The sequence below is a fragment of the Hyperolius riggenbachi genome, chromosome 11 (genome assembly GCF_040937935.1).
Source record: "Hyperolius riggenbachi isolate aHypRig1 chromosome 11, aHypRig1.pri, whole genome shotgun sequence".
In the NCBI taxonomy this organism is placed as follows: Eukaryota; Metazoa; Chordata; class Amphibia; order Anura; family Hyperoliidae; genus Hyperolius; species Hyperolius riggenbachi.
Genome location: NC_090656.1, coordinates 175,163,124 through 175,303,257, shown reverse-complemented (window position 1 = coordinate 175,303,257; position 140,134 = coordinate 175,163,124). Strand labels below are relative to the sequence as shown.

General features: G+C 44.4%; 1 protein-coding gene across 1 annotated transcript; it reads left to right on the top strand.

Moving 5' to 3' along the window:
* The first annotated feature begins 24,879 nt into the window (after positions 1-24,879).
* MBTPS1 (membrane bound transcription factor peptidase, site 1) lies at positions 24,880-91,288 on the top strand. The gene is made up of 23 exons (XM_068261511.1): positions 24,880-25,024; positions 27,734-28,179; positions 36,622-36,879; positions 42,561-42,767; positions 43,932-44,042; positions 46,023-46,132; positions 50,391-50,507; positions 52,137-52,204; positions 54,587-54,689; positions 55,644-55,795; positions 56,091-56,252; positions 56,848-56,992; positions 59,918-60,106; positions 61,432-61,604; positions 63,833-63,948; positions 65,934-66,090; positions 67,690-67,814; positions 67,910-67,987; positions 68,910-69,050; positions 72,084-72,215; positions 78,276-78,402; positions 79,664-79,794; positions 90,357-91,288. The coding sequence occupies exons 2-23, from the start codon at positions 27,990-27,992 to the stop codon at positions 90,551-90,553; spliced, it is 3,189 nt and encodes a 1,062-aa protein (XP_068117612.1). The 5' UTR covers positions 24,880-25,024; positions 27,734-27,989; the 3' UTR covers positions 90,554-91,288.
* The last annotated feature ends 48,846 nt before the right edge of the window (positions 91,289-140,134 follow it).

The window sequence follows — 140,134 nt, the reverse complement described above, 5'->3', positions numbered from 1 at the left end:
CCCCAGTGTCGTCGCCCCCCCGCCTGCAGAGTTAAATGCGCAGCGGAGCGGGCTGTCATTTAATCTTACCATTGCCATGCGTTTCAGCTGGTCTTCTCGGCTTCCTGCTTCCTGTGACGTCACAGGAAGCAGGAAGCCGAGAAGACCAGCTGAAATGCATGGCAATGGTAAGATTAAATGACAGCCCGCTCCGCTGCGCATTTAACTCTGCAGGCGGGGGGGGGGGGGCGACGACACTGGGGGGCACATTAGAAGGGAGGGAGGGAGAAATGGCGGCGGTCGTCCATCCCGCATATGCATCCCCAGGGCTGGTGCCTCGATCAGGTTTTTTCTCGCCTCCTCCCCACCCACGGGCACCCTCAGGCTCCCCCCCCCCTTTCGGGAGTAAAATTAATATTAATAATATTAATTAAAATAAAAATATTTATTTAAAATAAAAATATAAAAAAATTTGGCGGGCGTGACTAGGGGGTGTTGGGGGTGTGGCCTAAGTGTCCCGTTTTCTGTAGTTAAAATGTTGGGAGGTATGTACTTACCTTCCATGTAGTCTACTCCTCAGTGTCTTTTTCCTGTCCCGCATCGTGTTTGTTCACTGTGATCAAGGGAATTTTCTGTCCTCCATTTTGAAAATGGCTATTACCCATAACAGCTTTCTGGTCAACACACAGTTAAACTGTAACATCGCCCACTTGAGCCATAGGGAAACATGGACATTACCTGGTACATCAGTTTTCCTCTCAGCTATAACTGACAGCAACTGATATATTTCAGATCTGACAAAATATTGTCAGAACTGGAAGGGATTATTGTCAGAAGAAAATGGTGAGCTTCTGAAAGGAATTGATGGCAAGGTATCTATGTAATGTTCATTTGAAGTTACCTCATGTGTTTATTTTAAATATTTTTACTCAGTACAGGTTGTCTTTAAAGATAAACTGTGACCAAGAATTGAACTTCATCCCAATCAGTAGCTGATACCCCCTTTCCCATGAGAAATCTTTTCCTTTTCTCAAACGGATCAGGGGGCTCTGTATGGCTGATATTGTGGTGAAACCCCTCTCACAATGTGATGTCCTGACAGTTTCCTGTCTGTGAACCTCATTGCATTGTGGGAAATAACAGCTGGGTTCAACTGCCAAAAAAGCAAGCAGCATCTCCTTCCACTGACATCACCTGCCAGCAGTAAAAATGTCACCATGTGGTAAATGTCAGGATGTAAACAGGAAAATTGAATACTCACCTTTCGGTAATTTTCCTTTCCTGGAACAGAAGATGGCGGCATACTCTTGGGTTAGGCTCTGCCCCCTGACCCCATAGGACAGATTTGCTTATAAATTAAACAACCCTACCCTCCCCGCCATTCTCGTGAAAATCAGTCCTCGAATGGACAGGAGGGAGGGATTCGTATGCCGCCATCTTCTGTTCCAGGAAAGGAAAATTACCGAAAGGTGAGTATTCAATTTTCCTGTTTCCTGGATACAGAGATGGCGGCATACTCTTGGGACATAAAATATCACACAAGAGGGAGGGAATGCAAAAGAAAACAATTTATTTATCAACTGCAGACAATACAGCTTTTCCAAAATCAAGCGTAGTGAGAGAGGCAGGATCAACATGATAATGCATTAAGAAAGTATGAGAAGACCAGCTAGCTGCCCTACAAATGGTTTCTACTGATACTTTAGAAAAAGATGCCCATGAGGCAGCCATTCCTCTGGTTGAATGAGCATGGATTTGCTCTGGTACATTCAAACCTTTCATTCTGTAGCTCTGCTGAATCATCTTTACCAGCCAGTTAGCAATGGTTCTGGATGTTACTGGATACCCTTTTCTAGGGCCCTGTATATTTACAAACAGATGGTCTGAGGCCCTAAATTCCATCGTTTTGTCTAGATAAGCTCTCACACTTCTCCCCACGTCCAATGGGTAACACTCATGGCCCACTGGGAAAGTTGGTAATGTTAATTCCTGATTTATGTGAAAGGATGATGCTACTTTCGGGATATGCTGAAGTACTAGTCTGATTACAAGTCTATCCGGATAGAATTGCAGAAGGTTCTGAGAACATCCCAGAGCCTGTAAATCCGAAACCCTTTTCGCAAAAGCTATGGCCACCAGGAAGATTGTTTTAAGAGTTATATTCCATAAAGAGGCGGACTCCACCGGATGAAAGGGAGGACTCTTCAGAACGTCTAGGACCACACATAAATCCCACTGCGGGAAAAAAAGGTTTTCTGGGAGGCCTAATCTTCTGTACTCCCTGAACAAACTGCATTACCAGTGGGTTAAAGGCCCATTTCTCGTTAGTCAATGCCGACAAGGCTGATATCTGCACTTTAATGGCTGATAGGCTTAATTGCTTCTCGACACTTGTTTGAAGGAAGTTAAGGACATCTTGCACCCTTGGTTTAAGCATATCAAAGTTTTCTGAAATAGCAAAGGAAGCAAACCTCTCCCATATTCTGTGATACGTGGTATTGGTAGATGTTTTCCTTGCCCTCAATAAAGTAGTGGTCACTTTGTCTGAACACCCTAGGTCTCTATATTTCCTCCTCTCAACCTCCATGCCATTAAACTGAGGTTGCTGCTGTTGGGGTATAGCAGATTCCCTTGACAAAGCAGATCCGGTATTGCTGGAAGCTGCCATGGTTCCTCCACACTCATTTCCCATAGAAGCGTAAACCACGGCCTCCTTGGCCAATAAGGTAATATAGCTATGATCATGTGAAGGATTGCGGAATAGCCGCCGCGTGCTCTGACGGCGTGGCGGCTGTTTCCACATCTAGTCCGGCGGTTTACGCACAGCGACATGTGTCTGATCTGGTTCAGCCTTCCTGTGCACATAGGCTGAGGAATACACACGCGCGCGCGGCGAGACAGAAGCTTTATGGTAAGCAGAGACGGATCAGCTGACTCCCTTGGTCAGCTGATCCGAGGATGAATGCGGATTGGCTGGAAGGGACTGGGCGGCGCTGATTAGCGCTGCACTATATAACCACTCGTCCCTCAGTCTCACGTTGTCTGCCGTTGCAAATGCTTTACGTGTTAGCACACAGACCTCAGTCAGATCCTACAGTGTGTTAGAACCAGGACGGACCTGGGAAATCACACTGAGCTAGATTCTCTCGCATGTCGTGTTATGTTATGCTGTAGACTAGTTCCAGGGTGTTGTGACTACGGACCTCACACCCAAGCCTAGGAAACTGTCTCAATGCTATGTTATGCTATAGACTAGTTCCAGGGTGTTGTGACTACGGACCTCACACCCAAGCCTAGGAAACTGTCTCAATGCTATGTTATGCTATAGACTAGTTCCAGGGTGTTGTGACTATGGACCTCACACCCAAGACTAGCATTGTGTTTCTGCACTACCTTAGCCCGTCACTAGGGTGTAGAGAGCCAGAATCTCTCATCCAGTAGGGCAAGTTTGTTCATTTAGCAGCAGGGCATCCTGCAACCTAGCCCAGGCCCCTCTCCTAGGGAGCCTTTGGCCTATAGGAATTCACCCACAGTCTGGGGTGAATTCCCTTCATCGTCCTACCTCCAGTTCCTCTGGTGGTTCTCTCTCAAAGTATTACTGTTATTCCATACACTCATATCTCAGGTGTCCAGAGGTTAGACATACCTGGATTATTGGTGATTCTGTAGATCATCCATAATCTGGTGTATATCTGTATTACTGGTGATTCTGCAGATTTCCAATAATCAGATTCTCTCTGCGTGTTGACACCGATCGTTACAGAACGGCAGACCAAAACAATATGGACACACTTGACAGTCGTCTGCTTGCACTCACCACCTCGGTGGAGAATTGCATCAGCGTGCTGGATAGTCATCAGACCCAGATCAATTCCTTGTCTGGGTCTATACAAGCCCTTCAGACGACTGTTAATGCAGTGCGATCCCCTCTTGTTACAGACTTACGCATGCCGGTGCCCGAGAAATTTTCTGGTCATAGATCTGACTTTCGAAAGTTTAAAAATCGAGTGTTGTCTTACTTTGAGTTGAAACCTAATACTTCAAGTACTGCCGCACAGAGAGTTACCTTTATTAAAACACTGTTGACTGGGGATTCCCAGACCTGGGCATATGGCCTTCAACCAGGGGATGGGGCCCTGTCCTCTGTGGGGGAATTTTTTAAAGCGATGGCTATAATTTACGAAGATCCGGACTTTGCCTCGACCGCTGAGCGGAAGCTCAAGATGTTGCGGCAAGGCAAAGATTCGGTAGAAACTTATGCAGCGGAGTTCAGGAAGTGGGCGGTGTCAGCTAGATGGGGCTCATTTGCATTGTTGGATTGTTTCTTGTCAGGATTATCAGATGCAGTGTCTAATCTGATGCTGGGATATCCTGAGCCAAAAACTAATGATGAAGCCATTTCTCTAGCGATCAGAGTAGACCGTCGCCCATGGTACCAGAGACAAAGTCGGGGTAGGAGTAATGTGAGATATGTTACCTATGCTTCTTCTCCACCTACGTCACCCCCTCCTGAACCCATGCAGATTGGACGGTCAAAATTGTCCCGAGTTGAGCAGAGTCGTAGAAAAGCTGAACAGCTCTGCATGTACTGTGCAGAGGGGGGGTCATAAAGAGCAGAACTGTCCCAAAAAGTCGGGAAACGCTGCCGCCTAGGAGTGGTCAGAGGTAACACCCTAGGCGTGCAGAATTTACCTCTTAGAGACGATCGACGGCTCCTCCCATGCACCATTTCATGGGAGGACCAGACAGTTTCTACTCAGGCTTTTATCGACTCTGGCTTGGCCGCCAATTTTATTGACTATGATTTTGCTCGAAACTTGGGAATACCTATTGTCCCATTAAGTCATAAGGTGTTGGTTACTGTGGAGGATGACTCTCCTCTGCAGAGTAAATACCCTCTATCTCAGACTCCAGAGTTGGGGGTCACCATAGGGGTTTTACATAGGGAGAGTCTGCAGTTTTTTGTGTTACGGATGGCAACTTCCACCATTATCCTTGGTCTGCCATGGTTACGACTTCACGCCCCTCAGATTGATTGGGCCTCTGGTCAGCTAACGAGCTGGTCTACCCGCTGCTATCATCATTGTTTGGCAAAGGTAACCATGGGTAACACCAGTATTCAGGTGGAAGGATTGCCAGAGCAGTATAAAGATTTTGCTGATGTATTTTGTTCTAAATCAGCAGACAGATTGCCCCCTCATCGTCCCTTTGATTGTCCGATTGATTTAAGATCTGGTTGTATGCCTCCTAGGGGTCACCTTTATAACTTGTCCGGGCCGGAGAAGTTGGCAATGCAGGAGTACATCAAAGAAAATTTAGCTAAGGGTTTCATTCGCCCCTCCCGGTCACCTGCGGGCGCTGGGTTCTTTTTTGTAAAAAAAAAAGATGGAGGCCTCCGTCCCTGCATAGACTATCGGGGTCTGAATAAAATCACTGTGAAAAATCGTTACCCGTTGCCTCTGATTGACGATTTATTCTCCCAGATCTCCAATGCTAAAATTTTCTCGAAATTTGACTTAAGGGGTGCATACAATCTAGTGCGCATCAGGGACGGTGACGAGTGGAAGACGGCCTTTAATACACCCGATGGGCATTACAAGTACTTAGTGATGCCCTTCGGGTTGTGCAACGCCCCGGCCGTATTCCAAGAGCTGATTAACGAAGTTTTCAGACCAATTTTGGGTATATTTGCATTAGTATATCTTGATGATATACTAGTCTTTTCAGCCACTCTGGCCTGAGCATTGGAGACATGTCAAATATGTGCTGGAAAGACTAAGACAGAATCAACTATATGCCAAACTGGAAAAGTGCATTTTTGAGGTGACCTCTGTGGCGTTTTTTGGGGTACGTAATATCTACCTCGGGCCTCTCTATGGACCCTGGGAAAGTCTCTGCGGTACTGGACTGGCCACAGCCTGTGGGTCTGAAGGCCCTCCAGAGATTCCTGGGTTTTGCAAATTACTACAGGAGATTTATTAAGGGGTACTCTACAGTGGTTGCGCCCCTCACCAGTCTCTCTACGAAAGGGGCTGATACTCACCACTGGTCCGAGGAAGCTCTCACGGCCTTTGATACCCTAAATAAACTGTTCTGTTCTGCCCCTATCCTGAGACATGTCGATGTCACCTTCCCGTTCATAGTAGAGGTTGATGCCTCTGAGGTGGGGGTGGGGGCTGTGCTGTCTCAGCGTTCCGGTTTGCAGAGTAAGCTTCATCCTTGCGCTTACTTCTCCCGTAGGTTTTCTCCAGCGGAGAGAAACTACGATATAGGCAACCGTGAACTCCTGGCCATCTAGTTAGCCTTTGAGGAATGGCGACATTGGTTAGAGGGTGCAGAACATGTCATTACAGTTTACACGGATCATAAAAACTTGGAGTACATAGAGAATGCTAAGAGACTCAGTCCTCGACAGGCCCGGTGGTCACTGTTCTTTTCCAGATTCTCCTTTATAATTACGTACACTCCTGGTAGTAAGAACGTTAAGGCTGATGCCTTGTCCAGGTGTTTTGAGCCCGAGACGGCAGAGCCCTCGGCACCCAAGACTATTCTGCCTCAGAGGGTGGTTTTGGCAGCCACAAAGACCTGGAAGGATTGGGCTGCCACTCTGGCCCCATATCAACAGGATGTCCCAGAAGGAAAGCCCGAGGGAGTGTTGTTTGTGCCCCTGCCCTTTCGTTTACAGCTCTTACAGCTGTTTCACTCCCATAAGAATACTGGTCATCCCAGGGCCACCAGGACACAGGATCTCCTTGCCACGTGTACATGGTGGCCATCTTTGGCCACAGATTGTAAGGGGTTTGTGAGGGAGTGTGCTGTGTGTGCTAGGAGCAAACCTTCCCGACAGGCTCCAGTGGGGACCTTACAGCCTTTGCCAGTTCCAAATGAACCGTGGACCCATCTGTCCATGGATTTTGTGGGTGAACTCCCCAGGTCTGAGGGCATGACTGTCATCTGGGTGGTAGTAGACAGATTCAGCAAGATGGCCCATTTTATCCCTCTGAAAGGACTCCCCTCCGCCCAAGAGCTGGCCAATCTCTTCATCCAGCACATTTTCCGGCTGCATGGCATTCCGGAGAATGTAGTGTCAGATAGGGGAGTCCAATTCGTTTCTAAGTTCTGGAGGGCATTTTGTCATCTTATGGGCATGGATCTTTCGTTTTCATCAGGCTACCACCTGTAGACAAATGGCCAGACCGAGAGGGTCAACCAATCCATGGAACAGTTTCTCAGATGCTATGTGGCTGATGCACAAACCGACTGGGTAAAATTTTTACCTTTCTTCCTCTGGGTTTTCCCCTTTTCAGGTAGTGTCAGGAAGGTCTCCTAAGTTTGCTCCTTTGCCAGTGGTATCTACTCCTTTCCCAGCATTAGAGGATTGGCAGGTGGCGTTAAAACAAATTTGGGCGCTGGTGAAAACAAATTTGGGGAAGGCTTTCAAGTCTCAGAAAAAGCAGGCTGACAAGAGACGCTCTGCTGAATGGCACTTTTCACCAGGAGATTTGGTCTGGGTGTCTACGCAACATCTGGCACTGAAACAACTGTCTCCCAAATTAGGGCCTAGGTTTATTGGGCCGTTTCCAGTCACCAAAAGAATTATTGCTGTCACTTATACTGTTGATCTTCCTACCAGTATGCGCGGTGTAAGATCATTCCACGTGTCATTGCTCAAGCCGGCAGTACAGGTGGACTCCACTCCCCCCCTCCCGTATTAAATGATGATCAACCCGAGTATGAGGTTGAGAAGATTCTGGACTCCCGGCTGGTGCAAAACTCTGTGCAATATTTGGTACACTGGAAAGGTTATGGTGTGGAGGATAGAACTTGGGTACCAGAATGCCGCATGCACGCAGAGGAATTGAGGAAAGAGTTCCATGACTTACATCCTGGGAAGCCGGGTGGCAAGTGTCCTGAGTCCACTACTCGGGGGGGGGGGGTACTGTGAAGGATTGCGGAATAGCCGCCACGTGCTCTGACGGCGTGGTGGCTGTTTCCGCATATAGTCCGGCGGTTTACGCGCGGCGACATGTGTCTGATCTGGTTTAGCTGATAGGCTGAGGAATACACGCGCGGAGAGGCAGAAGCTTTATGGGAAGCAGAGACGGATCAGCTGACTCCCTTGGTCAGCTGATCCGAGGATGAATGCGGATTGGCTGGAAGGGACTGGGCGGCGCTGATTAGCGCTGCACTATATAACCACTCGTCCCTCAGTCTCACGTTGTCTGCCGTTGCAAATGCTTTACGTGTTAGCACACAGACCTCAGTCAGATCCTACAGTGTGTTAGAACCAGGACGGACCTGGGAAATCACACTGAGCTAGATTCTCTCGCATGTCGTGTTATGTTATGCTGTAGACTAGTTCCAGGGTGTTGTGACTACGGACCTCACACCCAAGCCTAGGAAACTGTCTTAATGCTATGTTATGCTATAGACTAGTTCCAGGGTGTTGTGACTACGGACCTCACACCCAAGCCTAGGAAACTGTCTCAATGCTATGTTATGCTATAGACTAGTTCCAGGGTGTTGTGACTACGGACCTCACACTCAAGCCTAGGAAACTGTGTCAATGCTATGTTATGCTATAGACTAGTTCCGGGGTGTTGTGACTACGGACCTCACATCCAAGCCGAGGAAACTGTGTCAATGTTATGTTATGTATGCTAGTTCCAGGGTGCTGTAACTACTTACCTCACACCCAAGACTAGCATTGTGTTTCTGCACTACCTTAGCCCGTCACTAGGGTGTAGAGAGCCAGAATCTCTCATCCAGTAGGGCAAGTTTGTTCATTTAGCAGCAGGGCATGCTGCACCCTAGCCCAGGCCCCTCTCCTAGGGAGCCTGTGGCCTATAGGGATTCACCCACAGTCTGGGATGAATTCCCTTCATCGTCCTACCTCCAGTTCCTCTGGTGGTTCTTGCTCAAAGTTATTCCATACACTCATATCTCAGGTGTCCAGAGGTTAGACATACCTGGATTATTGGTGATTCTGCAGATCATCCATAATCTGGTGTATATCTGTATTACTGGTGATTCTGCAAATTGCCAATAATCAGATTCTCTCTGCGTGTTGACACCGATCGTTACAGATCATGCATGACTCTTTCAATAGCTTCTGGAGGAACTTCGTAATCACTGGGAACGGAGGGAAGGCATATCCTAGCTCGAATGTCCAAGGGTGCGCTAGACAATTCGTCCCTAAAGCAGCTGGATGGTGATGCCGGGAAAAAAAGTTCTTCAACTTCGTATTCTCGTGAGACGCAAAGAGGTCTACCTGCGGGAGACCCCATTTCTGCACAATCTTCTGAAACACACTCGAGTTCAGGGCCCACTCGTGAGCATTGGAGAACTGCCTGCTGAGTTGATCCGCTAGAGTATTGCGACATCCTGGAAGGTACTGTAAGTTGCCGATAGATTGGAAAGATTGCTCTGTGCCCAATTCATGATGTGCGTAGTTTGCCACAACATAGCCTGACTCCTTGTCCCCCCTTGCCTTCTGACATAGGAGACAGCTGTTGTGTTGTCTATTTGGAGTAGAACTGACCGGCATATTATCAAGTGGCGGAAGGCTCTGAGTGCTAAGAAGGCTGCTCTGAGCTCCAGAATGTTTGATGGAATCTGATGAGGAAAGATTCTCCACTTCTCCTGGACACACACATCCTTGCAGTGTGCCCCCCATCCTTTCAAACTCGCGTCTGTTGTGTTTACCACAGCCTCCTTCTGCTGAATCTGATGGCATAACCGCAGATGGTGTTCGCAAGTCCACCAATAAAGAGAGTTCCTTACTGACAAAGGTAGGACGAACTTCTGCAACAGATTCCTCTTGTTCCATGCCCTGAAAAAAAAAGTTCTGGAACACTCTTAAATTCCAATGGGCCCACTTTACCATCGGGATCACTGAAGAGAACGTCCCCAAAAGACTTAGGCACTGTTTTGCTAGAATGGTGCGTTGTGACAACACTACCTTCACCTTCTGCTGAATCATAATGATCTTCTGTGTGGGCAAACACACTTTGTTCTCTTTCGTGATGAACCTGGCACCTAAGAATATCATGTCCTGTGAAGGAGTCAGCTGGCACTTTTGGAAGTTCACCAACCATCCTAATTTCTGTAATTCCTCTAGAAGCAGCTGTTGATGTTGCAATAACACTGACAGACTCTGATGGACAAGTAAGATATCGTCTAGGTAGTGGAAAACTCTTAGACCTCTCTGTCTCAAGGATGCTATTACAGGAAGAAGAATCTTGGAAAAGGTTCTGGGGGCTGTCGAGAGACCGAATGGCAAACTTTGGAATTGCCAATGCTTGTTGTTGATTGAGAATCTTAGGTACTTGTGAGGAAACGCGGAAAAGCCGCCGCATGTGCCAAGAGCTAGGCGGCTGACTCCGCGTCCTACGCAGCGGTTTGCACGCAACTGGTTGGGTGGTGGAACGCGGAAAAGCCGCCGCATGTCCTGACAGCAAAGCGGCTGTTTGCATGCAGCAGCATGTGCTTGGTGTGGCTGGGTCTGTTAGTGCACCTAGGCAGATGGAGAGCTATGCTCGCGCGGGCCTGAATTCAGGACCTTTATACCTGCAGAGGAAGTGTCAGCTGATCAGGAAGGTCAGCTAATTCCTGCAGGACTCATGATTGGCTGAATGGTTCGGGCGGGGCAGCAGAGTCCAGCAACTATATATTCTGCTGCTTATTCAGTTGCTGGTTGTCTGGCGTTGCGATCACATACGTGGGAGCACCCAGATCTGTAGTCAGATCCGCAAGTGTGCCGGGACCAGCTGGAGCTGTAATCCTACACTTAGCTAGTTTCTGTTGATAGCTTAAAGTACTAGTTTGATTGTGATTATCTGTTATGACCTTTTGCCTGCCTGACTATCCTCCTGAACTCTGATCTTGTACCTCGATATTCCTGATACTCTGTTGCCGAACCCCGGCTCGTCCTTAGACTCTGCTTCTGCCTACTGATCTTGTACCTCGATATTTCTGATACCCTGTTGCCGAACCCTGCCTGTACCTGACTCCGCCTTTGCCTCTTGATATTGTACTTTATCTGTCCGTGTGTGTACGACCTGGCTTGTCCGACCTCGAGAACCGACCTCACTGTTGGAGGCGGTTCCCCGTTCTATCAGTGACACTTCCTCCAGAGTGTTACTTTTAGACAATCCTTCCTACTCGCAGCCTGACTCCTCCCGTCTTGGAGAGTCCAGGTCTTCGGAAGGAATCCGTGCAGTATACCTTACTGCGCTGAGGCTTAGTCCTCAAAGTGTTACTGTTACACCAAACACTACACTCTACTCAGGTGAACAGAGGTTAGCTGGTATATCGGATTATCGGTGATACTGCAGATCACAAATCTGGTATACATCTGTATTCCCAGTGATACTGCAGATCACCGGTAATCAGATCCTCTCTGTGCTTCACCGATCGTTACAGAACGCCAGACCAAAAAACAGATGGACGCACGCGCTGACCCTCTGACTGTGCTTGCCACTTCAGTGGATAGCATCCATCAAGCACTGGGCCAGCACAAAGCCTTAATTGATGCCCTATCAGGCTCTGTGAGAACCCTTCAGACGTCAGTTGATTCGGTGCGATCCCCTCCTAGTGATGACATACGTATGCCCGTACCTGATAAATTTTCCGGCCACAAGTCTGACTTTCGGAATTTTAAGAGTAGAGTGTTATCATATTTTGAGCTGAGACCCCGATCCTCGGAACTGAGACCCAACGGGTCATATTTATTAAGACCTTACTAACTGGTGACTCCCAGACCTGGGCGTACAATTTTGACGGCCAGTGACTTAGCCCTTACCTCGGTAGAGGAATTCTTTAAAGTCATGGCAGTGATTTACGACGACCCTGACCTTGCTGCGACCTTTGAGCGGAAGCTTAAGCTTTTGCGGCAAGGCAGGGGTCCAGTCGAAGATTCCGCGGCCGAATTTCGTAGGTGGTCAGTTACGGCCAGGTTTGACACCTATGCCCTGTTAGATTACTTCCTGTCTGGGTTGTCGGATGAGGTCTCCGACCTAATGTTAAGCCAACCCGAGCCCAAGACAGTCGATGAGGCCATCTCGTCGGCCATTCGAATCAACCGTAGGCTACGCCATCAGAGACAAACTAGGGGCAGTCATCGTGTCAGGGTGACTTCCTACGCAGCACCTCCTGCTGCACCCCTAGTAACTCCATCTCCTGCTGTCTCATCGTCTCCGGTCTTGCCGCTACCTGAACCGATGCAGATCGGTCGGTCTAAGTTGACCCAAGTGGAGAGAAGACGGAGAATGTCTGAGCAATTATGTCTATACTGTGGTGAAGGGGGGCATAGAGTACGAGACTGTCCCATTAAACCGGATAAAAATAAGCCGGGAAAGGCTACCGCCTAGGAGTTGTAAGGGGTGACACCCTGGGCGCCCAACTCACACCCCTAAAAGAAAGACGTTTGCTCCTTCCTTGTACGATTACGTGGGGGGACAAATCTGAAGCCACAGAGGCCTTTCTTGATTCAGGCTCCGCGGCTAACTTTATGAGTTCAGAGTTCGCAGAAAAGTTGGGCATTCCGCTCACCCCAGTAAGACCACCTATCCAGGTTACTGCTGTGGACGATTCCCCGCTGCAAAGGGACCGTCCGCTGTCTCAGACACCAGAGGTGGAAGTCACTATTGGGGTTCTGCATAACGAAAGTCTAAGTTTCTTTGTATTACACATGACCACCTCCACAATTATTTTGGGTATGCCCTGGCTGCAGCTCAATTCGCCACAGATTAATTGGGCTGCTGGACAATTAACTAGTTGGTCAGACTTCTGTTCCCAACAGTGTCTAGGGAAGGTGACTTTAGGTCAGACCAAGTTTCATGTGCAGGGTGTTCCCGAGCAATACTCCGAGTTCTCTGTATTCTGTCCCAAGGCTGCTGACAAGTTACCTCCTCATCGCCCTTTCGATTGCCCCATTGATCTCCGTGCTGGTTGTATGCCCCCTAGGGGTCACCTGTATAATTTGTCTGGACCAGAGAAAATAGCGATGCAGGAGTACATTCGTGACAATTTAGCCAAAGGGTTCATTCGCCCCTCCCGGTCGCCTGCAGGGGCCGGTTTCTTTTTTGTTAAGAAGAAAGACGGAGGGCTTCGACCTTGCATCGACTACCGTGGCCTGAATAAAATCACGGTGAAGAATCGTTATCCGTTACCATTGATAGACGATTTATTTACGCAGGTCACGAACACCAAGATCTTTTCAAAATTAGATCTGAGGGGTGCATACAACCTGATCCGCATTAGAAAGGGCGATGAATGGAAGACGGCCTTCAACACTCCCGACGGGCATTACGAGTACTTAGTGATGCCCTTCGGGTTGTGCAATGCGCCAGCTGTCTTCCAAGAATTAATCAACGAGGTATTCAGGGAGGTGTTGGGTAGAGTTGTGCTAGTATACCTTGACGATATACTGATCTATTCCAACAACCTCTCCGAGCACAGGGTCCACGTTAAATTCGTGTTGGACAAATTGAGGCAAAATATGCTGTATGCCAAGGTGGAGAAATGTATTTTCGAGGTGACCACTGTCACATTTCTAGGGTATGTGATTTCCACCTCAGGCTTGTCAATGGATCCTGCCAAGGTCACAGCTGTCCTGGAATGGCCACAGCCAGTGGGGTTGAAGCCCCTGCAGAGATTTTTAGGTTTTGCGAACTACTATAGGAGGTTCATAAAGGGGTACTCCACGATAATTGCCCCTCTCACCAGTCTCACAAAAAAGAGGGCAGATACCACCCACTGGTCTCCTGAGGCTGTGGCAGCCTTTTCGCACTTGAAAAAACTGTTTTGCTCACCGCCTATTTTAAGACATGTAGACACGTCCTCTCCCTTTATTGTGGAGGTTGACGCTTCGGAGGTTGCGGTAGGGGCGGTGCTGTCTCAGCGGTCAGGGTTACAAGGCAGATTGCATCCATGCGCTTATTTTTCCCGTAGGTTTTCTCCGGCAGAGAAAAACTACGACATAGGCAACCGGGAACTTCTGGCCATTAAATTGGCATTTGAAGAATGGCGCCACTGGTTTGAGGGGGCAGAGCACACGATCACGGTTTATACTGATCACAAAAATTTGGAATACATCGAGGGGGCTGAGAGACTAAGTCCCCGACAGGCCCGTTGGTCTTTATTTTTTACGAGATTCAGATTTATTATCACGTACACTCCAGGCAGCAAAAACATCAAGGCAGATGCCCTGTCCAGATGTTTCGAATTAGAGACAGCACAGCCCCCTGCTCCTGAGTCCATCATCCCGCAAAGGCTGGTATTAGCAGCCACAGAGACCTGGGAGGATTGGACAAAGGCTTTGGGTCCCTTTCAGCAGGATGTCCCTGAGGGAAAACCAGAGGGGGTTTTGTTTATCCCACTGCCTTTTCGTCTACAGGTCTTACAAATGTTTCACGCCCATAAGAATGCTGGTCACCCTGGTGCTGCCAGAATGCAGGATCTGATCGCCAGGTGTGCTTGGTGGCCTTCTATGGCAACAGACTGCAAGGAGTATGTCAGGGAGTGTGCGGTATGTGCCAAGAGTAAACCCTCCCGGCAGGCACCTGTCGGTACCTTGCAGCCTTTGCCCGCCCCGAGTGAACCATGGACCCACTTGTCCATGGATTTTGTGGGTGAACTCCCCAGGTCTGAAGGCATGTCGGTCATTTGGGTGGTAGTCGACCGCTTCAGCAAAATGGCCCATTTCGTGCCCTTGAAAGGACTCCCCTCAGCCCAGGAATTGGCCGACCTATTTATCGTCCACATTTTCCGGCTGCACGGCATTCCGGAAAACATTGTGTCCGATTGGGGAGTCCAATTCATCTCTAAATTCTGGAGGGCATTTTGCCACCAAATGGGCATGAAGCTGTCTTTCTCGTCAGGCTACCACCCACAGACCAATGGGCAGACCGAACGAATTAATCAGTCTTTAGAACAGTTCTTAAGATGTTACGTTGTGGAGACACAGAATGATTGGGTAAAGTTTCTGGCTTTTGCAGAATTCGCACAGAATAATTTGAAGAGTTCTTCTTCTGGTTTTTCTCCGTTCCAGATTGTGACAGGGAGGTCGCCCAAGTTCTCCCCGCTGCCAGTTGCCTCTTCTCCATTTCCCGCACTGGAGGATTGGCAGAAGTCACTCAGGGGCAATTGGGGAATTGTTAGAGAGAATTTGCAGAAAGCGTTCCAAAGTCAAAAGGGTCAAGCGGACAAGAGACGTTCCATGGAATGGAAGTTTCAGCCAGGGGATTTAGTCTGGGTGTCCACACGTCACTTGACCCTGAAGCAGCCATCTGCCAAACTGGGCCCCAGGTTTGTGGGTCCATTTTCTGTGACCAAGAAGATCAACAACGTCACTTATGCCATTGATCTTCCTGCCAGCATGCGGGGCGTAAGGTCGTTTCACGTGTCCCTACTCAAACCTGCGGTTCATGTGGGTCCTACTCCTCCTCCTCCTCCTGTGATGGTGGAGGACCAACCCGAGTATGAGGTAGAGAAAATCTTAGATTCGCGCATTGTACAGAACTCAGTACAATATCTGGTGCATTGGAAAGGGTATGGCATTGAGGAGAGACAATGGGTACCTGGGAACCACATGCATGCGGATGAATTAAGGAAACAGGTTTCACGCTTTACATCCCGAGAAACCTGGTAGGAGTTGTCCGGAGTCCACTCCTCGGGGGGGGGGGTACTGTGAGGAAACGCGGAAAAGCCGCCGCGTGTGCCAAGAGCTAGGCGGCTGACTCCGTGTCCTACGCGGCGGTTTGCACGCGTCTGGTTGGGTGGTGGAACGCGGAAAAGCCGCCGCATGTCCTGACAGCAAAGCGGCTGTTTGCATGCAGCAGCATGTGCTTGGTGTGGCTGGGTCTGTTAGTGCACCTAGGCAGATGGAGAGCTATGCTCGCGCGGGCCTGAATTCAGGACCTTTATACCTGCAGAGGAAGTGTCAGCTGATCAGGAAGGTCAGCTGATTCCTGCAGGACTCATGATTGGCTGAATGGTTCGGGCGGGGCAGCAGAGTCCAGCAACTATATATTCTGCTGCTTATTCAGTTGCTGGTTGTCTGGCGTTGCGATCACATACGTGGGAGCACCCAGATCTGTAGTCAGATCCGCAAGTGTGCCGGGACCAGCTGGAGCTGTAATCCTACACTTAGCTAGTTTCTGTTGATAGCTTAAAGTACTAGTTTGATTGTGATTATCTGTTATGACCTTTTGCCTGCCTGACTATCCTCCTGAACTCTGATCTTGTACCTCGATATTTCTGATACTCTGTTGCCGAACCCCGGCTCGTCCTTAGACTCTGCTTCTGCCTACTGATCTCGTACCTCGATATTTCTGATACCCTGTTGCCGAACCCTGCCTGTACCTGACTCAGCCTTTGCCTCTTGATATTGTACTTTATCTGTCCGTGTGTGTACGACTTGGCTTGTCCGACCTCGAGAACCGACCTCACTGTTGGAGGCGGTTCCCCGTTCTATCAGTGACACTTCCTCCAGAGTGTTACTTTTAGACAATCCTTCCTACTCGCAGCCTGACTCCTCCCGTCTTGGAGAGTCCAGGTCTTCGGAAGGAATCCGTGCAGTATACCTTACTGCGCTGAGGCTTAGTCCTCAAAGTGTTACTGTTACACCAAACACTACACTCTACTCAGGTGAACAGAGGTTAGCTGGTATATCGGATTATCGGTGATACTGCAGATCACTTATAATCTGGTATACATCTGTATTCCCAGTGATACTGCAGATCACCGGTAATCAGATCCTCTCTGTGCTTCACCGATCGTTACAGTACTTCTGAAAGCTGCGTCTGATTGGTATGTATAGGTATGCATCCGAGAGATCGACCGTTGACATCCAATCTTTTATCTTCACCATCTTTATAATGGTTTGCAAAGACTCCATCCTGAAATGTCGGATTTTTATATACTTGTTTAGGAATTTTAGGTCTAGGACCGGCCTCCAACCCCCTGACGTCTTTGGCACTAAGAATAAGGGAGAATAAATTCCTCTGGACCTGTCTCTGGTGGGCACCGGTAGTACTGCTTCCACTTGCACTAGGGAGTCGACATACTCCTCCAAAACCAGACGTTTCTGCATATTTCTTGGCAATCTTGTTTCCACAAACCTTGCTCGTGGAGGAGTCTTCTTGAATTTCCAAGAATGCCCTTTTCCAGGGTCCTCTGAACCCAGGGATCGTCTGCTGATTCCACCCAGTTCTTGCAAAAGTAGCGCAATCTTGCTCCTACCGGGGGTGACTGGGTGGGCGCACCTTCAGAATGCCTTCTGATTTCCTGAACTGAGGGTAGACTTTGGTTTTCCTGCTTTGAGAAATGATGACTGCGAACCCTTCCAGTTCTTGTTAAACTGTTTTCCTGGCCTATAAGATTTTGCTTGCTGAAATCTCGTTGAGGTTTGCTTTCTGGATACTTGCTGACGAAAAGGACGGGTTTTCCTATCTTGGGGTAGCAATCCCGACTTTCCCCCCGTCACTTTTGATATTGCTACATCCATTTCTGGGCCAAAGAGATGCTTCTCATCAAAAGGGATCCTGCACCAATTGTTCCTAGACGACTGGTCTGCCGACCATGGTTTTAGCCAAAGAGCTCTTCTTGCCGTCACATTATGAAGCATTGCTCTAGCCGATGACCTAATGGTGTCTATGGCCGCCTCTCCCATAAAGTCACTGATTAATTTTAATTCATCTAAGGCCTTTACTATATCTTGTGTATCATCACCAGAATTTAGAGCCAATTCGATATTCTCTATCCATACTTTAGCAGCTTTTGCCAGAGAGGTTAAAGCTACCACTGGCCTGCAAGCTGCCCCGGCCGCCAGAAATGCCTTCTAGATATCTGTATCCACCTTTCTGTCAAGAGGGTTGCTGAAGGACACAGCGTCATCCATGGGGAGAGTTACATGACGTGCCAGCCTCATGATGGATGCATCCACCACTGGTGCAGATTCCATCACTTTTGCATCCTCATCACTTAATGGGTATAATTTTGCAAAGCGATTTGAAAGCGATGGCTTCTGATCAACTTTACTCCATTCTTTCGTAAAGATTTCTTTAATTACCTTCATAAAGGGAAAGTTATTTGGCTGTCTATCCAAATGAGGATAGTATTTGTCAGGCTCCTGTAGCGTTGCTTTGTCTTCCTCCCAACCTATTGCCGATTTTATTTCAGACACAAAAGCTGGGATTAAAGCGAAGTCAAACCCCACTGGCGATGGCATTGCTGAGGTTGAAGCTTCCTCAGATTGAGCCTGTTGTGCTACAGAAGTTGCTTGAGCGGCAGACAATTTATTAAATGACTCCTGCACTGCTTGCTGGATGAAGGACATTATCTGCTGATTGTCAGACTCCTTCTCCCTTCCTAATTCCATAAAACAGGATTCACACACCATTTTATCCGGCATGGCCGGTTGACCACATGACCAGCAAGCCGATTTCTCAGGCTGGACATATCTAGTAGCTTGGTCTTGCTCTACTGGAGACCTATGCCCCTGATAAGGACTAGGTGAACGTCTATCTGATCTATATCTGTACGATCTCTATCTGTACGATCTATAATTTGAAGAATAATCCCTTGAAGGAGATCTTCTATAATAATGTCCACGTCTTGGTGAACGGCTCCTGCGGGAACCATAATGTCTACTAGAATAATATCTCCTAGGAGACCTGCTCCTATTTGGAGATCGTCTGTTAGAGTAACGCCTCTGGGGCGATTGTCTTTTCTTATCAGACTTCTTGTCATATTTCTTTGGAGACTTTTTTCTTGATGCTCTCTCTTCTCTTCTAGACTTTGAACGAGAACGAGGCACATCAGAGGATTGGCGACTTTTAGACCCCACGCTCCTCATTCCTCCCTCTTGCGGACTGTGGAGACACAAAAAAAATATGTTTCCACTAAAAACATCTGCCTCATGTTCTAAGGGAGATAGCTCTCTTTTTTCCCATGTGCACAAATATACACTACATAAAAACACCCTGGTGCCGAAAAATAACAATAGAAAACCTCGCTCAAATACCTCTCCTGAGCATTAGGAATCTCCTGAGAATCCTCCATCTTAAAAAAGAAAACACATATACAGGTATAAATAACCAGGAATAATGCATATTACCTGTCCTGAAGACACACCTCCGTGCCCCCCCTACCTCCATACACCAGGCTACGGCTAGGACCAGGCACAGTGGAAAGGACAGGCTGTCAAGAACCACCACGACTCCTGCAATGCTTTCCTGAGCGGTACTGCAGCTGACACCCGCTGTAGCTGCTACCGGTAATGCGCTGATCTCCTTTGGTGTCCGGCCAATGAAGTAGGCAGCCGAACTCTCGCGAGACTTGTGACGTCACTCTGAAGGAGGGAGGTAGAGAGAGGGAGCGTGGGCGGAAGAGTCCGCCGTTACAACCAGAAACATCTGCTTCCAGCACCAGGGAGCGGCTCTAAGGGAAGGTCCTCCCTGCATCTGTAAGCCCCCTTTAGAGGCCGCAATTCTCGCCGCGGGGCGGAAGAGGCTGAACCCGCCCAAGACTGCCTTAAATAAAAAGAAACAAAAAGGTAACAAAATGTGGCAGAGAAAAAAAAAAGCAAACCTGTCCATACAAGGACAGAAAAAAAGAGAATGGGGGGGGGGGGGGCGGGGTTGTTTAATTTATAAGCAAATCTGTCCTATGGGGTCAGGGGGCGGAGCCTAACCCAAGAGTATGCCGCCATCTCTGTAGCCAGGAAATCGGGGAGAGGAAAGATTTTACAATGGGAAACCACTGACTAAATCATTTATACATAATTATTGCAAAAATGAAGCACTTTTTCATTACATTATTTTCACTGGAGTTCCTCTTTAAAGGAAATGTAAAGTTTTTGTTTTAAAAAAAAAGCATTTTAAAGTGTACCAGAGATCATTCATACTTACGGTTTTATACATAACTGGGGCTTCCTCCAGCCCCATGGGCACGGATCGCACCCACGCTGCTTTTTTCTGCTGCCTCCAGCTCCGGTTCGGCCAGTCTGCGCAACAGAAGTGCGCCATCTAGGTAACTCTCCAGTGGCTGCTGGAAAGATATGTAAACAACGCACTTCACTTGCGTCAGACTGGCCACGACTGGAGGAAGTTACAGAACCCGGTACAGGAGCTGGAGGCAGCGGAGGACGACAGTGTGGGAGCGATCCGTGCCTATGGGGCTGGAGAAAGCCTCAGGTATGTATAAAACCGTAAGCATGAATGATCTCTGGTTACCTTCAACATGTACTTGAGTTGGGTGTAGAGGGGTTATTTATACTTACCTGGGGCTACCTCCAGCCCCATTAGGCACGTGAGGTCCCTTTCCATTCTCTCCTTTCTGTAGGAAGTCCCCCAGTAATCCGGCCAGTTGCGCACTTCTGCAAATACCTGACCGCGCATGCACCCTGCCCAGCAGCGTTTTGAGCCTGTGCAGGTGCAGATCACACCCGGGTGTGGGAGCACAATGTGGGGTGCACACGCAGCAGAGCACGCGCAAAAGAGAGCAGCCAGCTAGATTATTGGGGGATATCTTACAGAATGGAGAGGGTGGCAACGGACCCCACACACCTAATCAGGTGCTGGAGAAAGCCCCAGGTAAGTAAAACTGCATTTTGGGGCCTTAAGTAACTCTTTAACCATTTACCGCCATCCTAACGTATTAAAACGTCATGCTTACCTCTATTAACAGCAACATGACGTTTTAATACGTCGCGCATTCCCGCCGCTGCTACCGCCGTGTGTCCGCCGCTACCGCCGCCATTACCGTCGGGATCCCGTGCTGGGCGATTGGGGAAGAGGACTGAACAGTCCTCTACCCAATCGCAGTGCCTGGAGTGAATGGACGTGACCGCGAACAGCGGCTACGTCCATTCACATAAACAGGAAATGTAACAGTTTAATAAAGTGTGTAAAAAAAAAAAAAAAAAAAGTGAACACGTCCTATGAGTGTTCACCAGCGCCATCTTGTGGCCAAAAAGTATATTACACTTACAAAATACATACATTTTCAAGTATATACACATCATTAATAAAATTACACTTCCAACCCTCCCCCCCAAAAAAAACACTTGTAAAAAAAAAATCAGCTTAAAAAAAATAAATAAATAGTTGCCTTAGGGACTCAGCTTTTTTTATTCTATATTTTATGGGGGGAAATTAATTTTAATTTATTACATAGGGGCTTGTAATTATGGCCAGAACAAACAGAAAAATAACCACTTATATTTCAAAATAATATACTGTCGCCATACATTGTGGTAGGGACATAATCTAAACGGTTTAATTATCGGGACCACTGGGCAAATAAAACGTGTTTGTTTTATCCACAGGAGAATGTTTAATTTTAAAACTATAAAGGCTGAACACTGAGAAATAATGATTTTTTTTCTTTTTTTTTCTGTTTTTCTCATTAAAATGCATTTAGAATAAAAAAATTCTTAGCAAAATGTACTATCCACAGAAAGCCTAATTGGTGGCGAAAAAAACGAGGTATAGATCATTTTCTTGTGATAAGTAGTAATAAAGTTATTAGGGAATAAAAGGGAGGAGCGCTGACAACTGAAAATTGCTCTGGTCCGTTAGGATAAAAACCCTTGGGGGTGAACTGGTTAAGGGCCCTTTTTCACTATCAGCGTTGAGATGCTGAATCACAAATTGCTAGCGATTTTTAAATTGCTAGGGTTTGCTAAATAACATAGGAATCGCGGTAGGTATTTTCAATACCGTGATTCGATTTTTACAAAACCGCTATCGCGCTGTGAAGCGATTTTTACCACAATTTAGCAAAATCACGATCACAATCGCGGAAAAAAATTAGGGACTTGCACAATTGCAATCGCTAGTGTTGCTAGTGGAAAAGGGCCCTAAGGATGAGCTTGTACACCAGTGGTCCTCAAACTAAGGCCCGTGGGCCGAATGCGGCCCCCTGAGGCTTTTTCACCGGCCCCCCACTCTCAAAATCTATTACCTATAGATGCGGTCCACTGCATCTTAAAATACCTGCGACCCACATATAGAATAGCAGTGCTGGCACCACCCATCCACATGGGTCCAATTGGACTGTAGGTTGTCACCTGGGTATGCTTCACTGTCTGTAGCAAAGATGTTCTTCGGGCGCCATATGAATTGCTGCTTCTCTTCCGGAGGAGTTTTCCTCTGTGTTGCAGAACATACTATCTGCACATGCTGTGTTGGGGGCATACTATCTGCACATGCTGTGTTGGGGGGATACTATTTGCACATGCTGTGTTGGGGGGATACTATCTGCACATGCTGCGTTGGGGGCATACTGTCTGTACATGCTGCGTTGGGGGATACTATCTGCATATGCTGTGTTGGGGGGCATTCTGTCTGCACATGCTGTGTTTGGGGGCATACTATCTGCACATGCGGTGTTGGAGGGATACTATCTGCACATGCTGTGTTGGGGGGCATACTTTCTGCACATGCTGTGTTGGGGGTAGGGATGATCGGAAAGGGCAAATTCCGTTCCACCGGAATTCGCGGATTCCGCCAGTGCTAAATTCCTTCGCTATGACATTTCCGCCGGAATTTTGCGAAATTCTGCGGAATTCCGCATTCCGGCGGAAAATTTAAAGTAATCGCAAATGAATCCTTGTTTATGCTAAATGGAAGCCCATAGCACCTGTTCCCCTGGTCCTTCTTCTTACAAGCGAGAGAGAGAGAGATGAATCTACATGGCTATCTGGGGTTCTCTTCGGACAACTGTTGAACACAAAAGGCAAGGCCATGCCTGGGTGGGCATGAACCACCAACCTTCCGGTTAACAGCCGAACGCGCTAACCGATTGTGCCACAGAGACTGTGTGCCACAAAGACTGTGCACGCAGTTGCTGTTGAATGATTTTATGGGGATGTATGAGTGTCTTTTGGAGATAGGAAGTAAGTCTGCTCCAAGAAGTTTCAGCATGTAGTGTTGGTGGTATAATGGTGAGTTGGCTTTTGACATCCTACAAATCCCTAAGCAAGCACATTTTTCTCTTGGGTATATCACAATGGTACATGCTAGGCTGGCTTCAGCATGTAGCATTGTAGTGTTGGTGGTATAATGGTGTGGATAGCTGCCTTCCAAGCGGTAGGCCTGGGTTCGATTCCTGGCCAAAGTATATAAGTTGGCTTTTGACATCCTACAAATCCCTAAGCAAGCTCATTTTTCTCTTGGATATATCACAATGGTACATGCTAGGCTGGCTTCAGCATGTAGTGTTGGTGGTGGTATAGCGGTGAAGAGAGCTGCCTTCCAAGCACTAGACCTGGGTTCGATTCCTGGCCAATGTATGTGAGCTGGCTTTTGACATCCTACAATTCCCTGGAAGACAAGATCCTCCTCCGGAGGAAGAGAAGGAGGAGGGGAGGAAGGTTTGGGTTGAATTTGTAAGTCTATCGATCAGAAATTCGTATTTTTAGGCAGAAATCCGTTTGGTAGAAAAAAATTTTTAGCATTCCGTGGAATTCCACATTTTTCCATAGCAATTCCGTTCCATCGCAACGGCACCGGAATCACCAAATTCTGACCGGAATCGCGGAAATCTTAATTCCGTGGAATCCAGCAACCATCCCTAGTTGAGGGGCATTTGGTTAAATGGGAGACATAAGGGCTGCACATGTTAACAGGTAATAGTTTACACTACCTAGGCTTAAAGGAGTTGTCAGGGCAAATTTAATAAAATAAACTCTACTTACCGGGGGCTTCCTCCAGCCCCAAGCTCCCAGGACCTCCCTCGCCGCAGCTCTGCAGCCAGCCGTTCGCCGAAACTCCGACCTGGTCCCCGGCGATGACGTCAAAGCGACCTGGAGGTCGCTTTGTACTATGCATGCGCGAGCGGCGCTTTCAATCACCGCCACGTGGGCCGGAGCGGACTGCGCAGGTGCAGAACTACTGCGCCTGCGCAGTCCGCTCCGGCCCACGTGGCGGTGATTGACAGCGTTGCTCGCGCAGTACAGAGCGTGGAGGTCGCTCTGACGTCATCGCCGGGGACCGGGTCGGAGCTCCGGAAAACGGCAGCGGGCAGAGCTGCGGTGAGGGAGGTCCTGGGAGCTTGGGGTTGGGGGAAGCCCCCGATAAGTAGAGTTTATTTTATTAAAATTGCCCTGACAACTCCTTTAAAGGAATACTTAAGTCATTTAAAAAAAATGACTTTTACTCACCTGGGGCTCCCCTCAGCCCCCTGCAGCTGAACGGTGCCCACGCCGTGTCCCTCCGATGCGGCTGGTCTCGCCGGCGGCCACTTCCGGTTTGGCCGTCACCGGCCGACAAGCTGTGAACGCGGCTGATTATCCGCGTCCCCGGACGCAATAGCATTGTAGAAGGCGCTATTGCGTCCGGGGACGCGGATAATCAGCCGCGTTCACAGCCTGTCGGCCGGTGACGGCCAAACCAGAAGTGGCCGCCGGCGAGACCAGCCGCATCGGAGGGACACGGCGAGGGCACCGTTCAGCTGCAGGGGGCTGAGGGGAGCCCCAGGTGAGTAAAAGTCATTTTTTTTAAGTGACTTAAGTATTCCTTTAATGTAATGTTTTCTACATTTCATGTATACTCTGGCCCCCCAGCAGTCTGAAGTATGTTGACCCCTTTGGGAACCCCTGTTGTACACGGATTGGAGTGCAGCTTTGAGAGCTCTAGTCGAATATGTTCAGAGGGAACCTGAGCTGGAACAGTGGGCTCAAGGAAGCTTCTGGACAACACAGAGGTTTCTTACTACTGAAGTATTTATACTTTTTCTTTAGAATTTGTCCTTGTAGCTCGGCAGCAGCCCGAATGCCCGCCGTATTTCGGCCTGCCAGCAGGCTAACATGTGTGTGCAGCATCATCACGCAGCCTTTCTGATGTGTGTGTCAATAAAGGTTTCCTCTTGCTCCGGAAAGGAATATACGGCGGAGCGGCCTCCTCAGGGCGCATCCGGTGACGTCGCTCCAAAGACGAGAAGAGATAAAATAAAAAGCAGAACATGGCAGCGCAGTGCTGCTGGAAGTAAAGGCTGAGTGAGGGAATACTGAACCGGGCTGAGCGGTGCTGATCCGGAGGTGAGTGTTGGTGTCACGTGACAGCCTTATCGCTGCAGACAGGATGTGTTTACACTGTTTACACTGCACATTATCCTATTGGGCTGCATGTAAAGAAAGAGTGGAGGGCAGAAAACTTTTCCACAGCTGAAATATTTTTCAGAAACTGAGCTTGATTACCTTCAGTAACAGCTGTGCTGTTTGGGAAACTAGTAAAAAAAACTACTACTTATGGGATGATTGGAAAGACCAACTAATTGAAACCTTGTATGTTTACATTACTAAAGCTAAATACTCATGTCAGATCCCAATCACCCCAAATCATCCTTCTTGGCAATTTAGCTTATGTACCAGGGTCCCCCTACTGCCCACACACAATGGGCTGACATCCAAGCAGCTCCTCTCCACATAGGTTACAAATGATCCATTTGGTCAGCATTCCCAGTAGTTCATGTGTACCTATCTGAAGAAGGTGCTTTGGCTTCTGAAATGAGCCTTCTAATTGTGCGTTTTGTATCAATGCTGTAGCAGGTCAATAGTTTGGTGTCCTATTTTATGCTTGTTTTGGCTATGTAATTTATTTTTATCATCTAATTGCATTGCACAAGCAATGCAGGCCGGCAGTGTGAAACCTGCCTCAGGCTCCCATGCAATGACTTTCAGGGCATTTACTATTACAAGTTGGGAATTTACCTAACTAATTTTAATTTTCCATGTAGTAATTGACAGTTCACAAAATGTTTGGTAACATCAGCTGTTTGCTGATTTACTGCATGTGGTAATGCTTAGTGGATTGAAGCCATAGACTAATGTTTAGTTCAACCAAGCAGTATCTGACACTAGCACAGTCTGCGTTTCAAACCCAGTCAAAGACAAAGCTTGCACGTCCTAAATAAATCTTTCTTTATCCATTCATATAAACAGTCCAAAAAGCCAAGGTTTCGGAGCACATAGGGCCCCTTTCTCAAGACAAAAGCCTGCTCAAAGGCAATTATCTACCAAACGAAACAAAAAAAATAAAATAAAATGTAAAATCAAGTAACTCCATCCTTTCCAGAGTGACACAAAATAGTGCTGCTTCGTGCAATTAAAAAAAAACCTGAAGCCCCTGTGATAAAGAACCATCTTTACCTAATTGGGGCATAAAACATAAACAGTCTATGAATAAATATACGGTACATGCTGGTATGTGCTTTGCACCAATGAAAAACAACCACAATGACCATGATTCACAAAGCTTTTTCACCTGTTTTCACCTTATCTATGTTACATTTTTAAGCTCCCAAAGAGCAAAGATATAATATAATTAAGGTAATAAAAATAATATTGAAACAAATAATAACTTGAAATGAAGTTAATCAGGAACAACTTGCTTTCAGTGATTATTTTGCTTTTTGGGCGATACAATTATATCGCCCAGGAGGTGGCGCAGCACTATTTTTTAAAATTTTTTATTTTTTAAATCATGTAGCGAGCCCAGGGCTCGCTACATGATAGCCGCAGCGCAGCGGCATCCCCCCACCCACTCCGATCGCCTTCGGCGATCAGAGCAAGCAGGAAATCCCGTTCAGAACGGGATTTCCTGCTGGGCTTCCCCGGTCGCCATGGCACCGGGGCGGGATGACGTCACCGACGTCATGGATGTCGTGACGTCGGAGGGAGTCCAGATCCACCCCTCACGCTGCCTGGCACTGATTAGCCAGGCTGCGCAAGGGGTCGGGGAGGGGGGGACTGCACGGCGAGCGGCGGCGGATCGGCGGCGAGCGGCGGCGATCGGAAGTTACACGCAGCTAGCAAAGTGCTAGCTGCGTGTAACAAATAAAAAATGATGCAAATCGGCCCACCAGGGCCTGAGAAATCCTCCTGCGCGGTATACCCCGAGCTCAGCTCGGGATTATCGCTCAGGAGGTTAAATTTGCTGAAAGGTTATTTTTATCATTCAGGTAATAAGTCATTTATGAGAAATTTTGTGAATTGAGCCCAATGTCACAAGGAATGTCACCACTTGGGTAAAGGACAAATGTAACCACCACCAGTATATTGACTAGAGGAACAGTCGAAATCCATCGCTTATGGCTATAAAGAACCTCTGCACAAAAGACAACCAAATGTGTTGCCACTTCAAATTATTGAACTAAAATTGTATGGCGGTTGCTAAAAGGGGATTGCTCCATGCTGCTGTTATACTGCTGAAGTGTAATGTATAAATGTATGTTGAGGTGTTTTAAAACTGTGGCACTTGTCCTGTAAAAGTTGGAAGGGGGAATCATGAAAAAAAGGTTTGTTTTTTTTTGTTTGTGTCTGAACATATTTTTCTGGATAAATTGCCCGTGAAATTAAATAATACTTTAAAACAAAATGTTACCCTAAGAAAACCTAGAATACCCCGAAAAAGAACTATATGTATCACTGTGATAGCATAGATATTAAGTTATTGCTGTTTCAAAATTGACACAGCTAATATGCCAAAATTGTCAGGAACCTTTAAGGGGTAAAAACCCTGGAACCTGAAGTGGTTAACAAAAGAACCATAAGAAGCCAAAGCTACTTCCTTGCCTAGGGCTCCATTTCATCTTAATCCATCTCTGGACCCACTCCATAGCCCTGATTGCAAACCCAGCTGGCCAGGTAACCGTAAAAACAAATACTGCAAACTTTGTGTAAAATAGACTTGACAGCATGTTCCATATTGTTCTATGTATTTTGACTGAATTTGTTTCTTTTTAACAGTTGCCTTTCATCAAACCATTTAGAGCTCTTCCTTTTGTCAATCATTCCGTTATGGCCCGTGGGCTTGCTTTGTGCCACACTGAGTGAACGAGGAGTCGGAGCCATCATGGAGAAGAAACGGAGAAAGAAATGAGTGCCGCACACCCAGGCTGATGGCCTCTGTCATGCGAACTTCTTTGGAACTCTAGGTGTAATTTTGGCTACCCGGCTGGACATTGTCAGACAGACTCCTCTCCTGGTGCTGTGACTACTTTCTATGAATTTCAAACGCTATTTTATGAAAATGAGGTTAGCAGGTTTCATCCTGCAGCTGGTAGTGATCTTGTTGTGTCTGAAGAAGCACCAAAGCACCAAGCCAGGAAACTCCTCCCATGAGCCCGAGGCCTGTAATGGCTGCTCCCATCTTACTCTGAGCATGGAGTTCTCCTCAACCGTTGTTGAACATGGTGAGTTTCAAGTGGGATGAAACTATATTAACTGAAAATAATTAAAATCATACAATTGGAAATTACTTATTCAGCCTACCTATCCTGTTTTTAGTGTTCACTGTTAGATCTAGGAGAAATGCTATTTGAAAAAAAAAACCATTTATGCTAGTTTCCATCTTTACTGTTTTTATGTGATGCCAAAACTGACATCACGCCTTTTTTTTTTTTCTTGCGCCGTGTTAATTTTCCCTCCCTATTTCCACAGCTCCCTGTCCTTCCCACAGCAAACAGCACCTAGACAAACAGCTTTGGTCTGGTACACTCAGTACAGTTTTCCCATCAGATTGACAGGATATTTCCTAGCGTTCGCTTATTTCAAACATGTCTGATCTGCTTCCGTTCGAGGAAGTGAAGTATTTTGAGATCAGTACTGCACAAAATCTCCCTATCTCAGTTAGAAGCGTGCTGGTAATTATCGAATGACGGGAAATTTTCTATCGCTGAAACAAGAAAATTGCATGGTGTGTACCCAATCTAATATCACTGTGTAAAACTCTTCAAAGGCTTTGGTGGGAAATCGCTTACCTTCTGGCCATAGTGTCCTTATCTTATACATAGGAAGTTTTCAGTTTTTTTCATGCTTAAAGGGACACTTAAGTCATCCCAAAAAAAGTTTTACTCACCTGGGCTTCCAATAGCACCCTGCAGCTGTCCGGTGCCCATGCCGTCTCCCTCCGATCCTCCGGCAGCCACTTCCGGTTTCGGCAACAGGAGCCGACAAGCTGGGAACGCGAGTGATTCTTCGCGTTCCCGGCCACAATAGCGCCCTGTATGCTGCTATATGGTATATGATATATGCTATAGCAGCATACAGGGCGCTATTGCGGCTGTGAATGCGAAGAATCGCTCGCGTTCCCTGCCTGTCGGCTCCTATTGCCGAAACCAGAAGTGGCTGCCGGTGGGGCCAGGAGGATCGGAGGGAGACGGCGTGGGCACCGGACAGCTGCAGGGGGCTATTGGAAGCCCCAGGTCAGTAAAACTCATTTTTTTTGGGGATGACTTAAGTGTCCCTTTAAATGCGCTTGTTACTGTAGCTAAGAAAGAAGAGAAAAAAAAAAAATGTCCACAATATTACTGGCACTAACCAGGTAAAAAAAAAAAATTGGATGACTTATAGGGTCTTGTTTTAGGGGGGGGGGAAGGGGGCGTTTACATATATTTGGGGCACAAACTATTTTTAAATTTTTCTTTTTGTTTTTTTGTGTATTATTGGATGTTACAACCCTTTGTAAGAATATGATGGTATCCTATTGTGGCCTCAACTGAAGTTGCCTTTAGGACTGGCTTAGTATGTGAAAGGAGGGGGGGAGGTGATTGCTGTCCTCTTCCCTGAAGCTAAGCCACCCATAGGAGGAATGCAGCTCCTCAATCCTTCCCCCACCATTCTTTACATAGTAGCATAAGAGCATACACATTTAGATTAGTATACAAGTCAGAGGTACCTGCACCAATGGGGCAAACCAGCAGATCAAAGTATCCCTCAAATATCGTTACTTCAATAAAATTGTATCACAAGGTCATAAATATCCACAGCGCTATGTATAAAAGTAATTAAACCTCTATTAAAGGTGTATATAAATGGCATAAAACAATGGATCTCCAAACCAATTTGGCACCTACCCCTTTAATCCCCCTAAGCCTCCATTCATACACTGATTTCACTCTCGCACACCCTTTCTGCAGTGAGTTTGGGGCAAAAATTATGAAAATGGTCTTGTATTGTTTGTTTATATGTCCTTGCATCAGCGCAGGACAATCCTTCTCAGAAAGCAAAATACAGCACATAAACCACTGATGAGCAGATTAGTGTGTCCATAGCTGTCCCAGTCCACTGTAACCTTTGTAACCTGTCTGCATAAACTCATACTTTTGCATTTAAACGGAAGATTCCTAAGAAGTTTTTCTGCATCACTAACCTGCTCATCAGTGGTTTATGTGTTGCTTTGCAGCATGCATATGCGCCTGAATTTTATCTGCATAAGCTTATGCATTTTTGTCTAGGGGCCCGTTTCCACTTGTGCGGTGGGAATCGCCGCGGAAAATTTTTGCATGCGGATGCAAATTTCGCATGCGGTTGTATGCGAATTTTCATGCGAATTCGCATACGATTTCGTATGGATGACTATGTATGTGAATTTAACCATGGCAGTGCCTGTGTGCTTTTCCATTGTTTCTATGCGAAATCGTATGCGAATTCGAATGAAAATCCACATGCGAATTTCCTATTAAACATTGTATGAGAATCGCATAGCGGTATGCGAATTCTGATGGCTCTGCCGTGCAGATTTTTTTCTGCACAGAAAAATGCTCAGAAATCCTGACAAGTGGAAATGGTCCCATCCACTTGTATTGTCTATGCGAATCTGCATGCAGGAAACACATGCAGATTCACTCTAGTGGAAACGGGCCCTAAACTGAATGTTCTGAAGAATTTTTGCTACACCACTAATCTGCTCATTAGTATTTTATATTGGATAGATGAACAGAGGCGCCAGAAGGATAAAAGTACATCAAATTTTTAAAAAATTGCTGGGAGGAAGTGGTGGACTCGCCTCCGTTAAAGCAGACACCAAGGACTGTAAATATATAGATATACACATTTATTGAAAATACCCCAAAGATGCAACGCGTTTCGCCGGCACATCCCACTTCTTCAGGCAATAAGCAGGGGATAAACAACAGCAATTCCGTTATAGCAAGCAGAGCGCTTTAATGAGCAAACTGACCATTAAAAATCCTTCCTTTCTCTGACTTACATTCTGAAATTTATCACAACGCCATCTTTTCTGCTGGCAGGTTGTCTGTGGAAGGAGATGCTGCTTTTTTGGCAGTTGGAAACAGCTGTTATTTCCCACAATGCAATAAGGCTTCCACAGTGTGATGTAAGAACCCTGTTGCTGACATCACACGGTGGGAGGGGTGTTACCACAATATCAGCCAAACAGAGCCCCCTGATGATCTGTTTAAAGCCCAATCTACACGATACGATTCTTTGTACGATTCGATTAAATCCGACATGTCCGATCAGGATTCGATTCGATGCAATTCGATTTGCCATTGTTTTGCAGTTACAAATCGAACTGAATCGAATCCCGATCGGACATGTCGGATTTAATCGAATCGTAATCGTATCGTGTAGATTGGGCTTAAGGAAAGCTAAAGATTTCTTTTGGGAAACTGGGTGTTGGCTACTGATTGGGATGAAGTTAAATACTTGGTTACAGTTCCTCTTTGAAGAGGATCTGAGCTTAATAAAGACAGAGTGATTGCAGACGCCCTTCTGCCAATATGGATTGCATGGCTGCTATGCTTTGCCTTTTTAATATCTTCTAAATAATTTCACTTTAATGAGTATGCAGATTGGATGTGCTGACTCTATTAGGTACTTGCTCATTCAGGGTGTGTGACAAACTACTTTAGCCAGAAGATCGACAACCTCATCATAATTGCAAGGAATTTTTTCATAAGTTAGGACAGCAGGAAGCTTCCATCTTCTTCACTTGTAAGGTTTCCTATAATAGATTTTGCCTAGACAGGAGCACCCAGCGGCTCAGACATCCGGCATGCCAGGCTGCAATCTTCTTAATCTTGTCAGTGCCTTGCCTCCTGTGCAAGGCACTAACCAGCATGATCCTGCGCCAAGCAGCAGCCCTACCCACAGAGCCTTCTGCACTGTCGTAGCTGAGGAGCTATAGGCTCCAGTGCAAGTTTTTCATTGGGGCTGCCAAGCACTCTATACATAACAGGATACGGCGCACCTAAACCTGCCAAGGACAACCACGGTGTCAGAGGTGCAAGAATGGGATGTTTAATGATTACTACTATTCAAAGCAAATATAAAAGTGAATATTAAAAGCACAGGACAAATAAAGGGCTAATACTGCAGTTGAGGGTTGGCTTCTTGTGGCCCCTCTGGCCCAGCGGCCCCGGTGCTGTCAAAACCTCTGCATCCCCTATTGATAACGCCACTGACCTTCTGCTAAAGTGCACCTCCATGCTTCCCTGTGATTACAACAGTGGCAGAAAATGTTTTTCTGTACACACCTCCCCTTAAAAACCTTACTCGGGTCCAGGGGCGTACAAGAGGAATTGCCGCCAGGAGACTTGGCGCAGGATACAGCCGGTATGGTTTATCCTGCTCCTGCACAAATTCCCGGCCACGTTACATACTATTCCCCCTCTAGGTCCACGTGGATAGTGGGGAATGAAATAATTTGGATTCCAGCAATTGCTGGAGGCCGAATTTATACTGTTTTATAAGTAACTTCAGTAACCCAGAAGGAGGAAGTGTTTGTAATCACGTGACCGCGGCTTGGAATGCAGAGTGGGAGGCGCTGTGGGACGGGTTAAAGAAGATGCCTGCTGGGTAAGTTTAACCCTCTTGCGCACACCTGCTCAGGTGCTTTAATTACCTGGATGAAATCCAAATGAAACTGTTTCGGATTTCATCCGGTGAGCATCCCTGCTCAGGTCCTTGGGGATCTTTTCTTTCATAGCCTGTTCTTGTGAATCTGTGGTGAAGGTCCCAAGTTGCCATTCTCTATTCTCCACACCAACCCAATTCTTCCCTAGTAAAGGCTGGTGTATGGGTGATGAGCTACAGTAGCCTTCCTGAAGGAGTGAATGTTAATTTATATAGCACCTTCATATTCTCATTCGATTCTACAGGATAGTTTAATTTTTGCCCAGAGATGATTGCAAACTTAAGCACATTAAAACGGGCAACCCGTTATAATAGGCTTGCTCACCTTTTTAAATGGGTTTATTGCATGTGGGAAAAATTGTGCTCGCATACAACCCTTCTCTGGACACCATGTTCGTTTTTTACTATAGCAGTCCAATAGCAATTATGTATTTTAGGTTGTAAAAAATTAATGTTGTGTGTGCGGAAAACCCCTGAAGTGTGCACCTAGAATGACTCTCATAAGCTGTGTGTTGTGTTTTTTTTTTTTTTTTTTTTTTTTTTTTTTTTTTATTCAAGTCTCCATAACTGAATGTTTATAAGATTTTTAGCTGCAGAATCTTTATTTAAAACAGAAGTTGAATATGGGGTTAAGCTTGGTAAGCTATCAGATGGTATATTTTGAGTAATGCCTGGAGATGCTACTCAGATGGCTATCCTAGTTTTCTGATTATCTGACTGGCTCATCCTGTCTGTGTCAGGTGGGTGGAGGAAGAATCCGCTACATTCCATAGCGGTTCCAAATGTGTAAAACCATTATTTGCTGTGTAGGACTTTCATCAGAGAGATCTTTATAGGGCTGCCTGTCAGGAACACATCTCTGCATTAGCTCAGCAGTTTGTGCTTGCCCTGTGGGCGAATGACAATCTAGAACAAGGAGCTCGGTCTGCAGTCTTCTGCTGATCTTTTCTCTGAACAAGCTTGAAATGGGAAAACAAAAATGTGTTTTCTTAAAACAGAAAGTATTTGCAATAATTCATGTTGTAGCTCTGAGATTTCTCCCAGTGAAATGCTGAAATATGCAAATTACCCATTGTTGTCCCTGTGGGTTAGACACACCTCCAGATCCGCTAGAATGCAATGATGTGTCAGCTTTTTAATATTAGAGCCACACTAAAGGTGCGTACACACGCACTACAGAAGCCAACGACGGGTCCGTCAGCACCTCCCACTGGGTAGACTTTCAGCAGACTGTAGTGCGTGTGTACGCACTGTTGGCGGACTGATAAGGCTGTTCCTGAACGATCCGCCCGGCGGATAGTTCAGGAACAGCCTTATCAGTCTGCCGACAGTGCGTACACACGCACTACAGTCTGCTGAAAACCCACCTAGCGGGAGGTGCCGACGGACCCGTCGTTGGCTTCTGTAGTGCGTGTGTACACACCTTGATCCAACATGCATACAGACTGTTTCAGATTGATTTCTCATCAGTGCATGGCATGGATTAATGTGGCTCTATGGAGTAGGACTTCAAACACCCAGAGGTACAGACTAACCAGCAAGCTCATGGTGAACCAGAACTTATTGGAATGTGTAAGGGGCTACAATGGACCAAAAAGCCCTCTTACAAAATGCCATGGAAAAAAAAATGTGCTTTTTAGAACCGAGTATGAAATGACTAAATGTTTATAGTAAATTGTGACCATTACAGGCTGTGCTAGCTGCCGGTTGTGTTTTGAAAACTTGTTTTGTTTTTCATTCATGTGCCTTTGGCATGTTTCTGATCGAACCTGCTGGTTACCTATGACAAAACGTGCTGCGTCAATTGTAATGTTGATCATTTCATGTCAAAAGTCGATCAAAATTACAGTTGGACAGTAAATCTTGATTGGGTGCGGTGGGGAGTGCTTGCAGAGTGATGGCCGATAGTGTACCGTATCTAGCAATGCTGCAGTTAAATAGATTTTATGGTGAGATCTATTGAAAATCTGTTTGCAATGAATGGAAAGGGGGGGAGGGACATTTAATCATTGATTAGAGAGGCTTTGGGTGGCTTTTGCCACATTGGGTGGCAATCTAAATGTGTATGGCCACCTTTAACTTGCCATACATGTATAGATTTTCTAGCCCATCTGATCAAATTTTCAGGAAACATATTGCGGTCCAACATGTCAGCCTCAGACCCTTTATAGATTGAGAGTTGAACTAATTACACTGAATAGCTCAGTGCAGCACAGAAAAACTTACAGGCTTGAGTGCAGCAATGTATTACAACACACAGCAGTGCAACCCATTAGTGAGATCGTCTATGAACAAGCTTTTCCAGGTGGGGGCAACCTTGGCAACTGTATTTTTTTCAAGGCACTGCTTGGCACACAGGAGGCTGAAGGTGGCGCATTCCCCACCTGTCAGCTGTTCCTGTGCACAGGAAAGGACCTGAAGTGTAGGAAAGAATCTTGCAGCCACTTTGATTCATCCATGTAAAAGAACACTGTACTGCAAAACAAGGAGTTTTCTTTATTTCTTTTAAAATCAGACCTTTATTACTTCTATTCACTGGGGCAAATTTATCAATGCAATCATGACATTTTTTTTCTTCCCATTTCCTACCTATTCAATAACCGTTAGAAGTAAACAGTAGTCTGCATGTGCCCTGAGAGTAAATTCATTGCATACAAAATAATAATTTTTTTTTTTTTTTTTTAATGTTAATTACACTTGAATTTTTCAGAAATGTGTACTGGTAGAAGAGTGCAAAGCTGTAGAAATAAGGTGTTTGAAACCACTTCTAAATCTCGTGCAAAGCTGCCACATGATGAACTGTCATTGCACTCAGTTTTCTTCCCCACATGATTAAAGTGTATCAGAGATGGGACACTACAAAGATATACAGTATAGATATATTTTTATTTATTTATTTTACTTACCCGAGGCTTCCTCCAGCCCCATAAGCACTGCTGAGTCCCTCGCCGCCCTCCCCCGGTCCTCCGTACAGCAGCAATCGGCAACGGTAACTGGCTCAGTCGCGTCAGTCGTGGACCTCCCGCGCAAGCGCAGGAGAACCCGACTGAGCCAGTCATCAGGAATGATTGCTGCTGAAAAGTGGAACGCGGGAGGATGGCGAGGGATTCAGGGATAATCGAAACTGAATACAGAGATTTGTCAGCTGTCCATACACCCCAGGCCGACTCCAGATCAAGTTCATGTTGAAATCGACCAGGAACTGGCCTTGTGACGCCGCATCAGTCTTCTTGCCTGGCCGTCGCTGTGCAAAATTCCAGCTGTATGGACGGAACCTGGAGCTAGCGGCAGTCAGACAGGCAAATTATAGTGCAATGGAGTTGGGCATATTTGACATGGGTGGAAGGAATCAGTGCTGGGTGTTTCACTCGCCGTTACTACTGCCCACCCAATCGACTGCAGCATGACTGATCAACATTCTCTGCCCGAAATTGGTCACATCGTCGATCAGGCATGCTCTTGGTGGCAAAGATTTTCATCCGATTCAATAATAATCGGATGGTCAATCGGCCGCCAACTTTATATGTATGGACTCAATTATTTTTGCACATGCATGTCATTCTAATAATTTGGCTTTTTATTTATTGTATTTATATAGCGCCAATATATTATGCAGCCCTGGACAATAAATAAGGTTACGGACTATGATAATAGGGGTGACAAACAGCACAATACAGGTAATAAGCAGGCCAGATACGTTGCAAGATCCACTGGAACAGTAGTCCAAGTAATACAAGCTCACATTATTCTGTGGGCAGAGTACAGGATCAAGTAGGATACACAAGGAGTTAGCATGTGGCCAGGGTTGTCTGAGTGAAATCAGAAGTCATAACAGCTAATCTGCTTGTTCACTCAGGTTTCCTTGTAAAATTACAGATGTCAGACTGATCAGACAACAAAGAATTCTTGATGTATAATCTGGCCGTTTATCTCTGGCTGCTGATGTTCTGCCTGACTGGTTTTCCTGTATTTTGTAGAATACATTGTGGCTTTTAATGGATACTTCTCAGCAAAAGCACGAAGCAAGTTTATCACCAGTGCCCTGAAGAGCCGAGGGATCGATGACTGGAAGATTGTGCCGAGGAATAACCCTGCCAGCGAATACCCCAGCGACTTTGAATTAATAGAAATCCGGAGTGAGCACCGAAATGGAGTCCTGACGTTGGAAGACCACCCAAACATCAAGCGTGTCACCCCTCAGAAGCGCGTCTTCCGGTCACTCAAGTTTGCTGACAGTAAGTTTGTTAGTTGTACAATTTCCTATTTGGTGACGGAGTTTTTTATCATTTTTTTTTTTTTCTCACCCCTTTGTCAACACATTGGGCTTGATTCACAAGAGTGTTAACTGTTAGCACGGCCGTTTTCGCGCGAATTTTCGCATTGCGCGCGATCGTGAATTTCCGTGCGAAACAATAACGGTTTTGTGCGCAAGCGCGAATTTTTGCGCAAAAACGATATCGTTATCGGTTTGCGCGAATATTCGCCATCGCACGCATTGCGAAAATTTGCACGAAAACGCCCGTGCTAACAGTTAGCACACTTTTGTGAATCAAGCCCATTGTTTCAAAGCAATGTAGGGGATTGGATGGGCACTAGGACACGCCCCCAAGATCAAACCGCTGGGGTCTAGTGCCTCTCCAATCCATGCTGACTGCTGTTGACAGTAGTATCTTCTTTAAAGGATACCCGAAGTGACATGATGAGATCTACATGTGTATGTAAAGTGCCTAGTACACAAATAACTATGCTGTGTTCCCTTTTTTTTTTTTTTTTTTTTTTTTTTTTCTCTCTTCCTTCTCTCTGAAATTGTTAAAGAGGAACTATAAGCTGTAAAACAAGTCCTTGCCAGCAGATAGCCTATACCCACTTTATAGGGGAAACTCCAGTATTTTATGATATAAACCCAGAATTTTTCTGGTATGTCACCTTTAATAGCTAAGCCACGCCCCCTCAAAAGCTAGATCCACGGCAGCATATTAATTGGCCTTATGCGCACTGCCTTCTGGGTCACTGGAAGCTTTTCCTGCAGTTTTGGGGAAAAAACGTTGTCCTCTGCGTCATCAAGAGAGGACATGTGCACGAGGCAGAGGAGAAGTTGTTTCTGCAGCCCCAGTGGTGATCATCCTGCTCTGTCCCTCTGAAGTTGTGCTGTCAGCTTACACTGTCCCAGCGTGGAAGAGATCTTATCACACTCCTCCTGCAGCTCGGTGTCTGTAGAGTCTCTGCTGCCCCAGTCTGCCTGCATGTCGGGTGAACTTGTGAGACATTCAGGCAGACAGAGCAGAGACAAAGGCAGAGCTACAGGATCTGGGCTGCAGGAAGAGTGTTGACAAGAGACTTCCAAGCCTTGGAGGGTGAGAGTTACACACTATGCTGATGTGCAGGTCTACACTCTATAGGGGAAGAAGTTTAAGGCTATCAGGTCTGTAATGGGGAGGAAGGCAGGGCACAGCTAGCAGCATTTCTTCACATGTGCTGATAGGAGGCTTGTGTTTTTCCTCCTGTCTGTTTCCACTCGTGCACTCTTATTTCTGTCTCTGCACACACTTTCTCCAGCTGCAATATTGGTGGTCAGAGCAGAGAAAGGAGAAATATAAATGAGTGGCAGGTCACATAGGTGGCAGTGACATGCACTCTGAAAGTGTTTGTGTTGTGCATAAACTACAGCAGGCATACAGTGTTTTTCTATCATGACAGGTTAAAGACGTAGCACTGATTCATGTGTGCTGCACAAAGAAAATACATACTGCTTTATGGGCAGCATTGTGGAGTAGTGGTTAGCGCTCTCACCTTGCAGCGCTGGGTCCCTGGTTTGAATCCCAGTCAGATACCATCTGCAAGGAGTTTGTATGTTCTCCCCATGTCTGCGTGGGTTTTCTCTGGACACTCTGGTTTCTTCCCACACTTCCAAAAACGTACAGATTACCTAATTGGCTTTCCCCTAAAATTGGCCCTAGACTATGATACAATACACTACGCGATACACACATAGACATATGACTATGGCAAGGATTAGATTGTGAGCCGCTCTGAGGGGACAGTTGAGTGACAAGACAATATACTCTGTACAGCGCTGTGTAATGTCAGCGCTATATACATAAGTATATACATTTTTTTTATATATGCTATATACGTTCTAGAATGGATGAGACTGACCCTTTTATGCCCCTTTCACAAAGACTGCTGAATTGCATGTTTGCTGATCACCTTAGCCCCGATATTCCGCCTGCCAGTGCAATTAGCGTTCAATTTGAAGCGGAACTGAAAATTAACAATGGCTATCATTCATAAAGCATTCCCGCATGCGGAAATGCTAAAAACAGCCGACTTTACCGAGCACTGAGCAAAATGTGTATTCATAAAGGCTGTTTCCGCATGCGAAACTGACTTTTCCGAGCAGAGCGATAAATCACTGCATTCTGCAATGATTCTATGCGGAAATGTAACAAAATGTCAATTCATAAAAAAGAACGCAGGCGGTATGCGGACGAGGATTACCGCTCCCCTGGATGTAGCGATAGGCATGCGGAGTACATGTAAGTGAATGGGACAGACCTCCCAAGCAGCAGCAAAGAGAACACCGCACGGAGGGACTCGGCCAGCTTCTCCTGTTTCCGCATGCCTACCACCAGCCTAGAGCAGGATATCTCCGCACTCCTATCGCAACAGGCAACATTTTTATGATTGACCATCCACAAGGCTGAAATACCGACAGCGGTATTTTCCCGCACGGATTTTAGTTACCGACAACACTTTTATGAATGATAGCCATTGTCCCGCATCGGTCCTCAACGATCCTCCATTCCCCCGCCGTGGTGCAGGCCACGTGTATTCTTGTTCGTGTTTCTGTCCGCAATAGCATCCTGCACAGTTGCAGGACGCTATTGCAGACGGGAATGCAAACAAGTATACGCGTGGCCAGGGCCGTGCAGGCGTAGTTGCCATCGACTTACAAGGTGGCGGAAACAAAACTGCATCGGGGCGGGGAAAGGAGGATCGTTAAGGACCAGCATGGGACAGGGCGGCTGCAAGGGGCTGGCAGAAGCCATAGGTAAGTGAAACTCTTTTTTTTTTTTTTTTTTCAATCTTCAGCTCCGCCTTAAATTGCACCATAATGTGCACAATGCGCCCCCACCATGGTAGCCAGATGTGCCCCATTTCCTTAACCCCTCAGTTTGGTAGCCAGGTATGGGCGCCTCCAATATAGGTAGCCAGGAATAGGTGTCCCCATTATAGGTAGCCAGGAATATGCGTCCTCAGTATAGGTAGCCAGGTATAGGCAGTATAGTATAGGTTGCCTGTAAGCTTGCTCCTCACGGAATAATCACGAGTAACCACGGTGGTTACTCGTGATTCAAATTAGCTGTAATTGCTCGAGCTGAGCAGGTAGATGCAGCAGGGTTAATTACCCAGAAGTCCGCTCTCCACCCAGCATTTCAACAAGCTCACAAGCGTCTATTGGACGCATTGCAAGCCTTGCTATGGAGCACTTCCTCCAAGCCGGAAGGAAGAAGTGCTCTATAGCGAGGCTTGCAAAGCGTCCATTAGGATGCTTGTGAGCTTGTTGAAACGATGGGCGGAGAGCGGCATTCTGGATAATTAACCCTGCTGCATCTACCTGCTCAGCTGGAGCAATTAGAGCTAATTTGAATCACGAGTAACGCATCTATCTGATGTGTGCCACACACTAGGAACAGATTTCCAATAGATTTCAGAATGAAATCTATTGGAAATCGGTCTAAATGCATTATTGGACCATTAGATCCAATGCAACTCGTAAGGGCCATCAATCTGCTGCCAGCAACCGATAGACCTAGATTTTCCATCCTGTCAGATCAAATTGATCGGAATCTATCGATTTGATTGATTTCCGATTTGATTCCATTGATCGATTTTCAGCCATCGATCGATTCTGTGTGTGGGCCCCTTTAGATCCTTGCACACATGAGAGGAAGGGCTTGTGCAATAAGCATAGTACAGTTACTGGTTTCCATCCCAATGCGTTTGTATCTGTTTTGGGAAAGGTATCTCCACCAGTGTGTTGTAGGGAGGAATGCAAATATAAATTATCCTGGAATTTGGCTTTAGGACTTCAGTTGTGTACAGACACCTAACGAGTGTTGTCTGCAGGGTTCAGGACTTGATTCCTGGGATGACCATTCAGGTCTGAGTGCTGTTCAGACATGTCACAAGGAGCAGCATCCAGTGGGAGAGATGAGGAAAAGAACAGTGTGCTCGGCCGAGTCATTCCAGCACTCTGGGTCTTTGTGATACATACAGCAGCACAGCTTAATGAGAGGAGCGTGAGCTCATTGCACGCTATGCTGTGGTAGTTCAGCATAGCGTGTGCTGCTAACTCTCACGCGCTCCTTGTAGCTAACTGCCGCTCCACTCGTCCCGACGGGTCCAGTGACTTTAATGGATGGGATCACTGCATGTTGATTTGGCCCTATCTGCTGCCTGTCAAGTGACGGGCAGCCTGTTGGGCCAATCAAAGCCGCCGGGATCATGTCCTAGAAAGCCACTGGACTCACCGGGGCTCAGGGTGGGATGAAGGGAGCGGCCATTAGTTAAAAGGTGCGCGTGTAAGTAGGCAGCGCACGCTATGTTGCACTACCGCAGCGCAGAGCTTGCGCTCATCTCATTAAGCTGCACTGCTTTAGCCGACGAACGCTGAAGTCGCGCTGGACGCTGAGCGATGAAACTGCCGAAGTGGAGCGAGTAGATGTGATCCCTCACCTATCAGCGCCACTGGGATCCTCCTTCAGCTCTGCCGTCCATAGTCTCATCTCTGACGCCCTCTAGTGTCATTCCAGCATACAGCAAGGTTATCAGCTGTGTGCAGGGATGATATAGGGCATGTGTCTGATCAGTACAGTAGTGTACATTCAAATCCAGAAATGGCACAGTACAAAGGAGCAAGAAATGTTGTGCTTAGAGACTCTTCCTGATAGCAATAGAAGACATCACCTTAAAATAAACCTTAGCACATCTTTTGGAGCAAAATTAATGGCACTGTCTTATTTTTGGGGAAACTCGGTAGTTACAGAAGCAGCCTCACTAGCTGATTTTAAAGATAGAACTTGTCATGCGGCTACATGTTTTTGTTAGTAAACTGTCCATAGATAACTAATTGCAGGTAATAAATCTTGTGTGGCTGAGAAACCACCTGAGTGTGGATAATAGATACAAAGTTCAAGTTTTGTTTGTATGTGAGGTGAATAAACCTTAAAGTCATTGGGAATTGCATTTTTTTTTTTTTTTTTTTTTTAAGCCAGATACTTACCTAAGCTCTCCCTCTTCTCCTGATGCCCTCGGAGTAGCGCTACCCTCCCTGTTTGAACCCCCCGCTGCGGGGGATTTCAGAAGTCTTCGGGAGTCCTCTTGAAGACAGACGGCTCCATACTGCACACGTGCAAGTGCAGGAGAAAGCGCAGTATGGAGCGGCACGTCTTCAGGAGCGCTCGGGCTCCCAAAGACTTCCGAAGCCTCCCTTCAGCAGCGGACATAGCAGTATTTGACCAAATCGGTCAAATGATACTACGGGGGATTCAGCGCTGGAACGGGGACTAAGAGAGGAGCGGAGAGGGTCTGTAGGACCCCAGAGCCTTCCCTCTCCTTAGGTAAGTATCTGTTTTTTTTTTTTGTTTTTGTTTTTTTTTAAATGCGATTCCCAATGACTTTAAAAATCCAAGTTTAATGTTCACTGTCTCGGGTCCATGAGGGTTGATACTGTAGTCCCAAAATAAAAGCGAGATAAAACAATCTATCCATAGTCTTTATTTTATATAGGATTTTCTTGGAAGCCCATATTTTATTTTCACTTCAGGTTTGCATTAATATGATTGCAAGTTAAATTACAGCTTGAATGGCATCTATGACAGTTCTAACTACAGTAATATGTCTTCCTTATTAGGTGGGGAACCTTCTGGCCCCTGCAATGAGACCAAATGGAGTCAGAAATGGCAGTCGTCTCGCCCACTCAGAAGGACCAGCCTCTCCCTTGGCTCAGGATTTTGGCACGCAACGGGGAGACATTCTAGCCGGCGGCTCCTAAGGGCTATCCCTCGTCAAGTGGCTCAAACACTGCAGGCTGATGTGCTGTGGCAGCTGGGATACACAGGTCTGCTTTGAAGGATGCCAACTATTGATACAGATATAATACTGTTAATATGCTGTTCGTAAGGGCCTCCCAATTCTTTGCGACTCTGCTTATTCACCTGGGATGACTGTTGGGCATATGTGCAGACAGTCTGTAGCATTAGCTGGCTACAGATAGAGGCCTAAGTTGCAATTGGTCCCCTCTCTTTCAGATGGGCAGCTGACAAGCGGTGAATTCACTGCCTGTCAGCTGTTCTCCTGCACTGGCCATGTGCTCAACATGTTGCGGTCCTCTACCACCAGGTAACACCACCACGTGTCAGTGCTTGACATGCGTAGTGTTACAACCACTGCAATTCGGATGTATTGTAATTGTACCCAAATTGCGTGGGCGGCAGACATGACACTGAACTGCTCGGCAAGCGTGCAGTTTAGTCATCAGTTTAGATCAGTGGTGTGGTTTTTTTTTGTTTGTTTTTGTCTTAAAGGGATACTGTAGGGGTGTCAGGGGGCTGCGCAGTATGCTCCTGGTGACATCGGCGTGATCGAGGACACGGCAACGCAGGCGCAGTGGTTTTCAGACTTTAAAGTCTGAAATTCCAGAAGTGAACCGGAGGCAGTGCCGGAGCATCGGTGAGTGGCTGCGCGGGCTCAGGATGTCTGCGGGGGACCATTAAAAGCCCCAGGTAAGTTCAACTCATTTTCCCCCAACCGTTCCAATTCTCTTCCCCTACAGTGTCCCTTTAAACCTTTATGGTTGAGTTAATGGTGCTTATACACAGTACAATAAAAATGTTCGATTTTACTATTTATACGACCAAAAGATTTGAATGAAAGTTGAAAATCTTTTTTTTCCGCTCAAGAAAAACAAAGTATTATCTCGGGGGTTTTTTTGTGTTTAATAAAAATCCGATCAGATATGTTGGAAAAATCTTTATATTCAATCTAACAGAATAATTGAACAAAATTATCTAATCCAAGAAAAAAAATTGTAGCATGTATAGGTATTACTATGAAGGCTTAGTACATAAATGGATTTGACTGGTTTAAATACATTTAGTACAGTTAATCACAGTTGTATTTAGAGCTGCTTTTCCTGTGTAGTATTCATTATTATTATTATTATTATTATTATTATTATTATTATTATTATTATTATTTATATCCCCCCCCCCCTCTTGATCAGGAAGTAACGTTAAAGTTGCAGTTTTCGACACTGGATTAAGTGAAAAGCACCCTCACTTCAAAAATGTAAAAGAACGAACCAACTGGACAAATGAGAAGACTTTAGATGATGGTGAGTCAAGAGTCCAATTTTTCAAACTATCTAGGGCTGCAATGATTGCTCACCTGCTACCAACCACATACACTCTATTTTCATGCTCTTTCCTGGTTACCTGGTAAATATATAATAGAATGCAGTAGTGACCACTGCCCCGAATTGATAGTATATGTAATGCATATGAAATTAGTGTAGGGTTTAAAAACCACTGAGTCTGTCAAATATCCATTAAATTTTCCATTTATTACAATCTAATAAGTCAGGTATGTGACTATCAATAAAACATACCGAAAATGTTGTCTGTATATAAATACAGAATGTGGCCTAACGCATGTTTCGTAGTTATGCTGGTACTTCTTCAGAGGCATAGCATTGCAGGTAGACATCCACGAAGATGGAGGTAAAATTGCATCAATAACACAAGTCACGAAAGTATCCTCCTGGATGCTCAGAGTATCCCCAAAGAATGGGGCAACCAGATCTAGGTCTGAATAGAGTCGTCCTGTATATAGAAGGTAGATAGTAGCCAAGCTATTAGCAGCTGAGTAAGCAGGAATCTTGTAGGCTCTGTACAGGGAGTACACCAGGTAGATGTGCCCTGTTTTTGGCCTTTAAACCCTACACTCTTTCACTCTTTTGTTTCATATTTGTGTTGCATATACTGGGTACCTGGTGCTACTATGCATGGCTGATCCATGCCCCACAGGAGGCAACTGCGCATTCAATAATGACCTGCATCTTGAGTGACTGATGCAGGACCCAGTGGAAATGGGCCCTCAGTCAGTCCAAGCCCCCATGTACACTACTATAAGGCTGAGGACTCTACAGTTGTTAGTTGAAAAAACAGTCAATCTTTTTACTGCTGATGCAGCGGGGCCAACTCCTGGTCTTTGTCCTGACTTTAGAAGGCCCATTCCCTGTCCGAGTGTATCAATATGCTGTGGAAGACTGCCTTCATTTTCCAGTATTCTAGCTATGGCCTGAGGGACGGGGTTTCTGTAGCCTGAGATTAAAATCAGCAGTTCTGAATTAGGAGCATTTTGTGTTTTGTTTTTGTTTCTTTATTGCCTTCAGGCGATCTAGAGGGCAAGTTCTGTTCCTGCCTACACAAGTCCACTTTTTTTTTTCTTTAAATCCCTGCTATTCAGGCAACAGCCTCCTATTTCTTGCTGCTTGGTTTGAGCAGATACTGGGCAGAAATATAGGTTCATCTGCTGGGATACATTTTCAGTTCTTGAACTTCATTTACTCCATTTTGCCTATTTCGTAGCAAGGATGAGTTTCACAAGGTCAGATTGTATGGTAAAAATTGAATCAAGTCTCTAAGATGGGAGAACAATTTGAAATTTATATACAGTACTGTATAATAACTGTAGCTTAGCCAGGAAGGAAACAAAACTGATTTTTATCTTGCCATCCACAAGTCTGTATTATTTCTCCTCAGATGAGGTGTGTTGTAGTATGCAGTTGTTTTAGTAACTGTGGAAACCTCCCCACCATTTTTTTTTTTCTTGGAACAGAAGGAGGAAATTAGGCAGGGTAAATTCTTTGTAGACAAAGAATGGCTGGTGTTCCCTCCCAACACCTCCCTGACTGCCTCATGTGGGTCATGCTGGGATCAGGTGAGGAGATTGGACTGCTGTACAGTACAGCCAAGTTTGTATCTCATATTGACACAGGTAGTCAGCATTGCAGACCCAGCTAGCCAGGGAATAAAAATACAAAAGTGGTTTATGTACAGTGCACTAAACCTTGTACTTCACAAATTATGATCAGTTTTACACAATGTTTATTAAATAAACTAGGGTTTTATAGCAGGGTTTACTTGCTAAGAATGTTTGGTACCATTGGCTGGCTAGATTAGGCTTGGCTGCTGCAGTTCTATTCCATGTTAGCCTTTGAACTGTATACTTTGATCCATTCAGTTTATTGCTGCACAGTTTGGATGTGTGCAAGTGTTACTACTCCTCCTAAATATTCATTTTTCTTCTAAAGGACTTGGACATGGGACTTTTGTGGCAGGAGTTATCGCCAGCATGAGAGAGTGCCAAGGATTTGCTCCAGATTCTGAGCTTCATATATACCGGGTCTTTACCAATAACCAGGTACTTGCTATGGTCTAAAATAAAAAATTGATAGTTACCTTAGTAGTGGTAAATCTCTAAACAGTTGAGGCTTCCCCAATCTACTTACTGTCCACCTTTCCAGCGCTTGGTCCCTTTTTTAAGAATGTTTGACAAAGATGTAGCCCCATGGTCTGTGTATGAGCTTTTCTTTACTGGGCATGCATGAGCGAACACGCTGAAACCAGTGCAGGAGCTTTGGGCATAGCCGGCGCCACCATAGGCCGTAATAGGAATTACGGTTATAGCAGGCACAGTAAGTAACTTCAGCGCCGTCAGAAGACGGAGCTGAAGTTTAATTTTAAAACCTAATAATTTGGCTACCAGCAATTATTTCATTCCCCACTATCCATGGCGGCCTGGAGGGGGAATAGTATTTAATACGACCGGGACTTGTGCGGCAACAGGATCAGCGATATATCGGCTGAATCCTGCACCCAAGTCTCCAGCGCCGTTATCTCTCGTACGCTGCATGAGAAAGGTCTTTGCATGCCCATTAATTCAAAGCTGCTCATGCATGGCTTTTTTTCCGCCATGCACAAGCACTTCATTCTACTGGGTATGCTTGGACCTTACCAGCACATGCTTAGTACAGAAAAGCTTGTGCTCTGATGGGCTTGGCCACCAGAAGAAGAGCGCTAGAAGCAGCTCAAAGAAGCCTCTGAATTACTTACCTCGATAGTTGTGAGCCTCTAGATGTTCCAGTTTTTAAGCCCTTCCCCACTACAGGTTTTACATTTCTTATTCCACGCTTGCTATACATATGTGGTTTGAACAAATTCTGGCTGAAATCTATTGTGGATTGTTGTATCGATGTTTGTAGCCTCTCAGATTCATTGTAGCTTTGCAGCAACATAAATAGGTAAACAAAAAATGAGCTGCAGCCCCTTTTCACCAGCAATTGGCTGTTTCCAGATATGGGCACCTTTGTGGGTCCACTCCTTACTGCTATAAGTCGAAAGGGCTGATCATTCAGCACAAGTCACTTCAACAGTAAGAATTTGTTGCAATATGTTCAGAACCGCAATTTTTTGGGAAGCTAAATGAACCCGATTTTACAATACACTAACATGGCTGTTGTGCACTATTCAGAGATCAGATTTAACACTGTAAAGTGAGACTAAATTTGAAAAATTGCTGCACAGTGGCAATGTAACAGATACGCCTTTGGGGCAAAGTGAAAACCATTCTAATGCTAGGTACACACTGAGCTTTACGGTCAGATTTAAGGTCCGTACACACGCCGGACTGCAGGCAACAACTGGTCTGTCAACACCTCCCGCTGGGTGGGTTTTCAGCATACAGTCCGGCGTGTGTGCAGTCTGTCGGTGGAATGATACGGCTGTTTCTCAAACAGCCGTATCAGTCTGCAAACAGACTGTACACACGCCGGACTGTCGCTGGAACGCCCACCCAGCGGGAGGTGACTACGGACCCGTCGTTGCCTGCAGTCCGGCGTGTGTACGGACCTTAAATCTGACCGTAAAGCTCAGTGTGTACCTAGCATTAGAATGGTTTTCACTTTGACCCAAAGGCGTATCTGTTACATTGCCACTGTGCAGCAGCTCCACTAAAGGATCTTTTGATCACTAATTGCAGTAGATAGGCCTGAGCAATTACCGCAGAATGAGCTCACCACTCATTGTTACTCCTCCCCAGGCCACACTTTCACCAGTGTATTGCCAGGATGCGAAAGTTTGGGCAACCTTGTTAATCGTCATGATTTTCCTGTATAAATCGTTGGTTGTTACAATAAAAAATGTCAGATAAATACATCATATTGGAGACACACACAGTGATATTTGAGAAGTGAAATGAAGTTTATTGGATGTACAGAAAGTGCACAATAATTGTTTAAATAAAATTAGACTGGTGCATAAATTTGGGCACCACAAAAAAAGAAAGGAAATCAATATTTAGTAAATCCTCCTTTTGCAGAAGTTACAGCCTCTAAATGCTTCCTGTAGGTTCCAGTGAGAGTCTGGATTCTGGTTGAGGTATTTTTGACCATTCCTCTTTACAAAACCTCTCTAGTTCATTCAGGATTGATGGCTTCCGAGCATGGACAGCTCTCTTTATCTCACACCACAGATTTTCAATTATATTCAGGTCTGGGGACTGAGATGGCCATTCCAGAATGTTGTACTTGTTCCTCTGCATGAATGCCTTAGTGGATTTTGAGCAGGGTTTAGGGTCTTTGTCTTGTTGAAAGATCCAGCCCCGGTGCAGCTTCAGCTTTGTCACTGATTCCTGGACATTGGTCTGCTGATACGGAGTTGAATCCATGTGTCCCTCAACTTTGACAAGATTCCCAGTCCCTGCACTGGCCACACAGCCCCACAGCATGATGGGACCACCACCATATTTTACTGTATCTAGCAGGTGTTATGCATGGAGGAAAAACACAGCATTCCAAGAAAAACGCCCCTTGTTATGCCCAAATAACTTAATTTTAGTTTCATCAGTCCATAGCACCTTATTCCAAAATGAAGCTGGCTTGTCCAAATGTGCTTTAGCATACCTCAAGCGGCTCTGTTTGTGCTGTGGGCGGAGAAAAGTCTTCCTCTGCATCACTTTCGCTTACAGCATCTCCTTGTGTAAAGTGCGCTGAATGGTTGAACGATGCACAGAAAGCTGTCTCAGAGATTTCAGCTGTCTGTTTCCACAGTTAGGAACATATTGAGGAAATGGAAGACCACAGGCTCAGTTCAAGTTAACCTCCTTGGCGGTAATCCCGAGCTGAGCTCGGGGTATGCCGCCGGAGGTCGCCGCTCAGGCCCTGCTGGGCCGATTTCCATTCTGTAAAAAGCAGCACACGCAGCCGGCACTTTGCCAGCCGCGTGTGCTGCCCGATCGCCGCCGCTCCGCGGCGATCCGCCGCGTGCAGCGGCGAAAGAGGGTCCCCCCAGCCGCCCGAGCCCAGCGCAGCCGGAATAAACAGTTCCGGCCGGCGCCAGGGGCTGGATCGGGCGGCTCTGACGTCAGGACGTCGACTGACGTCCATGACGTCACTCCGCTCGTCGCCATGGCGACGAGGAAAGCGAAACAAGATAGGCCGCTCATTGCGGCCTATCTTGTTACTTTCGATTGCCGGAGGCGATCGAAAGTACGCTTCCGGAGCGCCCTCTAGTGGGCTTTCATGCAGCCAACTTTCAGTTGGCTGCATGAAATATTTTTTTTTTAATTTAAAAAAAAAACCCTCCCGCAGCCTCCCTGGCAAAATAAATAAACCGCCAGGGAGGTTAAGGCTCAAAGTGGCAGATCATGAAAAATCTCGGATAAAAAGAAGCGACGAAAGGTGAGAACAGTCAGTCAACCCACAGACCAGCTCCTAAGACCTACCACATTATCTTTCTGTACATGGACTCCATCTACAGAAAGATAATGTGGTAGGTCTAAGGAGCTGGTCTGTGGTTTGACTCTGACCTCACCTTTCGTCGCTTCTTTTTATCCGAGATTTTTCATGATCTGCCACTTTGAGCCTTAACTTGAACTGAGCCTGTGGTCTTCCATTTCCTCAATATGTTCCTAACTGTGGAAACAGACAGCTGAAATCTCTGAGACGGCTTTCTGTATCCTTCCTCTAAACCATGATGGTGAAAAATCTTTGTCTTCAGGTCATTTGAGACTTGTTTTGAGACCCCCATATTGCTACTCTTAAGAGAAAATTAAAAGCGGAGGGAAATTTACAATTGACCCCCTTAAATACTTTCTCATTCATTCACCTGTTTATGTAGGTCAGGGGTCACTGAGCTTATTAAGCCAATTTGAGTTCCAATAATTAGTTATATGCACCTGCCTAATTTTATTTAAACAATTCTTGCACACTTTCTGTAAATCCAATAAACTTAATTTCACTACTCAAATAGAACTGTGTGTCTCCTATATGATATATTTAACTGACCTTTTTTATCGTAACAACCAACAATTTATACAGGAAAGTCATGAAGATTAACAAAGTTGCCTAAACTTTCACATCCCACTGTATATGGTGTAGGCCTTTACATAGGCAGTTAATGTATGCTAGGCACACATTTACTGTAATGCACGCAACATGTGGACATTTTATAGCAGTGCTGAAGTGGATGGCAAAGTTGCCACCATCTCTAGGAAAGCTGTCTGTATTTACTGTGTTGTTTACTGTGTTTTGTACATGCACATCAGTCTGCACCATCTTCCTAACTAGGCTTGTTTACTTCAAAGAAAGTAACATTCTTTCTATGGTTGTTTCTCTTTGCAGGTCTCTTATACTTCATGGTTCTTGGATGCTTTTAACTATGCCATTCTTAAGAAAATTGATGTTTTGAACCTCAGCATTGGGGGGCCTGACTTCATGGACCATCCTTTTGTCGACAAGGTGTGTGTGGTTGTTTTTTTTGTGTGTGTGCTATTGGGTATGATATGGGGTGGAGCTTGAAAGTTTGTGAACCCTTTAACATTTTCTATATTTGTATATGAATGTGACCCAAAACCTCATCTGATTTTCAAACAAGTCCTAAAGGTGGATAGAGGAAACCTAGTTAAATAAATAAAACAAATTTATTATATTTGGTCATGTATTTATTAAAAACATGTATTTATTGACCGAATATGATCTGATAACGTTTGTGTCAAATGTTTGCTTTACCGGGAATTTAAGCAAAACCTCATTCCACGTTTCCCTTGCTTCAGGTTTCTTGTAAAGTAATCTGATAGAAATCTAAACTCTTGAGACAAACCATTAAAGAGTACCAGAAGGGGGAGAGAGTGCGCAGTGGGTACTTAGCTTGGGAGAGGGAAGCCTCTGGATCCTGCCTCCGCCACCGTATCTAGTCTGGCATGGCATTAGTCCAACACTTTGATCAGAGTAGCCTAAGTACAACAGTTTGAGTTCCTTCGGAACCACACTGCGCCACATAATTAGGTTGGCACGCGTGAAATGTGGAGCTACAGCAATCCAGTCAGACTTCAGTAAAAGAACCTGATCTGCATACTTGTTCAGAGCGAATGGCTAAAAGTATTTAAGGCAGAGGATCAGTAGGACAGCCAGGAAATGTGCATTGTTTAAAATGAAATAAACTTGGCAGCCTCCATATCCCTCACTTCAGATGGGCTTTAAGTAAGAAAGGGACTTTATGTACGCATGTATCAAATTATGTTACTTTCCGCTTGTCTCCGTTTTTTTCCTTTTTGACCTGTGCAAGTGTTCAGGTCCACTTTAAATCAGACCTTAGCAAATCCCCCAATTCCAGGTAGCTGATGTTCCTTAAAAACAATAGCCTACGCCTATCTAGTCTAATCTAGTCCCTTTTTTTTTTTTTTTTTTTTTTTTTTTATTAATAGAGCTGACTCCTATACATTTTCTGCTGGCTCCTGGATTAGACAGACTGGCATCTGACATCCATCACTAGCAGGGCCGGATTTACCATAAGGCACTGTAGGCACGTGCCTACAGGCGCCGCATGATGGAAAGGCGGCTTACACTCACCCCCTAGTGCCTCCCTCCCTCATCACTTATGCAGAGCATAAATGAGCAGTACCTCTGGCTTCCTAATGCTAAGGGACACTGGTAGCTACCTATGACAGGCATGGGAAGTAAGGGAGAATTGACAGCTGGGACAGCCAGCACACTTGTGGTGGAGTTCAGCTGGTGTTTGTAGGTACATGGAGGGCGAGGTCTGGGGTGCCAGGACATCTGTGCCTATAGGCTCCTGTGATGTATAACCGGGCCTGATCACTAGGATTGGCACATTGAATGCAGAGCTCTTGTATTGTTCCGCAGCAGTTGTCTGGTTTTGAGGAGAGAATGTGACGCTATGTTCTTTCATTGTAATTATCTATTTGAATGTGTGTTATATATTTGTGTTTCGATTGGTTATTTACTTGATTTATAGAGTCTGTAAATGTCAGTGCTCTTTGCTCCATTTTGGTTATCAGGCTGTGTGTGTCTTAAAACAAGGAGCACGCTTGAAATGCTCATAAAGACTTTTTTTTCTTATTCTTGCAGGTCTGGGAACTAACAGCCAACAATGTGATCATGATTTCTGCAATAGGAAATGATGGACCACTTTATGGGTATGAACAGAGCATTTAATCTGCGGCATACTGTGCTAAGTATGCTGCAGCTCATAGTTCATTGAAAAAAATCATTTTAGCTTAAAAACAAAACTTGTGCCTGTTCCTTTATAGATAAGATAATAATCTTTAATATGTTCAGCCTTTACTGAATTGTTGGCAAGGAGATATAAGCCAGGTTGATGTGTTAGTTTATACCTTGCAGGTGAGAAGCACACAGCATAGGCTGATTTTACTGCGTACAAGATGGCATAAAACCGTGGCTCAATTTTAGAGCAGATCGGCAAGAGTACCATTCTCTTCTGCTGTGTGTATCATGCTGTGGCACTCATTAGACTATTGCCATGGTCTACCAAGTAGCCTTGACATTGCTTCTGTTTCCTCACTTATATTTTTATACCACTAGTTGGTATCTTTTGGAAGGTACCATTGCCTGCTTGCTGTGTTAGGGATCACTTTGATGTTGCATAGTTTATTATTAAACTGCGGTTTAGTCTCTCATCTGGCCCTTTAAAGTGGACCTGAACTCAGAACTTCCTCTCTCCTTTAAAAGATAAGCAACCGCATAACCTTTAAAGCGGATCTGAACTCAGAATTCCTCTCTGCTCTAAAGGATGAACAGCAAAACAACCTTTAAACAAAAAAAAAACAAAAAAAACAAAAACCTTTCTTTGTTACAGCTGATACAAATCCTTAAATAAATCTGCAGTGTTTCTGCTTCCTGGTTCATGGAAGCAGACATATTGTTAACAGCCTGTACTTTCAAATTAGCTTATCTGCCATAGGCAGTCATGTGACACAGGGGAGAGATCAGATTACAAATTGTGATAAGACACAAATAGGGGGGAATTAAACAGGATAAACTCTCTAAATACATTAAGGCCTGGAACCCACTGCAAAACGCAATCGCTAGCGTTTTGTATGAGCAGTTTGTAAGTGATTTCATGAGCATTTTAGGGAGCGTTTTTAAAAAGTGTATCAATTTGCCAGCGGTTGTGTAGCGATTAGCGTTTTAAAGTCTGATTGGTCCGTTCAATTAATTTTTAATTTTGTTAGTGTGCAAAAAAAGCCTGCAAAATCGCTCCGTGCAGGTTTTGATGAGCGATTTACGCCAGCGATGATATACTTTGAAGCACTAACGCTCCCAAAATGCTGCATGTCCTGCGCTTGCGATTTCAGGAAGCGCAATCGCTCCAGTGAAAGTTGCCCCATCCATTAACATTAGCTGAGCGTTTTTGGCAAAATGCTAGCATTTTGAATCGCTCCAGAAATGCTCACAAAACCGCTCTTGTGGGTTCCAGCCCATAGGGTGCATTTTTTTCCCTGTCCCGTGAAAGAGTTCAGGTCCGCTTTAAAGGAAAAAGATTTCTTTGTTACAGCTGAGTGTGTCTACTTCTTGCTTTCATGGAAGCAGACATGGGGGTAATATCCTGTGTTTACTAATTAGCTCTCTGCCATGGCAGCGAGCTAACACAACTGAGGGGTCAAATTATAATGTGTGCTTTTTCAGATGAGTGGGAATTAGAAATGCACACTATTTAGAGAATTTAGCCAATGTTTTCCTTCTGTCCTGCGCAGTCCTGAGTTCAAGTCCACTTTAAAGCGGTATTGTCACCATAAAAATCAAATTTCAACAGCAACTGGTCTGAGTGTATTAAGTGATAAAGATGCTAATCCTGCATTAAAAACTTGCAAAACTTTTTCTGCTGTTATGGTTTGTAGTTATCACATACTTTAGGAGCACTGGTCCTAGTGCCAAACAGTGCCAAAGAGTTGAATGCTGGGAGTTCTTTTTATCTATAATATATTCCTCCTCTTCTATTTCCCTGCCTAGCTGCTTATCAGAAACACCCTCTGATTACTTGTGTTTACAAGCAAGGCTGAGGTGACTCAGTGATTGGATGTGTAAATAAAAAAAAAAGTGCAGTTGTTAGTATACACCTCAGTGGGAGTGTCTGAAGACTCTGGGAGGAGGGCAGCTAATGAATACACAATGAGCAAGAGAAGGGAGGGGGGAAAACAAGATTCAGGGATGATATGTCAGCATTAGCTTGGCAAGATGGCCACTGCTTAGAATAGGATTATCTGCTTTTCCTTTATAAAATTCACAGGAATCATTACGTGGATAGAACAATACATCTGTTATGTAAGTAGAAGTAGGATTTATCTACTTATATATGTGTTTTTTATTTCTAAGTTAGAATGGGTGTCGCTTGTTCTTTAAAGGAAAAAAAAATGCTTTGCTTATTCTAACAGCATCCACAAGAACTTTTTACATATTCCTTTATTGCGATTGTAGAATTTTAAAATCAGCAGTATTTCCATTATATTCTGATAGACACGAATCAATTAACTTTGCATGTTTATTTTTGTTTTAATCAGAACACTTAACAACCCCGCAGACCAGATGGACGTTATTGGTGTTGGTGGCATTGACTTTGAGGACAACATTGCTCGGTTTTCTTCTCGAGGGATGACCACATGGGTAAACTATTGCACTTTTGGTTGTCATTCAGTGAACCTTTTTCCAGGATTTTCAAATAGAGGTTTATTCACCTTATCAATAAAATGCCTTTTAAGATCCCAGTGCATAAGAAAATACTCAGAGCATTTTGGTATCAAATGAATACTGGCCTCAGACTGCATTTGTACCATAAAGCAAGATTGTATTATAGTGAATCAAACTTTCATTTAATAATTTATCTAAAGAAAAGTAGCATGGATGGCACAAGTGCCATTTGCTTAATAGAAAAAACACATTATTTCTCAGTTTTACTAATTTCAGTTTAAAAATAAAAAGCACTACTGTAAATCAAAAAACACACATTTTGTTTGGCTATTACCCTTTATCACAAAACTTTTTATGTTCCTGTCACAATTTATGGTGAAGATATTTGATTCTGAAATAATGCTACAGGCTGTATTTTTCACTATGAACTGAGAAAATGACAGTATTTTTATTGGTAAAAATCAATCTCGTTAGCTCAGGGAACATATATTCCCTTTCACCAATTAGTGCTGCATCAGATAGTGCCGGAAGTGTGCACATGAGCAAGCCCAATCCTGCACAGCACTGCTTCTGTTACAGGATGTAGATATACTGTAGTAGTGGATAACGTGGTTAAGCAATACCAGCCTGGCTATCCTGCTGATCTTGTAACACTTTTAGCCATAAACTCTGAACCGGCATATGCAGATCAAATGTTTCTGGCATAGTCGGACCTGACAAGATTAGCTACATGCTTGTTTCAGACACTACTGCAGCCAAATAGATCAGTAGGGCTGACAGGCAACTGGTATGGTATAAAAGGGAAAAAATATGGCAGCCTCCATATTCTTCTCAATTCAGTTGTCCTTTAACACTAAATCCTCCCCCCACCTCTACCCCCATGCCCAACATGGCCATTAACCCTTTTCTAATTGCAACTCTTTTCTTTAGGAATTGCCTGGAGGATATGGAAGAATGAAGCCCGATATTGTTACCTATGGTTCCGGGGTGCGTGGATCTGGTATGAAAGGCGGTTGTCGCTCTCTGTCAGGAACAAGTGTTGCTTCTCCTGTCGTTGCTGGAGCGGTCACACTGCTGGTTAGGTAAGAACTTCAGCCTTTTTCAATATGCCAATTTATTTTTCAAAAATTCTCAATGTTGAAAATCGTAGCTGATATTGTAAGTGTCTGACTTGCTGTGAACCATGTCTCAATTCTTCCTGTTTCCACCTAAACAGGAAGTAGCAATGAGGCAGGTCACACATAGTTGGGCATTTCAATTCACCCTATCCAAAGTCTCTTGTTCATTTAGCTTATATTTTATGTTATCTGTTAGAAAAATACTTGTGAATACTGAACAACCAATTGATGAATGCTGTCTTAAACTACCTTCTTCCAGTACTGTTCAGAAGCGGGAGATGGTGAATCCAGCCAGTATGAAGCAGGCCCTCATTGCTTCTGCTCGTAGGCTTCCTGGTGTGAATATGTTTGAACAGGGACATGGCAAACTGGATCTTCTGCGAGCTTACCAAATTCTTAACGGCTATAAACCACAGGCCAGGTACATTTTGCTTTTTTTCTAGTGTATTACCCTGAGTATATTGTAACTGTACAGATTTGTACAGCTGTGCTTCAGGTCTAGAATTTCTATCTATGGGTAAGGTGGAGAAAAGTTTATTTCAAACGTTTGTATCGCCATGGGAAATTCTTCTTCGCTTTCTCTGAGACATGAATGGTTTTAGCTAAAGTCTTGGGGCAGGAAAATGTAATGCGCACACCTCTGCAGTAAGGATCCTTGTGGTCCCCACTGGCCCTTCCTTTGGGTACAGCTGTCCGAACAAACCACTGTCAGCAGTGAAGATACTCCAGTGCTCTTTTTCAAGATGGCTGACAGTTCTGCCACCTTCCAGTACTCGGCATTGCCACCTTCCAGTACTCAGCATTTTTAAAAGGTTATGAGGACAGTTGTGAGAGGCCAACTACTCAGTTTTCATTGCCTTTGCCAGATTGCATCGGCCAGAAAATAACAATTTATGCCCAGTGATTGCCTAGAGGGCTGGTTATAGGTATCACATTCTTTTACTCTGCAGACCTTGAGAAGGCAGTTGGTTCTCCTTGTTAATGTTTGTTTTCTCTTTTCCTCTTTCCTCTTACAGTCTGAGTCCTAGTTATGTGGACCTCACCGAGTGTCCATACATGTGGCCCTACTGTTCTCAGCCTATTTATTATGGAGGAATGCCAACTATTGTTAACATCACTATTCTGAATGGCATGGGAGTTACTGGAAGAATCGTTGATAAGGTAAGGCTGGTCAGTTTAGATATTTATAAAAAAAAAAAAACATTGAAATTGGCTTTACTGATTTCTGTATGCACCCACTTTATGGTTCTGTTGGCTTAAGGTAATAGTGGGTTCTGATTGTTAAAGCACTCCCTGCATACTACAGAATGCACAGGTCCCACTCCATACAGACGGCCCAGTAGATAATCAGTGTGACATTTCCTGTGTAATAACTGCGTGTCACTGTGGAATATCTTGTATGCTGCATTGTTTATCAGTGTGGTGTATTTTATATATAGGTTATGGCCAGAACCTCAAGTCTGGCCTCTCCGTGATCCGGCTGGCCAGTTTGCAAAGTGGTGATTACTGCTGCCAATAGAGCTTTACAAACCAGTGTACAAGTAGCTGTGGAATAGACAGTTTTAAGTGTACTTTAAGCACTACAGTGACCATGAGGCCCACCTCGTCCCTGTGCTGCACAGGAAGGCGGGAAGGGATGAGGTGGGTGGGGCTAGGTGACCGCTCTGTGCAGAGGAAAAACTCCACTCTGGTAGCTGACATGGATACTATTTTTTGCTACAGAATATAGCCTATCTAATAACTTTAATTACGGAACGTTTTATCTGAGAGTCTGTTGTGCTATTCCACATTGTGAGTTATAGGACAGGGGGAGGTGGATCAGTTACAGGAGTTAGGCTTACGCACATGGCCACCGCTATATATTGAAAAGTTCTGCATTAATACTTTAGGCAATTCTTTTTTTGGAGGGTGCCATTACTATTGGCTGAATGCCTTCCTATTCTATTTAAAGGGGAACTTCAGCCTAAACAGACATACTGTCATTAAGTTACATTAGTTATGTTAATTAGAATAGATTGGTTATATAATCTCTTACCCACCCTGTTTTAAAAGAACAGGCAAGTGTTTGTGATTCATGGGGGCAGCCATCTTTTTGGTTGAAAGGAGGTGACAAGTAGCAGGAGACACAGTTCCAACTGTCCTGTGTCCTGATTACCCCTCCCAGCTGCACATGCTAGGCTTCAAATGTCAAATTAAAAATGTAAGAAAAAAAATTTGCACCAAAACAGCAGAACGAGAGCAACATCAGAAATCCCATCATGCTTTGCACAGCATCGGGGAAAAATGCCCGGGCAGTTTTCTTCTGTGCATCTAAAAATGAGGCTTGTATAAGAGAAACAACGTTCTGATGCTGTGAAACTGTTAAAGAAACACCAGGCCTTTTCAGTGCTGCTGAGTCGATTTTTAGTCTGGAGGTTCACTTTAAGTATGAAATGCCCATTTGTGATTGTATTAATCCCTTTCAGAGATGTGAAGGGGATACTGGTCGCTTCCCTTATGTTAATACCAAGCTGGATGTGTATGATAAGGAAACTTGAGCATAGAGAATTTGGCCTCATTTATGAGCAACTGTAGGCGGTAAATGAACGGTCAGCTGCTTTTCTGTACTGGCCAGGCGCTTGTCGTTTCGTAACAGCACTGACCAGACTGCCCCCTCATGGAGTCACATCTAAGTGTGGCCACAACAGTGTCAGGTGCAACAAGTTGCGGTTCTCTGCCAAGTAGTAACAGTGCCATGTGTCAAGCGCTAACACGTGTGGTGTTAAAAGCACTGCCATTGGTCTGCATTTTAATTACACCTGTATGGCGATTATGGGTGGCAGACAGGAAGCGGAATTGCCCAACCAGCATGCAGTGCAGTCTGAAAGTGGCCTTAAAGGGAACCTAAACTGAGAAGGATATGGATTTTTCCTTTTGAAATAATACCCAACTCTCCTGCTGATCCTGTGTCTATAATACTTTCAGCCGCAGCCCCGCAACAAGCATGCAAATCAGGTGCTCTGACTGAAGTCAGACTGGATTAGCTGCATGCTTGTTTCAGGTGTGTGATTCAGCAACTATTGCAGCCAAAGAGATCAGCAGGACTGACAAGCAACTGGTATTGTTTTCCCACTTAAGTCTATATGGACGGATATCTCCATCCAGATAGACTGTGCTGCTGCCACTGCGCTGGGTGCTCGTTCCCGCAGCCTTCCGATAGCCCCGAGATCAATGAATGGGAACATAGTTACCATTCATCGATCTAAGTCCCTGGCAGAAAAACAGACTGTCTTTGGATCTCTACAACTCTCACAGACGTTTTCTACCCAATTTAGTAGGGAAAGACTGCGGTTGGAGTCGGATCCACTCTAATCTCTTCTTATAGTCTTCTTATAGTAGAAAGCGCAAACAAACCGCTATCCGCTATCTATGCAGAGCTTCTTCTTCAACTAGGTCATAACACAAACAAAATCTACGGACAATGGGTTAATGACTTGGGGGAAATGGAGGAAGAGGAATGGGAGGAGGTGGTGGGCAAGGGAGCTGGGGTTCTGATCTTGTCCAGGGACAGATTGAGCCAAATGAAGTACCTACACAGGGTATACTTTACCCCTAGCAGACTACACACAATCGATCACTCGCATTCTAACTTATGTACTAGATGTGAGGCTGCAGGAGAGTTTTTTTCCACATGTTTTGGACATGCCCAGCGCTGGCAAGATTCTGGTATCAGGTTAAAAAAAACATAGAAAGTGTATTAGACACACCCTTCAAGTTTGAACCGAAAATGGCCACATTAGGTATATTCAAAAGACAGCTATGGGAAACCTAAACAAGCAATGATGGTTACACTTTGCCATGTAGCTAGGAAAGTAATTATCTCTCATTGGAATCAGAATACTATACCTGCTAAAACAGAATGGATTAATGCAGTCAACAACTTCTCCCTGTCTGTAAGCTGACATACAATAGTCGGAACTGCCCTGCTAAATTCGACTCTGTTCTTGGATGGTGCTACAAATATTGCAATATCTATCTATATATCTATATCTCATTTTTTTTTTCTGTAAATATTAATGGAATGATTATCATTTTAAATCTTTGCAGCCCGAATGGCAGCCATATTTACCACACAACGGGGACAACATTGAACTTGCATTCTCCTACTCTTCAGTACTGTGGCCATGGTCTGGTTATTTGGCTATCTCTATTTCTGTAGCAAAGAAGGCTGCATTATGGGAAGGCATTGCTCAGGGTCATGTGATGATCACTGTGGCATCTCCAGAGGAAAATGGGGTAGGTATTGTAATAACATTGCAATGTAAGTCTCTTTGTACTAAGTATTTGTCTTTTAATGTTGTATGTATGGTATGCGCTTATGCCAGTTATTATACAGCTACATGTGAGTATGTAAATTATATAAGCGTGGCTCTATTTCTTTCCTTGCAGAACTTCATACTGCTATATATATATATATATATATATATATATATATATATATATATATATATATATATATATATATATATATATATATATATATATATATATATATATATATATATATATATATATATATATATATATATATATATATATATATATATATATATATATATATATATATATATATATATATATATATATATATATATATATATATATATATATATATATATTATCTTTTGCACTTTTTGACACTTTACCCTTATGTATGAAGATTTATGATGCAGTTATCTAATGATCTAGATTGAAGAGACCCCTTTCCATCAGCTTGTACATTGAAATTTAAATTTTTTAGTTTTCTTTGGGTGATGTATTCTCTTTGCATTTAAATATTATTTGATCACCGCCACCAATGGAATGCAGTACAATAAGTACAACACTTTAAATGCAGGATATTAGGACAGGTTGGGTTTAGACAAATCCAACACAAAGCAGGTCAAAGTGAGTATAAAAAAAAGTGTATGGCTTCCAAACAGTCCATTCAGAATTCCAACATTGCATTTTAACATAATCCCGAAGTGATTTGCTACATGCCTCACTGCATACTATGCAGCCTTCTCACCTCAGCAGTTCAAGCTACTTTTACAAAGTGTGTTCTGCTGAGTGGTGGCGAGTCCTAGATCATGGACTCCAATACTGCTTGGCCTCTGCACTGGTGCAGAAATGCTGTAAGGTGCTATGGACAGAGGCCTCCAAACTATGAAATCCAGTCAAAATTCATGGATTTACTGGATCTTTGTAGAACTCTTACTGATAGCAGCCAGTGCTATTGAGGAGTTAAGGCCGTATACTACTAGACTGGAGTGATGGTTCTAAAGTGCTTCAGAGATTTATTTCAGAAGCAAAATGCAGATTAATCTGCACTAGCCCTATTTTATTTAGAACAGACTATTTTTGAATCTTCTGCTTGCACGTTTGCCAGTTCCTTCCTTGATTGTGGGTAAATGCAATGACCTATATACGGTAGATTGTCTCCGGGAGACAGAATGTCTACATTCTTTTCTATGTAGCTTTATGTAAGGATGCTTATATTTAGAATAGTTCAAATACTTTTTAACGTTTTTTTTTTTTTGTGATTTATTTCTTTTTCTTTCCCCCGTTTTTCACTTCTGAAGTTAAAGAACGGAGCTGAGCAATTCTCTACCATCAAGCTGCCAATCAAAGTGAAAATCATTCCTACACCACCTCGTAGTAAGAGAGTTCTATGGGATCAGTACCACAACCTGCGCTATCCACCTGGCTATTTTCCTCGTGATAACCTGAGAATGAAGAACGACCCTCTGGACTGGTGAGCATGTTATGGGCACCCTATGGTGAAACCTTGACTTCTTACTGCTGCCGCTGTTTTCATTCAATTATGATGGTCCACTCAAGTTTCCTCCGTGGTTTATTTTTAATTGCATGTTTATCTATGAACCAAATTTTGACAAGATAATTATATGCATAGGATTAGTGTTTTCTGGATAACCATTTTCTATGTGATTTTAGTTGTGTTCAAAGTTGCATACAGACAGTGAATAAATTGAACGAAGTAAACTGCAATGAAAAGGCGCATAGGCCCTGCTACTAGACTTTGAGAACCAGTGCTAAGTAAGACTGTCTTTAAAGTGGATGTATAGAATAAAATGCCGCCTCCTCAGAACACCTTTCCCCAGTATAGTTACTGTATTTTATTCTTATACTTTAAATATTGTATTCTGCATATCACTGTGGCTAGGTTGATCTGCAGATAAGACAATTTATCCACTCTTGACGTTAAAACAAAAAGACCAAATTCTGTGACCTGCCAATAAGCAACCTTCCCAATTTGGCACCCTAGACCTCCATGCAGAGTATGCATTGGTGTTTACCAGTGAAAGCATAGCTACCTCTCTTCACCACAGCTTGCATCTCCCTGGTAACTTCTTAAATTGCTGCTAGAGCTTCAGGCCCATTGTGTTCACATGACTGTAATGGTGGCCACTAACTGTCCAATTTCTAGCGAAAAATCGTTCGAGCGATCAGAAATTCTGATCGGACGAAAAATCGTTCACTACACCATCAACTAACCAATCTTTGCTTCCTATCTATCACGACCACCAAGAAAATCCAAATTTTCGTTCGACGAAAATTCATTCGGGCGACATGTTTTTCACTCGTTCATAATCGATTGTGTCCACCAATGGAGATTATTTACAACCAATCCGATCAGAATTTCTGATCGCTCGAACGATTTTTCGCTAGAAATTGGACCGTTAGTGGCCAGCTTAAGCCTGGAGCTCTAGAGGAAAGTTTGAGAAGCTGCTGGGGAGATGAGGATGCAAGTGTGTGTGTGTGTGTGTGTGTGTGTGTGTGTGTGTGTCCCATCATGTCTTTTTAGCAATCCAGCACACCAGCTAATTGATCTATAGCGACAAATGGGTGCAGTAAACTTGCACTACCTGCCAGAAGCTCAAGTCTAGCTCATGTACCATTCCGCTGACCCTCTTAATTGGTCAGTGAACAGTATTCACAGCTTGGCTATAGGGGAGTACCATGTCTATTTTATTGCTTGTACCCCACAGCTTCGCCCTAATGATTTGAGCAGTAATCTGAACGGGACAATGAACTACAGAATACCAATCACAATACCAAATCATCTATTCCTTGAACCAGCAGCAGTCGTATAGACCTTGTTCCTTTTTAGCTGTGATAACATAATTATTTTTATTTTTCCGGGGGAATATTGCCAGATTGCCCATGGGTGAATGCTTGGATGATTATTACTGAATCTAAACATGTACCGTATTTTTCGGACCATAAGCTGCTCCGGACAAGAAGACGCACTTAGGTTAAGAGGAAAAAATCCAGGGGAAGGAAAAATACTCAACCTGGTGTGTCCATGGTGCAGGGGCATCTTGTGGATCTTCTCCCCCTGCAATTATTATGCCACCTTGTATCCCTGTGTTCCCTCTTGTGCCTTCAGTGTTTCCCTTGGGTACTCCTCTGCCTCCCTGTGTTGCCTTAGGTGCCCCCCCCCCCCCCCCCCTGCGTCCTCCTAGCTGCTCCCCTGTGTTCCTGTTGGCAATTAGGTGTGTGCAGTGAAGAACAAGGCTTAACTGGAAATTTAAAAATGAAGCCTTGGTGTTTGTTTTTTTTTTTTTTTCTCCTCCAATTTAACACATTTTCTTTGAAAACCGATTCTAAAGGTGGCCACTAACAATCATTTGAGCGATCAAAAATTTCTGATCGGAAGTGAAACTACACCATCAATGAACCAATCTTTGCTTCCTATATATCACAACCAACAAGAAAATCCAAATTTTGGTAAGACGAAAATTCAATCGGACGATTGTTTTTATAATCGTTCCTAATCGATTGTGCCCATCAACAGAGATTTACAACCAATCCAATCAGAATTTCTGATCGCTTGAATGATTTTTGCTACAAATTGGACCGTTATTGGCAATCTTAAGTTTGTTGCAGTTGGGACATCTATTAGTTTTATTATGCACTTCTGCACTTGTAAATTAACAGTTTGCATGAATTATCTTCCAGGAATGGGGACCATATTCACACCAACTTCCGAGACATGTACCAGCACCTTAGGAGCATGGGCTATTTTGTGGAGGTGCTGGGCTCGCCGTTCACCTGCTTTGATGCCAGCCAATATGGTAAGGACAATTTGTATAACCTGGTTTCATTGAATAGGATAATGGATAACTGTAAAAGGGTAAATATTAGCAAGTATTATGGATTTTCTATGACTATCTATTCTTTTAGGTGTGGCAATAACCTAATTCAAGAGAGTAGTCTGAGGCCTGGAACCCACTACAAATTGCTAATCGCAATCGCCAGCGTTTTATGAGTGTTTTGTAAGCGATTTCATGAGCATTTTCTGGCGATTTTTGGTAGTGATTTTAAAAAGTGTTTTGTCATGGATTGTGTAGCGATTAGCGTTTTTTTAATTCTGATTGGTCCTTTCAATTAATTTACACTGTGAAGTAATTTCAAAACGCTAGCAAAATCGCTGTGTAGGTTTTGACGAGCGATTACGCCAGCGTTTATATACTTTGCAGAAACGCTAAAAATGCTGCATGTCCTGCGTTTGCGATTCTGGTAATGGAATTTGGCCCATCCATTAACATTAGCTGAGTGTTTAAGGAAATCGCTAGTGTTTTGAATCCCTCCCTAAACGCTCAAAAATCGCTCTAGAGTGTTCCGGCCCTAAATGTATATCTGTTTAGTCAGATGGAAGACCTTTTAGCAACACAGTTCAACCTAAAGACTAGTTTATGGTATTGAAGTTAAAGAGAAACCGTAACCAAGGACTGAACTTCATCCCAATCAGTAGCCGATACCCCCTTTCCCATGAGAAATGTCTTTCTTTTCACAAACTGATCACCATGGGGCTCTGTATGGCTGATCTTGTGGGGAAACCCCTCCCACAGTGATCACCAGGGTGATGACCTCACACTGTAGAAACCGTGTTGCATTGTGGGAAATAACAGTGGTTTCCAACTGCCAAAAATGCATCATCTCTTTCCACAGATATCACCATGTGATAAATTTCATAATGTAAATCGGGGAGAGGAAAGATTTTACAATGGGCAAACATTGACTTAAATTGTTTATAAATAAGTATTGTAAACATTAAGCCCCCATTTTTTTTCTATTACATTATTTTCACTGGAGTTCCTCTTTAAGTGCCGCTGTAGCGCTACTCATCACTTTTCCTACCACGTCCTCTAATTTTCTGGCGTGCATGAGCAATATAATCCTGTTTTCCTACCATGTCATTGTGGTGCGTGATGTGTATGCACAATATGATCCTGTGCTGCCATACTTTCTATCAGCTTACACTGATGATATTTGAGGCCCGATGTCTCTGCAGCCTTCTAAAGTTCAAATGTTTAGGGTAGGCAGGGAACTCGAGATGCATCTCAGCCACACTGATTCCCAAGATATGTCTTATGAATCAGCAGAGCTTTGGGGATGCAACTTGGCACAGAAGTAGATAAGGAGAGTTGCCACACTCCCCTCAAAATATTGTGTTGGAGGACTAGACTTTTAAAGACCTGGTGGTGTGGAGGTGATTTTTTTTTTTTTTTTTCTTTTTTTCTTTACGATTACACTCAACATGTGTGTGATGAGGAGCAGCTCAGTGATGTAGAGCAGCAATATGTTTCATACACCGGTTCACACGGCTGGCTGCCAGCGGCTTGTTTAGCAAATGCCAAATGGTTTTCTGCTATGTAGCAGAAAAGCATTTGGAATTCTTTCCTGACAGTCATACCATCACATTTTTAGCCCGTTGGGGGATACAGAACCACAGACCCAGTCCAGAAGCTGCATGCAGGGTCTTGGAAAAATCGATTGTTTGGAGCTTGCACTGCCGACTGGTAAATGCATTGAGATGAATGCTCCCAATAATCTCTATGCACTACGGTAAATGTCGGAGGGACACTGGCAGTCTGAACCTGCTCATAATTGCCAAAAGGAAGGCTGTAAGTGGGTTTGGTTGATTAACAATGGCCTGCTCATCCCAGGATTAATACATCTGTTTTGTTTTTACTTGTTTTTGTTTTTAAATGTAAAACATGATTAGAGACGCATGCCCTCTTGACTTCATGGTGTAACTCATTTTTCTGGCTTTAAGGAACTTTACTGATGGTTGATAGCGAAGAGGAGTTTTTCCCAGAGGAAATTTCAAAGTTGCGTCGGGATGTGGGTAATGGCCTCTCGTTAATTGTCTTCAGTGACTGGTACAACACGTCTGTCATGAGGAAGGTCAAATTCTATGATGAAAACACCAGGTAGGAGCATTTCTTCACCTTGCCCTCTGGCTTTTCATATCAACTCCTTAGCTTACAAACCTTTGTAGTTGTCTGAGCACTTTGTGGTACACCTGCAGTGTCTTTATACCTTAGTTCTGCATGCACATTTTATAAGGAGCATATCGGCAGTTATTTATTCCAACTTGCATAGGACAGGTTTCATGCTGTTTAGCTTTCATTGGTGCAAGGTATAGTATTGAATAGCTCTGTGCAATACAGCTGGGGTGAGCAGTGGCCCTATCTCGGTCCTCTGCTGACTGCTGAATAAATGATCTAACCCATTTCTTACATGTGCATCTCCATGTAGAACATGCTATGGCAAGCTTGAGTTTTCTCTGTGGGCATCACTGAAAATCAAGAGAACTGATATATTTTGGCATTCCCCTTGCTCGAAAAATCCCTTTTATTTGCCAACATATGTATAAACCAACAAATATTGATTCAGATAATCTTTAATCACTAAAGGTGCTATACTTGTATCCTTAGTTACCTCTGAGCGCACTGTTCTCCTTCTTACCCCTCCTGCTGGAAGCCACTCCCACGTGTGCTGAGTTACCATCCCTCCTGCAGAGCACAACCCAGGATTTGGCCTGCAAACTATCACCCAAGGGATCCAGTCCCGATCTCTTCAAATAGGACTAAGGTTCATGCTGAACCATGAGTCCAAGTTTTATATTTAGACAAAACATTTTCATGAATTTGTATTCACGTTTCCTACTCAGATTGGAAATGTTCACCTCAGCAGGAATTCTCAAGCTACTTACACTGTAGACTGTGCTTTAGAATGAAATCCTGCCTACAGAGTAAACTGTATGTAACTATCCAGCACTTCCAGATATTAAATCATGTGTACTAAGTGCAACAGAGGGTTGAGCTCCTGAGGATCCCTATTGATCAATGAAGACATCGGTCTCATATAAAAGGGCAAATGGTGAGGGTAATTAGTCTTGACCAGTTGCTCTTCCTAACAGTGCTAATTTGAATTTTGTCATGGATGTAGCTCTGGATGTAGCTCTGGATGTAGCTCTATAACCGAGGTCTCTTGTCATAACACATACTTATTCAGCACTAAGATCTTCTGTAGCACTTTAGAGTCTACACTAACTGGCCCTCAGAAGAGCTCTCAATCTTATCCCTACCATAGTTGTAATTTAATGTGCTGCATTATCATATGTTCAGTTTATATTGCTCAGGTTTACTTAAGGGCCCGTTCACACTGCACGCGTTTTCAGCCGCGTTTTGGAAACGCGTGCAGGTGGCCGATACGCACGACATCAGACATTGCATAGAGTGCAATGTCTGATGTTCACACTGCATGCGTTCTGGACCTGTGCGGTCCGGGAACGCATGCTGCACGCAGATTTTGCTAAAACGCGTGGCTGTCCCATTCACTTTTCAGTGATGGGATCAGTCACGCAACGCACACAAACGCGGATGGCCATGCGTTAGTACGCGTTGCGGTCCGCACGCGTTCCGCGCGCATGGCCATCCGCATTTGTGATCTGAACGGGCCCTAATTGAAAATGCTTTGATTTGTTGCTTAATGTTAATTTTTTTATGGCTGTCTTGTATATGCAGGCAATGGTGGATGCCAGACACTGGAGGTGCCAATATACCAGCCCTAAATGATCTGCTGTCTGTTTGGAATATGGCTTTTAGTGATGGTATATATGAAGGAGATTTTACCATGGCTAATCATGATAGTAAGTTGTTTCGTTTTTGTGTTTTAGGGCTTTGCTTTTGTGTGAATATTTCCATTACTCTTGATTTACATTTATTGTACTGCATTTAATTTCAGTGTACTATGCATCTGGCAGCAGTATAGCAAAATTTCCAGAAGATGGTGCTGTTTTGTCACAATCATTAAAGGACCAAGGTATGCTATAAACAAAAACAAAAAAATCTGTTAATAAAACAGTTTAAGTACTGTGTTTAACATTTTATAAAATTTAGGCTTTGAAAGATTCTTTTTTGGTCTGATAGTGTGGGGAAGTGTTTTTTGTTTTTCAGTGTTTTCATGCGAGAATGTTCTCTTCTCCTTATTCTACCCTTCTCACTGTTGTCAGCAATACACTGATCTGTATCTTGGTGTTCTTTGGCCCTGACTGAAACAGAGGACTGATAAGCTACCCATGGACATGCTTTTGGTCAGTAGAAATGACCAATATCAGGTGTGCTGTGCAGTTCAGAGCATACATTTGAAAACAGCGCCGGTAGACTTGGGCGCAGCATACAGCCGGTATATGGCCGATCCTGCTTCTGCACAAGTCCGGGCCATGTTGATTACTATTCCCCCTCCAGGCCGCCATGGATAGTGGGGGAATGATATAATTCAGCTGAATTATTGTTCTTAAGCAACTTTGGCTCCGTCTTGTGACGGCGCCGACGTTGCTCACTGAGCGCTGTGTGATGTGATTCCTATAATAGTCTATGGTGGCGCCGGCTGCGCCCACATCTAGCAGCGCTGAAAAGCACTGCTCGGAGTTCAGCCCTGCACAGCACACCTTGAGATCTGTGAAGGACAGATTGACATGACCAAGAAAACTGCTGTCTCATGTGGAGTTGTGTTAATAAGTCTGGGAGTAGAGCTGTCTTCTACTTTTACTTTTATCAAATAAGTGACTACTAGTTTAAATCTCTTGTGAAAACTCCTAATTTTTCCCATCTGGTAGCTGCTATAATTTTTAAAAATATTATTCATCTCTATCTTCTAACCTTTGTTTTATTGCATCTGGTTAGCATAATTCACTTGTTTCCCCTGGGCAGCTAATCATTTTCTTCTTATTTTTCATTATCAGGACTTGAAGTTTTGAGGCAGGAAACCTCTCTGGTAGAAAATATCCCTGTGCTGGGACTGTACCAAACGCCAACAGAAGGAGGGGGAAGAATTGTCCTTTATGGGGATTCAAATTGCCTGGATGACAGCCATCGCCAGAAAGGTATTTATCCCTTTAACCCTTAGAAATCTGTCATTGGCAAAGTTTCTGTTCACCTCCTGTGGAGTCACAATAGGGACAACCCATAGAAACAAATACCAGGGTGGTATTCCTCTGTAGTGGTATAACATTTCTGTTGTATAACTGAGAAGTACATTGAACATCATTAAATTGAGCTGGTTACTTTATACAGCTTTTATCAACCAGGGCCCCTCAATATCCGTGATCATGACTCCCCTTCAACCATGGGGCTGTCCCTCTAGCAGGTGAGGCCACACCTCCCACAACAGGCTTGAACTGGAAGGCTGAGACGGCAGGTTGAGACAGAGCAAAACGGTGCAGGGAAATGTGGATGCATAAAGCGCCGCAATAGGCCATAATGTGCATACCTCAACTTTTTGAGATGAGACTGACACTGAAGCCATAAAAAAAATAACACTTTTTTTTTTTTTTTTTTTTTTATTGGCCAGTTCTATTAAGCGTTAAGATCATAGCTGATATGCCATATTCCCACAGCAGAACAATGTATTTATACCCCTGATATCCCCGGGACAAAATTTGGTGATCCTTCCTGGAAGAGGCAGAGCTTTGCGCAGTAGCTCTGCCTCTGCTCGAGTCAATCTCCGCCTCTCCCCGCTCCTCTGTCTTATTTCACTGAGAGGGGAGCGGGGAGAGGAGGAAATTGACTGGACTGGTGCCAGATCTACAGCGCAAAGCTCTGCCTCTTCCGGGCAGCAAAATCCACGACCTGGAAAGTCGTGGAATTTTTCTCATGAATTATGGGGGTATAAATACCTCGTTCTGCGGCGGGGATGCAGCGTATCAGCTATGATCTTAATGCTTAATATAACTGGCCAATAAAGAGGTAATTTTTATGGCTTCAGACTCTGTTTAAGCCATGCCCCTACCACACCCCTAATCACGCCAAGGCATGAACCTAGTCATACCATAAACCTTTCAGAAGAAAAAATGTTTTATAATTAAAACCATACTGGTCTTTTCTTACCTGGTTCATTTTCCTTCATATTAGCATTTTCAAATAAGAAATATATCAATTTAAAGGATGGGAATAAAGTGTGGTGTCAATTGAACACATTTTTTTTCAGTAGAAAAGTATAGATCTTTACATCGATCTGTACATCCGTCCTGAAAGAGGGACAAATGAAGGACAGGAATCCCAAAGAGGGACTGTCCCTCCAAAAGAGGGACAGTTGGGAGCTATGAATGTGAATTACGGCTGTAGCAGCCATCAGACAGTAATTTGGGAGCTGTCAAAAGACTAAGCCCAAATTATTTTAAAAACCGCGTAATTCAGCTGCCAGCAATAGCTAGGTATAGTAATTAACACTGCTGGGAATTTTGCAGCAGCAGGGTGAGCCATTTTTCGGCTTCACCCTGCGCCCAAATTTCCTGTTCAGCTATCTACCCTCTAATCCCCTGCAAATCCTGTGCCATATCTTAATATGCTGTTTCAGAACAGATGTTAGTATTCATGGACAACTTGCACCTTCCCTCTTTCCTCGTTGTCAACAGTGGGAGAATTAATGTCAGTATCCATTTTGTTCCACACAAGAATGCGCTGCATGAGGCTGACCTAGTTCAATGATGCACAAACACGGAAAGACGTCAGGATCCTGAAGGGAAGAGACTAGGGGCGGTATATCTAAAGCGCTTCTGATGTTCTCCATGCAGTATAGCTGTCAATGTAGCAAAACCTAACATTTTTAGTTTTGTGTTTTTTACTTTTCCCTCGTTTTATGTATATGAGGTAGAGGTTGTTGACTTCAAATTTAGTAGAGGTTCTGTGCCACTTCCTTGGCAGGGGGTGGGGGGACATTTATGCATAGAAACCTACCAATGTGTCCATTTAAAAAGACGGTGAAGCGAAAAAATGTATGATATAATGAATTGGTTGTGTAGTATGGATAATTACTAGAACATTAGTAGTAAAGAAAATATTCTAATATTTTTATTTTCAGTTATATCGCTTTTTGGGTTTTTTTTTGTTTGTTTTTTTAGAACATTGCATCATTCTCTAATATTTGCAGTTTACACATTACTCAGCATTCTAAATGATTTTACAGAGCAGGCTAGTGAACTTTTGAACTGTTCTCTGCAGCAACAAAAACAATGCAGTGCCAGACACTTGAGGAGAAGACAGAGCTCTCTGTGACTTGGAAAGTCGTGGAGCTCAATGGCTTTTTTTGTATAGATAACTGGAGTTTCTTAAAGGGATTCTGTAGGGGGGTCGGGGGAAAATGAGTTGAAGTTACCCGGGGCTTCTAATGGTCCCCCGCAGGCATCCTGTGCCCACGCAGCCACTCCCCAATGCTCCGGCCCCGCCTCTGGTTCACTTCTGGAATTTCAGACTTTAAAGTCTGAAAACCACTGCGCCTGCGTTTCCATGTCCTCGCTCCCGCTGATGTCACCAGGATCGCACGGCGCAGGAACAGACCATACTGGGCCTGCGCAGTACGCTCCTGGTGACATCAGCAGGAGTGAGGACACGGCAACACAGGCTCAGTGGTTTTCAGACTTTAAAGTCTGAAATTCCAGATGTGAACCAGAGGCGGGGCCGGAGCATTGGGGAGTGGCTGCGCGGGCACAGGATGCCTGCGGGGGACCATTAGAAGCCCCGGGTAACTTCAACTCATTTTCCCCCGAACCCCCCCTACAGTGTCCCTTTAACTCTTCCTGTACTGGAAACAATATTAGACTTTTGTCTCTGCTTCTAATGTTTTATTTCTTAGCTGCACTACACATACAAATCGTTTTTTATTTTTTTCCTCTTCAGTCTATACAGGTTTTTTGTTTTTGTTTTCATAAGTGTGTGTATTATGTAAAGTGTGCAATATGGGTAAATGATGTGGTTTCCTGTTCAGTGCTTTGCCTTCTGGACAGACTTGCATATGCTGAGAATCCTTAGCAAAAGAAAATGATCCTGTGCATTTAATAGGAAATCTGGATTTCTATGTAATGAAAGTGCGCAAGTTCCTGCTAGAGTTCATCGCTCTCCTTCTTCTGTTACATGTGCAGATTGCTTCTGGTTGCTGGATGCCCTTCTGCAGTACACCTCCTATGGAGTATTACCGGCAAGCCTCAGCCACTCTGAGAACAGACAGAAGCCACCAGCTGGTGATGGGGTCCTGCAGCCGGAGAGGATGGAAGGTGATCACTTTACTCATTCACACATCTCACTTGTACAGCCTATATTCTGTATTCTAGTACATCAGAATTGCCAAAACCAAAAGAAACCATACATGATGGAACTTTCAGACGATGCAGAAAAGAATGGCTTTTGAAGTCCTCTTTGCCTCATCCCTGGTCTTCTGCCTTATCTGTAGCTCATTGACTGACTGGTATCTATGCTATTTTGTGATGAGCTGTAGAGATGATTGCAATGCTAGTAATTACAGCTTGCTTACGTATTTAATGCAAATTCTGTGCAGTTTAGAACAGAGCTAGTGGCATGCACTTCCTGCTAGTAGGGATTTACCCAGTTTTAATCTGCATACAATTTTGCATGCACGCTGACATATTTCTAATGGTCAGGCATATGTGCAATCTGTTAGAAGCAATGTAGTGACCTATATAGTAGAATGCAGTACATTTATCAGAATACCCACTCTTACTGTAATTTTCCTGGTTTCAGCCTTAGAAACACTTCCTGTAGCTATATATTGCTGTATATTGGTATGTAGCCCCATCCTCCCAGTGATGTTTAACCTAGGCTTTTTAGCTATGTGGAATTCTCTTCCCAAGAGCATTCTGGGAGACCAGGTATTATTTCCACTGGCTTCGGAATCCTCAAACATTCTGTATAGATGCACCTACAGGCCTAAAGTTGTCTCCACCTGTGATCAATTTCAGAATTTAAATCGGGGTGAGGAAAGATGTGACAATGGGGGAACGCTGACTACATTTATACATTAAAATTGTAAAATACACAGCTGTATTCATTACGGTGTTTTCACTACAGTTCCTCTTTAATGATCTCTACTAGGGAGGTCAGATCAGATGCCGGCTCAGCCAGGCCCAGGTTAATACACTAATAATATGCTCGTGGTGGAACTTAGTTTTGTATTACTGTATGCTTTGCATGGAGTGTGACTATGTTAAAACCACTTTTGTTTTGTTGCGGTCTCTATTCACATTGGATAGATTTCACCTTCCTCTGTGACTTCCTACCATGGCAGCGGAAACTTTACTCTATTCATTGCATAGTTAAAGGCAGCCATACATCTAGTGATTTGGCTGTACGATCGACCATCGATTCAATAATTTTATCGATTTGGGAGAGAATCTTGTGTGTTTCTAGCATGCCTGATCGATGAAGTGCCCGATATCATGGAAGATATTGGTGTAGGAATTGGCTACTGTTCACATATCATCATTTGAGTGACCCTGAATCTGTTTTTGTGCTCAAAGCATGGAGGAATAACATTAATCAGATTGGTTAGTGAAGGTAAATCTCATAGGATATTGCTTGTAGTGTGTGGGCCACTAGTCAATTGACTTTCAACCACACTGAGGCCTTGATCCCACTAGTAGCGCTTTTCTAATATAATGTGATGTAATCCCACTTGAGGGAAGAGATTTTCAAATCACAAGCACTTAGAAAAGCACTGCTAGTGGGTTCCAGGCATTAAGTTTATCGCCCAATAAAGTCAATTGTTTGAATCAAAATCACTAGATGTATGGCCACTTCAAAGGAGAATTCCATTGGATTAAGTGTAAATTGGAAGTAAAACGGTGTAATTTTATAAGTGTCTTGTTTTTTTGTTTTTTGTTTTTTATTTTTATTTATTTTTTTTACATGATCGTAATTTATATTTTGAAGAAGGTCGTCAAATTTTTTTTTTTTTTTTTTTCTTAATGATTATTCTATACAATGGTAACCAAATTTGGTTGTATCCTGTTTGGTCACCTTTGGAATTACAGCTGCAACTGGACTAAAGTTTCAACCCTGAGAGTGAAGGTGAACATTAACTGTGCAATTTTAACAAATTTTTTCCATTAACCCTCCAGGACAGGTATACATCGAGATTTGGCCCCTCCCAGGAAACAGGAAACATCCACAAGCCTCTCTATAAATAAAAAACTTTGTCAGGTATCCGGCAGTATGGATGTTTCCTGTTCCAGGGACAGGTCTCTCTATACCTGCGCTGCATGTCCTGGAGAGCCTGGGGGGCTAGGGACTGTTGGTGCTGCGGGGACAGGTGAGGATCATGAGGCAATGTTATCTGCTGTCAGCCGCTTACCTCTCTCTATAGCCGCTGTGGAGGGTCTGGGGAGAGAGATGGCTGTGGTAGCTTCTTGCTTGGCAGGCGCCGCCGGCTGGAAGGACGAGGGCACGCTGCAGGGAAGGCGGAGGCCGAGCGGGCGCAGCGTGCCAGTATCCATGATGGCGGACGGGACACTTCCGTTTCCGCTTATGTCGTCACTTCCGCCCGCCGGATTGAAGAATGCGCAGCATTCCCCGCGTCTGGGCACTCGTGCAGGACGCAAGATGGAGCACAACCAGCGCCTGGGACGAGCGGAGGCCTGTAGGCTGCTCAGGAGGTCCCAGGGCACATGAGCCTAAGCCGGATACTAAGGTATCGCGTTTTTCACATGTAAAACAGTTGTTTGTGTGAAGGCTGTTCTAAGGTGGCTCACTGGACTGGCTGTGTTATGGGGAATTTTTTGGTTGGTGAATAGCTTCTTGTGGGAAGTTGCCTCACACTGTGGCGGATTGTGGTTACTCTGGCTGCATGGCAGTTAAACAATATCTGTATTATGTTTATTTTATTACAGAGTACAGCAGCTTCATCCTCTGCTCCATCTGCTACTGCTATTGAAGCATTGGATACTGCTAGGCCTAAAGAACGCTGTCCCTCTTGTAATGGGAAGCTACCGGTGCCTTGGAATAAGTTATTATGTCAGCAGTGTGCAACTTGTGTTTTGAATGAAGAGTCTGTTGTGGCTTATAAAGATTTCCTTAAAATGGTTCGCAAGGAAATGACAGTCAATGAAAGTGTTTAGAGAATCCATGTCGGCTCAATCTGGTGTTAATCCTCCACCTATTATTATTGCACAAGTGCCGTCTGGATCTGTTTCTTCAGCTGCTACGGTGCCACAGCCAATTGTACAACAACCAGTAGTCATTGCTCAATCACCTACTGTTATGCCTAACTATCCTATAGATCAAACAGCAGTACCTGCTGACAGGAGCTGCTGGTGGACCTATGGAAGAATCCTCACCATCGGCAACAGGGCATAAGAAAGCATCTGCTAAAACAAATCATCCTGTCTTGTCAGATTCTGAACCAGAGGAATACTCTGATGATATCTCTGAGTGTGACTCTGATGAGGACTTGTCTGAAAAAGATCAGAATAAAATGTCTAAATTTAGATTTTCTGCTAACGAGACAGAGGAATTGTTAAAGGTTAAGTACGATTAAGGTGCAAATTTCAGCGCTTTCTGTTTTTTTAGACAGACAATTGGCTGGTCATCCCTTGATTGCTCGGTTTGTTAAATCAATAGAGAGAAATAGGCCAATTGCTGTTAAACCATTCCCGAACTGGGATTTATCTTTGGTTTTGAAGGCTTTGACGAAGCCTCCTTTTTGACTGTGCCAGTAACATGAATTTACGTTTGTTAACGTTCAAAACAATATTTTTAGTAGCAATCACCTCAGCAAGGAGAGTGAGTGAACTTGAGGCCTTATCCTGCAGGGAGCCTTATTGTATTTTTTATAACGATAGGGTAGTCCTTAGAACCAGTTCAGAATTTATTCCGAAAGTTGGGGATATTTTCTATCGATCGCAGGAAATTATACTACCAACCTTTTATCCTAATCCAACAAATGATAATGAGAAACAACGACATTTGTTGGACATAAGACAAATTCTTAAAGATTATCTGGAGAGAGTAGAGTTTAAGGAAAACTGAAGCCCTTTTTTTGTAAATTTCACCGGAAAACTAGTGGGACAGAGGGCTTCGAAGAGAACGATAGCTAACCGGATCAAATTATGTATTATGGAGGCCTATAAAGTCATGGAAACGACTCCGCTGAAAGATCTAAGAGCTAATTCTACTAGAGGGACAGCAACTTGAGCCTTCAGAGCTGTTGCTTCTCCTATGGAAATCTGTAAGGCAGCAACGTGGAAGAACTTGGGAACGTTCATGCGGCATTACAGATTGGATCGGATATCTTCATCAGACCAAGACTTTGGAAGAAAAGTCTTGGAGGCGGTCAGCCCACCCTAAAGTTAGTGTTTACTTGAGAATCATCTCGATGTATACCTGTCCTGGAGGGTTAATGGAAAAAACTAAACATTAGCTTACCTGGTAATTTAATTTTAAGTAACCCTCCAGGACAGGTGGGGTAACCCACCCCATTTCCTTTTATGATACATAGTGTTTAAAAATGCAAAGGTATAAATTATATATAAATGTATATAAGACACTATTATGAATGGTTAGGTGTCAGGTAGTTGAGACCTGTTGGAATGTTTCTTTATTTAATACTGCCGGATACCTGACAAAGTTTTTTATTTATAGAGAGGCTTGTGGATGTTTCCTGTTTCCTGGGAGGGGCCAAATCTCGATGTATACCTGTCCTGGAGGGTTACTTAAAATTAAATTACCAGGTAAGCTAATGTTTAGTTATCAACCTTTCGATCTGATAATTTGCCACCCGGAGGAAATTATTGTAAATCATTAGCCCCATAAATGGAATTGAAAATATAAACCATACAATCGTTTCAGATAAAACCAATCCTCAAAATGATTGATAATTGGTTAATTTTTGGTCGATTGGCCCCATCAACCTTGTCCAACCTGTTTGCAATTATTGGATCGGAAAGGTTGATTGGAAGAGAAAATTGTCCTGTTAATGGCCAGCTTAAAGGAATACTTAAGTCATAAAAAAAAACACATTTACTCACCCGGGGCATCCCTCAGCCCCCTGAAGCTGGATGGTGCCCTCGCAGCCCCGCTCAGATCCTCCTGTCCCCGCCGGCGGCTACTTCCGGGTTCGGCGACAGCCGCCGACAGGCTGGGAACGCGGCTGATTCTCCGCGTTCCCAGCTGCTATATCACCGTCTATGCTGCTATAGCGTATATATATACACGCTATAGCAGCATAGAGGGTGATATAGCGGCTGGGAACGCGGAGAATCAGCCGCGTTCCCAGCCTGTCGGCGGCTGTTGCCGAACCTGGAACTAGCCGCCGGCGGGGACAGGACCATCTGAGCAGGGCTGCGAGGGCACCATCCAGCTTCAGGGGGCTGAGGGATGCCCCGGTGAGTAAATGTGTTTTTTTTTTTTTTTTTTTTTTTATATGACTTAAGTATTCCTTTAAGGGCACATCTCAAGAATACTGATCTCTCTAGGTGCAATGTGCTACTTTCTGTAAAATCTGTATTTAAGCTATAAATATAAATCAGTCAGTCATAGAACCGTACACTGCCCCGCTAATTGTGGCTGCAGCAACTGCCTTTTTTTCACTGAATGCTCTGATCACCATAAGAAAACATGAAAACCAGAGAGAAGCCATTGCTAGAAGATGTTTTGGCTTGTTCACTCTGTGTGATATCGTACGGTATACTACACATAGTCTGCAAGTATACCTTATTTTTATATAGAACATTGTCTTACCTCATTTACACTGCTGTAATACCATGTGACGCAATGCATTTTTTTTTTTCTTTTAGAACACCATCCCATTCACTGTACCTCAGTATACTGACATAAGTAGAAAATACAATACCTTTTTAACTTGAGGGCTAGATTCACTCTAGCATTCACAAATATTGGAAACAGAAGCCATATAGTAAATTGCCTTGCGTTGTGGCGTCCATTTTTTTTTTTCCTTCTATTCCCCCCAATCCCCCCCCCCCCCCCCCCCAACGGAAAATTACCATGCACTAGTAGTGTCTGCTAAACATGACTTTAAATGAACAGCAACATCTCATACCAGTGAACCCCTCCATTGAACCGAATTGTCTGCATTTCCGCTGGCGATGGGGCGATGCTGTCATCTAGCGCTGCTTTGAACCTAGCCAAAGCGGTACTGCAGAATATGTAAATATAGGATTTCTGGTTTATATGAAAAGTCTTGAATTTCTTTGTTTAAATGCAAGTATACTTGTGTGATCTGTGCAAAGTTTGGCAAGGAATGTGACTGGTGTATGTATTTAGAACAATTTGAACAGTTTTTTTTTTTATTTTTTGTGTTGTAGGGAATCATCTTTATCGATATTCTAAAGTCTTAGAAGCACACCTTGGAGACCCCAAACCACGACCTCTACCAGCTTGTCCACACTTATCTTGGGCCAAACCACTGCCCCTCAATGAAACTGCTCCTAGGTATGTTTTCCATTACTTTCAGATGTGTGCAAAATGTCCCATTCTTCAGTCCAAGAACGATGACCTGAACAGCCCTGGATGTGTACGCGACTTAAAGAGGAACTTCAGCCTAAACAAACATACTGTCATTAAGTTACATTAGTTATGTTAATTAAAATAGATAGGTAACATAATCTCTTACCCACCCTGTTTTAAAAGAACAGGCAAATGTTTGATTTCATGATGGCAGCCATCTTTTTGGTTGAAAGGAGGTGACAGGGAGCATGAGACACAGTTCCAACTATCCTGTGTGCTGATCACCCCTCCCAGTTGCTAGGCAACGTGAATAACAACATAGGAAATCCCATAATGCTTTGCACAGCATCAGGGAAAAAAAAGCCCGGGCAGTTTTCTTTGATGGGTGGAGCTTAGCTAAAAATGCAGCTAAAAATGATGCTTTGGTAACAAAAACAAAGTTCTGATGCTGTGAAACAGTGAACACCGTAATAAAAAAAACTGGCTTTGGATCTAACCTTTTTGCTACTACCATAAACTAAATATAAAAAAAATACGTTTTGACCTTCACTAAGTGCCTGAGCCCACTAACGCAGTTGTTGTGTCTGCTTTTCAGCAACGCATCAATGTTACAGATGCTGAAAAGCGGACACAACTGCGTTAGTGGGTTCCGACCCTTAAAGTGAACCTCCGGACTAAAAATCTACTCAGCAGAACTGGAAAGGCTTGGCGTTTCTTTAACAGTTGTTAAACGCCAAGCCTTTCCAGTTCTGCTGAGTAGATTTTTAGTCCAGAGGTTTACTTTAAGGGTCGGAACCCACTAATGCAATTGTGTCCGCTTTTCACCATCTGTAACATTGATGTGTTGCTGAAAAGCAGACACAACTGCGTTAGTGGGCTCAGGCACTTGGTAAAGGTCAAAACGTAGTTTTCTTTTATATTTAGTTTATGGTAGTAGCAAAAGGTTAGATCAAAAGCCAGTTTTTTTTTATTACTGTGTTCACAATGGAGAGATTTCTGCATGTCCCAGACATGTTGAATCTTAGCTGGTAGAGAAGACCTGTTGGCTTGCACTGCAGTGACCATAGTGAAAACAGGTGGCAAAAGTGGAGAATCCAGCAAATTTGGTTATAAAATGTTAACTGTATATTCAAAGTGGAAGCGTGAGAACCAAAAAGATTCACCAGTCGCAAGATTTCTTGAATGTTCACTTTTATGAGTGTTCAGCATTCTGACTCAGGAGTCCTCTTTTGATTATTTTCTCCAGTAACCTGTGGAAACATCAGAAACTGCTGTCAATAGATCTGGATAAAGTGGCCCTGCCCAACGTCCGACTGAACCGGCCCCAAGTGAGACCGCTATCTCCGGGAGAAAGTGGGGCATGGGACATACCTGGAGGTTTGTTGCTATTAAAAAATCCATCTTCTGCTTTTTATAAATCACAAGGTCTACATGGTCCTGTGTTTCGAGCCTGCGGGGAAAAAAACATATGTTGGGATTGAATGTAGAGAGCAGCTGTGGTGTACCAAGGAATGCAGAAGTTGCAGCTACACCTGGGCCTCTGGATTGGGTACCCACCTAGCACCCACCAGGTGCTGCTTATCTTATCTATGTGTGCTTTGAAGAATCTGCATGGTTTAGGGCTAGTTTACACCAGGCGCTTTGGTAGCGTTTTACTGATCGCCGGCAATCAGCAAAAAGCTGCTTTTTCACTGCACAGGAAAGTGATTTAGGAGTGATTGCGTTTTGTGATTCTATAACATCGCTCCATAAATGCTGCATGCACCATCAGCAAATCGCTAATCACTGACGATCGCTACAGTGTGTGAACACTACCATTGACTTGCATTAGCAGCAACATTTTGCTGATTGCCGGTGATCTGCAAACCACTGAAAAATCACCCAGAGTGAGCTAGCCCTATGTGTGTTTTGTCCATGTTTTCACTATGTCCTTGGAAAGCAGGTATTGTCACTCTGTATCATAAATTATATATACTGTGCTGGGGACACCAATGTACTGCACCATAAATTGTATACCTATAGGGCTGAATGGGATCGGGATAGCTACTCCTATAAGTGATACAATCATTTCATATACAGTGGAGTAAGTGTATTTCAGACTAAGGTTGGAGTGAATTGCCGCATGTCTCCTTGTCTTTTATTTGTCCCCTCGCGCTTTTCTGAATTGTGTGTATATATAATCTTTGTTTAGCTTTTTGAGATGAGCAGCCTCCTCTGTAGAGATGACCCGAACCTCCGATTTTTAGGTTTGCAAACCTCCCACAAAAGTTTGGTTCGCGCGAACTTTCGCAAACAGCAATTGACTACAATGGGGAGGCAAACTTGGAAAACTAGAAAAATTTATGCTGGCCACAAAAGTGATGGAAAAGATGCTTCAAGGGGTCTGACACCTGGAGGGGGGCATGGCGGAGTGGGATAGGCGCCAAAAGTCCTGGAGAAGTCTAGATTTGACGCAAAGTAGCGTTTTAAGGGTCGAAATCACATTGAATGCTAAATTGCAGGCCTAAAGTGCTTTAAAACATCTTGCATGTGTATACATCTATCAGGGAGTGTAATTAGAGTACTGCTTCACACTGACACAACAAACTCACTGTGTAACGCACCACAAACAGCTGTTTGTTTAGTAACGGGCATGCTAGACTGGTGCGCACCATGGCCAGAGTGCAGGCCATGGCGGTTTTCAAGCCCATATGGTCACCGGGTTGAGGTAGCTAAATGACAGAACAGTGACTGTCCAGCTGATCAAATTTTGGTCTGTCCAAAATGAAGCAACAACCTTATTATCTTGGGTGTAAACCCCCCCCCCCCCCCCCCCGAAGACACTCATATAGCCAACGGTCATTGCTTTATTGTGATACGCAAGCCCCTTCACCGCGGCAATGTAATGATCACGAAGGGGAATTGGCGCATGTACATGCCTTTTTGTTTTGTTGTTGCAGCCAGAAACATTAGGCAGGCATGTACAAGCGCCAGAAAAATTATTATAGCGGCCGCTGCTGCAGCGGCCTTAAAAATTCAAGAGTCCGCATGGAGTCCTGGACCCTGTTGGTGGTGGCGAAGAAGGCAGTCAAGCGGCCTGCAGGTAGAGATGCTGTGTGTGGGGACTGACTTAGTCTTCGGGCAGGCCAGACCATGCTTTGCAGACCACGTGGTCAGATGGTCCCTTGACCCAACGCTGTGTGCCAGAGATGACACCACTTGCCTTTCAACATCACGGTACAGTTTGGGTATCGTCTTTTTTGAGAAATAATTGCATATCTTCCACTGCGGTGTGTGGGTTTGCCTTTGTTTGCTGCTTTCCCTCAGGTGGTCATCCCATTGCAGTTTGTGCTTTGTAATCATGTGCCTTTGTAAGGTAGTTGTCCCAACGCGGGTCTTGGTCTTTCTATGACTCAATTTTCGGTGGCAGAGAGTACAGATGGCATTGCTCTCATCTGAGGCAGACACACACACAAATTTCCACACCGCTGAGCCCTGGGGTGATGGCACTTTGGTGGTGGCGGCCGACTGAGTGTTAAGTGGGGTGCCAGAATCAGAGCAGGAGGAGGAAGATATGTCACGCTTCCGTGCGGAAGCTGAGAAAGATGAGGTGTTCTGTGTTAAATAGCCAATTACGTCCTGACAATTTGGGGTTGATGGCACATGCCTTCTTCTGAACACTGTACTTTGGTCGCGGGCTCGAACAGACCTGCCAGGTGGCCTGCCTCTGCCTTTTTGTTTTGTCCATATTGGGTGGGATGAAGTGAAAGGTATGCACTGACTTGACTAATACAATGTGCAGTTTTCAGGTATGCACGGAGTGGTATATCACACTGCGTGCGCTCACGTAGGTAGGTGGGTGCACTGAAGTTAACAGGTAGTAGGTATATGCAGTGATGGGTATTACATGTGCACCTGTCACACACAGACAGGCACAGTGACAGTGACTGACAGGGCTGTATATAATGCAAGTGGGACACACAAAAAAAAATACATGACAAGGACAAGATTAGCTCTCAAAAGAGCTGTTGAGAGGTGCGTTTTTTTTGTTTTGTTTTGTTTTTTTAAGCAATGACAATCAGCCAGGAGCAAGCTAACAAGCCTACAAGAGCTTAACTAAGCTTTCCCTATGAGAGTCTGCAGCAGCTATCCCTTCACTAATTACTGCAGGCACACGAGTGAGTTCACTGCCTGACGCTGCCTGCCTTTTATAAGGGGGAATGGTTCCAGGAGGGAGGGAGTGTAGCCTAATTGGCTACAATGTGCCTGCTGACTGTGATGTAGAGGGTCAAAGTTGACCCTCCATGATGCACTATGGGGGCGAACCGAACTTCCGGAAAATTTCCCTGTTCACCGCGATCGCGAACCACAGAAGTTCGCTGGGAACTGTTCGCCGGCAAACCGTTCGGGCCATCTTTACTCTATCTACTTTACTTATACCCAGGAAGGACTAAGAAAATTGTACAAAAGATAACTGCATAACTTGCTATTTTTCTTCAGTTCTACAATTCATAGTGTTCCCTCTTTTGTGGTTGTGGGAGACTTTGCTGTTATACTAATAAGTGCAGTTTATAACTGTTTGCTACATTTGTAGGAAATGTAGTATTTCCAGTAGCACAGCACAAGGACACGTAAAACAAAAAATACATTCCGGTACCTTTTTATTGGCTAACTGAAAAAAGTTTCATGATGCAATCTTCCAGAAAGCTAGTGCATAGCAATGGGGGGGGGGGGGGGGGAGGGGGTTGTTTTTCTGCTGCTCCCCTGACAGCCCTCCACCCTACCTCAGTTTTTGTATACTTTTTTGTGTACAGGATTTCCCAGAATTCTTACCTCTTTTTCATGCCATTGATTCACCACTAACCTCGGAATCTGCACGACCCAAAGAATTTTTTTTGTTGGACATTCCCTGCATTGTCTCTAGATTTATTCCAGTGACCATTTCATTTATGAAGGTATTGTAATTTCACATCACGGGATGCTGCATTTTTCTGTACACATACCTCGGACTAATCACCCCCTCATACCATTTCCTGTCAGGATGTCATTGCACTGCATTATATGATCAGCAACAGAGCAGGAACAGGTATGTCTTTGCAGCTCTGCTAAATTCCTTGCAATGTATATAGCTCACCTGGTGAGGTATGGTTCTGTTTCTTTTTTTTTTTTTTTTTTTTTTTTGTTTGTTTGTTTTTCACTCGTTTGTGGCTAGTTTAAAAGGTTGTGTATTTAAGAAGTAAAACGTGTTTTCCTGTTGCTGTCTGTTGTAGAAGGAAGTCCCAGTAAAAGAGAAGGATCTGAATGTTTGCTACTAGAGTAATTGGTAGCAGATTTGTATTATTCTAGTATTCTAGCGGCTATTGCATTGGGAATGGTATCTAGAAATTACAGCAGCCTTGTACGGGGATGTCAAGCTGAAGAGCATCACCTCCTAAAGCTCACATCACAAAGGCAGTAGTTGTACTGTTAGCCATCTGTAAAGGTTGGACGTTTTTATAACAAGAGTACTGTATAGACTTGCATATAAGCAGAATTTTTGAGCATAAAAAAAAAAATGTGCCCAAAAGTTCCCCCTTGGCTTACACGCGAGTCTCTCCCTGAGCGCCCTCCCGACTAGTTATTTTGGAGTATATGATCCCACACTCATATGCTGCCCCCATACCCCCCCCCCCCCCCATTGTCTCTGCACGTCCACAGCGACCTAGCGTGTGACCAGCACTAGGACTGGCTGCTCTGCCTTATGCAGGGAAAACGAGAGAGAGAGAAACCTCCTCACTGCCCCATGGATGCTGTCACAGTTCAATACGCAGGTGCTGTTTCCTCAGAGGGCTCGCTGCTGTGCCGTTTCTGTTGGGGATATGCCGGTGTAACTATGCGTAGAGAGCAGCAGCGTCACCTGAAGCTTTGGAGATTCCCTTGCCTCTCTCTGCTCGCTGACAATGCTCTTTGGCATTATTTGACTGTGCATTACCTCATATATTATCCCTCAGCTTTACTGCAGCTTATTTGTTTTTATCTTTTGGGATACATCCTTAATAAAAAATGATTTGTATCTTTCATTTTGCACATTGTGTGGTTGTTTGATTTTGAGGATCTTTTCATTACTGTGTAGGTTCAAGTTTTTTCCATGGTCATGGACATTATTAAGTTGCTCGGTTTCTTTTTTTATGCAAGATATAGGGCCGACTTGCTCGGTGGTGGTTAGGGCGGCAAAACACCCGGCGCTGTCCACCCTAATGTTTAATGTGCCCAGTGCACTGTATACATTACCTGTCTGCGGCCTCTGCTTGTCCTCCGCTTGCTCCTTCTGCCGTCCATGCACGCTCCCCACGTGGTTACCTAGTAAGGGAGACCATGTAGGGCGTATGTATGGATGATGGAGGCTGCGGACAGGCAATGTATAGAGTGCACTGGGCACCATGGGGCACATTAAACATTGAGGGGGACAGGGTCGGCAAGGCGGCAGATGTGGCGTCACAAGGCCAATTTCCTGATCGAGTTCAGCATGAAATTGATCGGGAATCGACCTGCCGTTTATGGGGGGCCAACAGATTTATCTCTGATCGAATCCTGATTAGAGAGAGATCTGATTTATGAGTACATTAACTGATACAGTGGGGATTACAGTGTGATCTCCGAGAGAGACAAGACTATATACACTGCCAAGCACTACAGAAAATGTCAGCACTATATAATTAGGGAAAAATAAGAATAATGTTGTCATTTGTCATTACAGCCCATTACTGAGATCTCTATTTTAAGCCTCATCTACACGCGTAGATGAGGCTCCGGTTCCTTGCGAGGGGACAATGGCAGGGAATCGAGCGGAAGATAAGTGGAGCGGCGTGGGGACGAGCGGGTATCGAACGCGGCGGGGACGCGGAAGAGGCGATCTGGCGGCTAATCGAGCCGCCGGATCGGGGCCTCATCTACGCGTGTAGAGGAAGCTTAATGCCTAGTACACACCATACAATTTTCTGTTAAGCCGCATCTACACGCGTAGATGCGGCCGCAATGTTCCTTATCAATCGAGCCGCATCAGCGGCTCGATTGATAAGATCCGACAGGACGGATCTCTCCAACTCCGATTCCTTGCTCGCTCCCCGCGAGGGGACAATGGCAGGGAATCGAGCGGAAGATAAGTGGAGCGGCGTGGGGACGAGCGGGTATCGAACGCGGCGGGGACGCGGAAGAGGCGATCTGGCGGCTAATCGAGCCGCCGGATCGGGGCCTCATCTACGCGTGTAGAGGAAGCTTAATGCCTAGTACACACCATACAATTTTCTGTTAAGCCGCATCTACACGCGTAGATGCGGCCGCAATGTTCCTTATCAATCGAGCCGCATCAGCGGCTCGATTGATAAGATCCGACAGGACGGATCTCTCCAACTCCGATTCCTTGCTCGCTCCCCGCGAGGGGACAATGGCAGGGAATCGAGCGGAAGATAAGCGGCGCCGACGGGGACGAGCGGGGAATCTAATCCGGCGCACGAGCGGGGATGCGGAAGAGGTGATCCGGCGGATAATCGAGCCGCCGGATCGCCGCCTCATCTACGCGTGTAGATGAGGCTTTAGATTTTCCTGTTAGATTATTTTCTGTAGAGACTGGTCATTATCTTTGGTGCATTGTCTTCTGGCTATCTCCTGCTGAGTAGAAGAATGCCTAATTGCTAGGCAGATAGATGGTTAGATAGACAATTTCCAACATGTTGGAAATGATCTGGCAGGTAAATCCTAACAGAAAATTATATGGTGTGTACCTAGCATAAAACCTCACCACACAGCTTTGTAAGTTGCTGCTGTGTTTGTTCATTAGGAAATGCATGCAGTTTTACACTGTACATTTCCAAATTGGCCCATTGTTTACCCTTTTTGTTTTGTTTTTGTTGTTTTCCATTGTTCACCATTCTATTAGTGATGTATATAATGGTAATTGCTTGGGGCACTGTATCCTTTGTTCCAAACAATAGATGTTTACAAATTACTTATACAAGGGAAATAAAGATAATAAACAGTTGAACAACACGCCCAGTAAAATCTACAGAGATGAAATAGAAATTTACCACACACACACAGTAATGGCGTGAAACAATACAGGTCTCTGCCCTTATGAGCTTGCCATATGTCAGGTGACTTAGCAGCCGATTGACCATACGATTCAATTATTATAAATTTCTCAAGATCCGCACCATCAAATGTATCTTTATTAAATTACGAAATTAAAACATGATAAAACAGCGTTTTATTCGATTATTATAATCTGATCAGATAAAAATCTGTGCCTCCAAGAGCATGCCCAATCGATGATGCAACCAGTTTTGAGCCTGAATTGTTGCATGTATTGATCGGACATGCTGCAAGATGTAGGGCGACATGCTTGATCATGTGTGTGGCGGTAATGGCATGCGGTATTGGGACAAGCATTAAACTCTCTCTCCCTCCCAGACACTGGAACAGTGGGGCAACCAGTCCACTTGCGTTGTCCTCTAAAATAATAATATGGCAGCCTCCATTGTGACCAGTGTGGTCCTTTTCTTGGCAGCACCAGACTGGTGTAGTTTGGGTACAAGGAAGCTGTTGCCGGGTGACTTCAGTTACATGTGATGAAGGTTCACTCACTAGCTTCCACACATGGACGTAACTAGAAATCACTGGGCCCCCCTGCAAAACTTTGGATGAGGCCACCTCCCACCAAACTGCTTCCTGTACACAAGAGCCTGCTGCACATTGAACAGGGACTGTCTACATATATTTGTATGATTCCTTATCAGTGGCTGAGCAGATGCAGCCATTACAACAATTGTGCAGAGAGCAGAAAACTTTTTCTCTTCATGCCCAGACTCTTCAAGCATCAATACAGGGCACAGCACTTGGGGAGGGGCTGAAGAGGCTGGGGGTAGAACTGCTCTGTACACGAGACCCTGCTGAACACTAAATAGGTGCTGTCTACAAATCTTTGTCTGCAAAACTTTGTATGATTCCTCATCAGTGGCTGAGCAGATGCAGTTATTAGAACAATTGGGCAGAGCGCAATTTTTTTCCCCTCTCCTACCCCTTAGTAGTCAGTCTCCCAAGACAGGGCCCCCTGTGTTGTCTGGGCCCCTCTGCAGCTGCATCCCTCGCAGGGTCTATTGTTACGCCCCTGCTTCCCCACATCTGTGTAAAAACCATGTCAAACATACTGTATATGGGCTCCTATAACAAAGCTATGCTAAAAGTAGTGATAACATGACAGGAGCCATGACCTATAGCAACCAGGCTCCATATACAGATATTAGATTACTCTTTGGCCCATTTAGGATCATGTACTTTGCAGCCTTTTCGGATTAACATTTTCATGTAATTTTACAAATACTTTTTTTTTTTTTCTTATTATTTTGAGCCTTTCAGAATTTGCAGGAAGAGTGCATCTGACTGTCCCAGTTTCAAGCTGCATATATTTTGCATCAAATTTGCATGTAGGTAGGACTGAATGATTAGCATGGTATTGACTATACTGTATCTAGTGGTCACTAGTCTCCACAGCCTGTTCCCAGGGCTAGAGGAGGGTTGTTACTTATAAATCTGGTGGGCATGACCAGACTTCCATGGTGTTGTCCTATTGTGTGCTATTGCAAAACCATAGGAACTGTTCTTTTCTTGAAGTAAACCTAAGGGGAGGGGTGAAAATAAGAGGGTATTTACTTGGGGCTTCTTCCAGTCCCCTGAAGTCTGTACACTCTCTCGGTGAAGTCCTGGTCTGATCCGGCGCGCTCCTGTAGCCAAACTAAAGTCTGCGACTCAGGGGTTACTGTGCATGTGCTCTTCTGTGTCAGGTGCCTCTCCAATTGTGTTCCCGTGGCCAGGAGTGTTCTAGCATGGGCAGTTACAAGTCACCACAAAGCACGCCGGCTCCCGACCAGTGTGTGTAGTTGAGTGGTGTATTCGGAAGAGATTCCGGGAAAAAAAAAATCGGGCAACACAGGACAGGTAATGTATAAATGCGCGCATACATATGCTTTTATTCATTAGGGGACCGCAGTGATGCAGGAGGCTCTGCCAATTCCCAAGAGATTTTATGTTGACATTGATCATGAATCGGCCTGCGGTGTATGGGCAGCCGACAGATCTCTCTCATCAGATTTAATTAGAGAGAGTTTTGTCTGGTCAAATCTGCCCATCAACGCTAGGTGTATGACTGCCTTTATTGATAAGGGATCATTAAGGGCTCGTTTCCACTATCGCGAATCTGCATGCGTCCAACGCATGCAGATCCGCACATGTAATACAAGTGGATGGGCCTGTTTCCACTGTAGCGTTGTTGAGGTGCGTTTTTTTCGGCGTGAAAAAAACGCACAAAAGAGCCAACGATTTCGCCTGCGTCGGGAATCCGTGCGAATCGCCGCTAATGTATTTAATAGTAAAAACGCATGCGTTTGTTACATGCGTTTTTACCCGCGATTTCGCGTGCGATTTCGCACCTTTTTCAATTTTATTTAGCCCTGGCAGTGTCATGGTTAATTTCGCATGGCACCCTGCCATGCGAAATCGCGGGTAAAAACGCATGTGGAAACGCATCCGCATGCGTTTTTACAAGCGTCGGAATGCGGCCGAAATCGCGTCGCAACAGTGGAAACAAGCCCTGAATGTAATAATAATCATCACTTTTACAAATCGTAAGGGCTGAGCCACACTGAGCACTTTTCTTTTTAAAAATGGTTGAACTGACATCTGGCACGTGATGTAACAAGCTTTCATTGATTGTGTGGATCTTCTGGATTATATTGCATTTTTAAAAACTCGCTCCCATTGACTTGCATTAAAATCACAGCAATCACGATTTTTTTGAAAAATCACCTGCCCCTTCTCCCACGTGTGCTGCCCTTACCTGCCCTGCCCTCATGTGGTGCCCTTATTTTATGCCCACTGGAAGGGAGGTAAGCTTGTTAGCAGGAAAGGGGAGGGGTGAATTTTCTGTCTTGCTTGCAGACTGTTGAAAGTCGGAAGCAGCCAGCTTGGAGGTGTGGTGTGCAGTATGGTAAGGGGGTTGTCCTTTTATCTTTCACATATCTCTCTCTTTTCTCTTCTGCTCCCTCCCCCCCAAATCTCCCACATGCGCTCTCTCCACCCATTTCTGACGATGCTTCACTTCAGCGTTGAAACAATGAAAATTGTTAGCAAGTCCTAAACATCCTAAACTTGGTTACAGCATGCCATGCGAGTCACACTGTAGCTCCACCCCCAGGTTTTTCCCCAAAGGGGTGCAGTTATAATACTTGCCATAGGTGCTATCTTCTCTAAATACGCCACTGGCTCCCTATGCCGCAGAACTAAAGGTTTGAGGTACCCTCAGGAGGGAGGGAATAAAAAAAAAATTGTGATTAGGCTGCAATTTTGTTTTGTTTTTTTATTGTACTTATAAAGCGCCAACATATTACGCAGCGCTGTAATGCCTTATAACCTAAAGCAGGTATTGATACAAACAACTTCACACTGTATGTACACACTTTCCTATTAATTATATTGTGGATGATGTGCAATTTAGTAGCTGTTTCTAGTTAATGATCATTGTTGCCCAGTAACACTTGGAAAGTATTGCATATATGAATGTGAAAATCTTCATAAGACCTAGTTCATATGATTAGAGACTGTGGCCCGTATGCAATTCACTTTTTCTCCCGAGTTTTCTGGTGGTGATAATTTTACGACTTGTCAATAAAATATTTTAAACCACCAGCAAGCAAGAAAATACTTAAAATTTTTACAGTACTTTCATCTACTTTTTTGGTACTTTTTCAATTGCATCGTGCTGAAAAGTTAATCTAAATACAAGATTAAATATCATCTCCTAGAAGAAAACTCAAGAGAAAATGTAATTGCAGATGGACCTATATATGCTTTGGTTTACAGAAATAAATGCTTTGTAGTTCTGTAAGAAGAAAGGCCATTGGTAAATTATTTTTATTTTGTGTCTTTTCTAGGTATAATGCCCGGTCGCTATAACCAGGATGTTGGTCAGACCATCCCAGTCTTTGCGTTTCTTGGCGCTATGGTAGTCCTGGCTTTCTTTGTGGTACAAATCAACAAAGCTAAAAGCAAGCCAAAGAGACGGAAACCACGAGTGAAGAGACTTCAGCTTATCCAGCAGTTCCACCAACCAAAGACTCCTTCTGTGTGAGCTTGTGCTGTGAGTGAACTGCATGACCAACTGGATATCTCTCCTACAGCCGCTTTATGGCAACTTGGCCTAAAGACTGCCTCCTCAGTCCTCGATTTTAAAGGAAGACCATCATCAAATCGGACAATAGAAACTGAGCATTCGAAGAGGATATGCATAATCTTAAGTTACCTTTAGCGAAAATGCTTGTTGAAATTATCAGCACTTATTTATGAAGTCAGATTATTAAATGTGAAAGAGGCGGAGCTTCCAAGCTTCCCTGAGGGTTATTTGAGGCACATGACTCATTTTTGGATCAGTAAGAATACTACTTTAGCAACCTACATCTCTGAAACCAATAATTTTTTTTCTGCTTTTTACTAAAGGTAACGTTTTTGATTTTGTGTATTCATTTGTTCTGTTTTTCTATTGCTTTGTGTTCATGACCAAACTGAATCTTCATAGGAACTGCTCCTTTTTTGTATTTATTATGGAAAATAAGCCCTGGTTTAAGGGTTCCTCTACCAAAAAGGGACATTTTTGGGGCAAATGCAATATTTTAAGACTTGTGTCCAGCACAAACCAAATCCAGGCATTGGATCTTTTGGGGGTTTTTGACCCTGAAGCGGTGACTTTTTTCTATTCTAAATATGTTGATTTTTGTAATTTTGAATCATTGTGATTCTGCCTATATATAGGTGGATATTGTTTTAATAAATAAGCATCTTGTAATAAAGCACATTATATTGCCCCGTACTGATCATGGATGTGGTATAGCAGCAGCCTGAGGTCCTGGTATATGCTATACCTGGACAACACTGGGATAACTGGCGCCACAGAGCGTTACCTTCAATCAGCCAAGTGGGTTCTTCTTATTATTCGCAGAAGGAGGCACACCACTGGCTTGTACTTGCGTTCAATTTATTGCATGTCACGCACACTACATGTAACATGTTGTGTGCTTGACAGGCAATACATTGAAGCAAGTTCAAGCCAGTGGTGTGCCGCCTTCTGTGAATAATGAGTTTGCGCAGTGTGGCGGCAGGAGTGGTGTATCTGCCTGGAGGATTGGCAACGGCTCTCCTTGCATGGATTGGGCTCTCTGAGGTCCCAAGGTGAATGTGTATCTAATCATAGAGCAGGATCATCCACCAGGCAGCCTAGGCAGGTGCTTGGGGCCTAGTGGTTGTCAAGGGTCCCACCTTTCACCTTCTTTGACCTGTCTCCACTTCCGCTTACCAAAAGGACCACAAGGGGGGCCCAACTCTACTACCTTGCCCAGGGCCCCATTACATCTTAACCTGCTGAGCGGTCTGGACGAGCTCAGCTCGTCCAACACCGCCAGAGGCTGCCGCTCAGGCCCTGCTGGGCCGATTTCCACCAAATAAAAAGCAGCACACGCAGCCGGCACTTTGCCAGCCGCGTGTGCTGCCTGATCGCCGCTGCAGCGCGGCGATCCGCCGCGTGCAGCGGCGAAAGAGGGTCCCCCCAGCCGCCCGAGCCCAGCGTAGCCGGAACAAACAGTTCCGGCCAGCGCTAAGGGCTGGATCGGAGGCGGCTGACGTCAGGACGTCGGCTGACGTCCATGACGTCACTCCGCTCGTCGCCATGGCGACGAGGGAAGCGAAACACGGAGGGCCGCTCATTGCGGCCTTCCGTGTTATTCCTTGCCGCCGGAGGCGATCGGAAGATCGCCTCCGGAGCGCCCTCTAGTGGGCTTTCATGCAGCCAACTTTCAGTTGGCTGCATGAAATAGTTTTTTTTTAATTTAAAAAAAACCCTCCCGCAGCCACCCTGGCGATTTAATCAGAACGCCAGGGTGGTTAAGGGGCCCATACACCTAACGATTTTCCCGCCGATATACAGCCGTTTCGATCAGTGATCGAAACTGCTGTGAAATCGCCGCGCACACCGCTGACAGAACGATGGATTTCCGTCCGAAATCAATCGTTCCCGTTGACTCCCGTTGATCCATCCATGCGGAAGATTTTTCTCGGGTCGGGAGTGCGTCGATAGCGGCGTTCGAATGCCCGACGACCGACGCAATACAGCGGCAATACATTACCTGTTCCGCCGGCGCGAGTCCCGCTGACACCACTGTCTTCTCCGGTCTGGTCTCCGGCATGATTCACTTCTTCCTGCCCGGCAGGAAGTTTAAACAGTAGAGAGCGCTCTACTGTTTAAACTTCCTGCCGGGCAGGAAGAAGTGAAGCATGCCGGAGACCAGACCAGAGCTGAGAAGACAGCGGGGACTCGCGCCGGCGGAGCAGGTAATGTATGCGGGGGGGAGCGGCGACAGCAGCACCACCACCACCGATTGTGAACGATTTCAGCATGAAACCGATTCACAATCTGTTTGCAGTAAAGGTGGCCATACGATCCCTCTCTGATCAGATTCGATCAGAGAGGGATCTATCTGTTGGTCGAATCTGATGGCAAATCGAACAGTGTATGGCCACCTTTAATCCATCTCTGACCAATTTGGGTCTCCAGATTTTTTTTTATCCAGGTTTAGCAGAACAAATCTATCAGTTGCATCAGAATCGTCTGCAGTATAATTTCGCAGCAATAAACAAGTGCTTTTTGTTTTACATTAGGCTAGAAAAACAGTATAAGGCCCAGTGCACACCGAGCGGTTTTTGGAGTGATCCGCCGGCCGCATCCGCCTCTAAAAACGCTTGTCTAATGTATTGCAATGGGATGGTGCACACCGGCGGTTTTTGCCAAGCCGCAAACGCGCCTCCTGCTGCGCGTTTGCGGTTTTCGGAAGCGTTTCGTCCTCAATGTAAAGTATATGAAAAACGCAAACCGCTCTGAAAAACGCTAGTTCAGAGCGGTTTGCAAGGCATTTTTGTTACAGTAGCTGTTCAGTAACAGCTTTTACTGTAACATGTGTAATCTGCTACACAAAAACGCACGCAAAACCGCTAGGTATGTTTAGAAACCCTCTCTAAACATACCTAGAATCGCTCTGAAATCCGCTCCCAAAACCGCTAGCGTATTGCGGATCTGCTAGCGGTTTTGGTGTGCACTGGGCCTAAGGCTCTTTACAGAAATAACGCCACTGAATTGTTTTCATTTTTTTTTTTTCTGCAATTACAGCTTTTTAAACTTAGTGGTACTTTATCGGAAGATAGTACTTTGTGGGGAGGAATAAATACATTGCAAAGCGAGACATTCAAAAATGAACTAACAAATGATTGCTATTCATGTGTAATTTTTGTTTCATGTTTGATTCATAATGAGCCTGCACGTCATTTTTACTGATGGTGTCATCTGATTTGTTTCCTTTGTGCCAAATGCAATGATCTATAAACGCACCAAATACTGGTTAATTTAACTAAAATCAATAATTCGAGATGTCGCGCCCCACCTGAAGCTGCTAATACTGATCAAGGTGATCCCAATACCCAAAAAATTTTCTTTATAGCATGTATAATCAGATAGCGCTACTTAATGACCTGAAGAACAAATGATCTTAGAGACACTTATCGTTGTTTTGATTAGAATAATAAAAATTTAAGATTTATTAAAACTAAAATAAAATTACTAGATAGTATGACAAGTCAATATAGATCCCAATCTATAAACTTATAGACTTCAATCGCTCTCCCAATGAGGCTATAGAAAAATGATAAAGTGCTTTTAGTGCTTTTCAGTGATTCAGCTTGCGATCCAATCTGCTGCTAAAATCAAATAGGAGATCTCAGGTAATAATGATGCAATTGCACACTCATTCATGAATTTTCATTTAGGCAGCTCGAAAAGTTCCCCTTGAAAAGATCCTGAATAGATCACAGCAGAGGCAATGAGGTCCTCTTCACTAAGCTTAGCATAATGATGATTCCTTAACACACAACGACACTCTTGTTTGTATATAGCGTACTCACGCTCTCCACATAGCCAAGGCAGAGTCCATGCAGTGTACCAGGAACTTCTACTGGAGCCGCTCAACCTCAATGGCCCCGGCCGGCGGCACAAAGAGAGAGACTGACCTGCTGTTAGATGTCCGTGGCAAGGTCGGGCAGGATACCCGGCTCCAGGAAAGATTGCGGAAGCGCTGTGCGGAGATGAATCAGCCTGCACCGCTGCGTGATGGTTCAAAGCAGCCGCCCTCTTCCGGACTGTGTGACGTCACACGTTGTGCCTGATGCTGACGTTTCGGAAGGAACGCCTCCCTTTCTCAAAGCGGGCAACTAGGGAAGCAGGGCTAGCTGTCTTTTTATCCTGCATGTGCACGTGTGCTGCCTGTTGGTAATAAAGATGTCACTCAAAAGCGAACAGCTCAAAGTCACTATTCAAGCCATATGGTAATAAAGTGTGTAAGTTGTATATCCAGTTGCCCTCCCTTCTGGACATTTGCTGGATATAATCTCCTCCCCTCCAAGATTTTACCACTTTTTCCACTGCCATAAATACAGTTCCCTTAAAGGAGCACTGATGATATTCTTTATAATGGGCTGACAGGGGGTGTTTCATGTTTCCTTTGGCTATATTTGCACAATGTTCTCCCAGCCTCTCTCTAAGTGGGCGCTTGGTTCTCCCCACATACTGTTTATAGCACGGGCAGGTCAAAACATAAATAACCCCTACTGTGTCACAGTTCATCACTTCATTTATGCAAAACGTCTCCTTATTGGATGTTGATGTTACTTCTCTCATTCTCTCCACAGGTAGACCATTTTCCCTACAGGCTCTGCAAAAACCACATTTTCTAAAATATCCATCCTGTTTCCCCCCCTTACTCTGTTTCTTTACTGTGGGAGCTAATAAACTTCTCATGTTTCTAGATTTTCTAAAAATAATTTTTGGAGAAGCAGGTAAGATGGAGGTGAGGATCGGATCTTCTCTTAATAGCTTCCAATGTCTATCAATTATATTCCTTACCTTCTTCGCCTGTACTGAATAGTTCATGATAAGGCCTAACTGCTGATTATTAGGTATAGTGGATTGGATCTTTTCCTCCAGTAGAGTCTCCCTATCGGTACTTCTTGCTGTTTCCTTTGCCATTTCCACCAGCTCCTCTGGATAACCCTTCTGTTGGAATCTAGTTTGTAAAGTAAAGGCTTCCCTTTCATAATCTATGAGATTGGAACAATTTCTACGGAGCCTGATGAATTGTCCCTTGGGTATGTTCGTAAGTGGCTTACGAACATACCCAAGGGACAATTCATCAGGCTCCGTAGAAATTGTTCCAATCTCATAGATTATGAAAGGGAAGCCTTTACTTTACAAACTAGATTCCAACAGAAGGGTTATCCAGAGGAGCTGGTGGAAATGGCAAAGGAAACAGCAAGAAGTACCGATAGGGAGACTCTACTGGAGGAAAAGATCCAATCCACTATACCTAATAATCAGCAGTTAGGCCTTATCATGAACTATTCAGTACAGGCGAAGAAGGTAAGGAATATAATTGATAGACATTGGAAGCTATTAAGAGAAGATCCGATCCTCACCTCCATCTTACCTGCTTCTCCAAAAATTATTTTTAGAAAATCTAGAAACATGAGAAGTTTATTAGCTCCCACAGTAAAGAAACAGAGTAAGGGGGGGAAACAGGATGGATATTTTAGAAAATGTGGTTTTTGCAGAGCCTGTAGGGAAAATGGTCTACCTGTGGAGAGAATGAGAGAAGTAACATCAACATCCAATAAGGAGACGTTTTGCATAAATGAAGTGATGAACTGTGACACAGTAGGGGTTATTTATGTTTTGACCTGCCCGTGCTATAAACAGTATGTGGGGAGAACCAAGCGCCCACTTAGAGAGAGGCTGGGAGAACATTGTGCAAATATAGCCAAAGGAAACATGAAACACCCCCTGTCAGCCCATTATAAAGAATATCATCAGTGCTCCTTTAAGGGAACTGTATTTATGGCAGTGGAAAAAGTGGTAAAATCTTGGAGGGGAGGAGATTATATCCAGCAAATGTCCAGAAGGGAGGGCAACTGGATATACAACTTACACACTTTATTACCATATGGCTTGAATAGTGACTTTGAGCTGTTCGCTTTTGAGTGACATCTTTATTACCAACAGGCAGCACACGTGCACATGCAGGATAAAAAGACAGCTAGCCCTGCTTCCCTAGTTGCCCGCTTTGAGAAAGGGAGGCGTTCCTTCCGAAACGTCAGCATCAGGCACAACGTGTGACGTCACACAGTCCGGAAGAGGGCGGCTGCTTTGAACCATCACGCAGCGGTGCAGGCTGATTCATCTCCGCACAGCGCTTCCGCAATCTTTCCTGGAGCCGGGTATCCTGCCCGACCTTGCCACGGACATCTAACAGCAGGTCAGTCTCTCTCTTTGTGCCGCCGGCCGGGGCCATTGAGGTTGAGCGGCTCCAGTAGAAGTTCCTGGTACACTGCATGGACTCTGCCTTGGCTATGTGGAGAGCGTGAGTACGCTATATACAAACAAGAGTGTCGTTGTGTGTTAAGGAATCATCATTATGCTAAGCTTAGTGAAGAGGACCTCATTGCCTCTGCTGTGATCTATTCAGGATCTTTTCAAGGGGAACTTTTCGAGCTGCCTAAATGAAAATTCATGAATGAGTGTGCAATTGCATCATTATTACCTGAGATCTCCTATTTGATTTTAGCAGCAGATTGGATCGCAAGCTGAATCACTGAAAAGCACTAAAAGCACTTTATCATTTTTCTATAGCCTCATTGGGAGAGCGATTGAAGTCTATAAGTTTATAGATTGGGATCTATATTGACTTGTCATACTATCTAGTAATTTTATTTTAGTTTTAATAAATCTTAAATTTTTATTATTCTAATCAAAACAACGATAAGTGTCTCTAAGATCATTTGTTCTTCAGGTCATTAAGTAGCGCTATCTGATTATACATGCTATACTGGTTAATTTAGGTTTTTGAAGGGTAACAGAGCACACACTTAGCTTGTGGCATGGAGGACTACATGGTCAAGTATCCTGCAGTATGCGTAATGGCTTGCGGTGCTGGTCTGTCTGTTCCTTCGGCTCCCACCCCATGAGCCATCCATGCCACAAATTTAGTGTGACTGCTTTGCATGGAAATGGTTTTTTTTTTTTTTTTTTTTCCTTTTATGGGTTAACTTGGACGATTTTTTTTTTTAACGATGTAACATAGGTAGAGTTGGCTTCCTCGATGCCAGATTCATAGTGTCTACAAGATGGTAAAATGTGGTTTATAATTTCAGAGATTGGCCACAATTCACCAAGATCATGCTGGAGATAAGGCAAGAGAAAACTTACCACCACACATCAATCTTGCCTTATTAAGGTGTTGAGATAAGTTTTCACAGTGAGTTGTCTTATCATCCCTGTCCTCCTCTGTAGTTCTTTTCACATGCAGTTAATTAACAGCCTGACTTTAAAGGCCCATACACACGTCGGATTTTCGTGAACGATGGGTTGTTTGAACGTCCCGTCGTTCAGTCGTTCGCCCGCCAATTCAGGCGTGTGTACAGACTGTCGTTCGCGTGATAAGACTGAGTTTGAGCGATCCGACGTGTGTATGGACCTTAACTTTAGAATTCTGTAGTTATTTTAAGGATTGAAATGCTAACTTTTAGAGATCTCTCCTTAAATGAAAGACAGAAGAGTTAAGGTGCGTACACACGCACTACAAAAGGAAATGACTGGTCCACCGGACCCTCCCGCTGGGCAGTCTTTCAGAAGCAGCCTTATCGGTCCACCGACAGCGCGTACACACGCATACTGTCGGCTAAAGACTGCCCAGCGAGAAGGTCCGGCGGACCCGTCGTTTCCTTTTTGTAGTGCGTGTGTACTCACCTTATACGTTTACTACTTGCCTTATCACTATGGTGATAACTCTAGAAAGCGCTCAGAAATGTTAGAAACAATGGCCTCAATTCACTAAGCTGATCTCCTGTCTTTTATAAGTTCCAGAGACCAATGAATGAATGCCTTACGCTTGCTACACATGGGTCAATTATGGTGCTATATATCAAGCTGATCAATCCCTGTATCCTAAGAATCCTATATAATAAAACCCTTGTGTCCCTGCATCCTCCTCCTGTGCCCCTATGTCTGTGCTTTTGAGGTACCGCACATGCGTGGCACACGGGAGGCCGTTGGGACAGGAGGAGGGCGAGGGCCAGGGGACGGGCGTGTGTGTGTGCACGCGTGGGCCGTATGCGTGCTGACATGCGGCGGTGACAGGGGTGGGAAGGGGGTTGTGAGGGAGGCCTAAAGCCTGTTATTGTAACAGGCTTGGGTCTACTAGTTCAATATAGAATATATAGATTCCTACCCTACATAGCAAACTCAATGTACCTTAGATTCCAGAAGAAATCCATAGAGCATTAATGGGACCCAAGGCATTGCTCACTGCAGTGCGAGGCTATGGACAATCAATTCCCCACACTTCCTGACCCATCACATGAGGATTTTCCATCATATCTGATCAGAATTTTGAACTAAAAACTGCCCAAGATTAATTGAAAGTCAAGTGCGCAAATATGTTGCAGCAATATACTGTATTTCTGGCAGACTCTATCAAAGGAATCAAACCTGGTCAGAAATCAATCAGAAAAGTGTGTGGGTGTGGTGGGTGTGGGGTGTGTGTGGTGTGTGGCCAGCCTTAAAGCCTGGTACTCTTTCAATTATGATTGGCCATTCACTGACCAATTTTACCACCTCCATGTAGTATCAGGGTCCACAGATATTGCCTATTATGAGCAGATTGTGTAGGTAAACCCCCATACTACACGGAGGTGGTAAAATTGATCAGTGATTGCCTGGCACACACTTTTAATTAGTCAATCTACAACCATCAATTTTGAGAAGCTAACAAGGGAATCTGAAGTGACTTTCTGAATGTTTAAAAATTTGGTGATCTGAGTCAATGCCGTTAAAAAGCAATCATTTTGTCAAATGGGATAGCTGGAAATTTTTATTTGAACCAATTACAATTGTTAGTTCTTTTAAAAGGTACTGGATCTGACATTGGCATGCAACAAATCTACATGTAGTATAGTGTTCTTTTTGCATATAACTAGGCTGTATGCCTTGTGTTTTTGTTTGTTTTTCTCACTGCAAGGGTTAAAGAGGAGCTGTCAGCCATACTAGATAAGGAAAAAAAGACATGCATATAAGTAGATAAATACTTGCTATACTTAACATATGTATTGCACTGTCCACATTTTGATTTTAGTGATTTTTCTACAGTAAAAAGAGAAAATCCTTCCTAGCATTTCCCATTTTAAGTGGTTATTTTGAAGCCAATCCTGATGTAATTTTCCTCCCTTGCTCTCTGCCTGATTGTGTATGAATTGCCCGCCCTTCACTATAGAAAGTGCATTGTCTCAGCATGAAAAATATTGGCCAATCAGAGAGGAACAGAAGTGTGGGAGGAGAAAACAGGAGGGAAAGAGGCTTCAGACAATCAGGCTGCATTCGTTAAGTCTGAGGGAAGGTAGAGAAGCAAAAAAGGACAACCCAACATACCCTATTTTGCGTACCAAATAAGAATCGGGTAAACTGGGGAATGATAATTTATCAACAAGAAAAGTAATAGGCCTCAATTCACTAAACTTATCTCCTGTCTTTAATAACTCTTCTAGAGTTGTTACCATGGTGATAAGGCATGTAGTATTCAGGAAACATTTTACCTCAGGCAAGCCTAAAGTTAACTCTCCAATCCTTAACATAACTCGAGTTAAAGACAGGCTGTTAATTAGCTGCATGTGAAAAATAACTACAGAGGAGGTAAATTAACTACAGGAGAGGTAACTTAAGGAATGAAGAGGTAAGATAACTCTCTCACGTGTGGAGGTAAGTTTTCTCTTGCCTTATTATCTCCAGCATGATCTTAGTGAATTGAGGTCATTGTGATTTCAACTTTTGTATTGCCTGGTTAGCATCCTTATTACTGGTTTACCAGATAAAAAAAATCAATTCTTTATTTTTATTTTATGCCCGACAGTTACTCTTTAACCACCCTGGCGTTAAATTAAGATCGCCAGGGCTGCTGCGGGAGGGTGTTTTTTTTTTTTTTTATATATATAAAAAAAAAATCTATTACATTGCAGCCAACTGAAAGTTGGCGGCATGAATGCCCACTAGAGGGCGCTCCTGACGCATACTTCTGATCGCCTCTGGCGATCAGAAGTAACGAGGGGCCGCGATGATCGGCCCTCTTTGCTTTGCTTTCCTCGTCGCCATGGCGACGAGTGGAGTGACGTCATGGACGTCAGCCGCCTCCGATCCAGCCCTTAGCGCTGGCCGGAACTGATTGGTCTGGCTGCGCAGGGCTCGGGCGGCTGGGGGGACCCTCTTTCGCAGCTGCTCGCGGCGGATCGCCGCAGAGCGGCGACGATCAGGTAGCACACGCGGCTGGCAAAGTGCCGGCTGCGTGTGTTCCTTTTTATTTGAATAAAATCGGCCCAGCAGTGCCTGAGCGGCACCCTCCGGCGGTAATGGACGAGTTGAGCTCGTCCATACCGCTAAGGAGGTTAAATCAAGACCCTTCAGAAGTCCAGTTCCTAAAGCTCACAACAAACGGTCTTTGGCCTAGTGCACACCAGAGCGGTTCGGCAGCGTTTTTCGATCTGCTTGCGGATGTGGAAACGTTTGGGTAATGTATTTCAATGGGCTGGTGCACACCAGAGCGGGAGGCGTTTTGCAGAAACGCATACTCCCGGGGTGCTGCAGATTTTCGATTGCGGAGGCGTTTCTGCCTCCAATGTTAAGTATAGGAAAACCGCAAACTGCTCTGAAAAACAGTATAGAGCGGTTTTGCAGGCGATTTTGTTACAGAAGCTGTTCAGTAACAGCTTTACTGTAACAATATATGAAATCTACTACACCAAAAACGCTTCACAAAACCGCAAAATGCTAGGTGAAACGCTACAGAAAAATAAAAAAAAGCATTTCAAAATCTGCTAGCATTTTGCGGATCTGCTAGAGGGTTTTGGTGTGCACCAGGCCTTTGTGCTGATGTTGCTTTTCAGAGGCTTTACCTGAGCATAAAATTGTGTTTACACCGAACATACCGTACTTCTGCTCTATGAGCTTTTCTGGCCTACCAATTTCTGGAGTGAGCTGATTTAGATAAATTCATCACAAAGTAACAAACTACTAGCAAAGTTAACCATGGGATGTGTTACAAAAAATGGCAAATAAAATCATAAATAGGAAAGTATAAAATTACAAATTCTACCAAAAAAACCTAAAAGATGTGGCAGCTGCTGTCACTCTACAACTCCCCATACAAAACCTTATACCATTTAGTTTGTTTTTTTTTTTGGGGGGGGGGGGGGGGGAAGAGATGTTGGATTATGTTCCCAATTAGCTGTATTGCATAGAATGTTTTAGGATGATAGATGCACCCCAATCAGCTGTGTTAGTAACCAGGTGTTTCTCGCTCAAATGGAGGTAGACAGATGTGCCTGCCAATAATATTAGGTAGCCATTGGTGCACCCAGTATTAATTAGAGGTGTTCCCTCTCATGCAAATTTAATGGGACACAAGCCAGGAATAAAAAAAAAAATCAGTTTTACTTGCCTGGGGCTTTTACTAGCCCCCTGCAGCCATCCTGTGCCCTTGCAGTCATTGGCAGAGCCTCCGGTCTCCTGCTGTCACCTAGTTTTGTTTTCACTGACAGGGAGTTGGCAGGCTTTCTGCACCTGTGCAGGCCTGGCCATGCGGATCCTTCTTCACGTTCCTGTCCTCAATAGCGTCCTGCACAGGTGCAGGACACTATTGTGGATGGGAACGTGAAGAAAAATTTGCATGGTCATGCCTGTCAACGAAAACGAAACTGGCAGCAGGGGACCAGAGGCGCACAGTAAGTGACTGTGAGGGTACTGGATGGCTGAATGGGGCTGGTAGAAGCCCCAGGAAGGTAAAACTGATATTTTATTCCTGACTTAAGTGTCCCTTTAAGAGCAGAGAAGGGCATCGCCTCCCCAGGATCCAGCGATGCATCACATGACTTCAGCCACTTAAGAGTCCAATCTCTGTGGTTGCATCTCCCAATGCATAACCCACCAGAACGTGCTGGTGGTTAAATGATGACATGCTGCTGGAGCCAGGATGCTAAGTGGCTGAGGTTAGTGTTGGGCGAACAGTGTTCGCCACTGTTCGGGTTCTGCAGAACATCACCCTGTTCGGGTGATGTTCGGCCGAACACCTGACGGTGTTCGGCCTTTTAAGTTCGGGTTCATCCCGAACTACTGAATGGCCGCCGAACAGGGCCCCTGTTCGCCCGAACATGCCGCAATACGGCCTCCCTATGGGGTCGCAGGCATAAGGGGGGAGCATGCCCCGATCGCGCGGGGGGGTCGGAAATCCCCCCCCCCCCCCCCTCCGCTAGCGCTCTGCCCGCTTCCCCATACAAAAGTTTAAGGCAAGTTAAATAGTACTTGGTGGCTGGCACTGGCAGTGGAGTGAGGAGGAGGAGGAGGAGTCCGAGTAGCAGAGTGACGCGTTGAGGCCAGGCAGCGGGTCGGTTCAGCGGTAGTACCCTTGTGGTACTTCCGCCCTTTCTCTGACCTCACGTCCTCTGCATACGAGGGTACGTGTCACGCGTACCCTCGTATGCGTCATCACGTAGAGGACGTGAGGTCAGAGAAAGGGCGGAAGTACCACAAGGGTACTACCGCTGAACCACCCGCTGCCCGGCCTCAAAGCGTCACTCTGCTACTCGGACTCCTCCTCCTCACTCCAGTGCCAGGCCAGCCACCAAGTACTATTTAACTTGCCTCAAACTTTTTTTTTATGGGGAAGCGGGCAGAGGGGGGAGCGCTAGCGGAGGGGGTGGGGGGAATTTCCGCCCCCCCCCGCGATCGGGGCATGCTCCCCCCCTTATGCCTGCGACCCCATAGGGCCCCCAAAATGGGCATGTTCGGGGGTCCCATTGTCTTCCATTGAGTTCGGCGTTCGGGCCGAACATCTGGCCCATGTTCGGCCCAAACCCGAACATCCAGGTGTTCGCCCAACACTAGCTGAGGTGAGGAAGATCTAGGATGCATTGCTGGATCCTTGAAGACAACTTTGCATTTCAGGGGGCCCATAATGGGCCTCCCTATTGATGGATATTCCTTCAGGAAGTAATAAGGAAATTACCTCAGTTGCCTTGTAGGTACTCCAGTTTTACAGCTGCTGGTCCTGTGCTCACTTTACTAACTTACTAGATTTAACTAAAATTGACCACCCTACCTAAAAGGATACTGTTCTGCTCAAAATTAGTGCTACAGGTCATTACTGTTGTTCCTTTGCCCAGAAATAAACCATTTCAGGCCCGTTTCCACTTGTGCGGTGCGGAATTGCAGCTGATTCCCCGCTGACGAAATCGCACGCGGGTGCGTTCCGCAATGCGTTTTTTTTACTGTGATTTCGCATAGGTTAGTATTCATGCGATTTTAACCATGTCACTGCCTGTGTGATTTAACATTAGTTTCTATGCAAAATCACTGTAAAAAAAAACGCATGCCAAAACTGAATGTGATTTCCCTATTAAATACATTAGCGGCGATTTGCATAGCAGGGTGCGAATTCTGAAGGCTCTTCTGTGCAGATTTTTCCTGCACAGAAAAACGCTCAGGAATTATGACAAGTGGAAACAGGGCCATCCACTTGTATTGGTTATGCAAATCCGCATGCAGAGAACGCATGCGGATTCACGCTAGTGGAAACGGGCCCTAAAAGTCCCCCATTCTAAAATAAAACATCTGATAAAAGCGAAGAAAAATAACATGTTTATATGATCCTAATTTTTAAAAAAATGACCTAATACCAGGCATAGTCAGCAAGTGTCAAGACTACACAGTATTTTCAGAAAAGGGCCCATGACCCAAATGGACAGATATGATTTGCACACCCTTTGTCACACCTGCACACTGGATTCTCGAACATAAAATCTATGATTAACATAACCAGTGGCTAGGCAAGTGCGTGAGAGTATTTTTCATAAATGTGGAGACTATTCTGGAAAAAAAAAATGTCCTCATTCCCTGCATACTTCAGTATCTGTTGCTCAATTGGACATTATGAATCAAATAGTTCTACATTGTACATTCTACAATAGTTCTACATTAACCACATAAGTGTATAAAGCTTTAAACTGAACCTTAGCCAACCCCTGCTAAGTGTTGCAGGAAGGTGAAGCATACTTTTAATAGGAACCTGTTTTTTTTTTTGGGGGGGGGGGGTTTGCAGCTTCACATGCCTGGCTGTGGCAGAATCCAAATTCCATAGAGTGCCGCCCTCACCTATAATCTCCTTTTCCATAAATACTGTGTGAAAATGCCTCCCTTGCTGCACTGGCTGTGGGAACCGCCCCTACTGTACAGTGAAGTGGATACAATCCCTTTTAAGGTTGAGGTCAGTTGACCTGACACATGACCTGTCCTGTTGGATGCTTCCCAGACTGGCAGACACTTGCTCTGCCTGGCACCCGCTAGGTCGCTAAATGCTCTTGCAGTGTTCATGTTTTCATTAATTGCCTCAGTTCAGTAAACTAAGAAGCAGAAATGTTTGCAGTTTTCTATGCCACTTTTTGTTTCTTTAAAGTGAACCTCAACCCAGGGGTGCACATAGGGCCTGCAAAGCGTGCAGCGGCACAGGGGCCATGCAGGTCCATCACAGTCAGGCCCAGGTTATCCTTTAGGTTTGTATAATGTGTCAGCACCCAGCCCATTCAGAAGCGCTCTCTCCCTCCCTGTGTCACTTCCCTCTAGGTAGCTTTCCCTCGGTGTCATTTTCCCCACAAGTATCTCATTATGACTATAATGCCAAGTGGTGCCCCTTGCTGGTGACATAGAACTTTATTCACTAAGGTCATGTCGGTAAAATCCCTCAGTCAGTATTTTACACTTTTTTTTCCCAAATTCACTAAATATTGTCCGCATGAGGCAGAAGTTCCGCAACTTACCAAACAAACATGCCTCAATTCACTAAGCTTTGCTTGGTAAGTGTCCCTTACCAGCTGTGTAGCAGGTCAGCGGTGAGGCAGGTAGCTGCGTGTATGACTCTGGGTTTTCCTTCCAGTGCACCTCTGACATCCCTTTTAGATGTGCTGCAGCCACCAGGGGGAGCTCTTCTGTATGCCAGAATACAGATTTGCACATCTAAAGGGATGTAGAAAAGCCCCCAAAAATGTCACCTTCCTCTGCTCTGATACAGTGAAAGACTCACTGGAATCTCTGTCGCATCAAATCAGCTGAGAAGCAGGGCTGTGTGGCTCTCCGTATTGGCTATCTGCCAAGTTACTGCACAGACAGCATGAAAAAGGTAAGTTACCGGCTATGAGCCAGTGCAAAATATCAAACACTTTTGCCTGATTCACCAAATGGGTAAATCTTTGTGAATTGCGATTTCTTGACAATTCCTGAGGTAATTGCCGCACAAGTCTGTAATTTACCTCACTAGTCGTGAACTCTAACTTTCAGTGCAGTAATAGATTTAGCGAATTGTAATTTGGGAAGCTGATCAGTAAAATCAGCTGTTTTCAACATTACTGAATGCGGTAATGCTTTGTGAATAGAGCCCAATGTAGTTAATTTAAACAGTAGATGAAAAATTATCTCCTAGGAGAAAAATGAATTGACTAAGGACCATAATCAAAAACCTAGACTATTTAGCATATATACAGTAGGTGCAACCACCTCAATGCTTAATCTTTATATGTAAGGCAAAATAATTCAAATGGTTAGTATCTCAATAAGGTGAAATAACACTTTTAGGCTGCTTTCACAGTGCGACGTTAAAGTCGCACGTCATAAAAAGGAATAACGCAGACTAACGCACAGCAATATTAAGTCTGTGCAACATTCACAGTGCGCACGTTGCGTTGTGTGTAACGTGTAGTGATATTAAGAAAGTGCTGCATGCTGTGCGTTATATGCATTATTAGATACGTTGGACTGTTTGCACATGCTCAGTAATGTTTTTGATTTTTTTAAAAATGTGACGCATGCGCCATTTTCGTTCTATCAGTATGCAACGAAAACGGCGCACCAAGAGCCGCATAACGCAGTTCAATATAATGTCCAACTTCAAAACTAACATGCGTTGCGTCAGGGGCACATTGTGCGACCTTAACGTCCCATCAAACGCAACGTCCCACTGTGAAAGAGGCCTAAGGCTACATTCACAGTGGGACGTTGCGGAGCTGCATTATAAAACCTTATAACACAGCTTACCGCACTGCAGTGCTAATCCTATGGGACGTTCACAGTGCAACGTTAGCGTCGTGTTGTAACGTGTAGCGTTATGGTAATGCACACGTTACCAGGTACAGGAAAGCATATTTCCATTGCCTGTATGCTTTACTGTACCTACCGTATGTGACCATAACGCAGCATTAATGTGCGTTACCACCTTTTTTTGAGTGTTGCATTGTAATGCTGCGTTGTGACTTTAACGTCGCATTACAATGCAACGTCCCACTGTGAATAAGCCCTCAAGGGAAAAAAAAGCCTTTTAGGCCCCTTTTTCACTGGCCCTTTTAAATTGCGTTGCGTTACCCAATTTTAACGCCGGGTGATTCTAACGCAATCAGTCTATGGTACATTTCATCCCGGATGAGGTGCGATGCGGAGGAAGTATCCGATTTGATGCAAGGTCAACACCATGTAATGGGACAGCATCTGCGGTCCTGGTCCTGATGATACGCCACAGTATGTGACAGAGCAAAACAGCTGTCCACCTCCCCACCAGCCTTGTGCCTCTCTCTGTGTTGCATGGAACATGTAAAGTATGCCTTTTAACTTGTTATAATCAGAATTAAAAGTGAAGGTTTATCAAGGGATGTGCAAAGCCCCTTTCTTCTACTTACTGCATCTACAATCAATGTATTGGTTTATTGCACTCCTTCAGTGATTTTTTTTCAGCTTTCCTGTGCATGTTTTTTCTTGATTTATTGCCATTATGGGACAGCATCCGTGGTAACGCACGTTAAACTGAAGTCATGTAAGTCAATAGTTACATAGTTATTTGGGTTGAAAAAAGACATACGTCCATCGAGTTCAACCAGTACAAAGTACAACTCCAGCCTGCTCCCTCACATATCCCTGTTGATCCAGAGAAAGGCGAAAAAACCCTTACAAGGCATAGTCCAATTAGCCCCAAAAGGGAAAAAAATTCCTTCCCGACTCCAGATGGCAATCAGATAAAATCCCTGGATCAACAGCACTGGGCATTACCTAGTAATTGTAGCCATAGATGTCTTTCAATGCAAGGAAAGCATCTAAGCCCCCTTTAAATGCAGGTATAGAATTTGCCATAACTACTTCTTAATCACTCTTACTGTAAAGAACCCTTTCCTAAATAAATGCTGACACAGATATTTTAAACTGGCGTTAGAGTTGTAGCGCACAGGTGCTAATTTCCTTTTCAATTTTTTTTTGCAATGCGTACTTCCGAGAACAGGAAGTGAGCAGTAGAGAGCCTCATTTATGTTGCGTTTTGGAGCCAAGAATTGCATTAACGCTGATTAACACCGGTATCCACGCAGCTTGTTTTTTGCAGTATGTTGGGGTGCGATACTCTAATTGCACCGCACTGAAAACGTTGGTTGTCAATGTAAAACTGGGCTTAATATATAACAATCACAAAATAACTTTTGGAGCAATTTGAATAACCACAGAAAAGTAGACGGAATTAATATCAAACTTATTTTGAGTATTTCCTTCCTTGTTGAGTGTAGAAAATGTATTTTAGCGCTAAGGTGGGAAAACGTGTACTTTTAATAACTGCTATTAATTCAGGCACCACATTTTGCACAGTAGTTTGACTATTGATTATGCAATTACAAATATCCTACTATCGACTTTCATTACCTAAACCTCAGGAGCAGGAGGCACGTTTGCGGTTTGCTAAAAACCTCAAACCACCGGTGTGCACCAGCCCATTGAAATACATTAGCCAAGCGGATTGACAGGCGGATGAGGCCGGCAGATCCGCTCGGTGTGCACTGGGCCTAAGTCCTGTAATCTACTAGGGAAGAGAGAGGTTTTTTTACTGACACCACAAAGTTATAATGGACTTTACTGACAGTCCAGATTTGTTTTAATTTTTTACAGACTGTTAGTAAATTTACTGATGGTTGGCAACACTGAGGGTGTTTTATGTACATTTTTTTGTGTGTACAGTATAGATTATGTTTGTTAGCAACAGACATAAATAAAATATTTTGTTATACATTGTTCCTGCCATTGCTGGTGGCACAGAGGAAATAGTGTGGTGTAATGGGAGTGATGAAACAGAAAATCGTAGTTGTGTGAAAAAGCACGAGTCAGGCAGCTGTTTAGCCAGATAAATTAAATGTGCCAGTAGGAGAAGGGTTAAATACAGTGTGGAAATGCAGGTAGACATAAGGTAAAAGTGCATCTAGCCTCCTGGCAATATGAATTGGTACATCTGTTTGTGAGCACAGGGACAACATACAAACTCCATACAAATAGTGTTCTGAAGCAAGGATCCTAGCACTGCAAGGCAAGGGTGCTATCCACTACGTAATCATACAATTTGTAGATCTAGAGCAGAGCTGGATCATCCACAAGGCAAACCTAGGCAGGTGCCTAGGGCCTGTAGAGAGTTTAGGGGCCAGGTTGCCACTAGTCCCCACCAAATCTTACCCCAGGTGGCCATCAAGGGTGGGCCCAGAGTTGGTACTTCCTTAGGTCCACATTTCACCATGATTCTTTTCTGATATAGACAGATGCTTACTGTGTGTGTACCTGTGTGTCCTAATGTGTGCCTGGGTGGGCTGTGTGCAGAGGAGACATGGTCACATTACCAAGATAGAAAGTTAAAAGACACGAAGTCCATGACCAGGAAAACAATGGTTATGAGACCCCAAACTACGCAAAGGCAGGACATGGATAAATATGGTAAATAATTACCCCATGCAAATGGTAACATAAATATTTTAACGTTGGATTAAACACTGATTTTCAAATAATAAAAAATCAATTCGGCATTGACTAACATTTATATAAATCATTAACCCGCCAGTAAATATTTGCTCTTTCAGGAGTATGTACCTGTTTGAACCAGCAATCCCGGGCCGAGGCAGAGGCGAGAGAGGGTCCAGCCTCAGGGCGCACTGTAGGAGGGGGCGCACAACTCAATCAGCGATCATTCTCCTATTGTGTTTGAAGCAGAGAGAAATAAGAAGAGGGAATACATGGCAGTGACTGCAAACCAGATAACTAGAGATTAAGGTGTTGGGGCCCTGGGGCACCTCCTACTCTAATAGCAATCAGTGAGTGACGGCTGGGGTGGGACCGTGGGAGGGATGGAGGGGTGCACTTTGGTGTCTCTGCGGCAAACCCTTAGTGACCTATGCTGAGAAGGGAGGAAGTAGATTTTTCTGCGAGTGCGATTTTGGTGTTATTGGGATTTTGGAACAATTTTTGGGAGCGGTTTGATGCGGTTGTGTTTTTTCTGCAGTGAGCTCAAGTTGGATGCTCACACAGGATGAATTAAAGTGTTTACCATGGTGCCATGCTTCAAACACAGGAAAATGTGTTACAGGTGCAGTACATTTATTATGAGATTGCCAAATAATGCTTTTTTTTAATTATTATTATTATTTATTTATTTTATAAATCATATATAGAGTTTTGTCCTGCTTTAAGTTTGCAGGACTGGTAAACTCTACCACTGCTGGCTGAAAAGAAAAAACATTGAAAATGAAAGAAAAAAATGTATCTGCTAGGTTTAAGTCTCCAGAGAATGTTGGCGATTTGCAAATGTTAGGCAGGGGTCCCACTTGTTGGAAATCGAGTGGCTGGTGCACACCAAGAGCGCTTCTGGGCGGTTTTTACAAACGCCAGCGCTTTGAAACGCGCTTGGCTAATGTATTTGAATGGGATTGATCACACCAGAGCGATGTGATTTTCTTCCATACGCAAACGCGGGTCCTGCAGCGTTTCAGCGCTTTTCTGAGGCAATTCAGCCTCAATAATAAGTATAGGAAAGTGGAAAATCGTTACAGAAGTTGTTCAGTTCCAGCTCTACTGTAACAAAAAATGAAAAACACTACACCAAAACGCTCCAAAAATCACTAGGCATGATTAGAAAATAGCTAGGCAATTGCCTATAATTGCTCTGAAAAATCACTTCAAAAAGCGCTGAGCGTTTGCGATCACACTAGCGCTTTTTGGTATGCACTGGCCCTAATTCACTATTCTCTAAATGCGCGTTCCTACATCTGCATTTCATGATTTTTCCATGCTTTAAATTTGGAGTGTGTGTGTGTGTGCGTGCGTGCGTGCGTGCGTGTGTGTGTGTGTGTGTGTGTGTGTGTGTGTTATGCGATTCTTGTTTCAATGCAAGTCAATGGGAACAATCAATTTTTTTTTCATGTAAAATAACTAATTTGTGTGCATGCAAAAATTGCAATTTTTTTTTTTTTAATAAACACAGAAGAATTTAAAAAAACACGTATTTAAAATTTACCAAAAAGACCAACAAAAAATTGCAAACTCAGTGCATACAGGAAATCGCATGCAGAAAACGTTAGGACAAGTGCAAAAAGCCCCTTATAGAAATAGTTTTGTTTAGTGTTTTTTTTTTTTTCCTTTTTTCCCCCCTTTTATACTGATACCGGTGGATGTAAATGAATATTCATAATGTTACAGGGAACATCCCCCTCAAGCAGACCAGTAGCTGTCCTGCAGAAATCACCATTCCAGATTATAGAAAAAATGCTTACACAAAGTACTGGGGAGGAGTACAGTTATAGAAAATGAGTTCAATATTATCAGATTAAAAACAAACAAAGAAAACACAAATGGATGAATATAACAGCTAAACTGAAAACAAAAAGTACGACAAAACACAGCAAATCTGCAGGTAACTTGTGCCTGGTTGTTATATCTGCTTGTGAATGTGACAAAACAATCATTAGTCATTAGAAATGACCAATACATGAATGGTCTGACACGGGTTTGCCAATCTTGGAAAAAGGTACTGACGCCTGCAATACTAGTGGATCCATCTGCCACTTACCCACCTGTATCCTTCTCAAACCTAATGGTAACCGAGCCTGGTCCTTCGCTCATTCTCATCATGATGTTTATGCTCGTATTGCACACTGTTTCCTCCTTGTACCAGCATCATCATTCACGGCACTAGCATCTTGCTAATGGAAATGTCGCTGCTGATGCATATGTTATAAGTGGCTTTGTTTTGCACAGGAGTTTATTTGCACGGTTTTAATTTTATTATCTCACTGATTTTAGTAATTAATTCATGATTATAGTTTCACTGTGATATTCTGAACTTGGGTTCACATACACTCTGTTGCAGAGGATTGAGCACAGAGTATATTTATTAGCATACATCATTTTGGACTAGATGCAGTATTAATGAATGATAAATGATTCAGGGCTCATTCACACGATGTGAGTTGGAGTGAGTTTTGACGCACTGCACATAGGGCTCTATTCACAAATCTTCTCATTAGTGATGTATTTATCACGATTAACGTGGAGAAATCACTGGACACAGTAGTGTTTTGGGAGCAATCACGATTAGGGGTTCTATACATGCTAATCGTGATCGCTCAAGAATTGGCACCAAAACGCTGCAGGTAATGCGTTTGCGATTATCGCTAATCACAAAACGTCTGCGATTGCGGCAGTGAGAATACTGCAATAGGATTACATGTGCTAAGCGGTTTTGAAAACCGCGGTGAGCCGGAATCGTGTGATTCCCACTCAGATGTGAACGGGGCCTGAAATTGTTCCTGATTAACTTCATTTCAATATTACTTTTCTTACCTTAATTATATTATATATTTGTTCTTTCACGTGCGCAGTATGCTCGTGGCTACTTCAGCAGGAGCAAGGATGTGCGCAGCTAGGGCCGCACGGGCGGAGTGGCCCGCGACATTAAGGTCGCAAAAACCCGGAAGTGAGCAGCGGCGGGCACCGGAGGATCGCTTTGTTCCGGTGCGGGCACAGGAAGTCTGGGGGGGGCCGGTAGAAGCCCCAGGTAAGTTAAACTCTTGTTTTGTTTATTTTTTTTGGGGGGGGGAAGCTTACAGTTGTCCTTTAAAAGTGGAATGAAACTCAAATTTCATTGATGGTCTAAAGCAGAAGTTTCAAACTTCTTAGATCATATTTTATTTTTTTATTTATCTAAGTATTTATATAGCATCGACATATTACGCAGCGCTGTACAGAGTATATTGTCTTGTCACTAACTGTCCCTCAGAGGGGCTCACAATCTAATCCCTACCATAGTCATATGTCTATGTAGGTTATCGTAGTATTTTGGGATGTGGGAGGAAACTGGAGCGCCCAGAGGAACCCACGGGGAGAACATACAAACTACTTGCAGATGTTGACCTGGCTGGGATTCGAACCGGGGACCCAGCTCTGCAAGGCAAGAGCACTAACCACTACGCCACCATGCTACTCTGTGCTCAAGAGTGCTAGGGGGCGGAACTAACAAAATGAAACACAAGGGGGTTGATTCACTGAAGGAAATAGCGCAAGTAAACACATGTTACTCACGCTATTTTCACACCACGCTTTAAATGTAATTTAATTGCTATTAGCCATGCAGCGCGCGTATACCCAGGAGTGCACGCTATGATGCGGGTAGTGCAGCATAGTGATAGTGAACGCTATTAACTTAAAGAGACACTGAAGCGAAAAAAAAACTATGATATTATGATTTGTATGTGTAGTACAGCTAAGAAATAAAACATTAAGATCAGATACATCAGTCTAATTGTTTCCAGTACAGGAAGAGTTAAGAAACTTCAGTTGTCATCTCTATACAAAAAAGCCATTATCTCTACGACTTACAAAGTCGTGGAGAGGGCTGGTTTCTGACTTTTATTATCTCAACTGTTAGTTAACTATTTACTTTTCCTCTGGCAGAGGAGAGGTCATTAGTTCACAGACTGCTCTGAAAGAATCATTTTGAATGCTGAGTGTTGTGTAATCTGCACATATTAGAGAATGATGCAATGTTAGAAAAAACACTATATAACTGAAAATAAAAATATGAGAATATTTTCTTTGCTGCTAATCTTCTAGTAATTATTCATAGTACACAACCAATTCATTTTATCATATATTTTTTTCCGCTTCAGTGTCTCTTTAAGCCTCCTTCCAGCAAATAAGGAGCTCTCCTCCCACCCTGAGCCCCTTCAGGTCCAATCACTATAAAGAACATGATCCCCTCACTCTGATTGGCCCAATAGGCTGCTTGTCACTTTGATTGATTTAATCCTGTATTTTAATTAGAAGGATATATTTCTTGATACAAGCAAATCAATACATGGATCTGTGTGGCACAAGGCACATCACATGTCTGCTTCAACATTCAACCTGTTTCAGGCCTTCGATTTGATTACCGGGAGAGTGAAGAAACCACTTCCACAGAGGTAATTTGATGAGACAGGAAGGAGAACTTTCTGGGCAGATTTGCTGGTCTTGGAGAAAGTGGAAAGCATTTTGGTTGTACCCAAGCAGCTCGGGGTGACCCAAAACCACTAGGAAAGTATAGGGGACCAAAAAAGCCTTCCTACTAAAAGTGCAATGCTTAGTGTTATTTGCCTTCTTAAAACAGAAGGTATTTGCGATAATACAGATTTAAGTGTATAATTGTGGCTTCCCACAATGCACCACTGCTGAATATGTAAATTATCTCTTTATGCCCCTGAAGCCAGGCTTACATCCAGAACCGCTGGTGTATAGCAAGCCTATAGGTTTACATTTTACAGCGCTACATCAAGCCAACATGCAGACAGCATGTTTCAGACTGTTGGTTCTCCTCAGTGCATGGCAGAGATTAATATGGCTCTATGGAACAGGGCTTGGACTAGAAAAAACAGAATACTCACCCAGCTCGGGATGACCCAAAACCACAAGGACAGTATAGGGGAATTATTGCAAATACCTTTGGTTGAGCAATAAGAGTTTCTGAACTCATGACCCATGTGGGGGTCAAGACCTGCAGTTTGAGAACCATTGCTCTAGAGCAGTGTTTCTCAACACGTTATTGGTATGTACCCCTTTTTTAAAACTGCACTCACCAAGTACCCCCTGGCATAGTAAACATTATCACAAGTACCCCTTGACAAATATATATTTAATCGTAGTACATGATAATTGGTTCTAAACCATTTCCACACATTTATTATTGCTTTTAATTAGCTAAAATAATAATTTGGTGTTGTTTAAATAAGATGTATAATTTTCTAAAACTCCAAATTTGTTATTCTTGATTAAGTTTATCAAGCCCGAGTACCCCCTGTTATCATCAGAAGTATATAAGGTTAAAATTAATTAAAAGAGTCAATGAATGTTTGAAAAGCATTTATAAACAATTATAGAGTATCCGTGACAAAGATATTTGCATACAGTCTCTATATATAGTGCAACACACTCTGTGCGGCCTATGGCTGCACTGTTCTTAATGTCCCCTGTTTCTTGATTGCTGGTTCTAGTTGTTCACCACCACCACACCAAGCAATTGGAATAGGACTCACCCTCTACTTAGACCACCATAGGTCTAAGTGATGCCTTGGGGTTATTCCCGGGTCACCCCCGACCTCTGCGAGCTCTAGATCACCTTTTCTTCCTTCTTTCCACCTTAATCTGTGGGTCTTTTTACCTCCAAATAAAAACTGCTCATAGCGTAATACTGTTTGTATAAAAGGTAGCTCTAAAATTTATTGCACTTACAATATCCAAGTTAAAATGACAGCATGAGTTTTTGCGGGCTCTCCCCCGTATCGGTGGCCTCCGGTGGGCTCTCCAATGTGTGTTCCGCCTCTCAGACTCGACCGCCGCGTGCTCAGTCGTTCGTCCGTTCTGGCGTCTCCCCACCGCTTAGACACTCCACGCCACTTCCTGGGTCCCGCCCTACTAGTTTCGTCACCTTAGTGACTCATCAGGAGCAAGTGTGGGTAGTGTGGGTACTATCATCTGAAGAGCCCATTGATGCAAATATCTTTGTCAGGGATACTCTATAATTGTTTATAAATGCTTTTCAAACATTCATTGACTCTTCTAATTAATTTTAACCTTATATTCATGCTTTTTTATGTAAGATATATTTTTACTCTCAAAACTAGACGTAATGGTTTGACTATGACAGCATACCCGCCACAGCTCTAGTGATTTATTATTTATTGTTATTAATATTATTTAGCACTGACATTTTCTGCAGCGCTGTACAGAGAATATTGTCTTGTCACTTAACTGTCCCCCAGAGGGGCTCACAATTTAATCCCTACCATAATCAAATGTATGTATCGTGTATGTATCGTAGTCGAGGGCCAATTTTAGGAGGAAGACAATTAACTTATCTGTATATTTTTGAGATGTGAGAGGAAACCAGAGTGCCCGGAGGAAACCCACACAGACACAGGGAGAACCTACAAACGCTGTGCAGATAGTGCCCTGGCTGGGCTTCAAAAACTGGTGCTAACCACTATGTCACCTTGTTGCCAGTTAGTTTTTGAATCTTTGCTTGTGGCACATATATCGCAAAGAGGAGATAGACATGGGGAGGAGGAGGCCCACGGCATGACGTTAAACCACCGGAGCCAGGAGGACACGCTCAGCCAGACAGGAAAGAGTACTGCTGCCGGTTGGGGGGAGCGCAGTTGGGGGGATTTTCATACCAAAATCAGTTGGAAAGTTTCTGATCTGTGGAAAAAAAAAAAAAGGCAATGAAGCATAGCTGGTGAAGCTCGCCTGTCCATATCAGCTGAATCAGACAAAAGATGTCTCCCACCTATTGAGTTTGGCAAAGTACCCGCTTGCCTTGCCACCCACCCTTGAAAGCACCACCTTTCATAGCAATCACCAGCAGCTAATGCCTGCTCACATTTCAATACATAATCAGCCAAATATCCGCACATTAAACCTGCTGTGAAAAATCTATCAAAGGCCCGGACAGATTTCACACACTTTCCGGCTGGCTGGAATTTTACAAGTCAATGACCAATTTTTCAGGATCGCACAAGCCAATTATTTTGGAATTCCTTTGAGCAGAGCTAATGAGGGAAGGAGCACTTTAACTGGCTGTACGCGCCTATCCACACAGACATTAATTGTGGTGACAGCAGCAATTAGGCGTTTCTAATTCCTTTGCGCTTGGATTTAATACCTTCATCCTTCCTAATATGGATTGTGCTTTTTTTTCTTCTCTGTTTAAGAATGGAGCACTGAAGACTGATAACTTTTCACCACTGAAGAAAGAAGTAAGACTTTTTTTTTTTTTAGGTGCTTTTTATTCAAAGACTTTTTATTTGAAAAAATCAGACATTATACACTACAAGATTAAAGGCTTAAAGGGCAGCCAACCTGAAGCATATAGTGTAGGTAAAATTAGGCGGAGGCTGATTTACCTGTTTTCTTATGTCTCTAATGCTGGGAATACATGGGTCAACCCGGCGGCTCGATTAGCCGCCGGATCGACCCCCTCCGAGTCCCTGCTCGACTCGTCCCCGCCGCCGTCCGTATCGATTCCCGCTCGTCCCCGCGGGTGCTTGCTTATCTTCCGCTCGATTCCCCGCTATTGTCCGCCCGCGGGGATCGAGTGGGGAATCTATCTGACGGGTCATCGGACCTGTCGGATATTATCAATCGAGCCATCAGCAGCTCGATTGATAAGCCTGCCTTGACCCAGTTTATGCCCAGCATAAAGCCTTGTACACTCGCTAGACTAGTCAGGATCACCTTTGCCGAGAATCTAGCATGGGCACAGTGACCCCGAACCTCTCTTGGTGCCTTGACCAGCAATCAGCCAGGTGTATCAACTCGGCCAAGGGCTGGTAAGGACCCCCTCACCCTGCCCACTTTGCGCTGCTCCATCATGCACCACTCCATTGGCCCTCCTCCACCCTTCATAGCAACAGAGAACTTCACTTACTAGAAATCTGATGCCCCAAACCTATCTCTACTACACCTTGAAAACAAGGTCACTCAGAGTACCTCACAAGGTACACAAGTGGAGAATAGAGATTGCTTGTGAAATCTGATTTTGGTACTTCCCTCTCATTGGATACAGTCTCTGTCCTGGTCCGGTATCCCTCTCCATTGAGCAGAGGAGCTGCTGTGCCTGCTACAAGGGCAGAGTCAATGTACACTAGAGTGAGGGGACCACTAGGCAGACACCAAGAAACTGTATACTGTAATGTCTGGTACACATGATGAGATTTTCTGGCAGATTTACTGCCAGATCGATTATTTCCAGCATGTGCGATCTGATTTCCAATCTATTTTCTGTTCACTTCTATGAAATCAGATCAGATATGTTGGAAATAATCGATCTGACAGTAAATCTGCCACAAAATCTCATCGTGTGTAGTGGTACCCTTACATGTGCTTCCTTAGTTAGTATTTAATTATTCAGCAGAGTCTCTTCTCTCTAATTTAGTAGAAGGTTATGTTGTATTTAGGTTTGTTAATATTGATTTTACTTATTTTTACATGAAATACCACCACTTTTTTCGGCTGGAGTGCACAAAAGTGCCCCCGGATCTCTTATAGGATCCTAGCAACGCCCCTCTTGCACAGGACAGAAGGAAAACAGAGAGCAATGCACCCTGTGTGTATTTAGAGAGTTTAGCCTCTTTAATTCCCCCTCATTTGTGTTTAATCAAAAGTTGTAATTTGATCCTCCCCTGTGTCACCTGACAGCCACGGCAGAGATGGCAGAGAAGCTCATTTGAAAACACAGGATATTAACAATATGTCTGCATCCATGAATCAGGAAGTAGAAACCGTGCAGATTTATTTTTGGATTTGTATCAGCTGTAACAAAGAAATTTTTCTGTTTAAAGGTTATTATAATGTGTATCTTTTAGAGCAGAAAGGATGTTCTGAGTTCAGGTCCACTTTAATTAGTCTGTTTATCTCACTGATAGATTTCCTATAAAAACCTGATGCAATCTTATGGCATTGGGAGGTGTGCAACTTCCAAACTTTTCAAGATGCTTTTGTTGTTCTAGTCTCTGTAGTGTATTGAAAGTAATAAAAGATAATCAAGCAAGATTGCATGTAATAAGAAAACAATTGACCAATTGCCAGAAGGATAACTAGATTTAATGATATGTTAATCCCCTATTGTTAAAGGTTACACCTGCAACTTTTCAGGCCAACTATCATCCAAACTTGGTCTATCGGACGTTAGTTGGGCATGTGTACGTGTGACAAAAGACTAGACAGGCGACTAATAACAGAAGGTTTGCCTGATCCAACTGGCGGATCAACACACACGACTGTTGGGCTCATCTTGTGCAGTTGGCCTTGTGTGTACAAGTAATTTGAATGACTTGTACTGGTTTTGAATGCAACCATATTGCGCAGTCCCTCGGTCCCCCGGCGTGCACAGTATGCAAATGAGCTGGTTGGTTGGTCAGTTGGTTGGAAAAGTCGTGCAGTCACTTGGTCTTGTGGTCGGTCATGTTATTGGGGCGGTTGTGTGCTTTTGTTCGTGCGTACCTTTATCCATTGTAAAGACCAGTACAACCTAGATAAAAGTTGCCTGAGGTGACCGATAATGAACAGTTATCAGGCTGGTCAATTCGGCCGAGCAATGGCCGATAGCTTTGTTCTTCTGACCTGCCCTGCGTGACCTCACAACTGCGCCACTCCGTTGGCACTCAGTTTCCCCCCACATTGCAACCAGGCCCGGATTTACCTTACAGGAGACTATAGGCACAGATGTCCCGGTACTTTAGATTTTGCCCACCATGAACCCACAAATTCCCACCAAACTGCACCACAAGTGTGCTGGCTGGCACTTCTCGCTTACCTCCCTTGTCACAGGTAGCTACTCCTTAGAATTAGGTAGCCAGAAGTACTCTCAGTATTAAGTAGCTAAAGATGCCCCGGACTGAAGGGAAATATCAGCAATGGAATGCATAGTGCTGGGTGAGTAACCTCTCATTTACACTCATCAGAATGGGGAAGGAGGGAGGGAGGGCGGTCTAGGAGGGGAGTGAGCCTCCTTTCCATCATCAGGCGCCTGTAGGAATATGCCTATAGTGTCTTATGGTAAATCCGACCCTGATTGCAACAGAACTCATTGTTAGCCTGCAGGCTGACTACACATCTGTACAGCCTTGGCCCAGCGATGGTAATCTAGCGTGTGTATGGGCCTTAATACACTCCTACTCCCAAAGTGTGGACTGTGAATGGTGTGAAGTCTATTTAAGATATTTGCCCACAAACACAATGCTCACCTGTGATAAGGATGTTTTTGTTTTTTTTTAAGTTTGATCTACCTAACTTTTTCTATATGCTTTTAACCTTCCTGGCGGTTAATTTTTTCTGCCAAATAGGCAGAAATCCATAAAAAAAAAAAAAAAAAAAAGGTTGGTTTCATGTAAAGCTACCAGAGTGGTAGCTACATTAAACACCACTAGAGGGCGCATGTGTCCCTCTAGTGCGATCGTCGAGGGCATCAATAGCAAACAGGGGAACACTTATATAACGCGTTCCCCTGTTTGGCTTCTCCTGTCGCCATGGCGACGATCGGAATGACGTCATGGATGTCAGCCTACGTCCTGACGTCAGACGCCTCCGATCCAGCCCATAGCGCTGCCTGGAACTCATTGGTCCGGGCAGCGCAGGGCTCTGGCGGGGGCAGAGCAAAGTGGTAGCTGCGCGCACATCACTTTGAATGGTGCAAATCGCCCCACCAGGGGCTGAGATAGCCTCCTGCGCAGCATAGCCCGAGCTCAGCTCGGGCTTACCGCCAGGAAGGTTAAAGTTGGTCATACACTTGTTTCCCGTCAATATCCAGCAGATTTGATCTCTGTGCCTCGTCTGAGATCGATGGAATCAGTCAAATGCATCGGACAGAAGATATCACTTGACACTCGACTGGCAGCAGGTCAGGAGCACGGCAGTAGCGGTGTTCGAATAACAGGACGACCGACCAACAACATAGGCAGCAGAGCTTACACTCATCTATCCAGCGTTGCATGTCTTCTCTCCATCCTCGTCAGACACCCCTCACTGTCTCTTCCCCTTTGGGGGGGATGCCTGTGTCATGTGACAAAGATAGAGGCCTCTATGTGGTACTTGCCATGGTGCTTTTAGTGTTTCACGTGACACAGGCACCTTGGGAGAGAATACACACACAGAGAGGCGCCATTCCACATGGAGATATTTGGAAATGTGTTTTTTGGCCAATTTATGAAATAACCTTATGTATGAAGGTGATCTCTCTGCTGGCCATAGGCATATCAGACTTTAATGCATGCATTGAAGTGGAGGATGGGTGCCAGTGGCTGCCTGTGGTAACGTGGGCGCTGCATAGAGCGCAATGTAAAATTGTGGCTATTGTAGGCACGTGGCTATTGTTGGCACCTGGCAATATCCAGTCCCACCAAAGTGATTTGGACATCAGTGGAGGTACCTGCTAGTGGGAGCCGGAGGGCACCAAATTGTAGTTATTGTTGGCCCCTGCTTATAAAAAGTGCTGACTAAGTAATTATTATTGATGGCAGTAGTGAGAGTGGTGAAGGCGGCATGGATATCAGCAGATCCTGAGATGGGATCTGTTAGGGGTCAGCAGCGGGAGGGCTCGTGTGAGAATAGGGTCAGTTTTACAGCTAATTATTAGATGTATTTTGCGGGGGTGGGGGAGCAGTTAGAGATAGGCATCAGTAGAGGGAGGGCTCGTGTGAGAATGGGATTAGGTTCGGTGTTCGTAAAATATCTATAAAAATAACCAATATTTTTACTATGAGCATTATCAACTGACTGGAATATCTGTTGGAATATCTGTAATTTTACTGATATTCCACTAGTGCTTCCCTGTCGCCCTTGTTACATGAATGCCATTGAAGTACCTCAAAGCATTATTTTATTAATAGGGCTGTAGTTCAGGTGTGATGCAGAGTATGGGAAAAGAAGCGCAGAAGAGGCGGGTTGCCATTCAACAAACTGTACTGTGAGTTAACAATGTGGCAGATAAAAAAAATAAAATAATCAACCACAATAGCAAACAACTGTCCCAGGCAACAGGCAATATTCCAGGCAGTCTGGCAGAATGTGCACTATGGGAGGAATAAAGCACTGCAAGCAGACATTTATAATAATAAACAAAGCTAGTTGGAGGACTACCAAAAATATCCCACACAGTCTGGCATAGGCAAGATGTCAGCAGCCACTGCACCTGGTTTATCTGAATCTGTAATAGCACAATCCGCCGTTTTGTTTGATTTACACAAGTCGTTTAGAATAACGAGTCATGTAGGTGCACTAAGTATGCTGGAATGTGTGGAGAGTTAAACACAATAATACGAAGCTTGAAGGTTTTGTCTCTAATGAACTTACAGTGCTTAAAGCAACACTACAGTCAAAATGTCTCAAATTGCTTGCACTACCAGATTGGGCACACAATTATAAATGATCAGAATTAACCTTTCAATTTAAAGTCAACCTGAGGTGAGGGTGACATGGAGGCTGCATATTTATTTCCTTTTAAACCATACCAGTTGCCTACTTTACCGATCCTGTGTCACCCAGGGCGCGGTGCCAATCCGTCTCCGGAATCCCACTGCTCCATTAGTGCTATACATGCTATCGGCATTTAGCGCATGGCAGGTGGGTGTGGGATTAAACCCCCTTAACCAAAATTGAAATATGTTCTCTTGGGTATATAAAAGAACATTTGAAAGCATTCCCTGTGTGTAAAAGTGTTTACTGAAGGAGGATGTGGGAAGCCTCTGGAAGATCCTCTTCTTAGGTATCTATTTTTTTCTTTAACTGCCTCTGGGTCTGTAACATTTATCGTGGCCCACGAGTCAAAAAGTTTGCCCACCCTTGGTCTAGTATGATGTAGAGTGATTGTGCTGCAGCCACATCAACTGACATTTTTCAGTATAGTCCAGTCTGGTGTTGTGGAAAAGCAGCAGTATGTAAGTAAGCTGGAAAATGAATAAATTTCTTTCTTTTTTTATGCTGTCCTATTTGCCAGACCTTCTTGGGACAATAAACCTGATGTAAAAACAGAGTGCTTTATATATGTCAAGCTGAAGTGTTCCAAAGGCATGTGACAAAGACACAGTGACAACATTCAAATCATGACAGAACTCAAACCCTGGTGATAATTGCTTAGATGCACCCAGCTCTTTTTTCATGACAGAACTGTCACCACTTGGTCAGAGCAGGGCCCAGGTAAAAAATGTGATTTGAAAGGGGTAAAAACAAACAAAAAAACAAAACAAAGGATCTAACAGGGTGCCCATACCATTTATGTTATACAGCACCACTGTATATAAGCGTGCAGGTTGGGATTTCCTTCAGCAGTGAATCTTACCTGTATTGTGCTAATTCCTAGTAGTGTCGTCCTAACGAACAAGTCACGACAAACGACACTGAACGCATGCTGGAATAAACCCGATAAAGACCGCCTCTGGTGAGAACCCTAATGTGTGTACGGGAGCCCTCTCCCACCAGTGTTGCCTAAAGATCCAGCATCCTGTACCATGTCTAACACCTGAACGGCCCTCAAGTTGATTGTTCCCCCACTCACCCGGCCGCCAGAAGCCGCTACATCCTGTGCTACACATCGTCCCTCCTCCCTGCTCCAGAGTAATGCTGGGCATAGACGGGTCGTTTTTTTATCAACTGAGTCGCTGATGGCTCGATTGATAATATCCAGCCTGTCCGATCACTGCGGCAGATCGATTTTGTGCTTGATCCCCGCGGGCAGACAATGGAAGAAACGAGCGACTGATAAGGAAGTGCCCGCGGGGACGAGCGGGAATCGATCCATATGCCTGCGCGGACGCGCCGGCATCGAGCCAGAGACTCGCAACCGGCACATAAACGCACCGTGTATCCCTAGCATAAAGATATGTCGCTAGCTTCTAGGCTAATGATCAGTTTGTACAGAACTTGGACCAGTGGACAAGGTGGCCATACACTTATAGATGGTCACCCATGTGGGAAAATGATTGATTCCTCTTTGATTGGAATCTGATCAGAAAGAAATTGATTCCTACGACACGCAGCACATCCATTTCAAATAGATTTTGGCAGGAAATCTATTGAAAATCGATCAAATTGCGGCATTGCATTGTTCAGTGCAGTGCAACACTATGGCCCATGATCGACCACCGCCTTTTCCCTGCCCCCAATAGATGCAAATCTTCTGTCCTGTCCAAGCAATAGAATCAATTGATCTTAGGTAAAAAAAATGTATCAAAATTCCATCAATCCAACAAGTTGGGGCAATAGATTGCCAGGGAAACAAATGGAAAAATCAATAAGTGTATGGCCACTTTTAATCGGATAGCTCACTCTCTGATCAGATAATTATCTAAAGGTGGTCACTAAATGTCCAATTTCTAGCAAAAAAAATCATTAGAGCGATCAGAAATTCTAATCAGATTGGTTGTAAATAATCTCCATTGATGGCACAATCAATTATAAATGATTCTAAAAATAGTCGTTCAATTGGATTTTCAGCAAACTAAAGGTGGCCACTAACGGTCCAATTTCTAGCAAAAAGTAATTTGAGCGATCAGAAATTCTGATTGGATTGGTTGTAAATAATCTCCGTTGATGGGCACAATCGATTATGAACGATTATAAAAATAGTCGTCCGATTCAAATTTTCGTCACCCAACCAAAATTTGGATTTTCTTGTTGGTTGTGATAGATAGGAAGCAAAGATTGGTTCGTTGATGGTGTAGTGAACGATTTTTCAGAATCAGAATTATCTGATCGCTTGAACAATTTTTTGCTAGAAATTGGACCGTTAGTGGCCACCTTTAGAGGGATCTATCAGATCAAATTCCCTCCTTTTTTAAAAGCACCCAGCAATCGCAAACGCTCAGAAAAGCGTTTATAGGGCTTGATTCACTAAACCGTGATAACTCAAATATCACACCTTATCAAAGATATCACACCTTATCAAAAATATCACACCTTATCAAAGTGAGCACGCCTTATCAGAGTAGCATAGCGAGCGCTACTAACCTGCAGGGGCTCAAGGCAGGAGGAGTGCCATTGCCAATTAACAGGCATAAGTTTGCAGCGACTCACTATATTACTCTGATAAGGCATGTTAACTTTGATAAGGTGTGATATTTTTTCATAAGGTGTGATATCTTTTCCTATCTGTCTCCATGGCAGCACACTACGGGTCAGCTCCGCCCCTTGACCCCTCCAGGACTGGTCTGTATAAATTTTCCAGCCCCTCCCCAGTCCAGTGCTTTTTTTCTTCCGTCCGCTCCACAGGACTGGTTTGGTTAGACTTAGGTAGATATAATTATTGTTTTTTTTTTTGGTTTTGCCTTTTTTCTTTTTGCCTTACCTGCTGTGTCTTCACAGCCTTCGCGCAGCAAGGAGCGCATAGTTCCCGCTGAACGATCCTAAAGGGATCCGGGCGGATGCATCTCCCATCTTTTTGCTGGCCTTTATGGGGAGTACAGAATTTGGGGCCAAGCGCTGTAAAGCGGCGCAAAGTACGACTGGGCAGCAGCGATGCGAGGACGCAGTATGCGTCTCAGCGAGAAGCGCAGACCTCTTCCGGGTTGGGTCCAGAACGTCACATCCGGCAGGAAGCAACAAGCCGGACAGGAAACACGCACTGCGGCCGGAACTATTTCTTTTTTTTAAATTATCTTTATTTTCAATTCCATATAAATACAACTTTTACCATTCATAATTACATCCATTTCCGGGGGGGTAGAGGGAGCATGAGTTATAGGAAATCCCACCATGTATCTTAATTTTCTACTTCACATAATATACGGCTCATACGGTACTTTACTGACCTTTTCCCCTTCACCTATCCGTTCCCCTATTTTACTTCACTTTCACTAATATTACCCTACACCAGCTTTACCTACCCTATATTCCTTTATTTTTCCCCCCCATTCACCCCCCCCCCCTCATTCATTCCCAACATACTTCCCCTTCCCCCCACCCCCCCCCCCCCCCCTCCCCGTCCCCGGGTCACCCACCTCAGTTTCTTTCAACTCTACCTCCATTCCATCTTTTACCACCGAACGTCAGTGAGGTCCTCCCTTGCCTTTTTCTTCTTAAATTTTCATATATTTTCATAAGTCTGTGTATGTTTAAATTCTTTCCATTCTTTCCACCTCTCATCATGGTCCTCTCCCCTCTCCTGTATATAATTAGTTAGTTCCTCCATTTTACACACTCTATCCACTTCTCCCACCCATTCTTTAATAGAAGGGGGTTGGGTGGTCTTCCAGTGCCTCGCCACCAAGATCCGGGCTGCGTTTATCAAAAATCTCATTAGTGATTTATCGTATTTTTTCCGGGGCCAATCATTGCAGTGTAACAGAAAGAAGGCAGGATCCTCCGGTGTCTCAGTCCCAATGATGCCAGTTATACAATTTCTAATCTGGGACCAATATGGTTTTATCAACTTACACCCCCAAAAGATATGCATAGTATCTCCTCTCTCCTCTCCACACCTCCAACACATCTCCGATGTCCCTGGGAACATTCTATTCAATCTCACTGGTGTATAATGCCACCTCGCAAAGATTTTATACCCTGCCTCTTGTCCACTTGCTGAACTAGTTGATTTGCTAGACATTTCAAGCACTCTTAGCCACTGCCTTTCAGTGAAATGTCTACCCAGGTCCCTCTCCCATTTCAGTCTAATAGGAGCTGTTGGATCTTCCATTACATTAAGTAGTGAGTATATCCTAGAGAGTACTCCCTCCTCTGACCCTCTCCCCTCACAAAGCTTTTCAAATGGTGTTAATCCTCTACTCATATCGCTTCTTGTACCACAGCATGCTAGAAAAAACTTACACTGAAGATAACTCCAGTCGTCCATCTTCTCCATCCCTTCCTGTTCTCTTATTTTCTGTAGTTCAACCCACTCCCCATTTTCCACTAAACCTCGGGCACTTAGTTCCACCTCTTTTTTCCTTCCCCAATATTTCCACAATTCCACTCCTAATGGGAAATTTTTATTACCCAAAACCGGCATCATGGGGGTAGGCCACGGGGAGATTGTTACCCTCCTCCTGTTTCTAAAGAAGACCCTTAATGTATGTACAATCAATAATTTATCCATACCTAGACCTATATCTCTCCTCCTCTCCATGGACCATAGTATATTCTTAATTGAGCCCCCCACCATTTCCTCTTCCAGTTTTACCCATTTCTTACTATCCCTATGTTTGTGCCAGTCCACTATTCTCACTAATATCGCTGCCTCATAATATTTCCTAAAATTAGGCACTGCAAGACCTCCCTTAGCCCTCTCAGTTGATTGTATTTTAAAATTTACTCTCATTTTCTTTCCCTGTCCCAGAAACCTCCCCACCGCCCCTCTAAGCTCTCTAAAAAACCCAAAGGGAACCGGTATCGGAAGGGTCTGGAATATATACAACAGTCGAGGTAATATATTCATCTTAATAATGGCATTTCTGCCAAACCATGAGAATTGTGGACGATCCCAATTCTTCAAATCTTGTTTTATTTGTTTTAGCATGGGTGTATAGTTATATTCCACCATTTCTTCCACTGTAAAAGCTATTCTGACCCCCAAATACTTTAGAGTCCTTTCTTGCCATTTAAATGGGAAGTTTTCTTTTAGTCGGTTTATTTGTTCTTCCCCCAATCCCTTCCCCAACACCTCACTGTTATCCATATTGATCTTCATATTTGACAGGGAGCCATAGGTCCGAAACTCGTTAAACAAATTTGGCAGAGTTATATGTGGTTCTGTAATAAAAAATAACATATCGTCCGCATACGCAGCCACTTTATGTATACCCTTCCCCACCTCTATACCCCGTATGTTGGAGTCCCCCCTCACCCTACACAAGAAGGGTTCCAATGAAAGAGCAAAAATCAACGGCGAGAGAGGGCATCCCTGCCTGGTCCCATTCCTAATATCAAAGGGACCAGACAGGGCCCCATTTGCCTTGACTCTACCATTTGGACTGGAATATAGGGCCATAATCCTATTTATCATCTCCTCCTGTATTCCCACATACCTCAGGACTCCTTCGATGAAGGCCCACTCCACCCTGTCAAATGCTTTCTCAGCATCCGTCGATAGTAATATTATAGGGTTGGAGTGGGCCCCCTCCCATTGGATCAAGTCCAATGTTCGAATCGTGTTATCTCTAGCCTCCCGACCCCCTATAAATCCTGTTTGGTCTACGTGGATCAGCTGTAACATAAGTGGGGACAATCTGTTATATAGTACTTTTGCGTATACTTTTATGTCCACATTTAATAGTGCGATAGGCCTATAGCTCTGACATCTTAACGGGTCCTTGCCCTCCTTATGCAACACCGAAATATGGGACTCCAACATACGGGGCGTAAACCCTGTCCCCCCACTCTCATTAAATGTTTCCAGTAAAGGTCCCATTAATTGATCTTCAAATATCCTGTAATACTCTGTATTTAGGCCATCCGGTCCTGGCACCTTTCCCTTGGGTAACTGCCCTATTGCCCTTTTAATCTCCTCCCTTGTGATCGGGAACTCCAGGGACGAGGCCTCTTCTCCCGCCAACCTGGGCATGCCACTTTGTTCCAGGTATTCCATTATTTCCCTCTTTCTTTTCTCCTCTTTCTGCCTATCTTCCACCTCCCTTAAATTATATAATTTAGCGTAATATTCTCGGAATACCTGTGTTATTTCTTCTAATTTATGATGTTTCTTTGCATGTCCATCCTTAATACAAGGAATATAGTTACTTTTTTGCTGTTTCTTAAGGGCTCTAGCTAACATTGACCCACATCTATTTCCATATTCATAGAAAGAACGCTTACATCTCAGCGCTGTGTTTTTAACCTTAAAGAACAATAGTTCCCTTAGCTTTTCTCTCTCCTTTATAACCTCTCTCAGGATTTCTTCCTCTTGTTTTTCTTTATGTTGGTGTTCTAGTCCCGTTATCCTATCTAAGGTCTGCTCTATCTCTTTTTCTCTTTCTCTTTTTCTCCTCGCTCCCTCCTGTATTAATATCCCTCTTATAAAACACTTATGGGCCTCCCACACCAACGGTTCCGACACCTCACCCCCGGAGTTCCATAGAAAATAATTCCTTAATTCTTCTCTGACCCTGCACACCACTTCTTCATTTTTCATTAGGGCATCATTTAACCGCCAGGTCATGGGCCCTTTATTTTTTCCACTCCATTCCAATTCGGCCATTACTTGTGCATGGTCTGTTATTGTGGTTGGACCTATTTTAGTGGATCTTACATATGAGAGCAGGTCATGAGACACAAAAATATAATCTATTCTCGTATAGCACTTATGAACTTGTGAGTAGTATGTGTAGTCGCGACTAGAGGGATTTCCCACCCGCCAAATGTCCACCAGTTGGGATCTGTGTAGCATATTTTTACATTTTCTTAATATGCTATCCCTTACTGTAGATTTCCCCAATGATGTATCTATTTTTGGCTCTAACGCCATATTTAAATCCGTCCCAATTATTATACTCCCTTCTGAAAATTCCTCTAGTTTCCCCAAAAATCTCTCTAGAGTTTTTACCTGGCCCTTATTTGGGGCATAATATGACCCGATCGTAACCATCCTACCCCCTATTAGACCTTTGATCATATTAAATCTGCCCTGTGGGTCGGCAAATTCTCCTTTGAGTTCATATGGTACTTCTTTTGCTATCAAAATTGCTGTACCCTTAATCTTAGCTGTTTGTGGGGTGCTAACATACACAGACTTATAATATCTATCATATATCCTAGGTATTATAGGACCTTTAAAATGTGTCTCTTGTAGAAAAATTATATTAGCTTTTTCTCTATGGCAAAGTCTCAAGATCGCTGACCTCTTTTCGGGGATATTTAACCCCCTGACGTTCAATGACAATATTCTAAGTTCCACCATTTTTAATTCTCCCCTGTGTAACCTTTGTAGTGACCCGTTGACTCTCAATCCCCCATACACACCCCCATTCATTCACACTTCTGCAACCATTTCCCCTGGGAGAACTGGGTCCCCCTCCCCCACCCCTTGGGTCTGGACCCCATTCTCCCTCCCTTATAAAAAGGAATATATCCATTGAGAACCTCCCCACGGTTCTCTTGGTGTGTTGCATCACCTTCTAGGGTATTAAAGAAGACATGTTCCGGAATGAGGTTTCTCCCCCCCTCCCCCCGCATCCGGCCCCCCTCCCGAGGCCCAGGGTGGCCTCCTCACCTTTTTCCAGCACATAGAGAGGGGGTGAAGAGCGGGAGGAGGTGAGGTAGAAAGAGAGAGAGAGAGGAAAACAAAAAACAAACAAAAAAAAAAAAAAAAACAAACAAACAAAAAAAAATATAAATAAATAAATAAATAAAAAGAAAGGGGGGGGGAGGCAGAGAACCCACCCCAAAGGACGCACATTAGTGGCGGGGAGGGGGGGGGGGGGCGGGCCGGCCGGCCCGAATCGGACGACCACGCCCACTCCTCCCCATCCCCCCACCCCATTTATTCCCTCTCATAACTCCAACCTCCCTATTCTCCTTCTTAATTTCCTATAGACTCACCCGTGGTTACACTCCACACCCCCCAAAACATGTACATGATATTATCACCTTATTAAGTTCTCTTTATTCCCTTATACTGTCCTCAATTAAGCCAGCCCCACCCCCTCCCCCCCCCCACACCTTTGTGATATAATACCTTTTATCATTCAATTATCATTTTCCCCCAACTACATAATACAACCTCCCCTATATCAGTTTTATGTCTCTTTACATACATACATCTCTATCCCTGATATTCGTGTTCATCTTACAATCCAAATACACTTATCTTCTGTTTTCAATGAAAAAGAGAGAGGAAAAAAACCAAAATGTGTCCTTTATCAACCCCCTCACACCCCAGTACAGATTTCTCATATACAGGGGAGTGGAATGTCATCCCGGGCCCAGCCCCCCCTTATAAAAACTGGGGCCCTCTTTTAACCTTATTACTCCACCATATCCCCTTAGCCTAATTACCCCTACTCTCTATCTACCACCCGCATATTCCCCTTTTAAATTTCCTTCGAGCTCACCCGTGATTGCATTCCACTCCCCTCTAAACATATTTTTATAAAACACTATATTATCACCAGTTCATTTATCTATAATGATTCCTCAAAGCAACCCCTCCCCCCTTCCCCACCCCTCTACTCCACTCTAGCTCCAATCCCTTTAACCTCTATGAATATATATTACCCAACCCCCTCTTTAATTTCATTTCTCCTTATAACCTGCAACATTATATTCAGTTGTACAATCCAAATCCAATTCTCATCATACCATCCAAATTCACCTATATTCTGTTTTCGGTGCAAAAAAGAGAAGGAAAAACCAAAATGTGTCCTTTATCAACCCCCTCATACCCCAATACAAGTTTCTCATATACAGGGGAATGGAGTGTCATCCCGGGCTCGACCCACATTTATAAAATCTGGGGCCCTCCTATAGCCTTATTACTCCACCCCATCCCCTTGGCCTACTTACCCCTACTCCTATCTACCCCCCGCATATTCCCCTTTTAATTTCCTTCAAGCTCACCCGTGATTACACTCCAATCCCCTTTAAACATATTTTTATAGTGCACTATATTATCACCATATTATATTCCATTTATTTATTTATTGCTTGAAGCAACCCCTCCCCCCCTCCCCGCCACCCTACTCCACTTTAATTCCAATCCCTTTAACCTTTATGAATATAAATTACCCAACCCCCTCTTTAATTTCATTTCTCCTTATAACCAACAACATTATATTCAATATTCACTTATACAATCCAAGTCCAGTTTATAGGACAAGCATATCTTCTGAGAAGAAAAAAAAAAAAAAAAAAAAAAACACCCCACACACTCTCCCCCTCTCCATTCCCACCCCCTCCCATCAACCCCCTATCCACTGCTCAATTTGTTCTTGCCCAAATTTTCCATATCCCAGTCTGGTAGATTTATCAATGGTATTTCCAGTTCTTTACATATATAAGGAAGGTCCTCTGGTTTCCTCAACATCAATATATGTTGGTTCTTACGAATAATTAATGCAAAAGGGAACCCCCACTTATATTGGATCCCCTTCTGTTGTAGCACCTGCAGCAGTGGTTTCATTGCCTTACGCAACATCAAAGTCATAAAAGACAGATCCTGGTAGATACTAATCTTAGCACCCTGCCATTCCAAATCTCCCTTTTGTCTTGCCTTTTCTGAAATGGCCTCTTTATCTCGGTAATTGTGGAACCTGCAGATTATGTCTCTTGGGAGTTCATTCCCTTTGGGCTTTGCCTTAAGTGCCCTATGGGCTCTATCAAATTTGATGCTAGCTTCTTCTGGGCGACCCAGTAGTTTGTTAAATATAGCTTGCAAACAACCGTCTATCTCCTCACTCTGAATCGTCTCTGGGATCCCCCTTATCCTTAGATTATTTCGTCTCTCCCTGTTTTGCATATCATCGATTTCATACTTTAAGGCCATATTATAGTCTTTTTGCTTCTCACCTGTCTTCTTTAATATCTCCATCTCTGCTTGTAGCTTAATCAATACCGCATCCATGGTGCCCGTCTTTTCCTTTAAATCATTTAGCTCTTCTTTAACTTCTGCTATCTCCTGCTTCATTGAGGCCACAATCCGATCTGTTTGCGCCTCCAGATCCTGTCTGGTTGGAAGACCCTTTAAGCATTTCCAAATTTCCTCTAAATTGCCTCTTTGTGCAGCATCTTCTTCTGATGTTTCCAGACCCGGGGAGCTGGCATTTGAAGATAACATGGTGCTGTCCGACAGCCCTGGTTCCTTTATAGGGGTTTTGTTTGCTGGATTAAAAAGTTTATTCATCGCACGCTGACCGGCTCTCTCCTGTTCCTTTACCAGGTTCTTTCCTTTCTTTTCTTTATCTTTATCTTTATCTTTTACCATCTTGGTTTGTCAGTCTTGCCTCTGTCGGTCCAGATATCCTCCTCAAGCCTCGTTTATCCACCCCTACAGCTTTTCTCTCCGGCTCCCTGCTTTGTAGTTTTTTCAGCCTCTCAGGGCACAGGCAATCCCGGATGCAGCACGTCTCCAGCTTCGGCTGCCCGTCTCACCACTTCCTCCCCTTGCTCCGTTCACTGCCACTTTGATTGCCGGCCCCCACCGCTCCTTAGCTGCTTTTTACCTGGGGTGCCTCTCCCTCTCTCTATGCCGGGTACCGGAGCCTGGCTGGGCTGGCTGGGCGACACTGGTACTTCCAGAAAGTCCCCGTTTTCCTCCGCTTCGTCCACTGCCGCCTCTCCTGCGCATGTGCTGCTGACACGTGTGGAGGCTCCACCTGTCTCCCGTCTATCCGGAGGTTTGGTTACCGGCCGCCACTCTTCCCGGCGTGTCTCTCACTGATCTGGATATCGATCCGGCATCCGCTCCGGATACTGGAGCCTGACTGGGCTGGCTGGGCAAGGCTGGTTCTCCTGAGGGGCCTCCCTGGTTTTCCCCCGCTCACACAACGCTACACACAGCAGCCAGATCGAGGAGGCGGAGGTTCACGCCCCCCTCACTCCGTCATGTCCGTTCCTCCCCACCCGGAACTATTTCTAGCAGGCGTCCCCTACCATCACCGCTTGCCAGGCGGACAGGGACAGACCACGCTGAGCCGCGCACTCGGTAAGGAGCTCCACAAACAGGCTGCAGGACATGGTGAGAGATCCTTTTTTATTACCCTGACTGAATATATATATTTGTGGTCCTCAGGCACGTTCATCCCTCTCTGGTAAGCCCTCCTACAGGGGTTTCTTCTGGCTACCCGCAAGGAAAGGTACAGGAACTCCTTATTAACTCACACTCTCATTACCACATTGTTGTTCCAAGACAGTCACTGTGAGTAATAATTATGCCCCCATCGTTCTCTCCCTCATTCTCTCTTAGTGCTGCATATTGTTGCTGCATAGGAGCATGGAGGAACATAGCGCTGCCCAGGAAATAGACCAGCACAACTCTGATAGGTAAGGCACGGTTATAGTTAGTCTTCTTTACGATCAGCCTTTTTCAGGAGAGTGTTTTACAGCGGCTTTAATTTATTTTTTCAGCCGCACACAACCTGAGAGGTCAGCATCAGACTCGAGGAAGAGGTCATCCTCATCTAGCAAGTCTCACTCACACAAAGGGGAACATGAACAGCCACGGTCTGGAGGACGCAAGTCCTGCTGGGCTTGCGGAGACAGGACAATGCCCGGGAAATTAGTGTGTGAAGCATGCTTTTACACAATTCCGGTTGAGGAGGAACCCACCCAGGATCTGCCCACGCTTGTAAAAGAAATTGTAAAACAATCAATAGCAGAGTGCATGCCCTCTACCAGCACAGGCACTGAGGATAGAGGTTCAGAGGCATCTGGAGACTCCGAAACTCTTGAGTCAGTTGATGGAATAGCCGTAGGATTCGATTTCGCATTAGTAAGTTCTTTTGTGAAATCAGTCCGGGAGGCCATACAATGGGAGGAGCCGGAGGAACCACCCACAAAAACAAGAAAATATTATCCACATTTAAAAAGGAAACCTATTGCATTCCCAGTCATGGAAGAGATAGCAGAGCTAGTGAAGGATGAGTGGACAAGAGTGGACAGGAAAACCCCCCTATCCAACCGTTTTTCCAAATTATATCCTATGGATAGTGAGATCACGGCCCAGCTCGAGGTAGCCCCATCAATTGATGCATCAGTAATACGGCTGGCACGTCACGTTACCCTGCCCTTGGAAGACTCAGTGGTGTTTAAGGACCCACTCGACAGAAAGATAGACACTGAACTTAGGAGAGCCTACTTGGACATGGGAGGAGCTTGCAGACCAGCGATCGCCCTCACGTCAATCTCAAAAGCATTAAGAACATGGACAGACAACCTGGAAGGAGCTATCCAGTCAGGTGTCACTAAAGAAACCCTCTTCCTAGCCCTAGAAGAATTTAGATTAACGGCTGACTTTATTGGCGAGGCGGCCATAGATATGATTCGCGGCGTGTCACGGGCTATGTTCCACACTATCGCAGCAAAACGCGCCGTATGGCTTAACCTCCTGCCGCCCGCGTCACGCCAGTAGGCGTGGCCGCGGCGGCAGCCCCAGGACCGCCTAACGCCAATTGGCGTAAAGTCCTGGGGCTCTGTTTAGCATGAGATTGCGCGCATGGTGCGCGCGCATCTCATGCTCGGAGGGCGGAGCTCCGCCCCGCCTTCAGTCTCCGAGCGGCTATTGCCGCTCGGGAGACTGTTAGACGGCGATCACGCCGTCTATTTACTTGGTGCAGCGCTGCGATGAGCAGCAGCGCTGCACCGGGGACAGCCGTGTGACACGGCTGTCCCCATGGGGGACAAGAGAGCGATCGGCTCTCATAGGCAGAAGCCTATGACAGCCGATCGCCATAATTGGCCGGCTGTGGGGAGGGAGGGAGGGAGGGAGGGAGGGAGGGAGGGAATAAATTTAAAGGAACAGGGGATTTTAGAAAAAAAAAAACCAACAAAAATATTTATTAAAAAATAAATAAACATCGGGGGAGCGATCAGACCCCACCAACAGAGAGCTCTGTTGGTGGGGAGAAAAGGGGGGGGGGGATCACTTGTGTGCTGAGTTGTGCGGCCCTGCAGCTTGGCCTTAAAGCTGCAGTGGCCAATTTAGCTAAAAATGGCCTGGTCACTAGGGGGGTTTAGCCCTGCAGTCCTCAAGTGGTTAAGCCATGGTCGGCGGATGTAACATCGAAGACCAGTTGGTGCAAAATACCATATGATGGAAAAAGCCTTTTCGGGCCTAAGATGGACACGGCCATTTCTAGGGTGACGGGGGGAAGATCTGGGCTGATACCCCAGGACAGAAGACAGGGCAGAACGCGAAGACAAAACAACAGAGGTTTCCAATCTAGGAACAAGGACTTTCGGTCGTCTAAGAACAGCCAGCCCTTTCGGAGACAATGGAAAGGAGTTCAATCATCTCTCTCCAAATTCAATAGACAACGTAATCCCACGGCAGGATCTCAAACTCAGAAATCCTTCTGAGAATTCGTCCGCCCAACTGGAACCGGTAGGGGGGAGGCCCTGGAACTACAGCAACATCTGGGCGGAACACGTACAGGACCCTTGGGTAATCAATACCCTAATACACGGACACTCTTGGGCATTCAGGGAAAAACCCCCTCAAGATCTATTCGTACCTACGAGAATACCGCAGTCACGGCAACGCCAGGAGATACTACAACAATACATACAAGATCTGCTTACAAAAAGGGCAATAATAAGGGTCCCCACAGCAGAGAGGTCACAGGGGTTTTATTCCCCACTGTTTTTTGTTGTAAAGAAATCGGGCCAATTACGCCCGGTATTAGACTTGCGCCAACTCAACCAGCACATACAAGTAGAAAAATTCAAAATGGAATATCTCCAAACTATTCTGCCGGCTATTGGCTTAAACGACTGGATGCTCTCGCTAGATTTAGCAGACGCATATTTACACATCCCTATCAAAGACAGTTACCAGAGATACCTCAGGTTTGCGATAGCAGACGATCATTACCAATTTCGTGTACTGCCGTTCGGAATAAACACGGCACCCAGAACCTTCACAAAGACTCTAGTGACAATCATTTCCCTATTACGCCAGAAGGGACTTCAAACCTTCCATTACTTAGACGACATACTGCTCGTAGCTCAAACGAAGTCAACCTTACTACAACACAGGGAGATAATGATACACACTCTACAGAGCTTTGGATGGTTAATCAACTGGGAAAAAAGCAAGCTACAACCCACACAGAATCTCATATTCCTGGGGGCAGAACTGGACACATTGCAGAACGCAGTGAAATTACCACACGACAAGGTCCAAACGATAATTCGGAGGGCGTCTCAAATACGACAGACACAACTACTTTCAGCAAGGCAGTGCCTATCTACCATAGGCATCCTGGTGGCAACAATACCAATGGTGAAATGGGCCAGGTGGAATGTGAGAATACTCCAGAGGAGATTCTTAGATCAATGGAACGGAACAGACTTTCAACAGACAGTACAGATACTGCCGGACATGAAAAGGGAGTTGAAGTGGTGGACAGTCATGGAAAATCTAACGAAGCACGACAAACTGGTGATGAACAAACCGGTGGTTATTACGACAGATGCCAGATTATGGGGCTGGGGAGCCCACCTAGACAGCATGTACGGCCAGGGCCGCTGGGAGACGGATCCACGACACACCCCAGCGAACATATTAGAAATCAGGGCAGCATTCAAAGCCTTAATGTTTTTCTCCAGCAGAATAAGGAACAAAGATGTATTACTCAAGATGGACAATACCACTGCAGTGGCATATTTGCAGAACCAGGGGGGAACACGGAGTTGGACACTTCTCAGAGAGATAACACCTATCATGAGGTGGGCACAGGCGAACTTATCTACCCTACAGGCAGTACACATCCCAGGCACCCACAATTATGTAGCGGACTCCCTCAGTCGGCAATGGCTCGACAACAAGGAGTGGGAACTGAACCCACAAATCTTCAAAATGATATGTCAGAGGTGGGGCACACCGCAGGTAGATATCATGGCGACCCCGCAAAATGCCAAATGCCCGACGTTCTACTCACGCTACAAATGCCGACAGGCAGCGGAATGGGATGCCCTGTCGGTACCATGGAACTTCAGTCTGGGCTATCTCTTCCCTTCTATCCCATTGATACATCGGACTCTGAGGAAGGTTCAACAGGAATCTACAACAATAATTATGATAGCACCCGATTGGCCGCGCAGGCCTTGGTTCCCATTGCTTCAGAAACTAATGATAGCACCACCAATGAGACTCCCATGTCCGCCGGACCTGCTGATCCAGGGGAGAATCAGACATCCACATCCGAAAATTTTCAATTTGACGGCTTGGAAACTGAGAGGGCGACATTGATGCAGTTAGGCTGCTCAACACAGGTCATAGATACATTGCTAAAATCAAGAAAAAGCACGACAAATTCGACCTACCACAGAACGTGGAGAAAATTTCTACAATCATTAGAGAATAGAGGCCTACAGATTGCAACCATAAACGCTGTTCTGGACTTCCTGCAGTCAGGGATAAATCTCGGTCTCAGCCTCAGTACTATTAAGACACAGGTCTCAGCCATATCAGCATTAACGCATTATAAATGGGCACTACACCCACTGATTATACAGTTCATAAAAGCGGTAACAAAGATCAGACCACCGAAGAAAAGCTGGTGCCCTCAACGGAATCTACCTTTAGTACTTAGAGGTCTCATGCAACCTCCTTTTGAACCAATCGCGGAGTGTAACCTTTATAACCTAACCTTAAAGGTAGTGTTTCTAACTGCAATAACATCGGCCAGGAGGGTGTCCGAAATTCAGGCGTTAAGTTGCAAGGCACCCTATACACAATTCTATCATGACAGAGTCACCCTCAGACCGGTGGAGGAATTCATTCCAAAAGTGTCCAGTTCCTTCCATTTTAATCAGGAGTGGAACTTACCGGCATTCTCGGATCCGCAGGCGGAGAATCCTAATTCTCTAGATATCCCTCAACTTCTGAAATTATACATATCCAAAACAGAGGAGATCCGGAAGACTAACAGACTCTTTATCGTACCAGCAGGAGGTAGAAAGGGACAGCCGGCGAGCACTAGAACCATCGCAACGTGGCTAGTTAGATCAATAAGTATGGCCTACAGGAGTATGGGGCAGGATCCCCCTACTCAACTGACAGCACATTCAACCAGATCAATCGCTACAAGCTGGGCAGCATGGGTGAAAGTATCACCAGAGGTTATATGCCGGGCCGCAAATTGGTCATCAACCAATACATTTGTCTCCCATTACAGAGTAGATCCGGGAGCCTTAACCACAGCACAATTTGGAAGGGAAATCCTTTCAGCCGCTATCAATACAGAGATATAATCTGCTTTAATTTCGCTTTGTTTTCCTTTTCTGTTAATTCTGAGTCATTATACTGGGGAGTGTATACTATTGCAACATATGTGATATGTACTGGAAACTATTAAATTGAGTGCCAAGCAAAGGCCGTTGCAGTGTATTTTCTTTCCCACCCTATTTCAATAATACGTAAGTCCCGTAGTGTGCTGCCAGGGAGACAGATAGGAAACCGGAAAATTGAATACTCACCTACAGGTAATTTTCCTTTCCTATTTGTCTCCATGGCAGCACACGGAGGCCCACCCAGTACCAACTCAGTCTGTTTTCGACTAATAAAAAAAGCACTGGACTGGGGAGGGGCTGGAAAATTTATACAGACCAGTCCTGGAGGGGTCAAGGGGCGGAGCTGACCCGTAGTGTGCTGCCATGGAGACAAATAGGAAAGGAAAATTACCTGTAGGTGAGTATTCAATTTTCCGGTTTCATAAGGTGTGATCTTTGATAAGGTGTGATATTTGAGTTATCACGGTTTAGTGAATTAAGCCCCTAGTGTGTCTGGGCCCTCAGAACTGTTTGTGTGCAGGTAAATATCACCTCCAGAGATCAATGCTTTAACACAGAATGGAATTTGCTTGACATTCAGATTAAATCAGACCTACTTGGTAAGTTCTTTATTGTCATTTGCATAGAATTATCTTTTTTTCTCTTATGGCCTTGTGAATAAATCACCTCTTTCAGAGAAAATGTACATTTATCACTGGAAGTCATGCCATGTCCAGTGGAAACGCACAGAATATGATATCTAGAATAACAATCCTATCACACACTACTAGGCACAAAAACCTAAGTAATTATATAGAGGGGCAAACAATGTTAACTATTGCTAATCTTAAGGTCAACCTCTCATCAGCCTGAAATGGATGAATACATAAAGCTGAAGTATACCTTGAGGGCTGGAACCCACAAGAGCGCTTTTCAGAGCATTTAGGGAGCGCTTCAAAACGCTAGCGATTTCCAAAAACGCTCAGCTAATGTTAACGGATGTGCCAACTTCCACTGGAGCGTTTGTGATTCCCAAAATTGCAAGCGCAGGACATGCAGCATTTTGTTAGCGTTAGCGTTTCAATGTAAAGTATATAATCACTGGCGTAATCGCTCATCAAAACTTGCACGGAGCGATTTTCCTAGCGTTTTAAAGTTAATGTACACTGTAACAAAATTAAAAATAAATGAAAGGACCAATCAGACTTTAAAACGCTAATCGCTACACAACCGCTGGCAAATTGTTTACACTTTCTAAAAGTTTCGGCCCACACTACAAAGAGGGTCAGCCCACACTACAAAGGAGCATCTCTACCCACTTTGTTAGGGCTGCAACCCACTAGGGCGATTTTGGCAGCGTTTTGGGATCACTGACAATCGCCGGCCATTCCTAAAAACGCTTTGCCAATGAAAGTGTGTGGTGGGGAATCCACTTGAGATTGCAATTATCCCTAATCGCAATTGCACAAGACATGTAGCATTTTGAGCGCTGCGCTCAATGCTAAGTAAATAAGCGCTGCAAAATCTCTTTTCAAAGTCATTTTGCAGCTCTTTGGGGGGCAGAGTAATTACAATTTCAATAAATTATAATACCAGTTTTCTGGATTTTCTGCTACCATCCATAGCCCCGCCCCCTAAAGGAAGCGGTAATAAAGTTTTGTTTAGGAAAAAAATCACGCGAATCGCTAATCTGAAGCGTTGTACAATCTACTGTACAGCGCTTCTAAGCATCGGGGAATCACGAGCACAATCGCA

Coding starts and splice junctions, on each gene's coding strand:
- MBTPS1 (XM_068261511.1), top strand. CDS start 27,990: ATGAATTTCAAACGCTATTTTATGAAAATGAGGTTAGCAGGTTTCATC. Junction 50,508..52,136: donor ACCATCCTTTTGTCGACAAG/GTGTGTGTGGTT, acceptor TTATTCTTGCAG/GTCTGGGAACTAACAGCCAA. Junction 52,205..54,586: donor AATGATGGACCACTTTATGG/GTATGAACAGAG, acceptor TGTTTTAATCAG/AACACTTAACAACCCCGCAG.